We start from the raw sequence: 144,179 nt of genomic DNA, 5'->3' as shown, positions 1-144,179 counted from the left end.
TTAACCATTTCATCATTTCATGGTAAAAGCATTTTGAGACCAAATGGATGCATTCTCTGGAATGTGCCCCTTTAATGTCTTGCCAAAATGAAAATGAAAAATCATCAAGTTGCAGTTCAGGATCCTGGCTCACCTGACAGGCTGACGGGCAAAATTAACCTCCGAGAGAGAAGAGAGGTGTGTGGGCAGAAAATTACTTGGAAAAAGCACCGGGAGTTGTGGGGGAATAACAAGTACCTGATAAGGTCAACTGGGTGGTTGGAGTTCATATTCTTAAAATGATTCATGGGCAGTGGTCATCCAATGTGGCTTGGCGGTCCATTAGGGAGGGCAAGGCATAACTGTGGATTGATTAGCCTTGCTATCAAGGCTGACAGCATACCTATGGTATGAAGGGGGAACTACATGTAGACTTGATTCAAGTCATCAACCTTAACCCTCACTCAATCCTCCGAAAATCAACCAGGCGGTTTTGGAGGACTTCGGAGGACTGAGGTCAAATGGCCCCCCAAAAAAGTGTGGGTTGACTTTGGAGGATGTATTGCAACCCGGGTTGAGATTTTCAACCTGGGGTGAAAGTCTCGCCAGGGTTCAAAACAGTAGTACTACTACTAGCAACCGAACGAAATCAGCTAGGTTTCTCACGAAACAAGTGTGAAACGACGCAGGGTTGAACGCTGGGTTTTATTAATAAACTCAACCCGGGGTGGCACTGGATTCGCCCATAGTTGAATTCAACCTGGGTTGAGAGGCTGTAGTGTGAACACCCCTTAGATGAGAGAAAGCTTTTAATGCAGGCCTAAAATCAACAAAGAAGGTCACCAGAGTTCGGATTCTGGGTCCAGTCCAGAAACACCAACAGCTGTCAGCACTCCAGGTGAAACAGAGTGGCTGAACCAGCCTACAAAATAAAGCCTACATGTCAGCCAGACAATAAAATTATACTTTTACAAACTAGGAGCAAGTTTGAACACTGTGTTAGTCAATGACGGTTGAACCAATCGCTCCATGATATTCCCAAAGTGAAAAAACAGAGATATCCCACTGGGTAATAGGAAATGCTCGGCGGTGCGTAGGGCCGACATGTAACAATCAGATCTTTTAAAATGCATACAGCGAGATTTGTAGTGTCACTTGTATCCCCACCTCATGCCAGACAGAACAACAAGCATCTTGACAAAGGCTGCCTCATCTGTATTCCCATCAATCCCTCGCACCTTGGCGTTTTAATCATCAGACATGTTTCCGCCAAGAATTTCATCATTGAGAGACTTGTTTGCGGTATAAATATTCTCGCCGCTACAGGGGCTACCCACCCCCTCAAAGTAACACATACACACACACCCACCATCATCTTCAAGTACATTACACCGGAGCATTTCATCAACATCTTTTTTTCTTTTCCACAACACTACCCGTACTTCGCACTCCATTCCGCTGGGATTAAGCTGCCAAGAGGGGCCAAGTGGCCCGGTCAACACACTTGGCAATTCTACACCGGCAAACACAGCCTCGTTTCACTACAAAAGCCTCCTTCTCTTTTTTTTCTCTCCACTACAGTTGGCTCTCTCTCCAAACACAGTGACCATCCCCTTCCTCGGAAGCCTTCAAGAGCCCACACCGAATAATTGAATTTCTTTATTGCTATTCTCTTTTTTTTATAATGAATTCAAGGCACAACCACAATCAAACCTTAATGCTGAAGTACATTCTGGAGTGTCTCCGTCGGCGGAATGTGGGTTGACAAGGAACAAAATGAGCTGAGATGGACTAAGCACACCATGTCCATGTGACTTGCAATCATGAGGGAGATAATTGGACATTCCGTTGACAACTTATGGCCGTTTGTAAATTTTACATTTATTGGCATAAAATAAAAAAGTAAAATACTGAGTAAAAGGCTTTTAAAGTTTTGAGTTTTGTAGTCGTGAAAATGAAAGATGAAATATATGTTTTTCCTTAAAAAAAAAAAAAAATTCCAACTATTTCTTTGAAATACCGGTATGGTACATACCCAGTACATGTAGGCCAATCAAATTACCAATATCTATAAATCAGGATAAAAAATCATCCCATTGGGTTCTTTGCATTTTTGTCTACTATGGCCTACCAGTATGCCTAGTTCAGTCTCATTTTGCCAGAACATCTCAGAATTTAATAACCCATGCAACCAATTAGCCGACAAATTGGTTGACTGACTACATGTAAATGACCAAATAATCATCTGGGTCTACCACATGTTAAGTACTAGTACTTTTTTCGTCGACACTTAGCTCTGCAGTTTCAGTCCCGATAACACCCTCCCCTCATAGCCGGGTTTATTTGTCTCCAGCTGCAGGGATGCTTTACTTTGTCATCGGATATGACCAGCGTCCAGATGTCAACCCAGCTTGTCCCTGATTTCATCCTGCTGGACTTGAACCCTCCGAAGGCAGTCCAACAAACAGGACCTGTACAGGTACAGCAGTTGGCGGAGGGTGGAGGGGGAGAGGAGGGGGGGGGGGGCTAATTCACGGAGCAGATGAGCTCAGAAATTTGCTTACAAGTAACATGTAAACTACCGGTTACCAGCCAATATCTGACCTGCCGCACACGGCTGGTGGCTGGTTCTCATCAATCTGCTCTCTGAAGCTAGTTGGCGCAGTGGTTACTTTCCTTGCCTTCCACCGCTATGGCCCGGGTTCGATTCCTGCCCTGGCCGCATGTGGATTGGGTTTTCAGTCCCTACCTGATCCCGTGGGTTTCCCCAGAATATTCCTTTGGGGTTTTCCTCCCGCCTCTAAAAAAGTGTAATTTATTCTCATTGTCTCCTCTCTAGGTTTTTTCGAGTCACAGTGCCTGGGCACTTTTGAGGAATCCTTGGTTTCATATTTTTCTTTATTTCTAGAAAGAAATAAAGTATTCCAAGTTGGCCCAGCAATGAGTCAGGGGCAACTGCACATCCCTCTATTTACAAGGTAAATGCTATAGTGAACGTGAGCGACACAGGTGCACGTCTCTAGAGGGCCTGTGGTTAATGGCTGGGAAAAAATGGGAAACGGCCGGCCGTGTGGGGAGGCAGTCTCTATTTGCAAACTTGAAAGGAAGTTTTTGATGACTTCAAGGGTCATGGGTGGATGCTTGTACTTGTAGTTCCTGTTGAGCGGCACAGGTTGGGTTAACTAGGGCAAGCAATGAAATGCACGTGACGCCCACTTTTCAGCCATTTGGTAAGGAAAATAAAAGAAGTGCACAATTCTTGGTCCTTGAGAGTACTTTATGGTCCCAGAGATTGTGGTCTCAATGGAACTTCGACTGGTTGTAGGCTGGTGAAGAGGGCTGGGCAGTGCTGTTGTATAGGATTACCCTACAGGTACAAATGTTTGTGTATGCCCTACATGTACTGGTACATGTACCGTAGGTAAAGAAATGTAAATCAATACAATGTACCGGTACATGTACGTCAGTGCGTGTGTGCACAAAATGTACAGTATGTATACATTCTACATGTACGTACATGTACATCCAGTACATACTATTACATGCATGCATAGATGTACATGTACAATTTGTACAAACATTGGGAGTAATGTGCAAGTAATCTAACAAATCATTTTGAATTTGAGAAAAACACCAGGCACTAGCTGTATCCATGGTTGCAAAACACACAGCCTTGATGTTTGAGACAGGTCACTACAGTCCTTAAAGAGGGGGGCTGCAAATCTATCTGCAGTCAACAGTTGGGTGGAAGCATGGAGCTATTAACAGTTGAAGAAAGCCTTGAATTCTGAAAGGTATGCAATAATGGTCGGGAGAATCATGATACCAGGTAGGAGACCAAGGCAACATGCTCCTGTTTCAGTATTAAACTTTAAGTCAAGTGAGTCAGTCAGTCAGGTACAAAGAGGACACTTGGCTGGCCGTGAATCTTTTTTTCCCAAACGACATCCGCTTTCCATCTTCTGATTGGTCTATATTACATGCATAATTAATGCCTTGTTCTCCATAACACAGACCCAAGATAGGCTTTACGTCTTGTGAGAAATGTTCCTTCATCACTTCACTTATTTAAAAGGTAAAGTGGGACTGAGAAGAAGTGAAAAACGCTCACTGATATTCGAACTCGGATCACCTGATTAGAAGACAGGACTTCTTCCAACCAGTTCACGAATCAGCTGCCAATCGTCGATGGTTTAAACACTATTATTCCTTGTTACTTATTCTCTAATTTCCCTGGACATAATGAATATGCATAAGGCAGAGAGAGCGCCCTCTTTTGAAATTGTCTGATCTCATTTGTGAAAAGAAATTTCGCTGGCTGGCCTGGCCCCTTCTGTAACCGGCCAAAGTGAGTTTTCATAATCGTGTTTGGATAACACTACAGGGCAAAATCCTACGCACAACACACAACACGGATGACCAAAATGACTGACTATCTTAAAGATATAGTCCATCATTTGTAATTTGTGCATTTTGTTCCTTTGAAGCAACAAAAGTGCTCAAAATCTAAAGAAGGGTGCTGAACAACTAACCTGATTAAGTTTCAGCTCAGCTTCAGCTGTATATTCCGAGAAAAACAGCATTCTAGGATCTCAATTTCAAATCAAAAGTTGCTGAATCATGTTTCGAATTGTTTTGAATTGCAGCTATATGCGATGTCGCGCACTGATCCGACGAATTATAGCAACCGCGCGCGCGCCTGTGCGTCGTGCCAATGCTTGCGCGTGCTGCGCCGAATAACAAAACGAACTACTAATTTAAATTTTCCTACCGTTGGAAAGGCCTTCTTTCGTTGATTACTTCAAAATGACAGCTTGCCAGAAAGAATAATTTCATAGGGGTTTAATCCACTTACTATCTTTTAACCAAGTATGTTTTTCAACAATAATACGCCGGTTACTTTTTCGGATAGCTGCAAATGATGGACTATAGCTTTAAAGGGAAAATACAACATTTGCAAACATCAAAAAATAAAACTACCAAATCATTTTGAAATACCTTGCTGGACTGTTAGTGAATGACAGTGTAAAGCATCCTGTAAAATCATGGCACCTGGTATACTGTCATTTTCAAGAAAAGTGGTATTTTTATATCAATTTCCAACGCTGGTCGGCCGATCAGCGTTGGAAAAAAACTGGCTTTTTTTCAAATACTGGCCCCAATTGAACATCGCACTTGTTTGCAATCGATTACACACCTATGAACGGGTACAAGCCAGCTAGACTGGTTCCCTGACCTTACAATTCCCCAATTTATGTAAACTACTCTGTTTCTTCTTATATGGAGTCAGGGAACCAGACTACAGGAAAATGATTGTTTTTCTTGGTTTTTATAGCATTTTTGAACCCAAAACCTCAAAAAAGTCAGCGTAACTATATTTGCTATATATTTCCAACCCCCCAATTCCATCCATTTCTGAAAATTACAGCAAAAGCAAATGATGTATATTCCCTTTAAAGACAAGCTGTCCAGCCAGACAATGAGTCCAGCCAGGCCAGATCAAGTGTCCAAGATTTCTGGGGACTTCTTGAGTGGGACCTTGGTTTCGGGAAACCATGCCTAGCCATCAACATCTTCTTCTGATCATCCATGGATTATTTGCTCTCTTGTCTTTCCAGGTAGTCAGTCCTCCAGTTTCCCCTGTGCTGGGTCTAGTGCCAGCGAGTATCCAGTATCACGGGGCCTCGGGGAGGAAAGTGACCGTACATGAAAATTAGCCCACATTGCAAAGGGCCCTGGACTCTAGTGTTTGGCCCGACCTACAAATTCTTCCCATACCTGAGCTGCAAACTGGTGCAACGCCATGTGAGTGGGCCGTTGGCTAGCAGGGTTGACAGACATGATCTGCTATAAGACTGTACAAATTTGCTTAGGCTTGGGGGGGGGGGGACATTTTGGCTAGTCCAAAACAACCCTGGCTTCTGGCTGTAGTAAGTGTACATGTACATGTACAAATAACCGTGCTTTCGCATTTCAAAATCCAAATTTCGTACGTATACACAAATTTAGATACAATACGGTACAAATGTATGTTCTGTGTACATGGAGTGAAATACTACATGTACAAGTACACTGTTTTTGTCATGCCAATATGAATACTTTTCAATGCACATGTTATCACCAAATAAAGCTGAGGGTTTAGAGATGGTTTCTGGCGACATCTTGATTCGGACTTGCCATGCTTGAGCAGAGGGGGGGGGGGGGGGTTGCGATGCGATGACATTGTTGAGACAGCAAATAATAGGGAAAGCTGAGAGGCTGTTTTTGCCATAGAGGGAATGCAGGCCTTAAATAAAAACCGATAGAAACTCCTCAATCCTCCAAAATCCTCCTTGTGATTTTGGAGGATTTTGGAGGATTGAGGCTGAATGATATTTTTTTAGATAAGGATTTTGGAGGATTGAGGCTGAATGGTATTTTGAGGCAGGACTGTCTGACGATTTTGAAGGATTGAGGGGCTGGGTACCCTTCATTTGAATATAAGTGCAACATTTTTGGATGAGGAGGATTTTGGAGGATTGAGGATAAATGCATTTTGAGGCAGAACTGTCTGAAAATTTTGAAGAATTTAGGCGCTGTTGTAAAATTTTGGAGGATTTTGGAGGATTGAGGATGGTTCCTAGCAAAAAGGCCTAGGGGGTTAGGGTTAAAAGTGTAACCACTCATAATGACGTAAATGTCTATTTGAAGACTTTCTAATTGAAATGCGCATGCATGTAATGTGAAATCTGCTTTGGTTTTCCATGTAGCCTGGTTTTCATTTTGAAAATTCACCACAAATGGCATTCAAAACCTTTTTTTTTTCATTGTCTGAGAAGTAATTTCAAGTAATTTGTAAAGTTGGTTACGGGTACCCGATCCCACAATCTGGAACCGGTTCCTGACACAGGCGGTCTGGTACTCGGGCACCCGGTTCCAATGCTCACCCCTAGTAACTGCACCCCCATTCGCTAACAAAAATATAACCTACCGGTGCCGGTATTACTGTACTATGTACAAGTTTTGTGAAAAAAAAAAACCACCTTCACATACACACTTATTCCAATTCATACCGGTAAAATAGAAAGGGACAAAACAGTCAACAGCCCCCCAGAGGATCGTTGAATATTCATGAATTCTTCTGAAAACATCCTGTTGCTTTCACAACAATCGACATCCAGCGCTTCCCACCCTACCAGGTACCGTCATCGCTCGTCCTTCATTTCTTAGCATTTTCCAACCCTCTGATAAATATGATTAAATCCATCGCAAAGGTATATGTAGGAGGGAACCGGGGAAGGGAATGCCCACGGGGAGTGTGCATACGGAGGTGGTAAACACTGCCTGTTTCTCGGGAAAAACATCTCCGTTGCGGGGGGTGGGGGGTGGGGGGGGGTCACCAGACCATCCCCCCCCCCCTTCTTTCCATCACAACCTAACCTGATTGGATCGGCCGGTTTGATAAATTGGTTGCAAAGAAGCCGCGGATGGGATTCGTGCCGCGCGGCATCAATCAGTCTGTCGTTCATAGTAAGACTCTCTAATCAGATAGGGCAGGCAGGAGAGGAGCTAATGGGCTCGGTGCAACAACAACAAAACAGCCTGCGGCCGCTTGTTAATCAATAGCCAAAATCAAAAAACAATACTAATGCAACCACCTAACGGGTACATGATGTAGGTGTACACTGCGCAGTGTTGTTGATTCCTCGCAACATCACCTGTCATACTGCTTAAAGCTGCTCCGTCCCGCCATGCTACTTAAGAGTTTCGGCCAGAAAACTAAATTTAGATTTATTTTGCATTTTCCTAGCAATAACACAAACATGTAATTTATAGGGTTCGACCTTAACTTTTTGTTCACTAACCAGCTGGGCTGCTGAAACAGACAGGCATTTTCACTAGTCCACATGTTTTTCTTTTATAGAGTGTCTCGTAAACAACAAGGAGCATGTAAAACGTGTTTCCTGAGCCAATCTTGTCAATGTTTTTAATAAACAGATCAAATAATTTACAGTGAATAAAATTAGACATTAATTGGTAACAGGTTTGCTTTCTGAATTTAATTATTTATTTTTTCCTGTCCTTTCATCTTTGCCGTAGCCCAATAATATTTGACTCGCCAGCCGGGCTACTCAAGGAATAGTTTGACTAGCCCGCCGCTGTTTTGACTATCATTTGGCCAGCGGGCTACCGCTAAAGTCGAACCCTGCATTTATTTTGGAAAGAGAAATCAAAGAAAAAATCTGCTAGCATATAGTGATGGGATAATTGTTTCAAAAAAGGTTTTAATTATTTATTTTTGTTTTATTTATTTTTATTTTATTTATTTCTGGTAATGAAACCAAGGATCCCTCAAAAGTGCCCTAGGCACAGTAACCCGAAAGCCTGAAGAAACCATTGAAAAGACAATGAAATGAAAAGACAGTTTTAGAGGTGGGAGGAAAAGCCCAGATGAACATTCTGAGGAAAACCCACGAAATCAGGTAGGGACTGAAAACCCAATCCAATTTTATGTGACCATAAAAAGTGTATCTAAATAATCTTTCAGTTTTTGGGTGTTTTTAAATGTACCCCAAAGGACTAGCGCCCTTGAACAAAAACACTGGGGAGTCAGGTTGGTGCAGTGTTTACTGTCCTCGCCTTCCACCGCTGCAGCCTGGGTTCAATTCCTGTCCTGGTCCACATTGTGGACTGGGTTTTTCAGTCCCCACCTGATTCCCTGGGTTTCCCCAGAATATTCTTCTAGGGTTTTCCACCCACACTAAAACTCTTCTCATTGTCTTCTCTCTACAGGTTTCTTCAGGCTTGCGAGCTACAGTGCCTAGGGCGCTTTTGAGGCATCCTTGATTTCACTAATGACCAATACTTTAATGAAAATAATCATTGACAAAGAGGGGAACCGCCAACATAAGGCTGGATAGCTCAGTTGGTAGAGCACAATCAACAGAATTGACCAAGAGGTTGCAGGTTCAAACCCCGCTCCAGTCAATTTCTTTCTTCAACTTTCAAATGTTATTAATCTTGAAGTGGATAGAGAGAGGCACAAAAGTGACCCAAGTAAAAGCCGGTCGTGAGGGTTGCAGATGCCAAAAACAGGAAAAAAATAGGTTAAGACTATGGGCATTATGAATGTACCCGGATCTTTTATTCACAAAATCATGATAATTTGTGACAAGCAAAGACACAATCTGAGGACTGTAGTGTGGTGAGCATTTGGGGATTCTTCAACTACACGAAAAAACAGCGATGAAATGTCTAAGTCAATTTTCCAGGCCATCATGTATGAGCACACACACTGATACATGTAAGTGTGAGTCACGTCAAACGCTTTATTAAGTCTTAATTAAAAGTAGCTACCGGTACACGCATAAAGAAGGCATGGATCATTTCTTGCAAGCCGCATTTTAATAGGGTTGCAGACCAGGGCCCAATTTCATAGCACTGCTTAACAGCCGACTTTGTGCCTACCGAGCCTCCATCTATTGGACCGTTAAGCAGTAAGCACAGCAAAAGCACGCTTAACCCCAGAAGAAAACTTTGCCTAAATCAGTGACGTAACAATAGAAATCTCCATGCGCGCGCAACCGTTAGCATGAAATAGTGCTTAAGCAGCAGCATGATTTTCTGTTATAATAAGCACAACTTTTCTGCTTACTGTTAAGCAGTGCTATGAAATTGGGCCCAGTATGCAAATAGACTCCTGAATCCTCCACTTCCAAAAATCAGGAAAAGAACTAACAGGTCTCCCAGGTATTTGAGACACACAACAAAACTATTTAAGTAAATTGTATAATTTCATCATCTTTCATTTTCTGTTAAATATTTTGGGGTTAATCCGATGACTTTCGGGAGCAATTTCCATCCAAAGATGATCACCCCTAAAAGTAGTCCTAAAGCCCATCGCCATTTTGAAAAAAATGATGCCTGCGCTCCATTGCAAAATAGAGCACTTTTAGGGCTCAATTTCATCCAAATTTTATAGAAGTACAAGCTCGCAGTCCTGTGCACGGCTTCTTTTTTTTTACAAACCCTCAAGTTCATGGCCCATCAAATGCTCTAAAAGCAGCAAAATTGAGGGCATGCAAATCGAGATTTGGCCGGCGTAGGCAATTTTGGGCCTACCGTTACATTGTACATGCCTGCAACCTTAGACCCCGTTCCCACTTGATCCACCAATTGGGGGATCTGATCCACCTTTTGCCAAATTGCCGGATCAGATCCCCCAATTGGTGGATCAGATCCGGCAATTGTGTGTAGTGGGAACGCTAACCGTTAGAAGGTGGATCAGGATCAGATCCACCTTTTCTGATCCACCTCTGGACCAGGATACAGATCCCCCAATTGGTGGATCAGATCCGGCAATTGCCGGATCACGATCAGATGGGAACGCAAAAGGTGGATCTGATCCGGCAATTTGACCTGTTAACATCCGCCCGGTGCACGAGTGGCGCGAAAATGTTGCGGTCTCATGAACGAAGAAACACGTTTTCAGGCGTGTAGCTCATGTGAACATTTCCAGCGTATACAACATGCACAATAAACAACCGCTGAACTACGGGCTAGTACCACGCATGCAAAAGCGCACGTGGTAACCTAAAACTACACTATATAGGCCTTATTTTTGTTGCGTGTTCGTCCATTACTAAACCTTTTTCATTCCTGAAATTTTACTTTTTTTCCATCCATAAATGACTCTGAGGTCCGCACTCACCAAAAGACTTCACTTTGGCACAGAATCATGGAAAAGCTTACGAGTATGCGATGAGAATAGTGCCAATAACAGGGTCGTACGGAGGTGACAAATCTGAAGTATTGATTATAGAAAATTGGAAAATGATGTCGTAGTACATCATGTGACCGTTTCTAACCAATGAGAAGCTTCAGATCCAGGGAATCCCTTATCGATGCATTGGTTTCTGCCGTGATGTCACACAATGAGCGGCTCTGTTGGATTTCACCTGTTAATTTATGCACGCACGGATCCTCTACGGATCCGTGATTTATGTTGGTAAATTCGCGTAATTTTTGTCGGTGAATTCTGATAGTGCTGTTTGAAAACTGACCCATCCTGGCCAAGCATACAATCATGCAACAATGGCACTCCCACAGAGCGCGCGTAATTCCGAACTCAGTGACCTTTCGGACCCAACATTTCCGTACGAAAAGGTGGATCAAGCATAAGTGGGAACGCGACTTGCGGTTTCGTTGCGGTAAGATAACGATCACACCAAAATGCTGGATCTTGATCCACCTTTTTCCAATTCAAGTGGGAACGCGGTGTTAGTCAATATCTATGTTTTAACCACGTCATTGTTATTTACAGAATTTACGGTACATGTACCGGTACCGGGTACATGCATATCAAGTTGCTAACCGTACCATTAAAAGATTACCTCTTTGCAATCTTCAATATACTGTACTTGTAAACAAAGTAAACATATTAAAATGCTTCAATAAACATGTTTTTTTCAACTGTTTGTGCCAAGAGAATTGTGCCGTTACAGCAATATCAATCACTCAAACATACAGCATGCATACGTGTGCATACATACATTGTAACTATACTGAGGAAATCCTACATGAACATGATGAATGACAACTTAGTTGTAAGTTTTCATAGCGTACAACGATTTCAGTCCCGATGATACCACACAATTCCCTCGCACCCTTAAATCCATTTGAGTTTTCACTTTCTTTCGTTGGTTCAGTAACAAGCACTCGTACCGTATTTGGATTCTGGCAGGCATTTTAATACGCCTGTTTACAGCAAGCGACACGCGCAAGGAGTCAATGCTGTTTGGCGCTGCCAATCCACTGATTGTCAATGATTAAAGTCAATGATTGGGGCAACACCCCAATTGCCCGTGTTGTGCAACCCTGCCTAATTTGCATCTGTTGCGTCAGTACTGTCATTTTCAGCAGTTGCGTTGCATGTCCAATTAATTTGGTCTAGTCAGAGCAAATCTATTTGCCGTCGCTGCCATGTACCTTGATGTACGTTGTTTACCAGTATACATGACTGATGTTCTGACCTCCACAAATATGTACCGCTGGGAGCGTTTCACGAGTACGCCACTACTGGCAAGTAATTTCTTCACAAGTACTAGAGTTGAAATATTCACCACTCACCAACACTATTTACAAATGTTTTTATTTGAATAATATACAGGGTGAGTCCAAAAAACGAAACCCAAATGTCAGGACTATTGTTTTATTGAAGTTCTACATGTACATGTAGCATTTTTCAAAATCTAGGGTATGAAAGCCAAATTCAAAAGCTTTCTTTTGGTACAAGAATCATTCAAATCACTCACATACTTTTCAAGTTACGGAATTTTAAACACAACCACCGTTTTAAAGTTCTATCCACGGATCACAAAAAAGGTGTGCGTTCTTTCAGCAATACGAAAACAATTCACACACATCCCTATGTGATTGGTTTTTGTTTTGCCAAAAGAACACTGAACTTTTTTGTGATCTGTGGACAGAATCTTTACATGTACAACGGTGGTTGTGTTTAAAATTCCGTACATGTAACTTGAAAAGTACATGAGTGATTTGAATGATTCTTGTACTAAAAGAAAGCTTATGAATAGGGCTTTTATAACCTAGATTTTCAAAGTGCTACATGCAGAACTTCACTAAAACAATGGTCCCAACATTTGGGTTTCGTTTTGTTTGACTCACCCTGCATATCAAATAAACAAGCACACGTTTTCACAAGGACGCGTTTCAAATGAAATTCACAGCGAATCCTGTAGACAAATCCACGCACGCTGTACATGTACGTGAGTGTACAGTGTCGGCTTGCATTGATACCGGTAGGTAATGTAAACAAAGAACGTAAAGGCTAGTTCATACTCCACGCTAATGGGCATGCGAAGCGAATTTGACATGTCCCACTTGCTGCGAAATTCGCCAGAGTTGAAATATGTTTAACTGTTGCAAATTCGTCGTAACATCACAAATTCATTTTTGCATTCGCTTTCACACTGCCTCATTCTGCAAATTTGCTAAATTTATTTCGTTATCTGCTTACAAGAAAGCGTAATTATTAACAGTAATATACTTGTGCACGGAATCCATTGCATAGATTCATGCCACTCCAGGCTACAAAATAAACAGATGCAATATCTCTGCAGCATGCTTCCGGACTGGTTTTTAAAAGCCTGTGAAAGCAACACTAAAATCCCTTGGCTAAAGCCAGCAGTATATTAAACACACACAAGTCTATACGAAGCGGCTTCAACCACTTCCATAGGGGCATGTGTGATTGTACGCCGTAGCCTCGTAAGTTGTCAAATAACGTTGAATGAGCGTCTTACCTTTTTGGCAGTGGTCGCCTGACCAGCAGAGTTCCCGCACGGTGCCCAGCGCCGTCGGTGTCCGGCAGCCCGTCTTGGGGCAGAAATTAAGGCACCCTCCTTGGTCCTTGTTATCAGCGATGAAGTTATTCTCCGTGCCTTCCTTCAGGATGAGGGACCAGTCTATGGTGTCCATGTAGCACAGGTTGGGGTTCTTTTCAAGGCGGATGGAGCCCCGCAGGATGGTTACCAGACCGTTCAGGCCGATCTCTTGCATCTCGAGCATTTCGTAGATGACCAAGGCGTAGTTGTAGAAAAGCGTGTCGCCGCGGATGACGGCGAGATTGGGGAACATGTAACGGAGCGTCAGGAGCTGCGAGACGCGGTAAAGCACGAAGAATCCCGTGATCTCGCGGAGTTTGGGAAAGGAAAGGTGGTCATAGTCCCCCTGAGATACTTGGTCTATAAGAAGAATGTGCAGGTCCCCTTCGATGATGGTACAGTTCTCGAGTTCCTTGAACTTTTCCACTCTGTTTCGGATGTCCAAGCTCCCACAAACTATCGAGGAAAAACAAGACAACTTTTACTTAAAACAGAGTTCCCGGCACTTTACTACGTTGCAGAGAAGTCAAGTGGTGGTTGCAGCAAAGCAACTACGGTACCGGTATGATACTGATAATACACAGGCAACTTCATGGAAAGTGATGGCTCTTTACTACGTTGCAGAGAAGTCAAGTGGTGGTTGCAGCAAATCAACTACCGGTAAGATACTGATAATACACAGGCAACTTCATGGAAAGTGATGGCGCTTTACTACGTTGCAGAGAAGTCAACTGGTGGTTGCAGCAAAGCAACTACCGGTAAGATACTGATAATACACAGGCAACTTGATGGAAAGTGATGGCTTCCCTTCTCCCCCTACAGCCACCTTTTCCTCACAATTATGCAACAGAGAAGTAACCTGCGCATGCATGCAATTATTTAACCCTGCTATGCAAACATACAATGTACAATGTACATGCTGTGCCAAGTTGTCCTTGCAGTCAAAACCAATCAAGTGACTGTTTTCAACAGTTAAAGGGACACTGGGTCCTGGAACAGTCCAATTGGGCTACAAAACGCGCTTTGAACGAAATGATGTTAATCTGAAAGAACATTTAAAAGTAGGATATAAACATCCAAACAACTATCCTTTCAAATTTGTGTTATACCTGTCTTGCATGTATGCGTGCGTGAACGAATTTCGGGGTCCACTTCTGCAACCCCAAAAATTTGAGCTGTTTTGATGCTAGTTGTGATTTCATCCGTAAAGTGATTCACCTTTTGCGGATGTGTAAGAATCCATATTTTGTATGTCTTGTGCGTTGGTCACCGCGCGCTGTTCGCGAGCACGGTGCTGTGTACATGTACATACATACATGTACATGTATGATGTATCGTACACGTGTACATTGACTGAAAGTGAAAACGGCAGGAAAAGCGTATTCATACTCCATCATGTCCAATGCAAACAACCAAGGTTTTTTTGTCTTTTCTCGGGAACGGTAAGACATTAGGTTGGTTTCCTTTGAACCAGATGTTTGAAACACCGGTAGGATAAGTAAACAATCCAAAACATGACATTTTCAGGGATTTCAGGTCCTAGTGACCCTTTTACATACATACATGTAGTTCTGGAATTTTATTTGAATGCCCAAGGATTTTTGTAATTTTGGGAGGAGGGATGAAATGTTCAGTTTGTTTGATGTTTTCTCAATGAGTGATCTACGTCAAAGAGCCAACCTACAATGTACTATGTACATGTACCGGTAGTGTCCTACATATCTCATGGACTGACTTGACGTCTGCGGCCACGTTTATTAGACTTGCCAGGTGTTGTTTGTAGGCTGTTGTTTTTGACCCAATGTTTTGTTGAGATTTCAACACTCATCCAGAATTTTACTTTTTTATTGTAATACATGTACCGGTATAATAGAAACTCTTAACGATGCAGTAAATGCAATACTTCAGGAAATATTTCAGGTTTAGCGCGATTTCATCATCAAGAAGGCTTGAACCGAAATGTCAACATCCTATCTGTTTTGTACGTGTTTCCGTTTCTGGTGGTGTTAGTTTTAATTATTGATTTTGGCACATTGCCCGTACACAGTGTAAACTTCGTTAAAAAGTACATCAGACAAAAAACAGCCATATATAGACTATACCCGCACAATGAGTTCTGTAGACTTTGACATGTTTCCTAATGACTGAAGTTGTCATTTATGCTGTTGTCGTGATGTATCTGATACAAGAAAATTTAGGGCAGTGATTTGCCCAGATAGCAACACTGATAGCGGAGCACTCGTGTTGATAAACACACAACAAACACCCTGGGTGATCCATTGTGCCCCAAATAACAAACAAAACGCAACACATGTGTTGCGTTTTGTTTATTATGTGGGTTTTTTTTGCTGGCCTCAGAGGGCCAGCTACCCGGAAGCTTAACCCTAACCCCCTAGCGTCTTTTACTAGGAACTGGACCAAGTCCATCAAAATCCATCAACCACTGTGCGCCCAATACAAAACTGTACATGATATAATGGAATCCACCACTGACTGACATTCATGGACTTAAAGGGAATGTACATCATTGGCTTTTGCTGTAATTTTCAGAAATGAACTATTTTGGGGGTTAGTATAATAGATCAAATATTGTTGCACTGACATGTTTGACGTTTTGTGTTCGAAAATGCTGGAAAAACCAAGAAAAACAAAAATATTCAAGTAGTCTGGTTCCCTGACTACACTAAAGATGAAATGGATCAAAAATACCGGAAAATTGTAAGGTAAGGGAACCAGTCTAGCTGGCCTGCACCCGTTCATGAACATGGAACCAATAGCTAGCAAAACAAAATTTAGACTAAAAAAATGGTAAATTTGGAGCAGTAATTGAAAAATAGTTAGGTTTTTCCAACGGTGGTCGGCCGACCAGCGCTGGAAATGTATACAAACATACCATTTTCTTGAAAATGGCTTCACACCAGGTGCCATAATTTTACAGGATGCTTTAGCATGTCATTTACCAACATCCTAGTAGGGTATTTCGTAACAACTTGGTAGTTTTATTTTTCGATGTTTGCAAATGTTGTATTTTCCCTTTAATACACATGGCTTTTATAACAATAGCAGTACAGGAAGCTAGGCAAAACCAATCAGATACCCCCAGCACTGCTTCAGGCCAATCAGGCCCAAGTCCATCATACTCCATCAATATCTAGTCACGCCAAGCCTTTTGGACCAAGTCCTCCAAAATCCACCAAAATGGGGGGGGGGGGGGGATTAGTATGTTATAGAAAATATCGTTTCACGTTTAGGGCTTGTAGATGCCGGAAACCCCCCCCCCCAAAAAAAAAATTATCATGTTCTTGTAGTCTGGTTCCCTGACCCCACTTAAGATGACACAGAGCAATTAATACACTTTGGGGAATTGTAAGCTTAGAGAATCAGTCTGGTAGGCTTGTACCCCTTCACAGGTGTGTAATCAATTGCAAAGAAAAGTCAGAATAGCTACATGTAAATATGAAAAATTACGAACAACTTTTGATTAAAGCCAGTTTCTCCAACGCTGGTCGGCCGCGTTGGAAAAATACAGTTTTCTTGAAAATGTCAGCACACCAGGAGCCACGATTTTAAAGGATGATTTAGACTGTCATTCCCGAACAATTCAGTAAGGTATTTTGTGATAATTTGATCATTTCCTTTTCTGATGTTTGCAAATGTTGTATTTTCCCTTCAAGAGGCATCAAAACAACCTTGAAAACAGCACTATTATATGAAGATTGAACGTAAAGATAAATGGGACATAAACGTGCATTAAATAGATTGCATTTAAACAAAATCTATTACATGGGCCAATTACATGTAAAGACTAAAGGTGCTGGTAGAGTAGAGCATTTGTAATTTGTGCATTTTTTTTTATTTGAACCTACAAAAGTGCTCAATATCTAATTTTAGCTCTGTGAATGCTGCATATTTCGAGAAAACAGAACAAACATAAATGTTCACAACATTCTGGATCTCGATTTCCAATTCCAAAGTTGCCGAGTCGTATTTTGAATTGCACCCTCTCATAACACAATCCCCAAATCAGCATTCGGGACATGATTCTCATTCAGCTGGTTGTCACCCATTCACGGATTCGCCCCATTGCAAACCAACTAGAAATTAGCATGGGGGCGGATTCACAGAGATTTCAAAAAAATGTGTCACTTGACACATCTTTGGAAATTACCTTCTTTTGTTGTTGTTGTTTTTTAAACTGACAGCATGCCAGACAGAATAATTCACAGGGAGTTAGTGTCATTACCATCTTAAAACCAAGAGAATTTATTTTCACAATAATTTGGTTGGTTACTTTTTGGATAGCTACTACCTTTAAACAGTGTGCTTCAGAAACAATATGGTGGGTGTCGACAGTAATAGTATCCTCCACTGCATCAGCACAGAAACCCTGAACTTGAGTCAGACTAATATGGCAAAACATCCCGAAGAGGATTTCAGCGGATTTCTTCCCCATAATTGCAGGGATTCTTGGGCACTCACTAGGACGTCAACAAGTTGTTGTCACTTTAACCCACTCGCTTCGGGTAATCTCTCTCCGGTAACGCAAAAGACCAATTTGTGAAGAGGACGCTACCGTCCTGGTTGGGTGGATCACGGAGAAATAGGGTTTGAGGGAAAATTGAAGCTTGTGGGGGTATTATCTGTGTGGGTTTGCGAAAACTAGAAGCGTCTCGGCAAAAGAGAGAAAACGTGTTACGGAAGGTTTACTTGTGGAGATTGACAGGGATGGACATGTAGATCTATTGATCCTTGTTGGCATAAGGGAGATTCAATTTTCCGTCCTGTTTACGCTTTTCGGCTGCATTCAGCTGGCTATCCTTACATGTATGCACATTTTCAGACCTTTTTCGTGTCTGTTACGTATTTTGGCCCTACGCAACAGACGTAACATGAACTGAAAACGTGCCTTACTGTTTATGAACAGGTGCATTTATTGTGATGTACATGTACGTACCTATACATAGTCACATATTTGTGATCTGTCACAAAAAAATGAGCTGAAAGTTGGAAATTGCCATTTTGTTTCCAGGTGAACCTTGATCTATAAGTCCTTTTTTACCCTTCTCCAATATGTTTGTTTCTTCAGACATCTTTAGAACCTATTTTCATCCCGTTTTATTAGTTGACTCTTCATTCACTATAAATACAATCCAGATTTTTACATGTCATTTCCTCAAGACTCAATTTTTCAACTTCAAGTACATGTACAGTAAGTTGGTGGTCTTATGCCAGTACTTCTGTTACTGAACTCGGCATCCTTTAACTACATGTACATGTACATCCATTGGAAAGCTCTTGTTCTGCAGAATTCAAACAAATAAATATCTCAATTCTTAACAAGTCCGACTTCAAGCTCATTTCGTGATGACAGGTCGCATTTATTTCAAAACCCAATCAAAGATAATTTGTCATTAAGTTGATAATTATGTACAACCTATGAACCGAATTTCCAGTCTGTTTCTATGCATTTTTTTCTTCTTTCGATGTAATCAGCAATACAATTGTGAATACAGGGCAAGTAAAAAAACAGCGGAACCAAAATACACAGAAATATGTTTCATATAAAAAAAAACCCTACTTTTAAGTGAGAAACTTATTTCAATTGCTCCACACGTTAAAATTGTAATGTTTAAATGAAGTTTCGTAAAATTTAAAAAAGCAATTTATTACCGGGTATGTGTTCTGACTGTTCGGAACAACAACAAAAATGACACAGAATACTTGTTTCAACTTGTTTCAACAACTGTAGTACACAATATCTTTATTAACAACCCTGCTTTGGCTAACAATAGGATAAATTTATAAAATCCCCCTTTTTTTTTTAAAGATGGGCCTTCAAAAGGACTTTGTTGAATTTTTTTAACTTTTAAAACTGAGGTTTTATTGCTGGTGATGCTTGAAGACAATTGCAACGACAATTCTTAAAATCGCAGGTATGGATGCAACAGATTTTAGGGCCATTTCGTTTAAATGGTGATATAATTTGAACGGATTGAGCAGTTGAAGTAATTTTTGCATCTAAAAAATATAGTAAAAGTAGTTTATTAAATTGGCTTGTAAACAAGTCATAATTATGTTTTGTGTTACATATTTTTTTAAATATGAAATAACTTTCTGGGTTTGGTTTCTGCTTTTTTTTGACTCACCTTGTACATGTACATGCATAAAATTGTTGGAATTTAAATTTGGAGGAAACTGTTTGTTGTACAGTGTACATTCACTTTCCTTGGAGTCAAGAAACCCGATCTCGGTATTTTTTGCAGTTCTTGTGTCTAGTTACAAATCATCTCCTCATACACTGTATACTGTTCAAGGTACATCTATATTCAATTTTTTTCTAGCGAATAGGAAACAATAAACCCAGTATAACTTCCTGAGGGACTGTTTTTCCAACCTTTGTGTAATTTAATAAGGAACTGGCTAATGCTTAATGATAAGGATTTCCTGTGTGACCAGTGACAATCCACGAGTCCGTTTTGTGTAACAACAAAATTTTGTCCGACAAAATGTGATGCAAAATGGATACAAAAGAATGCACTTTTTTACGCCTGTAAAGGCTTGTACACAATCACAATTTCAGATTTTTGTTCACTTTAATATTTTTTTTGTTTTCACTTTAAAGGGAAGATACAACATAGGCAAACATCAAAAAAACGAAATGATCAAACTATCACGAAATATCTTACTGGATGTTAGGGAATGACGGTCTAAAGCATCCTGTAAAATCGTGACTCCTGGAGTGCAGACTTTTTCAAGAAAAAATGGTAATTGATTTTCCAACGCTGGTCGGCCGACTAGAGTTGGAGAAAACGGGGTGTTTTTTTTCAAAAACTGCTCTTAGATTTTCATAATTAGTTTTTTCGCATTTTCTTTGCAATTGATTGGACTGATTCTCTGACCTTACAATTCCCCAAAGTTGACAAACTGCTCCGTTTCATCTCAAGTGGGGTCAGGGAACAAAACTCCAAGAACATGATATTTTTCTTGGTTTTCCAGCATCTTCAAGCCCAAAACGGAAACAAGTCAGTTTAACAATATTTTCTATAACATACTAATCCTTCAAACCCATTTATTTCTGAAAATTGCAGCAAAAGCAAATGTTGTACATTCCTTTAAACAGTTCTGTTCACCTTTTTCAGTACAGTCCTACACCGTTATTTGAAGTCCTGCGTTTTGCAATTTGTGTTTTGCAAAAAAAAACCTACCTCATACAGGTGTAAATATGTAACAAATTATGTTAACGTTATTAACCTCTGCCTTGGATGCAAGCAGGGGGTTTCGGGGCACGGAAGCGACCACCAACTACGACATACCGGGCCGAGCAAGTCTGGTGGTCGACTAAAAAAAGCACAACAGATAAAAAAACAAGATCATGGAAGGGAGACGCACCTGTGTGAAAATGTTAAAAGGTGAAAATAAAAAAAAAATATCGCGACGGGGCCGAGAACCCACAGATTACTTGAAGTCGGCTTGATTGACAGGAAGGGTGCAGCATTGTTTCTGTTTACGAGAAAAAGCCTGAAAATAAAAGTTTAAGACTGGAACTCTGGTGCGGCCACAGCGAAAGAAAAGGAGCCCCTTTAAAACAAACAACATTTTCGGAGGGACATTCCCATTTCCCTCTTGAGTCAGTATGTCCGTGTACAGGGTGAGTTAAAAAAAACACAAAACCCAAATGGCAGGACCAACTTTTGAATGTAGTTTTGCCTGTAGCACTTTGAAAATCTAGGATATAATTAAAAGCCCAATCAATGAGCTTTGTTTTAGTACACAAATCGTTCGTACTTTTAAAGTTACGGAATTTTGAACACATACACCATTTTTAAGTTCTGTCCACAGATCACAAAAAAAGGTACGTGTTCTTTCAGCAAACCGAAAACAATTCACATGCATCCCTGCGAGAATTGTTTTCGTTTTGCTGAAAGAACATTTACTTTTTTGTGATCCGTAGACGGAACTTTAAAACGGTGTTTGTGTTCAAAATTCTGTAACTTGAAAAGAACATGAGTGATTTGAATGATTCTTGTACTGAAAGAAAGCTTAATAAATGGGCTTTCATATCCTAGATTTTGAAAGTGCTACAGGCAAAATTTTATTAAAAAATTGGTCCTGCCATTTGGGTTTTTTTTTTTTTTTTTTTTACTCACCCCAGGTACAGAGGAAAGTTCAGGTACTGAAGTTTTTGGCAAAATAGCACTCTCTGGAAAAAGTCGTAAGGGGGCTCTTCCTGTTGGAAATTTTTCCGAGTATTTTGCAATTTGCTACCGAATGTCAATCTTTATTTTTACAACAATGGAACCCCGTGATTTGCACTCCACAAAAACAGGCTTATATAAAAGTCTCAAGTACAACAGGCATGCATCACGACCAACAAACAATCCTGTTTTGCAAGAAATGTAATCAGAGAATCCGCTGGGTGTTGTTGAGGGTTTATTATTTCTGAGCCCCGATGTGGGTGTGAGAGGCACGTAAACATGACCAAAACAAGAGAGACTTGCAATTGCTTCAGTCATGCTTCAGTCCACCACCGTCCAGCCGCTCATTAAAATTAATGGGCAAATCAGTATGTCCCAGACCAGTAGTCAGTTGTGTAGATGTTGTAAATATTTTTGTCAGTCAGGTTGAGAACACCGCTCACTTGATGACCTTTCCCTCAACTTTTTTCTTTCTTTTTGTGCAGAAAGGAAATAATCATTCCATTTTGTTTTGCCGGAGATTGGAAAACAACATTTGTTAAAATTCTCACCTCCGAATTCCTGTGGGACCCATTAGGCCGTGTTGTGAAATGGGGGGTGGGCAGAGCAAAAGGGGAGAGTAAGGAGGGAGGGGGAAAATTTAAATTCACGATGTTTAAATTAACATGAACATTTTGTACGTCTGTAAGTATATAGTCTAAAAAAAAGTATGTACATTTTGTACATGTACATGTAGAATGCCATGATCCAGTGGTTCTACATGCGACTCATGTGCGATGGTGCATGGGTTTGAACCCTGCCAGGAACATGCTGTTTGTGCCCTTGGGCAAGACACTTTACTACAATTGCGTCTAGAGCTCCACCATGAATGGGTACCTGTGAGGGTAGAGGACCCAATGTGCGCTGATAGCAGCTGCCACGTGGTCTCATGGCCTGATGAACGGGGCAATAATTGAAAAGCGCTTTGCGATTCTTGATCCGATGGAAAACGCGGTACATTACAATTTATTTAGCGTGATTAGTCCGTCACTGCGCAAACGTGATTAAAAGCTTCTCCTCCTCTGAATTCCTTGCTGACCGTACATTGTAGATCATACTCCGACACTGACATCAAATTTTCATTTTGAAATCGGCAAATTTTGCTTCATCATTGTTGATTTGCGGGCACTTTCCTTAGACATTCCAACTTAATCAATTCTTCAAGATTATAATCTAACGTGAATGGTTCATATATATCGTCTGTGATCTGTTGGGTTCCGTGAATGTATGTTGGGGTTTTTTTTAATTTATGGAAAGTCAGGGCAAATCACTTCAGTAGGGAAACAAAAAAAAAAATGCCAGCCAAAAAAAAGAAAAAAAAAGAATGACAATTCTGGTTATGGTAAGGGTGTTTTTTTTTTTTTTAAAGTAGTTTAAATAATTGGCCCTAGCGATCTTTCTGCTTCTGGTGCCACTTTCACAGGGGTACTAAGCACTTTTTGTTTAAATGAAAACAGGTAATAAGCCTAAACGACACTGACGTACATATGTACAATGGACATTGCCTTTAACCCTAACCGCCTTGAATCCTCCAAAATCCTTTTTGCAAATTGGAGGAATTTGAGGTTACATGGCAAAAGTGGGTTGCTGATTTCGGAGTACGCACTGTGTCAAGGTCTTGGGCCGGACCTTGTGTTGTTTATGCTCAGCCGTGCATAAATTTAGTCCTTGATTATACTTGACATCCTCCGCACTGCTCCAGGATGTCACTGTCTCTGCCTCAGCCTATTGACAGTCATAGCCGCAGGATTTTGTAGGATTCAGGCAGTGGTCACCCCTCCATGGACCATATTCAAGAAATAGCGGAGGAATTTGCAGGATTGAGGCTATATGCTATTTTTCCATGAGGCCAATTGGAGGATTTTGCAGGATTGAGGCTACATCCTAGCAAAAAGGCCTAGGGAGTTAGGGTTAAACTGGTTCCCAGCTGCATTTCTGCTTTACCGGTACATACCGGTACATCACGTAAATTTACTACATGTACATGTAAGTAGTACCGGTAAATATTTGTAGCTTGAAATTTACCAACTTGAGACCAAAAAAACTGTAGCTTCATGAAATTTACCCCAGCCCCAAAAAAGATATATAAGAAACATTTAATTCAGATGAATGTGCACAGCATGCTGTCAAAGTTACACAATTCATCAGATTTTTATGCGATCATCAAACATTGGTCCTACAGGTACTGCATACCGAGCTATTCTTGCCAGTGTTTACGTCAAATCCTTCCCCTGGCCTACATTCTGTTCTTTCTCTTTTTTGCCTGGCTATTTTGATATTCAAACCCTTCAATGATTTATGGATTTGTTATTGCAAGTTGTTATGTATACAGGTGAGAGCACTGAGATATTAGCTCATAAATCATCGGTATTTTTCCAGCAGTTAACTGTCTACACCTCCATTCTGTTACCAATAAATATCGCTGACAGTTTTTTATAATGGCCATACCGGTAGGTACGTACATGTATTGGTGAATTTGCCCCATTTAAAAAAAAAAAAAGGTATAACATGTAAAAATATAAACTTCGACAAGTAAACAACGTAATCACTGACGTAATTGTTTACGAGATATATAGACAGCGAACTTTGCCGCTTTTCTTTATGATGAAAAGTAGCAGCCCAGTTTATCATTAAACAATCTTGTTTTACAGTGCGCACGCAAGCTTTGGACTCTAACATGTCATTTCTGGTGCCTTTTATTACTGTGCATAATTGGTCTGCCTATCATCTGTACACGTACTCTCCGCGGTAAGATTAAACCTCGTTACCATCGTCTGTTAATGATTCGCACACCTGAGCCTCAGCTCCACAGTCACTGCGTGCGTGGTCTACAAACAACGTTAAACAAACAAAAACAAAACAATTTCACTAATTGGCTTATGCTTGCATAATACATGTACATGTACTACGGATGTGACTTTGTGTTTAATGTGGTAACAGTTTAGCAAATATTTGAAGAACCGTTTACACGTTTAGCCATTTCACAAAGGCTGACGCGTTCCTATTCAGTTCGGCGTGATTGACATGATAAATCAACAATGATTGACATGTACATTTGTAAAAAATTGTAGGTGGTCATTCAAAAATAAAAACTTGTAATACTGTGTAGCTCGAATGTAATCAAGTAGACCGCTGCGGTGCTTCTAAGGTTTCATAAATCAACTAGGTTTGAAGACGTTGTTAATTATTTATGCTAAAAAGATCTCGTAAATGCACCGGTGGGCCCCTTTTTCATAATTTGGGTTTCGTTTAAACGATTGGAAATTTTGTAAATTATGGATTTTGAAAAAAAAAATTGTAAAAACGTTCAAACGTGTAAACGTCACATCCCCAACATGTACAGTGTGTACAACTTAACATGGTATTATACGTACACATGTACATACACATGTACATACACATGTACATGTACGTTAGCCATGAACACTTACATGTACAACAAATTTTCCAAAGTCAAAGACCAGGGCTCAACTTTGTAGAGCTACGAAACAGAGACTATTGCTTTAATTTACTTGCTATAATATCAGACAACACTTGCTTTTGCTGTGATTTTCTAAAATGGACGGAGTGTATTTTATAGCATTTTATAGTATTTTATTGCAATATTGTTACACTGACCTGTTTAAAGTTTTGTGTTCATAGATGCTGGAAAATAAACCAAAAAAATGCTGTTCTTGCAGTCTGGTTCCCTGACCCTACTTCAGACGAAACAGAGCCATTTATAGACGTCAGGGAATTGTCAGGTCAGGGAACCAGACTAGCTTGGTTGCACCCGTTCACGGATGTGTAACTGATTGCAAACAAAATGTGAACTAACTAAATTTGGTGAATTTGAGGGCAGTATTTGAAAAAAGTCAGGGCTTTTTTTTTTTCAAATGATGGTCGGCTGACCATCGTTGGAAATTGATACAATAACTCCGCTTTAAAAAAAAAAATGACAGCACACCAGGAGCCATGATGTCACAGTATGCTTGAGACTATTATCACTTACAGTCAAGTAATTTGGTAGCTTTTTTGGGGGGGGGGAATGTTGTATAAACATGTACCTTTACTTACAGTACATATAGATTTTGTAATAATAATGAGCAATAAGTGTACACTGTGCGTATATCGCTACAGTACCGTACGTGTACAAAGAATACAGCCATTGGTTTCTGCACACAGTGTTATGCTCGCTGGGGGAAAAAAAATGACCTAAATAAATACGCTCAGTCAGGCCAGAAAAACACTTATGGCGTTCACCGTCAATAAGGCAGGTCAAGTTCAAATGTCAACTCAACCGTTACCCGGTACCCGGGCTCCTGACTGGTTTACCGTGCGCTGAGCTGCATGTAATGATATTACTTGTTGAGTCGTGTACTAAATAAATGGCCGAAGTGAAAGTAATATGCATACTTCAGGAGACGCATGATCTCAGACAAACAAGTCCGACCACAGATGAGTCAAGCAACTCAATACTGGGTTGGAATACGATACTATTAGGAAAGCCACAGGGAACTAATGAATTGTTTTTTAATTTTTCACTTCATTTTTTTTTTTCTTCGGAGCACAGGATAATTTACAATTCTGTGGAGACTTACCCAGCAGATTAAGTGTAATGAGAGAATAAATAATCTCCTTTGACTAGACACTTGTGACACACACAAAAACACATCGTCATTTTTAAGTGGAAAAGAATCACAAATCTTTTAAGGCAATTTCGAAATGTCGAAAGTGACAATTTACATTAATTAATGTAGGACAGGCCAAATGCAGACATGAATTTACTGTGTGCAACTTTTATTTTAATTTTTTTCTGCAAACAGTCTATAGATTCATTCTAAATTTTTTGACCATTTTTTTTTTTTATTAAAAGTACCGGTTCGTTGTACTTGTACATGTTCCATTTTTTCCCAAGACAAATTCCTTCTACATATGTACATACAACTGTACGTACATTTCCTTTGTGAAGTGAATTCTTCAAAATGACCTCACAATGCACTGGTCATTGCACCTCACCATTCTATGAAGTCAGAAAATTAAGAATTTGCATTGCGAAAACGACAATTTCTCATTTTTGTTGGTTTCAAGTCAAATAGGGCCTACCGGTACATACATGTTTTCCCATTTCATTGCAGCGACTCAAAATATCCCCCCCCCCCTTAAAGGTATGGTCCATCATTTGTAATTTGTGCATTTTGTTCGTTTGAAGCAACAAAAGTGTTAAAAATCTAAAGAAGGGTGCTGAACGACTAACCCGATAAAGTTTCAGCTCAGCTTTAGCTGTATATTTTGAGATAAACAGCGTTCTAGGATCTCGATTTCAAATCAAAAGTTGCTGAATCATGTTTTGTATTAATTGGGCCTGAATTCAGCGTCCGAGACACGTTCTCACTGAGCCGATTGTAGCTACGCGATGTCGCGCACCGATCCGACAAATTATAGCAACCGCGCGCGCGTGTACGTGGTGCCAATGCTTGCGCGCGCTTCGCCGAATAACAAAACGAACTACTAATTTAAATTTTCCTACGGTGCGTCTTAAGACGCACCGTTGGAAAGGCCTTCTTTCGTTGATTTCTTCAAAATGACAGCTTGCCAGAGAGAATTATTTCACAGGGAGTTTAGACCCCTTACTATCTTTCAACCAAGTATGTTTGTCAACAATATTTACGTCAGTTACTTTTTGGATAGTTGCAAATGATGGACTATAGCTTTAAAAAAAAAGTTCTAGGATCTCGATTTCAAATCAAAAGTTGCTGAATCATGTTTTGTATTAATTGGGCCTGAATTCAGCGTCCGAGACACGTTCTCACTGAGCCGATTGTAGCTACGCGATGTCGCGCACCGATCCGACAAATTATAGCAACCGCGCGCGCGTGTACGTGGTGCCAATGCTTGCGCGCGCTTCGCCGAATAACAAAACGAACTACTAATTTAAATTTTCCTACGGTGCGTCTTAAGACGCACCGTTGGAAAGGCCTTCTTTCGTTGATTTCTTCAAAATGACAGCTTGCCAGAGAGAATTATTTCACAGGGAGTTTAGACCCCTTACTATCTTTCAACCAAGTATGTTTGTCAACAATATTTACGTCAGTTACTTTTTGGATAGTTGCAAATGATGGACTATAGCTTTAAAAAAAAAAAAAAATTTACATGTACCCGGTAGTCTTGTCAACTGATTATCGCAAATCTAGTCTTTAGCTATTAAAAGAGCGATAGGGGCCTAGCAATGATATAGACTCCACTCTTTTAAACAAATCAAGTAATTACATGTTCTCAAGTTACTTGGTCACTTTTCCCCAAGGGACGAGCAAATCCATTACGGCCTACCTTTAATGCACATGATCCTTTCAAATATATATTATTAACCTGTAAATGTGGGAAACGACACTCTGACAAAGCCAAGGACATTCTAGTAAAAGAAGATCTGCCGGGTTTTTTTTTTTGGGGGGGGGGGGGTTCAAGACGATAACATCTCGCCACTCTTATCTCTCTTTCCATTAGTCGATTTCAGGAAACTCAATAAATTCAGCTGAACGGCACAAGGCTTAAAAGGAATATGCCACAATAATAAATCAGAGGTCCGGTGGAAAACACATGCATTGAAATGTATTAGGCCCAAACACTTTACTGGTTAGTGTCGCAATGGCCATGGGGTTCAGGTGAAGACGTTGTTCCCCCAAGCACCTCCAGGCCCTGAGCCAGACAGTTAGTCAGGGTCGTATTGACGGTAACGACAGTACTCCCAAATACTACTCCCAACATACAAAATGTGCATGTACCGGTTACGTGTAATTTGAATGTTTTCCGTGGTGTGAAATTTAAAGACACACAATGTACCGCACAATATTTGCTCTCTTGAAAGAAATTATTATGGATTTATTCCTTGACTACCCGAATTACATGTACTGGGGTGTGAGTGACCACTGATAAAAATAGCTGAAAAAAGCTGAAAAAGGTGTTAAAAACTTTGGGAAATCTCCTATACTTTTGTACACAGCAAGTGAGGGAAAAAAGCTGAAATCCAAAACAAAAACAGCTGAAATCAGCTTTAAAGCTGAGATTTCACACACCTGCATGTAAGTTATTTTTTTTAAAGAATCACATTTTATTTGATGTTCCAAAAAAATTATATTTTTTTATGCACTACAATCAGTTACATGTACATGAACATGTACCGGTACTTTACACAAAACCTATCACTGTGTACTTTGAAATTTAATTACTCTGTTATTGGGGTTTTTTTTTCTTTTAATTATATTTTTTATGTCTCATTTGAAAGATCTAAAATTAGGTTTAATAATCCTGGTATTTTTTTTTGAGGGGGGGGGGGACAATTCCCAATTGAATGAACAATATTAATTCTAAAAACTGCTACATACATTTATTACAATTGAAATTTACAGATTCATAATTTAATGGAATAAAAGATTAAAAACTCATACATATATGTACTATGTAGCATCTACAGGCCTGTAAGTATAAAATGACTCAATTTCAGCGAAGACCAACATCAACAGAGCAGTTTAGCAAAATGTTAACATTTTGAAACCAAAACTTCTTAAATTGTGATATGTAAATGAAGGTCTGGTGTACCGTATATTCGATCTATCACTATCAGCCATTATAGCCCGATTTAGTCATTTCAGAGGAATTCGCAACGTCCCTACCATCTGCAAAAAAGTCTGCAAAAATACAAATCTGGCAGGGTCGTTTGCACTGGACTGCTCCGTGCGCAGCGCATTCTTTGGATGTTTGCTCAGCACATTATCAACTTTCTGACTACCAAAAATCCTTCCCTAGCACCATCGGTAATGGAGGAATGTGATCAAAACACATCCTGGCTATTACGGAATTATCCTGCGTGGAATTTTCCGAATTCCTCCCACAGCTCCGAGAAACAAATGTTTTTCTCATACTTTTCTGCGTCTCCCAAACAGACGGTATTTTCTATTCCGGTTGAGAGGCGTGCATGCTTGACTGGCAAAATCGACTGATCGTCTTTGAGCATAGCCACTCGTTTCCATGGCAATCAGCAGCAGGGCATCGCGGTATATGACGCCTGGCGTAGCCCGGGTATCTTTTGTTCAACTGGTTTCAAGTCAAGCCCCTCAAATAATACTTCAATTTAATATTTTCTCGTTCAAGCCAATCAATAACGTTTAGATCTTTCCCCTTGTGTTCCTCGTAGAATATTGCAGCGTTTATAAAAAAAAAAAAATCTGAAACGGTAAACACGTAAGATCTGCCATTGCCAATGGAAACAGTAAACACTGATTGTGTCAACAGCGCCGAACGGCACAAAAATGGGTCAGGAGGCCTTCCAGGCCCGAGTTGTTTGTGACGAGAATATCTCGACGATGGTCTGGCTTCGGCGCTGCTGCGTCAGGGCTCGGCGTGCGTATTATGTTCAGCTCGCGAGCAATAATAACACATGTATACTACACAGCTTAGAAGCCGCACATACCACAGTCCGGTTACCGGTGCGTACATATTCCTAAAGCAGAGACATAAAGACACAGGACATGTTGTTTTCAAAGGAATGACATACTTCTATTAAGCATACGCAGACATTAGATGGACGCAGGGATGAGATCGTTCCATTAATAGCTACAGGGCGGATAGATCAAATTTTCTTATTATTATAATGCCAAATGCAACTCGACTTGAAGCTCTATCCTAGAAAGTAGAAGGGTTTTGGGTGTGAACATTGCCCAGTTACTGGTAAACACATCGGGCCAGACGATCCTAAATGGATAACAGCCGGCAGGGTAGTGGTAAACATATTATGAATGCCGTCAACACTTACATGTAGGCCCTAACACACTACAGATAGAGATAGCGGTAGGTATCACCATGCCATCTGAATAGGATGGTTTGTTTCGCCTAACTGCTGAATATATTAAAAAGAAAAAAATCAATGTTCCTTACAAATACTATGGATGATTACCGGTAATCACAGACAGGTTTCTGCCTGCAAAGATTGCTTCAACTCTCACTCCCAAAATTTGTTGTTTCTGATTTTATTGCGAAATAATGGACGACAGTATACATAACACGCGACCCGCTCCACACAAAAAAAATGGGTACATTACGTCGTGCTGTGCATTATCGTGTAATGGCCCGATAATCATTTGAGAGGGTGAAAATTCCACTGAAATTTGATTTTCATTTTTTGTCATGAATGACATCTTTTATTACCGGTACCTTCATTTTTGGGGTTCATTCACAGAAATGTTGATTTTATACATTGTAAAGTGGGGGGGAGAAACTATTTTAAGTGCATCGTGTCCAAATCTACAACAGAGCCTGCTTTGTCAAAGCCTGTTTTCTCAGTTGTGTAATTCCAACTCCAAGGAAGTAATTAGTATGCAATTAGTCATCTCTCCAGAACGGGAGGGGCTATGGATCTCGTACATGTTGTGGGCTTTCCAACCATGTTCAGTATGTAACTCAATTTCACTTTTTTTTGCGACATACATGTATACCCTTTTTGGTGGAGGGTGAAGAGCGGATCCAAAGGGGGGGGGGGGCCAAAGGGGGCAACGGCCCCACCCCCCTCCCCCCAAATCAAAGCCAATGTTTGGGGTTTTTTTAGTGACTTCGCAATAAAGGCATGCAATGAGTGCATGTACCGGTATTCAGTACACCACCATCTTTTCCTAAAAAAAGCATTGGTTAAAGTTAGAAATTGCCTCGGATCGCACCACAGAGCATCTAGAATCCCAAAAAATTTCAGGGCCCTTAAGTGGGCCCCGAACCCCACGCCGTAATTTTTTGGCACACACTTTTTGGGGATCAAAATTATTTTGGCCCCCCCCCCCAAAAAAAAATTGAGGTCTAGAACCGCCCTTGGAATGGGTCACATGCATACATGGTGGGTACTTTCATCAAACCCTAGGCAATTCAACAAGAGTCTGCAGGGCATTCAAATGAAGCCTTGAGGGCTAGGTTTACTGCTTGTAAAATCAATGTCACTAACAATTGTGATAATAAATCTACAAATTCCGAAAAGATGCTTCAATTGTCCCCTTTGTTCTCTGTATTTAAACAGATAATTTACATTCTTGTACCGTAGTTTGATATATTTTGAATCAATAAACACAATTTCTATTTCAGGTAAACACATGTGCTTATTTTTATCCAATCTTACAAATGTTGTAAATACAGACATTTCTATTTTGGAATAGCAATTTCAATAAAAAAATATATATAAATATATTATTGTGATTTGATTTTTTTTTAATCGAAATGCATTAAAATGATGTGGCAGCTATTTAAACCTTGCCTTTCAATTCATTGGGTTGAGAGACTCTAGTGTGAAAAGGCCTTTAATACACTGACTTGTTTGAAGTTTTGGGTTCGTAGATGCTAGAAAAACAATCATGTATTCTTGTAGTCTGGTTCCCTGACCCCACTTAATATGAAACGGAGCAATTATTTATAGACATCGGGGAATTGTCAGATTAGTGAATCACTGTACATATATACTATGTACATGTAGCTGGCTTGTACCTGTTCACAGATGTTGCGTAATCGACTGCAAAGAAAACGCAGACTAACTACATTTGTAAATTTATATATGATAAATTGGGAGCAGCATTTGGAAAAAAAAAAGTTTTTTTCAACACTGGTCGGCTGACCAGCGTTGGAAATCGATACAGAACGATAACTTTTCTTGAAAATGACAGCACCCCAGGTGCCATGATTTTGCAGGATGCTTTTGACTGTCATCCACTAACAGTTGAATATTTATTTCGTGATAATTTGGTAGTTTTATTGATGTTTGCAAGAATGTTGTAATCCCTTTAAGAAATAAGAATACAATAAGGCAAAAATGTAATTTAGACCATAAACAGATGTTCATCTGATACATGTTCTATAAGTTTTCAATATCGAGCAACGTTTTCATGTACATGTTTTTCAAATGGATAATCACGTTTTGCAAAATGAACTCTTCATATGCACTGCACGTGTACTGTACATATATTCCCACATCAGTACAAACAAACAGACCTACTAGGTACATGAATAATGCATACGGTATGTCTAAGTGTTTACATGAAGGCCCTACCACTTTCCCTATTATACTTTCAAAGTCTCAATATTTACTGGCTTTCTTGACTTTTGAGTAAAGGATACATGTATGCGCTCAAATGAGCGTAAGCACCCCAAACCACAAAGCGGAACCCAAATTTTTTTCAGAGATGTGGTCAAATGCTAACTACGGTACTCAGTTTCATAACTACTTAGAAGAAAATACTGTTTCTGTCGATTTCGACTTGTGCTTACTGCTTACTGTTTCTTTGAAATGGACTACGGTTCCTATTGGCCAAACCATTGTATACTGTACCCACTAGTAATTTCGAGACAATTTTATTTTTAAAGCAGACACTTTCTGAACCACTCACTATTATTGTCAGTCTTTCCCTAGCATACAAATATATTTCATAATTTGCTTCAGACTAAAGTCCACGAACGCAACAACGGCAAAACACGGTTTCTAGGGCCCTTTTAAATTCTGCAATCAATAACACGGTATTGATCGCGAAATGGTCAAATCGAGGTCACCGCAAAGCCTACCTATCTTCTTTACAAACAAAAATAATAATAAAAAAAAAAAAATTGAATTCCAAAGTCCTGTTCTCTGAATGCGTGTTGACATAAATAGTCCAGAAAGTAAACACTGCCGAACCGTGTCCTGGGCTCGACTACAGTTTGAAACCAACATTGAACCATTTGCATGATCGATAAAAAACAGACTGCGCAACAGCCTGGGCGTTAGGCACAAAATGTAAAGCATTCAGTACAGACAAATAAGAAGGACACTGCAAGGTAAACTTGCAGTTGCAGTTTCACAGCAAAACACTTTTGTTTTATTAAAACCCTAAACCCCTATGCCCTTTTCGCTAGGATACATCCTCAATCCTGCAAAATCCTCCAATTGTCACCATGTAACAATCAGATTCAACCTTCGTCCTCCAAAATTTTCCACAATTTCTTGAATTTTCTTCAGCGGAGGGGTGACCATTGCCTCAATCCTTCAAAACCCTCCAACCATCACTGTTAATGAGTTGAGGCATGTCGATGACATTCAGAAGCAGTGCGGATGATACCCAGCATCTGCATAACGCAGGGCTCATAAATGCACAACTGAATATAAACAACATGCTGAGTACGGCCTTCTGGACTCGACGCAATTCATTTTCCAAAATCAACTGACAACTTTTTGTCATTCAGCCTCAATCCTCCAACATACTCCAAAGCCGCCTGGAGGATTTCGGAGGATTGAGGAAGGTTAACCCTAACCCACCTCACTCCTCCAAAATCCTCCTGGCGGTTTTGGAGGATTCTAGAGGATTGAGGATGAATGGTGATTGAATCAAATGAGGATTCTGGAGGATTGAGGATGAATGGTGATTGAAGCACATGAGGATTTTGGAGGATTGAGGATGAATGGTGATTGAAGCACAAGAGGATTTTGGAGGATTGAGGATGAATGCATTTTGAGGCAGGACTGTCTGATGATTTTGAAGGATTTGGCGTTGGTTATCCTTCATTTAAGCAAAGTTTTGGGATGAGGAGGATTTTGGAGGATTGAGGATGAATGCATTTGAGGCAGGACTGTCTGACAATTTTGAAAAATTTAGGCGGAGTTGCAAAATTTTGGAAAATTTTGGAGGATTTTGGAGGATTGAGGATGGTTGTAAGCAACAAGGGCCTAGGGGGTTAGGGTTAAGGTTACTATACATGTAGGTCTCGTTTAAATGACATCATTTCCTACAGACCATCCACCTGCATCGGCACTTTGAGCGTCAATTTACACAACGTTTATTTACACATTTCGAGCAACAAGCGCGCATATTTGGAACATTTTCAACACTGTGCAATGCGTGCTTGATTGCGTAAAATACGCAGTTGCAGTTCTCCTACAGAAATGGCCGTCGTTGAGCGAGCCTTATTTCATGGATCCGTGTAGGAAAAGGTAATGAGTAAACAAATGCATTGATTACATTTGAACTGTCATTTTCACTCCTGAAATTATTAGGGGGAAAATGGCATTTTGGGAGCTGTCCCCAATCCTCTCTCCCCCCCCCCCCCCTCCTCCTCCCCCTACCCCCACTTCCCCTACCCCCCTCCCGTTCCCACCAACAGATCTACTTACTCTCATCAGCACCATTTGCGCTGTAAGCAGCAGAAAGCACCAGTAGCACTGTTGTAAGCAGGCACCCGGCGGGCACAACTCTTGAGACGACATCCAACATGGTGGTAAATTGGTGAGCGGCTCCGTAAACAAACACCAACGCATTCACGCACAAGCCTTCCTCATCCTGAAAAAAAAAATCAAATTTTGACAGATCAGATTGTCACAAAATTTAAAAGCTATTCTTGATCTGTTTATTAATTATGGGTTTATTGGAACACTCACAATTTTGAAGTTGGGCGCCCTCTAATCAGTGATTGTAGGAATTTAAAACATCATTATTTTCAATGTTACAAAATTCCATATTAAAAAGGTTACAAAGTTTGTGCGAAAGATGTCTTACAATTAAAGGCCAGGTGTGTGGTTTTTTTCCAAAGCCGAATGATAAGTCCAAAACGCATCAGGCATCAGCACATTCTGTACATGTATCTCTCTCATACAAGTACGACCCCATCTCAGTTTCATTCTTTGTAGGAAAATTACCTGTTCAAAGCCAACAAAGTTTTCTTTTAAGTATTTTCTAACGATATTGGAAATGCTTCTCAGTCCCGGATAGGCCTACATGTCTTATCAATTTATCATCATTTCTATAATGACAGATCTTCATTGAGATGATATATGAAGAAAAAAGCAGCGTCAGGTTGCAACATTATGATTCGGAAAGATTTCCATATAAGACAGAAGTTCACTCAACACCCTGTGTACAAACCTATGACTATAAGAGTGGACTGAAAAATTCTAAGTGTTTTTTAAGAAAATGCTTGTATTTTCTCACTGCTCAAATTGACTTTGATGACATGAAATTGCTATCTGGGGGCTTGTTAGTCAATACAGAAGAAAATTAGTGAACTTCGCATATGGTAATCTTGCCCACAGTCAGACAGTCAACATGGTCCAAAAAAATCTTGACCAGACGTTTGATGTTTAAAATTTATGTTACACGTGTTTGTGCAAAGGATGTCATGTCATAAAGTAGGCCTAAGTTATCTCCCACTTTTTAAGACAACTATAAAGCTGGCATGGCTGGGGAATACATTAATCGTACGTACGTGTAAAATCCCTCGTCGCAATGGCAGTTAATTGTAGGGATGTACAACTAGGCCTACGACAAGCACGTCTAGCGGTGTTGTTATGACGCTCATTGACCCCACGAATGCACGGTCAGCCAGCTAGCACAGACAGCCGGCCGTACGTACACGGCGAAAGACCGTAAAAACTGCTCTCCTCTGCTCTGATGAAGAAAAATCCCCGTGCGTTCACAGTCCCGAGAGCATAGAATCCTGGGTATAGTCACTACAGCCTGTCTGGAGCAGTTTTCAGCCGCAACTAATTTGTAAATCTGGACAGTTCTAAGCGACACTTGCTCGGTTTTGCGTAAAATTCTCACCGTCTTCGACCATGATATAACGCTCTAGTACGGTCGGTTCATCATGTTGTTGACGTGTGTACATTTTTTTTACGTGTTACGCGATACGGGCACTGGTCCCTTCGTCAGTCAATCATAGATTTAGTGCACGCGGATAGGGGACACCAGTGATATTTTTTCCTGGCGCGCGTGACAAACGTGGACGGACCGATCCATTTTTTTATGTGCGAAAAACTGCGATCGTATTATGTTATTGCCTTGGATGAAAAATTTCTCAGGCCTACTTTGCTTTAGGTTTTTCTTCAGGCGATTTCCAGAAAAATAAGCAAAACGAGAAGATGAGTACAATCCATGTACTGACGCTACGTAAAGAGGAATTTTGACCGAAAGTTCCTGAGAAATTTTTGTATTTTTGCGAATCTGTTTTGAAAATTGGAGATGTTTTTTTTTTATAGTCAGTGGTCTCCCTGGCCGGGATGGTCAAGGGTAAATAACTCCTACTTTTTAAATTCGTCTTTTAATTGCAATTCTGTACTCCGCCTGTAAAACTCTCAGGAGTACAGAATTGCAATTTAACTGTTTTTCTTAATTGAGGTTCGTACGAGGTGTCATCATGCGTTGAGGGTCGGAGCTGGAAACTATGCTTTACGAACATGTACATTAATGGGACCGGTGTCCTGTATAGATACCTATTGATTATGGCCTACACTGCACTGCTGACAGTCATAATGAGTGAGTAGGACCATGGTAGGACCATGGAGCTATAGCTCCATGGTAGGACCGAGTCGACCACTTCAGGATACGGGACAAGTGACGAAAAACTTTAAGAAACCAATCTAATCCTATTGGATTTTCTCATAGGCACTTATATAGGCCTACTTCCATCACAAACACCCACGGGAAGATAGTGATGTCCACCTTTATTCTCTCCCAAGCAGTGGCGTCGCCAAGGGGGGGGGGGGGGGGGGGGGCCAGGGGGGGGCACGTGCCCCCCCCCTGGAAAACCTAGTGCCCCCCCGAGTGCCCCCCCATCTGAGATTTGGGTTGGTAAAAAATATATATATATTTTGTTATATTCAACTCCCATCATCTGAGTTGGTTAAATAGCAATTTCTGGAGATATCTTCAGATCGAATTTAGCATCAAATGTGGCACCATTTTGCATCTAGCCCATCCTCCGTATGCGAAAATTTTCCAAAGGGGAGGGGGGCACCCCCTCCCCTTAGACCCCTCCCCCAGGACGGCGATCCGTATCCACCTAAGTGCCCCCATCAAATGCCCCCCCCCCCCCCCCCCCCCCCCCCCCCCCCCCCCCCCCCCCCCCCCCCCCCCCCAGACTGAAAAGTCTGGTGACGCCACTGCTCCCGAGAACTATATTGCGGGATTCGTTTCCGTCAACTTGAGCTGCCCCTAAGCTCTTGAAAAATCTCGCGTTTAGCGCAATGCAGAATTAGAGAGGGCGCTGTTTAGCTTATCAATGCGGGCGAGTGGACGGTTTCGCTACTCGATCAAGTGTGTGAGGCCGTTCATTTGCTTTGCTTGTTCTCTTTCTCACCATCCCAAAAGAATTTTTATAAAATGACAACACAATTTAATCTCCGCTATATATAAAATGTATATTTCATTTTAAAAATGCAAGAATCGATTATATGCCGAGGCATGCATGTACTTGTACCAAGGAGGCTAGGAATGCTTGTACTTGCCTTCTGCAGTCGGTAACTTAGCCCAAACACGGAATAAAGTAGGGTGATTTTTTCCGTTGAAAAAAAATTGAAAATTCCTAAGGAGAAAAATCATTTTTTTCTAAGAACACGGGGTAAGCATTTTATTTAATAATCCTCATTATGTACAGTATAAAAATATAAAGACTTTCAAAAATGAGCAAACACAAATTGCAAATGCTTAACTGCAAAACAAAAACAGCCAAAATATACATGCAAATAGTTTCTACAAAAATAAATGAAAGTTACTGTAGGCAGGTAGTCAAAACGTACAATTATGATGGCATATGAAGAAATGGAAAAAAAAAAAAAACTTTAAATGTTCACTGTTAACAGTTTCAGACTCGACCCTATGGTGTACTATAAAGGTCACTAACAAGGTGTGATGTCTGTCCTTACCCAGCGTGATGTGTGTGATTTTAGCTGACACTCTTTTAGGTCAACATTTGTTGTGTACACATTTTATTTTTTTTAAACTTTTCTGGGTAAAAAAAGCTTACAAATGTTACAAAAATAACAAATCAACAAACCGATCCAAAAGCTATTATTTCACATCAAAATCCAAACTTTCAAATAGCAAACTTCCAAAAGCAAACTGTTTAAAAAAAATATATCATTCACAACATCAATAAAATTCAACCATTCAATTCGAGGTTTGAACACCACATAAAATGTATTATTAAACTTTCTCCCCGGTTACACCTCTATTATGCTCCGACACTCCTATGCCCCTAACCCTAACCTATAACCGGGAGTAACACAATCCTACGTGCGGGTTGTCAGAACATAGGGGTGTCGGCACATAGAGCAGTCATCCTTCTCCCCGGTATAGGTAAAATATTCAAAAATACAAAATTCAAGTTCACACCAAAAATACAAATGTACTATGTCAATGCATTTGATTTCCCGTTAACGGTTGAACACACACTGGTTATATAAAACATTTTGTTTATGTTAAAGGGAATACACATCATTTGCTTTTGCTGTAATTTTCAGAAATGGATGGATTTGGGGGTTGCCTGTATATGGTAAATATTGTTACACCGACTTTTTTGACGTTTTAGGTTCGTAGATGCTATAAAAACGAAGAAAAACAGTCATTTTCCTGTTGTCTGGTTCCCTGACTCCATTTAAAATGAAACGGAGCAATTTATAGACGTTGGGGAATTGTAAGGTCAGGGAACCAGTCTAGCTTGCTTGTACCCGTTCATAGGTGTGTAATCGATTGCAAACAAAACCGGACTAACTAAATATGGTCAATTGGAGCCAGTATTAAAAAAGCACGTTTTTTTCCAACGCTGGTCGGCCGACCAGCGTTGGAAATTGATACGAAAATACCACTTTTCTTGAAAATGACAGTATACCAGGTGCCATGCTTTTACAGGATGATTTAGACGGTCATTCACTAACAGTTTAGCAAGGTATTTCAAAATAATTTAGTAACTTTATTTTTTGATGTTTGCAAATGTTGTATTTTCCCTTTAAGGAATACTAGCATCCAGCTTTCCTGAGTTTTCTTGTGGTCGTAAAAGAGAAGCAGATTGAACGTTTTAGTTTAATCTTCTTTTATGTTGTTCTGCTCATTTATACCTAATAAGCAGATTATACCTTTCTTCCTTTTGCTGGATGCCGAAAAGTGGACATCTGCTTTTCTTTTGTCAGAGCAGCAGAGCGCAGAATGTTTTTGTTTTTTGGGTTTTTTTTGGTTGTTTTTTGCTACCATGCAGAAAAGCAGATTTGGTCCTTAGGGGACCCCCCCCCCCCCTCGGTATGACGAGTTCCCCTCAGAAATAAAATAAAGAAATTTAAAAAAATTGTCCCACCACCCAACAACAAAAAAGAAACATCTTTTGATGACCCCTTCCCCCCCCCCCTCCATCCCCTAAAAATCTCGCCTTCAAGTTGTAAACACGAGCAAAAATGATTCAAAGAGTCAGGGGAAAGTGGCCAGGAAATGCCTTAGATTGGACTACAGAGCATCTGGATTCCAACATTTTCCGGGGCCGTAGAGCGGGTCCCGCACCCCACGATGTAAGGGCTTTGCGCTCCGCGCTCGCATATAAACAATTCCACTTTGGGAATTTAAGAACCCCCCCCCCCCCCCTTCTGGGATCAGGGAACGGGCCTGCATGCCCACTGGTATTTAAAACCTGTGGTTAGCAGCCGATTCCGGGGGTGAGGGGTTGCCAGTGTAAATGATATTGACCAACTGTTCAACAAGCCTTCCGTCGTCCGCCTGTCTCAAGAGCACGTTCTGGCTTCGGTTGTGACGGTAGAAGAACTGGCTTACGTCGGCGTTGGTGTCCAAGATGACCCAAACCGCTGGCTCCTTGTTGCCGACGGGAGTGAGGCGGAAAGTCTCCGCTAAGGTCGCTTGCAGCGCCGCTCCGCCTGGGCAAGTTTCGCGGAGCAGTTCGCACATTCCGACGGTGCAGTACACAGCCACGATGCGGCTTCGCTTCAAGTTGTTGGTCTTCAGCTTGTCATTGGGGCTGTAGTCCTGCCAAACAATGATTTGGGGGAAGATGTACTATAACTTAGCCTCTCAATTCTTTTAATTAATGATCTTTGATTTCATTAAGTTCATTCGTCCTTAAGTGTTTGCCGCAAATTGTTTACTTTTTTCTCACTACTCTGCATGCAAAGCCTGTCCTGTTCGTTTCCTCTTCCTCTTTCAAGAGTAATTGTGCGTGTGTTGTATGCGTTTGTAGAGGAATTTCCCAGTGCGGTTTGCCTCTAGTTTTGTGCCTGTAATTTGTGCCTAAAATTTATAGACTTTTTGCTCTTGCAGTTATCTTCTGACTGCACATCTGATCATCATGACGAAAAGAATGATACGAAAATCTCTCGTCGTTGAATTTAATTGAAAGATTCGGAGCTGTATTTCTGGTGGCAACGCGAATAGGTGCATATTACATTAGATCTGAATTAGAATAAACCAGACAACCAAACACCCCAACAGCCCCACAAACAAATTGACCACCCAAGAAACAAACGAACACAGCTCTGGTTTATGATATCATCGTGGGTTGGGCAAGGGCGGATCCAGAACACAATTTTGGGGGGGGGGGCAAAAAATTTTTTTGGACCCCCCAAAAAGTGGGTCAAAAAAATTACGGCGTGGGGTTCGGGGCCCGCTTAAGGGCCCCGAAAAATTGTTGGATTCTAGATGCTCTGTGGTGCGATCTGAGGCAATTTCTGACCACTTTAACCAATGTTTTTTTGAGGAAAAGATGGTGGTGTACTCATTGCCTGCCTTTATTGCGATGTCACATCAAAAAAAAAAAAATTGGTCTCGTTTTTTTTTTTGGGGGGGGCATGGCCCCCTTTGGCCCCCCCCCCCCTGGATCCGCCCTTGGGGTTGGGCTATTACCTGTGGTGTCAGTTTCTTATTTCGCAGCTTTTCGGACATTGTGTTGATCCAGGATTGAACCGACTTTTCCCCATCGTGCAACCAAACGATGTCATACTTCCAAATGCGGAGCGGACTGTCGCACACTCCTTAATCGACGACGTCAAGTGAAATTGAAAAACAAAACAAAAAACACGTCAGTTACAGTGCTTTTGTAAAAAGTTGCACGACCTATCGCCCTTTCCATTGGTCGCTGGCGACCTCTGATGTTTGCCTTCTCATTGCATAGATTTTCGCTCGGGTATTCGGTTTTAAGCCTTCACTGTGAAAATGGTGCTTAGACTTTAAGGTAAAACTTAAAACTTTAAAATCGATAAGGCAATAGTGCCTCCTTTGGCGTTTGAGTCTGGCGATTTACCTCCCATCCGCGGCAGCATCACCCGGTTCTCTTCCGCGCGGAACAGCCCTCCACGCTCCTCCATCTGATACATGCATCTCTCCAGCAGGTTCTTATCTCTCAGCCGGTTAGCGTACAAGCACAGGTCGCGCAAATTGCGCATGTCGTCAACCTGCAAGGAGGATGAACGGATAGCCGATTTTCTCGGAAACAAAAATACTAGGCAAGCTGATAGTAAAGCTGGTCCCAGCCTTGTATACCAATTGGGTCCATAAGGTAGTCAATTCAAGTCGAATGTTTGGACCAATTATTAAAGGTGCGGCTGAAGCACACTCTAAAAACACCTGGTTAAGAATGGACCCAGAATCCGAGTCTATATCTGCATGCACAGTTCTTTTCTGGGCCCAAAATTACCCTTCTGTGGTCAAAGGAAACCTTTTCCGGGTCAAATATGACATTTTTCTGGATCATTTTGACCCAGCATTTTTTTTTACCCTGAAAAGGACTGTGCAGATTATAGACTCATATCGGGGTCAATCTGACCCAGGAGTTCTTAGAGTGCAAGTCTGATCCACAAGTGACGGTCAGTGAAAGAGTCGGTGTGATTACACAGCGCGGTAGGTTTGGCCCTCTGGGACCAGCAACAGGTGTATGCGCCTAATACTGACGAAACTATAAAACGGTACCATCATTAGGTATCAAAGGAAAGACAATGTATACTCTCTCTCCAAGTGACTCGTGCAACACCAATTCAGGCATCGTTTTATAGAATAGCATATCAACGTACTTTGTCGAATGGGAAGATGTCGATCATGTTCTGAGCGAAGCAGGCAATATCCAGAGCCTTCAGCTCGCCGAATTCATCCGGAATTTTTGTCAGCTGGTTCGAGCGCATCTTCAACACTTTTAAGCCCTAAGGAGGGGAATGGTACATGATTATGTTCAACAGCTGTCAGAAAGAGGACTTTTCATCCAACAGAAGCTTGTGATTGACTTGCAATTAGCACAACTTATAAGAGAGATCTTTCACCGGCGGACAACTCTTAAGAGTGGGTCTAATACTCGTTTACATTTTTAATCAACATAAAAATATGGAGGGAAGTCGTTTTTTTTGCGATTTCCGCAAAAAACAACAACCAGATCTTGTTACATGGGTCCTTTAAGTTGTCTCACCTTCATGCCTTTTATATTGGTGGGAATGGTCTGGATAGCATTATTGGCCATTGTCAACAGCCGTAGGTTGGCCATCCTGCAGAGAGACTCGGGGAACACGCCAATTTTGTTGTTGTTCAGATACAACTCTTCCAGGTTGGTCAAATGTCGAATTCCATCACCTAGTAAAAATGCATTATTCAGTAAAATGTTAACGACCTGATGACGACGTCGCGCTCTCTACGAAAAGCTTAGACGGGCATTCGTAAATAACACACCCTAAAATATGTGCTTGGCTGGTATTAAATAAGGGGCCTGGACGCCATTATCTGCGTCCAGGGCCGGCCCTTAGCTAGTTTTAAACGTACATTAACTTTAATAAGTTCACTCTAAATGTATGAACATTAAAGGTACGGATTTAATATGGGCCAGCAGAAATTGGAAATGTATTTCTTTTTTAGACAGTTATTGCGATTCAAATAGACGTGTTACAAGTGGGTTCTTATTTTCAGGTCCATACAAGAACACCTACCGATTGACGTCAGCTGATTGCTCTTCACGAACAGCACCTGGAGATTGTCCAGTCGGAATATGGCGGACGGGATGGATTCGAACTCGTTGAAGCCAATATTCAGGATCGTCAAGTTCCTCAACCGCTCGAACTCGTCGGGTAGGTCCCTAAGGTTGTTGTAGGTGAGGTAGAGTCTAGTCAGCTGTACCAGAGACGGCAGGGCGCTCGGAAGATTACTGAGCTCGCATCGGGACAGAGACACCGTGTTGGTGGTGGATGCCTGAAAGACGAGACGAGAAATAAACCCTAGCAAAGCTCAGTCTCTCAGCACACAATTCTATTGAATTGGCTCAGAAAGGCTTTTCAGTAAAGATTTTCTTTCCATGCATGGTCGGTCGGTTGGTCGGTTGGTCGGCCGGTCGGTCGGTCGGTCGGTCGGTCAACCAACCAATGAGATATTGCATTGATATTGACCAGCATATTGTGGCGTCGGTGCCGGTCAGCCGGCAGAGGGCGCCAGCTCGGTACTGCGGTGGAGCCGTGCAGTGGAGCCCGTGCTGGTCGGCCGGGGACTCAGTATAAGCACGTTGTTGTGTTGTGAGCTGAAAGAAGAGAGCCTAGTTGAAAAAGTGTGATAAAACAAACAGCCTGCAGCCTCGAGAACCTGAGAATTGCTTCTGTGATTCCTTCTGTCTCGAGAACCTGAGAATTGCTTCTGTGAATCCTTCTGTCTCGTGTGCATGGGACTTGGTCGACGTTACATTGGTGGCAGTGGCGGAGAAAAAACATGTAAAACTTCGAGGATTTTTCGCCATGAATACACCAGGATGAGTTAGTTTGGCGTCCGACTCGCCACACGGCGGGGAGGGTCTCGCAGAGTGTAGGCCAGCCTGGCGAGATGTCAAGCAAAAACGTTCATCGCGGTGGACGAACTAGAGTCCTTTTACAGTGATAGTCAAGGGAGTTTTACAGGGGAAAGGGGGCGCTTGCTGGGTCTCTGGTGTCCGAATCTCTTGTGGGAGGAAATGTGGAGGGTAATACAGCGGGTATAGTAGGCCAAAGCGGGCGCATAAGTCACATGCCATGCAGTTGCAGTGGAGCGGAGCCGATGCAGTTACTCCGCATACAAGTCAATGGAGTGGAGCCAGGGAAGTTGCTCTGCATGGGAGTCTATGGAGCATAGCTGGCGCAGTTGCTCCGCACGGGATCGGGAGTCTATGGAGCGAAGCTGACGCAGCTAATTCGCACACGGATCAATGGAGCAGAGGCGGCAGAGTTGCTCGACACAGGAGTCTAGAGGAGCGGAGCTGGCGCAGTTGCTCCGCAGACAAGTCAACGGAGCGGAGCCAGTGGAGTTGCTCTGCACAGGAGTCAATGGAGCGGAGCCGGTGGAGTTGCTCAGCAAGGGAGTCTATGGAACGGAGGCCAGTTGCTCGGCACACGAGTCAATGCAGGAGTGGAGCCGATGCAACTCAGCACACAACTCAATGGGGCAAAGCAGGAAGCCACAAACCATCATAATTATTATCAATGGGGTCGGACACCGGTGATCCTCCCTGATAAGTTTGACGGAAGCCTCGTGGTCTGACTACTTGTGCCATTTTGAGAGTGTAGTGGCAGCCAATCATTGGAGATAGGCCGAAAAAGGCAATGTTCAATGCATCCCGTCTAATGGGTACGGCCAAGAGGCACTGGCCAATATGGCACCATAGAGGCGCGGAAGGAATGCCCTTCCATCATGGACAATTTTGAACAATGGTTTGGGGTGACATCACAGATTCCACTACATCCGACTCAATGTCGATGTGCACACAAGGACGTGATGAGTCACTCAGTGGCCCCGGACAATCGATTTGACGTTATTTGGTAGCCAAGAGCCCTGAAGCGAAGCTTCCCACACAGTTCCGCGAAGATTTAGCGGTGGAGGCCTTTTGCGCCACATTTTCTCAAGGAGAGCAACGACGTTGACTAAGGTCAACAGGCTCAACTTAGAAAAGGGAAGCCGGGAGCTAAAAACGTTCAGACAGTAGAACAGCCTCCCCGAAACCAAGCTGAAGGAAGCGCACCAGCTGTTGGGGCTTGGAGCACACCAAGTTTCCGCCCCCAAGTTGAGTGTGATGGGTGTCACAAACAGTTGAAGGAACTGCTGGTGGGAGCTGTCGATAGTACTAGACAAGACAAGACCACAGATCCTTGGAAGCCTGGGACCACGAAAAACTGAAACAAGAACAACACAGTGACCCTGAGCTGGGAAGGATCATGTATTGGCTAGAAGATGGAGTCCCCATATCCGCAGGCCTATAGCTGGATGGACGTATACGTCTCGGTGTTGGATGAGGGCACGAAGTATTGGTGGGCCAAGTGGGAAACATTGCGACTGTCCCAACGGTGTGGAAGGTCGTGGTCCCACGGGCGAAGATGGAAGATGTCCTGAGACTGGCCCATGACAATATGACTTTGGGCCACATGGGGATCACCGGGACGTTTGCGCAGTTGCGGCGGGCTCCCGTGTAATGGAGGGGAATGCAACGTCAGGCAGAGACTTGTACATGAAGTGCCATAAATGTGGATCCAAGAAGCTACTGCCACGTCCTCTAAGAGCCCCACTCCAGCAGCACGTGGTGGGGGCTCCTCTTTGCGATCGACCTCAGGCTTCTGAGGACAAGGGCCAAGAATATACGAGCATCATGGTGGTAGCCGACTACTTCACCAGGTAGGTAGAGACGTTCCTGATTCCAGAGCAGACAGCAGAGATGGTTGCAAAGACGCTCGTCAAACAGGTATTCACACGGTTCGGAATCCCCCCCCCCCCAGAGATCCACATGGATCAGGGGAGGGAATTCGAGGCTGGCCTGCTACAAGAGGTCTGTAAGTTGCTCGACATCCAAAAGACCCGCACCACGCCGTTTCACCCTCAGTCAGATGGCATGGTGGAGTGTTTCAACCGCATGGTGAAGACCTTGCATGCGGAGTATACGTGGACGAGAATCAGGATAACTGGGAGGAACATCTCTCGTTCACTATGATGGTGTACCGTACCGTTCCTCTCAGCATGACTACACCAAGCTCACACTGAATATGTTCATGCTCGGCCGGGAGGTGGGACTTCAGCTGGATTTGGTGGTGGACCTACTAGAGGTCTTCTCATGCCGAACCGAAAATAGTCCACTACAACCGACTAAAGCCATACCTGGGCGACGCCAAGGTGGATTGGTGGAGACGCACTGCTCAGAGACCTCGAAGGAGAATGATCAAGCCTCGGAGGCAGGACTACCGACAACGCTACTCTAAGGGAAGGTTTTATGCTGCCAGATCCAACAACTGCTAACACGGACGGCCCACCGGCCGACGTTGGTGACCAGCGAACTGAAGAGGGCCTGCCTCCGGCTCGGAGGAGGCGGGAGACACCACTGCTAGACGTGACGATGGCTGCTTCCCCTGGTGAGCGAAGTGGAAAAGGAACAGGATCCCAGGCAGTAGCCAGCGAGACTAGGGAGGGAAGGAATGAGCAGGAACCTTCCCCACCATCAGAGCCAGTTCCTAGTACAGTCACCCGGGCTGGGTGAAAAATTGTTCGATCGAGCTGTTATTGCCTCCAACTAACTGATTCTCCACTTACTCCTTCTTCTTACAGGTGGTTTGCCCTAACTGCGGAAAGACCTTCATCAGCAGAAAAAGCAATTTGCAAAGGCACCTGCGGCCGGCCTGCGAGGTGTTGCGCCCAGACCATCCCTACCTATGTGCCAAGGGAAGCGGCATCGGGTTCTACAGACGCGATATATCTGCATGGTGGTTGCAGAAGCAGATAAGTTGGACGTCCACGCAAGTACCGGGGAGCCGGAGGATGATCCCAACCCTTTAAAGCGGTCTTCTTCACCTCACCTCTCTCGGCAGGGGACCCTCCTTTTTCTGACCAAGGAACTGCAGGACAGTCCCCGTCATCACCCCACTGAAAATACAGCGGAGTCCGAAGTTGAGTAGGTTGGAGGGCTGCAGCCACTCGGAGTGGTCCTCCAGATCGTCCCTCCCACAGACGTCAGTCGTCTAGACTGGAGGGTCGTGTCCCAACGGAGCGGCCCCCGATGCCACCATCGCAAGCGGCCGTGACCCCGTGAGGACCGTGGAACCGGAACCAGTATAGGAGGCACCAATTTGGCCAGGCCGCAGGTGGAAGCCTAGGAACCCAGTCCCAACCGATGCTACCAAAGGAGGGAACACAGACCGAGTCCCCCGCATCCCTCGAGACCCCCATACCACTGTTGAATGGGCGGACCCGAGTTTCGCCTGCCGGGTCTCACGTGAGTTTCCCGGACGGGACCAGGCTTCAGTTGGATACGGCCAGCACAATCAGGCAACCAAGCGCCACCAGAGTGGCCAACACACACATGGAGGTCCCCCTCTGTGAGCACCATAGAGTGGCGGCTGGAAAGGACAGCTCACGGTGTGGACACCGACAGCCATCGGTCGTGACAGATGCAGGTGAACCACATGTACGAGGTCCCTGGGCGTCTTCTTCAGACATACCAGGGACAGCAGTACGCCGAGTATTACAGTGGACCCATTCGTGTCCGCCCACAATTGGAAGATACTCCCACCAGGAGCACCACCGCCTCCACGCTACCCTGCTTAATGTCCCTCAGGCCTTCTGGGAGCAACTTTGGGAGCAGACGGAAGTGCAGTGAGGACCACCGCCTACCACAAGGCCCTAACCATCTACGAACATTCTTGGTTTGTGGTTTGATTGTTTTTGTTGTTGTTTTCATTTCTTTTCTCACTTTCTGTATGTATAGACCTGTGGGCGCTTCCCGGACTGGAGTGCGTCGGTGCCGGTCGGGGGCAGAGGGCGCCAGCACGGCACCCTGTTGGAGCCCCTGTTGGTCGGCCTGGGAGACCCGTTGCCGGGCGGCGCCGACTCAGTAGAATTTCTTAGAAAAAATGAGTTTGTGTTGTGAGCTAAAAAAAAAAGGGAGAGAGCCGAGTTTTGTAAAAAGTGTGCTTAAATAAACGGCCTAGAGCCTCGAGAACCTGAGAATTGCTTCTGTGATTTCTACTGTGTCGTGTGTAAGGACCCAGGACTCGGTCGACGTTTCAATATGCATCATTACATGTATACGGGAACGGATCGTCTGAGTGTTGTAGTGGTATTTTGACACTAGAATTAGATATTTTTTTTATATTAACCGACATTGCGTAAAGCACTTAAAAGAACCTTTTTATGAGGTTTGGACTCTAATAAAACACTTCTTTTGCGAAATGATGACAGTTTGTAAGATAGTTAACAAATAAAATTTAAACTTGCGCACAGAAAATGAGTTTTATGATTTTCGCGCGAATTGTTCGAACTTGTGATCCTTGAAAATGGCCTATAGAGGACAAAGATCAGTAATTCCCTGTTCGCTTTAGGTGTGATTGAACTACGATTCCCCATTTTGCCACAAGACTTCAAAGCAGATGCTGTCTGAGTGAAGTATACATTTTCGCGCGCTTTCTGCTGCACGTGGTGATGTATCAACGCACATGAAGTGACGTTTTCATCAAGGCATTTTTTCTGCGTGCAAAATTGGATGTTGTGGTCACGTGGTACCAACTTCTAGCGAACAGTTCTCTAATTCTGCACGGCATACATCTCTTGAAATATGAATGGTTTAACCCTAAAAGGGCCGGGTTATTTTTACCATCTCGGGGGGGGGGCGGATTCCGCCCCCCCCCAAAGATCTCGGCCATCGAGTGACGAAAATTTTTGAAACTCGGTACATGCATAGAGCAACTCATCATGAACATGCCCAAGAAATTTCATGACTAAAGGTCAAAGGGTTTTGGAATTATGGCTAATTAATTATTCATATAATACGAATGGTAATTCTGCTCTGTGTACACGACGTATATGGGAAAATTCAGTTTTCACGGCGCGCAGCGGCGGAAAAAATTTCACTGTGCGGCAACCCGTGGTCTGATTTTTTTATTTTTGGTATCAAAAGATGCGCAAGGCTCGAGGCTGAAAAGTCATAACAGCTCGGGTCGCGAAAAAAAATTCAAAGCTATAGCGGAAAAAAAGTCGGGGGGGGGGGCGGATTCCGCCCCCGGCCCTTTTAGGGTTAAAAGTGTTTACACGGTACTGGTTAATGTGGGCCAAATAGCATACAACAGATGCTTCGACTGTCTGTAGGTTGCCCCCGGCGCGCTCTATGTCGGCATGCGCAAGCGTGGCAGCGCAAAGCGGAAACGAAAAGCGGCGTATATATCTCGCGTGAATAAACAGTGACGGACGAACGGAGTATAAGGCTATGTAAGTCATGGTCAGTTCCATGACATCGTAAATACCAATGCGCTGATTTGTCAAAAATGTGTGTCGCGTTGCGTAATAGATGTAGACAATCAGTTTTCAGCATTGTCTCCGTAATTGTAAGAAATATTTCATTAACTAGAACTTGTTTTTTTTTTTTTTTTTAAAGAACACTGCGCCATCGTTACGTTTGTTAAAAACGTAGGCCTACTTTATATTACCATGTGCATTTGAGCCAATGAAACATTCCGAAGACAATCTCACCTCCCTGGGGAATATACAGCTCAATGCTGCCATTTCGGCGCAAATCAGCTAAAATCAATCACCACAACCATCTCTAGTCATTTACTCCTGTGTTGGGTGAAGCAATGAGTGACATATAGCTCCTTGCCCAAGGGCACACACACACACACCCAGACTTGTTTCACATACCTAGTGTGGACTTTCCTTTCTTTTCGTGTAGTTAAGGAACACCAGTGGAAAAACTCATTTTTCTCAAACTGTGAAAACTCTTACAACCCAATTTTTTTTCAATGATTCCCTTTAGTGTTTCTCTTCATTCTGCTACAAATAAACCTAACCCAAAAATGCCTCTAAACCTGTTTTCCAGAAATGGGGAAACACTGTGTGGACGTGGGCAAGTCCACACTTCGTCGGTGCTACCTACATTATGTGGACGTCTTTTGTTCGGAAGTCCACACTGCGTATGTAAGACAAGCTCACCCCCACACACACCCATACCCGCAGGCGGAACCGGCCTGCAGAAATACCCGCAGACCATGAATTCAATGCTGCAGCAGCCGATTTCACGAAGCTCTAGTTTATGGCGTAAATCTACTTGCGCCACATCTAATCGCGTATTAAAGTTGCGCAACGACTGTAGGATGGATTTCACAAAATTGACGCAGTATCGGGATTTAGAGACCACGACACTACGCTTTACTTGCTGTTCTAAAGAAAACAAATCGGCTTGTTTTCTAACTCTTTCGTTTTATTTAGGTGATTTTATTTAACCCAAAACTACATTGGTTTGTTGGCTTTTCGGGCGTTGGTGAGGAATTTATTTAGGGTTACTTTTGCGCACGAAAAAAAGATCCGCCGCTCTCGATCCCTCACTGAATCGATCCTGATATGCAGGCCCGGAACCAGTCTACGCTGCGAGAACTGAATTACAATGTAATGCGAAATATATAGAGTACCCATCATCCACAACATAATTAATGCGGGTCTACATGTTTCTCTTCGATCTACTAATCGAAAGTGAATACTTATGTTGGCCTGTTGCTAGAAATAACCATTCAGAAAATAATCGAAACGTTTGGGCAGAACATCTTCAATATTACTACCGAAAAACCCACTGGAATTGTATACATAATGGTGTTCTAACAAAACAAAACTTACATGTGGGACCAACAGGTCGTTGATATGATGAGCTTTCGAATATTATCTTAACACAATCTTATTTTTTTTAGTGAGAATGTAATGTATTCATTCGGCCCGGTCCGTTAACACTAATAATAATAATAATAATAGTGGATATTTTTAAAGCACACGTATCCACAAGAACTGGTGCTCAAGGCGCTACGTTATTACCCCGATCATTGGGCTAATGAAACATTCCAAATACCATCTCAGCTCCCTGGGGAGTATACAGCTCCATGCTGCCTGTTAGGCGCAACAGTAAGTCAGTACTAAGACACTGTCATGCATGTGTGAAATGTGAATGTCTTGACCCATAGAACCCACGCAACGATTGTACTGCACATACCTGTTCCTTTAATATGTCGTCCCACTCTCCCGTCCGTATCATGTCCTTCAGCGGCCTTTCGGCGATGTCCGAAGTTGCGAAGAATCCCTCGTCCGTCGGCTCCTGATGAGGATTACCATTCAACTCCAGCTCCGCCATGGCCTGGGTGGGAAAATGTAGTTGTGCCATCTTCACATGTGTACACGCTGCCAACAAAATGACGACTGAATATACTTCGGACTTCGTGCATTCCTTTAAATTACTGTGAGATCACAGGCTATATATATAAAATAACTCATCCCGACTATATATCCCCCGCCATTACAGGCATATTAAATATATATATCAAACGATGTCAGCGTATGCGCTTGTACAATGTACGCATGCTGACCGGCCTCCGTTCCACGCGAGTGGTTTGGACACAAAAGTCGCCTGGAAACCAGTATTCATACTAAAGACGCTTTTTTATTCAAATTGTAGCAAGGCCTTGAACAGTACACGCCCCTTTCTCACTGGCCCGGCCCCACCACAGTAAAACAGTTTGGGGATTTCCCGGGGAATTTTGTTTTCGCAATCACGTACCCTGCAATTCCTCGTAAAATGATGATTCACTCATACGAGAAGTCTTTGTGTCACGGAATGACGACGCGTTTTGTTGTCACACACGTACATGTCCGTCTGTGTGATTTATTATGGGAGCCAGTTGGGAAATAAAAAAAAAATAAAAACCTAGTAAGCTGGCCCCGGAATGCACAGAATTAAATTCAGTTGATTCATGCAAAATATGAACACCCCCTCTCCCCCCAAAAACATCGTAGTAGAATATAAGCTGTATAGTGATAACGTGGTGGAAATGAAAAATCCACTTTTGCCGCTTGCATGCACGGAGACTTGACTTATCACCTAAAGTAACATGTGAATCATGAAAGTACATGAAACAAGTGGCGCCAAACTATAATTCAGATGTTTAAATATACATGTATGCTACTTGACATGCGTGAATAGGCACTTAAGCCTCGTAAAAAAAAGTCGTATTAAGCCACTCCTTTATTAGACAAATGTTTGTCATGCACAAGTGGCAGTCAGTCAGTGAGATAGGTGATAATATTATACTGTACATGTGTAAAACCTATGTTTATAGTGTTTTTATAGCGCTTTATACCAAAGGGCTCAAAGCGCTTCACAATTACGACCCCTATTCATCAGGCCACGAGACCATTTTCTTGCAGCAGCTCGAGATCAGCGCAATCTGGTCTCTACCAATTGTAATACATGTAAAGCGCCTCGCCCAAGAACACAAGAACCATGATGTTCCCCGCCAGCAGGGTGTGAACTCACGTACCACGGCACATGAGTGGAGTCACTTTATATGTGGCAGTCGATCGGCAGGGTGACCGTAAGGTCATGTCTAAATTCTGCTAAATGCGCTTCAAAAAATCTGCCAAATTAACCAGAATTACTCGCAATTTTATGAAATCGCGTAAGTTTCAAGCAAAACGCGGTTCCGCCACGACGAAACCTTGTTCGCAGTGAACCTCAGCACATAGACCAGCCAACCTGTCACATTATGCAAGGGTTTGTTTGAAATTATTGAAGTTTTTTTTAAAACAAATTACCATTTTCCCCCCAATTTGCTATGTTTTTCTGTCAAATAACCATTTTGCAGAATTCTGCCAGAAATCTGCCCAAAAAATCCATTCTGTCAAATTTTCTGTCAAACTCGTTTTTTAACAAAAAATCTGTCAAAGTTAGCCGAAAATCGGCTAAAACGGTCACCATGTCGATCGGTGAGTCAGTGAGTCAGGCACAAGGTGGAAGTACTATACGCTGGTCCTCTCTGGGACCCGCAAAAAAATAATATTCAAGTCACGAGGAAGCCAAATTCGATCGTGTTCCCTGAATCTATTTTATAAATTGTAATCTGTTGCATGGGATGGTGCCAGACTATTTTATAATTGGAATGCGTTCCAAGCCTCACTTTCATGTAGATTAAAACATTAGGATATGTTTGATCGCAATGTTTTTAATCATTCAGCATAGCAGGGTGGTATTATTTTGTAATGAACTTTTATTTCATAAAAGTTCCAAAAATGAAGAGAATACCTCGCATTGGCCGACTCGTGAATGAAGCCTATTGCTGGGACGTACATCTCACTCTTGATGGGTTTGTCTGCAGAATCCTTAAGGCATAGGATCTTTTGCTTTTAATGCATATCGTTTGTTTCCAAATATTTTCACACAGTACAACCTGATAATTGGTATATGAGCAATGATGTAGGCACTGGCCATGGTGAGCATAACACTCCCATAGCGTACATGGGACAATCCTGAGGTGCTCAATACAAATCACATGACATAACAACGTAAGTGTGAAAATCTTATAGGAAAATTGCTTGGGAAAAGTACCATGAATTTGGAATCCTTTGGGAAATGATAGGGGATTCTGAAAGCGTTCATGGGGGAAAAAAGTCCCATGGGAAAAATACCATGCTGCATGGTTGCCAATTCACCTAGTAGTCTGGTTCCCTGACCTGACAATTTCCCCCGACTAAGATTCATCAGGTGTAGTCAGAATCTTTTGGTCTGGGAACCAGACTACCAGTTCACCTTATAATTACATATGGAAGGTTTTCGTAAGGGTAAAATTTGGAGTAGACTTTTATCACGGAGTCCCCTTTAAGCCATTGCATTCTGGACCGTGTGTGAATTGTTTTACTTCGTATAAACCTCGAATCTCGAATATAGAAAAGTCAGAAAAATAATTGGAAAATGCAACTGTGACATATATTGCTTTATACTTGAATAAATCCCCTTCATTTATTTCAGTGTTATATAAAACAAATAATGAATGTTTGCCTGTTCGTCCAACTCGGCTTCGCCTCGTGGAATGGAGCATTTCATCTGTCACCTCATGAAATTATTCTTACCATTGCACTCATAAACATTCATTGTTTGTATAATAAAAGTCGCAAAGTGCAGGAATTTCTATTTCACGAGGACGTAAAGGCTTCGAAATTTTGTTAGAATCAAGAGGGGTTTGCGTGGAACGTTTACCAAATTTTTTCTTTTTTTTTAATGAGTGGTAAAACTATGAGCAGCCTTAGGTGTTGAAAGTGATATTTCAACTTTTTTGCCTAACAATGAATCGAGCAATAACCTATAAAACAAATGTCGTATACCCGGTAATTTTGCGTTCGTAACTCTAACAATCGCAAATCTCTAGTTTTTCCTTTTAATCGATTGACCAAATGTGAAAAGAAAAAACAAAACTATCCGATCAGTCATCGCCACTGTAGGCTGTACAACAGTGGTGGTCCTATATTGATCGATAGTCTTTTCTACACACAACTTCGCAGGTCACGTTTGTTCCAGCCGAAAAGGTCGGTGCAAAAGTTACGCTCATCATTATGGTGTACACTAGTCTTTCTAAAGCTACTTTTTAACAATGGCGTCTTTTGACCAAAGAAATCTGGGAAATTCCCGGGAAATTTCGTAGCCTAAATTGGCGCTCTCTGTATACTTAATCCCCAACTAAGTTATTGTTATAGTTTTCCACGTTTAGAATTGTCATTGGTTAACCTCTCCGAGTAAACCACATGGGGTTTATTTACGCGGTGTACCGTGATCATGTTGATGGATACATAAACTTTATGTTTACACCATCGGGTTATGCTCACAACAGGCTCACAAAGAGAGTTTGTTGTCATTGTTCAAATTTGAGTTCTCTGCAAAAAAAATTGACTCAATAAAAACTTGTTTAGATTTGTGTAGACGGAAACGTGTATTTAAATTTAACTCTCACTCCCTAGGATGATTTAGCTGGAACCTTCCTCATCCTTTCAAATTCCAACACCCTGTGGTATTAAACTGTGCACTAAACAGCTGCACTCCACCAAACCCTTGTGTTGGAGTTTGGATGGTTAGGGATCGAAATAACTGAAGGCATATATCCTAGAAAATGACTTTGGCGTTTTGATAAAGCTGTGACATTTATTACATCATCCGACTATTTTGCTTTCAAAAAAAAAAGTTACCAAAAGCAGCTTTTGCGCTCTGGGTCCAGATTTACTAGCTTTGCCTTGTTTTGTTTTAGTACAGTGTGGATGAAGCTCAGCTAAATATACAAAAGCATAAACAGAAACCACAATCAAACACCAGAGATACACGACTCACTATTTTGTGAGTCGGGTCGAGTCGAGTCATTTTAAGAAAGGGACTCGAGTCGCGCGAGTCGAGTCATTATAGGTATTGAAGGTCGAGTCGAGTTGAGTTACAGTGTGTGGTCGAGTCGAGTCGAGTTAAATTTATGCTCAAGTCAATTCGAGTCACTGATTTAATTTTCAACACCATCTAATAACTTACAGAATGGAAGAAGGAACACAATTAGCCACCAGTATATTATGACGATCCAAAGACATAAAATAGCTAGGCCTATACATGGCAGTCTGCTGGACTTTCTATCAAAGATCTACGCAGCATGAACAAGCAGCGAAACTTTGATTCCGATCTCTGGTTTGGCTTCAGGCATTAAACAAAATATACGTCGAACCTATAGTTGCAACATACGAAAGCCCGTTAGTGCCATCGAATGTATATATTGATCTTTTGCAAATATTTGTTTGGTGAATCTTGTTTTTCGGATGTATATGTTTGTGGAATCTTGTTTTTCGGATGTATATGTTTAGCAAATCTTGTTTTTTGGATGTATATGTTTAGCAAGTCTTGTTTTTTTGATGTATATGTTTGGCGAATCTTGTTTTTTGCAAGTATATGTTTCCCGAGTCTTGTTTTTTGCAAGTATAAATTTGGCAAATCTTGTTTTTTGCAAGTATGTTTCGCGAGTCTTGTTTTTTGCAAGTATATGTTTCCCGAGTCTTGTTTTTTGCAAGTATAAATTTGGCAAATCTTGTTTTTTTGCAAGTATGTTTCGCGAGTCTTGTTTTTGTGAAGTCTATTTTTAGTAACAGTCTTGTTTTTTGCAAGTATATGTTTCCCGAGTCTTGTTTTTGCAAGTATATGTTTCCCGAGTCTTGTTTTTTTGCAAGTATATGTTTCCCGAGTCTTGTTTTTTGGCGAGTCTTGTTTTTAGGAAGTATATATGTAGGGACCCGATCTGCTCCTCCCCACACAAAATTGTTGCACCCCTATTTTTATTTTTGGAATAGTCCTTCTAGCTAGTACTCATGGCGACCGTTTTAACCGATTTTCGACTTACTTTTTGTTAAAAACCGAGTTTGACAATATTAATAGTTTCTCTATCAATATTGATACCACTCTGAACGCATCGCAAGTGCATTCATCTATAGGGGTCCACTGTACTAATTCAAGCACCATTGAAAACAGTGTAAAATCAACAAAGTTCAGGGCCAAGTAACATGCAAGCCAACATCACTGGGGTTTCTGAAACAAAAAATAAATTATTGTCTTGTCTTTCATCTTTTCATTTCCTTTCAATTTTACATACATTAGCCAATTACATTTTTAAATATTCACACCCAAATAAAATCACCTCCCGAAAAGTGATAGTTCCCGAGCCTGCATGTAGCCATTTTACAAGTGGCACCCTTCCACTTTCACAGGCAGATAGGACCCATTTTTTCATCCGTGATTTTATCAAGCCTGCCCTTGACAATATTAATAGTTGTCAGCCGGTTCCAGGCTGGTCAGAAATCCTCCGTCAATCTCCATCTCATGATACCTTGGGTATTTTTAAACAATTCCACTGTTTTTAAAGCCGAACGGTCTCCGTTTTCAAAAGAAATTGTGGGGGGGGGGGCACTTTTTATGCTAATCAGCTGGCGTAGAAATTCTCGCTTGAATTAGTTCAGTGCACCCTATAGGCCCTAGCCATGCAGTTGCCCGGATGTTTGCAACTCTCCTTCAATAAAGGTGGCGACGTCTACAATATCGGTGTGACTTTTTCGCCGAAAAAGACCTAAAACTCGCAGTTTCCGGTTAAGATGCCGTTTGCTGATGATAATATTAGTGTGTTTGCGAGAAGTGATGCAATTATTTCGTCGTAATTAAGGCCTAAATTGAAGTAATAACGAATTAATTGGTGGCATGGCTATACTTTCATCACAAACAACAGCGCCCTCATGATGAACACCGCAGCTATAACAGACTTAAAACAAGTCAGGTGTGTTTACAAACACAAATGCCCCACCGTGACTATTTCCATGACATAACAGCACTCTTTTAACATCAACTTACATGTACCTTGGTCACATGGAACGTTCATTGACAGCATTAGTGTCTTCTGTAGGTTTTCTATGAATTAATCCCTAATCCCTATGATCTCAGAATAAATACAAGATTTTTGAAGTTCATATGTTAAGGATTTCTCAAGTTATCGCGATGACAAGATTTGTCCGGACACACCCCCCCCCCCCACACCACACACCCACACACCCACATACGGAAGGACAAGGCGGAAACAGTATGCCCCTTCGGCTTCGCCGCGGGGCATACAAAACCAAGATTTGCCAAACATATACTTCCAAAAAACAAGACTAGCCAAACATATACTTGCAAAACACAAGACTTGGGAAACATATACATGCAAAAAAAACAAGACTCGGGAAACATATACTTGCAAAAAACAAGACTCGGGAAACATATACTTGCAAAAAAAAAGACTGTTACTAAAAATAGACTTCACAAAAACAAGACTCGCGAAACATACTTGCAAAAAACAAGATTTGCCAAATTTATACTTGCAAAAAAAAGACTCGGGAAACATATACTTGCAAAAAACAAGACTCGGGAAATATATACTTACAAAAAACAAGACTCGGGAAACATATACTTGCAAAAAACAAGACTGTTACTAAAAATAGACTTCACAAAAACAAGACTTGGGAAACATACTTGCAAAAAACAAGACTCAGGAAACATATACTTGCAAAAAACAAGACTGTTACTAAAAATAGACATCACGAAAACAAGACTCGCGAAACATACTTGCAAAAAACAAGATTTGCCAAATTTATACTTGCAAAAAACAAGACTCGGGAAACATATACTTGCAAAAAACAAGACCCCCCGCCCGGATCATGCGCACACGTACTGATCGAGCACATCACACAGCGCAGTTTTGCGAAGAGCAAAATAGATGAATAAGATGCAATAGGAATAGGATTCAATTATTATAGGGTAACATTTTTGACGATTTACTTTTGAAGTTAAACTTATCCCACTAAAAAAATGAAATCCATTCAAAGGAATCAACACATAAATTAACGTACCACTCGTAATGGAATCATTTTTGATTGTCCGTCGGCAAATTTTAGATGGCACCCCTTGCCCCTTTCAAAAAATGGTCTAGCGACGGCGCTAGAAATTGACATACATGTTTGAATGTGTTGCCGTGTCAGAAACGGGCTTCCAGAGCTACGGCTACGTCTATTGTCAGCGCGTCCCCGGCCCGGCCCCGTGTATTTTCAATGGGCGTGGACCAAGACCACAGTTGAATCGGATGCTGCCAACTCAACAAATGGTGGCGCTGTTCAAAAGCTCAGGAGGCGCAGTCCGCGCTACCGAACCGTCCCCACAGCTCAAGCAGTACGATTTCAGATATACCATCTGATGTGGTTAAAACGAAAGTCGAAATAGTCTCTGGGGACGACATCGTCGGCAGGTGTACTGGGAAACCCCCATGATCATTGACATTGCACATCGACACGAACATAATTGCTGTCAAGTAACTGAACTTCTGAAGTAGACTTAGTGCTGGATCAGTGGTTTAAACAGTTGCCTGAAAAAGGAGACAAAATATTGAAGGTAAGCGTGAATCATCATCATAATCATGGACGAATAGGCGAAAATCTAAGTTGTAACCTAGCTTGAGTAACTCCAGCTGACATGCTCCATATTCATTCATAGCTGGAGTTACCCAGCCCTGAGTTTTATCATTGGGTTGTCTATTAGGGCTGGAGCGCATTTTTCTCAAAACTTGTAGTATTTGCAAAAAAAATTTGGAAAATGTTCAATTTTGTCCCCGTTACACACTAATTGCAACTGCAACTCACCCCACCCCAAACTTGCCTGGAATAACCATTACACAGGTCCTTGAAGTAAAAAACGATCCACGATGAAGATTCAGCCTACAATTGCAGTGAAAACAGGAGGAATAACCGCCAACTTGACAACCTTGCTGGATTGGCCAGGACCGCTATTGGTTTGTGCACAAAAAAAATTGTGTACAATGAATGGCGGTCGATTAACAGGCACAGAGAGCGATCGCTGTCAACTACTCGTTTTTGCCGGCTGCGCTGGCTGTTGGCGCGTGACGTCACGCGGAAGCGTAACACCCGATGACTGTTTTATGCACTAGTATAAGGTTTACCACTCGCATCACAGCTTTGGTACTGGAACCGCAACCAATAGTGCATGAAACAGTCATCGGGTGTTACGCTTCCGCGTGACGTCACGCGCCAACAACGAGTAGTGTCAACGAGTAGTTGACAGCGAACGCTCTCTGTGCCTGTTAATCGACCGCCATTCATTGTACACAATTTTTTGTGTGCACAAACCAATAGCGGTCCTGGCCAATCCAGCAAGGTTGTCAAGTTAGCGGTTATTCCTCCTGTTTTCACTGCAATTGTAGGCTGAATCTTCATCGTGGATCGTTTTTTACTTCAAGGACCTGTGTAATGGTTATTCCAGGCAAGTTTGGGGTGAGTTGCAGTTGCAATTAGTGTGTAACGGGGACAAAATTGAACATTTTCCAATTTTTTTTTGCAAATACTACAAGTTTTGAGAAAAATGCGCTCCAGCCCTAATAGACAACCCAATGATAAAACTCAGGGCTGGGTAACTCCAGCTAATTCATTCACATGCAACGCTGGAGGCAAAACCTGTTCGTTAGAATGTGGTACTGTTAGTGTTAGTGTTAGCAAGAGACCCTAAAAAGATGGCCTCTCAAAAATTGTTCATTTTCACCTCTAATATCCCACCCCAGAGTTCATTTACATACCTCATACATTCAGCAGTCATTTACGAAGCCTAATAATCGACTTGAAACAGACCACACAAAAAAAGTGAAAAATCTTGATGATTTCGTTGGCTTGTCCGTAAAAATACGCCAGTTCCAACGGCTGTCTTCCATTTTGATTTGCTAATTATGTAAATGTATGCATCACGTGATTACATCAAAAAAAATCTGCGCGCGCGATGTATGTGGGTACCACACCGCTTTCAGGCGCCTCAAGTGAGTTCAATTTTCGTCTGGTGCGTTACCGTGGAGAGCATTCTCGTTGTCTTTCTTTCCGCGACAATGCACCAGACGAAAATTGAACTCACTTGCGGCGCCTGAAAGCGGTGTGGTACCCACATACATCGCGCCCGCAGATTTTTGCAAGAAAGCGCCCAACAGGGCCATGGCTTTACTACACACGACCAAATATTACAGATAAAATAAAAACCCGCTGCAGCAGTGCAGGCCTGCCAACTCTCACACATTGAGTGTGCATGAGCCTCACGCATTAATTCAGACCACTTGTTTGCCACGTTTGTAGCCCAGGTTGGACTGTTCCTTGCTCTATGGTTGGACGAAGTCCCTAAGGATCTTGTTAACTGTTATTAAGCATACGGGTGTTGGACTATATCAATCAATCAATCAATCTTACTTTATTTACCACATAACGATACAGAACAATATGCCAAGAAAATCATAAAATCACAATAATGTGGATGGGGGTCTCTAAAAAGCAAAGCGAGCTATATGCGGTCAGGTGACGGGGTAAATTAAGCGCCCCTTTTGTTTGTGCATGGAGCCATATTTAACAGATGCAATTCAGTCTTAAGCTTTTCGTGAACTTTGTACTCGCCACTTTTTTTTTCTTTTTGACTCTTTTTTTCCCTTTTATCTCATCAGCTTCTAAGCAATTATCAGCACTGGACCTGAAGACTAGCTTCTGTGTGTTTGTGGCTGGGACAATACTGATCTTTCAGGTTGGTACCGGTTCTTGTATGTCAGTGAGGCTTGAAGTTTATTCTTAAAAGTGCAGCGAGGGGGGGGGGGGGGGGGGGGCGGGTGGTACGTACTTTAAATCCTTGAAACTGAGAACAGAAATGTAGAAATGAACAGAGAGATGATGTTTCGCACCAGCTATGGTATTACCCGCAGGCTCCCCCCCCCCCCAAAACCATAGTTGGGATGGTCCCAACTATATTTGTGGTGGTTGCAACATGCATACTTGGGACGGACCTATAGTTAAAGGTGTAGGCCCTAGTCCATCATTTGTAATTTGTGCTTTTTGTTCATTTGAAGTGCAACAAACGTGCTCAAAATCTAAAGAAGTCTGCTGAACAACTAACCTGATGAAGTTTCAGCTCAGGGTCAGCTGTATATTCCGAAAAAAACAGCATTCTAGGATCTCAATTTCAAATCAAAAGTTGCTGAATCATGTTTTGAATTGGGCCCGAATTCAGCGTCCCAGATGCGTTCTCACTGAGCCGAATGCAGCTACACGATGTCGCGCACTGATCCGACGAATTATAGCAACCGCCCGCGCGTGTGCCTCGTGCCAACGCTTGCGTGCGCTTCGCCGAATAAAAAAAACCCCACTACTATTTTAAATTTCCAACTGTGCGTCTTAAGACACACCGTTGGAAATGCCTTCTTTTGTAGATGTCTTCAAAATGACAGCTTGGCAGAAAGAATAATTTCACAGGAAGTTTAGTCCCCATTACTATATTTCAACCAAGTATGTTTTTCAACAATAATTACGTCAGTTACTTTTTGGATAGCTGCAAATGATGAACTGTAGCTTTAAGGCTGCCACAACCAAAGCATCGTCTGAACTTTAGTTAGGGGGTAAGGGTGTCCCGACTGTAGGGGCCATTGTTATATAGTAGGGGCTGTAACACTGACTCCTGGAAGAAATTTGCACTGATTGGAAAAAAAAATTGTAACTGCCAAATAATCATGTTTATGCTTATTTTTTTGTCAACAGCTAATTTTGGTGGTTCGACAGCTGAAGATGGAGGAATCTTCTCAACAGAGTATGATGGACGTGGAGTCCCAACAGACAGGGACAGAGTCTCAACAGACAGGGACAGAGTCTCAGATGTCCATAGAACAAGAAGTCCCAGGTATAAAACAACGAAGATGTTTGACTTTATTCTGGTTCTGAATCCTTGGATTCCAATCTGGCACTATAGCTCATAAGCCGGGAGAAAAATTCATCACAAGTCCTCACAAGTCCATCACAAGTCCTCACAAGTCCTCACAAGTCCTCACACGTCCATCGCATTTTCCGAGTCCACTACAAGTCCAGTACAAGTTCTCATAAGTCCATCACATTTCCCCACATATCCAGCACAAGTCCTCACACATCCATCACAAGTCCCCACAAGTCCAGCACATGTCCCCAAAAGTCCACTACAATTCCCAACAAGTCCAACACACGTCCTCACAAGTCCACTACAAGTCCTGACATGTCCTCACAAGTCCATCACAAGTCCTCACAAATCCATTACATTTCCCCACACGTCCATCACATCACAAAAGTGTAACATGTTTTGTGCCAAAAAAAAAATAATATTGGACCCAGATATTTGAAATCAGGGTTTCCACAGGAGTGAAAAATCCCTGGAATTTCAAACTGTCACAGAAAGTCATGGAAAAGTCATGGAATTTCATTTTTAAGATTTCTGTGGGAACCCTGTGAAATATGTGATGCGATCAAGCTAAATGAGTCGTTTGTCAGGAACTTTTATTTGGAGATTCAGGCCAAAATAGGGCCACTTCATCACATCACTTTATCACATCTCTTGGTGTTCCGACCATAATTGTTCAACTGAAGATGGTACCAGCATGCGGTTTTCACATCGGTAATGCTGAGATTGTGCACTCTTAAAATCTGTAAAAAAAAAAAAAATTGACCAGGGTCGACAAACGACTCATTTAGCTTGATCGCATCACATTTTTCACAGGGTTCCCACAGAAAGTTTAAGGCAATCTTTGGACAATCTTTAAAACGCGTCTCTTGAATACAGAGTCCCAGTCGCAGATGGAGGTGTCCCAGCAATTACCGGATGAGGAGATGAAACTGGAATGTGACGCCACCGATTTGAAACAGGAACGCGACGCCACCGATTTCAAACCGGAGGGTGACGCCACCAATTTCAAACCGGAATGCGACGCCACCGATTTGAAACCAGGTGGTGACACCACCGATTACAAACCAGAATGCGACGCCACCGATTACAAACCGGAGGGTGACGGCACAGATTTCAAACCAGAATGCGACGCCACCGATTACAAACCGGAGGGTGACGGCACCGATTCTAAACCGGAGTGCGACGCCACCGATTCTAAACCGGAGTGCGACGCCACCGTCCCAAAACAGCCCAAACTTGACCACGGCGATGACCCTGACGACCTGGTATCACCAGCATCCACAGCAGAACAGACAACGGAACCCGACGAAGCGGTGGGCGAGAATGGTGATGGGCAGGACCAAGAAGAGACAAAGAAGGAGACGGAGAAGTCAACGGCCAAGGAGGAAGTCGTGGAGAAGTCAACGGCCAAGGAGGCAGTCGTGGAGAAGTCAACGGCCAAGGAGGCAGTCGTGGAGGATGTTGACAAGGATGAAGAGGACTCGTTTGTGTTTCCGGACACGGTTGCGTTTCCGGACACGCTGGAAGGATTCAAGTATGCATTCAATGAAGGTAAGTAGCAACAGAAACTTGATCTTTTGAAACAGATCTTTGATCTTGATCTTGATGGACAAAAATGAAAAAAGAAAAAAAAGAAAAGTTGTACACAAATGGGTCTCATGCAAGGTTTTTTTTTAAGGGCTGTTTCCTACATGTACTTTGTATCTGAAAGAAGAAAGAAACAAATTTCATGTGCCCGCAGACACACCTTTAAAACCAACTTCAACGACTCTTTCCTTTGGAACAATACAAATTCATTAACCCTCACAGAACTCAACCTTTTAAACCCTAACAGCATGTTTTGTTGGAATCTGTCAGGATGGGTACAGTACCCCTAAACTGACAGTCTTTTACATTGGGTTGGCACACCTCCAGAAACAAAGTCAGAAATATGTTTGCAGTTTCCCATATGGTGCTGGAATTTGCCAGGATGGGTATGGTTCCTAGTAAATCATGCTAGGGAGTTGGGGTTAAAGAAGTAGGTTCGTTTCCATGTAGTTACCAAGGTTCCTACATGTACTTGTCTTTAACCAGTTCACGCCGGGAAGATTTTGACAAGAACGGAACGAGGCGCGGGATTACTTTTCACTCGACCTCATTGCCAGGCGGGTTGAAGCCATCACCCGATCGGGCAGCACACTCATATTTTTTGCCTCGCTCGCTGCGAGCAGGTCGCTGACAGATATTTCCGGCCTCGCTCGCTGCGTGTTTATCCATCATCGGTTCCGAATACCGCAAAACCTTTGCGTGTATACAAATCATTCGGCGCAAACTTGTTAACTTAAATGGCGTACGTTATTGTATCTTACTTGAATACACTAGCGTAATCTACTTTTTGTTCTTCAGGCGGTCAGTTGAGGCATACAGAAACTGGCGAACCGTTCTTGTTTGAAGTCAAGAAAGGCGACATGCGTTACAATCAGCTGCACTATGAGGCACTCGGGGAGGTCATCACGCAACACGTCTACAAACTTCTGGAGTCGGAGACTAATCTCAAGAGAGTTTACGTGAGTGACAGACAAAGACGTCAAAGGGGAAAGAATTTGTTTAAAAACAAAGTAGTGCTAATTAATGTGCAGTTTTCAGTCGCATTTGAGGGTGTATTCTTCTGCTAATGTTATTTTGTGTAAGATGTATGTATGGGCAACCCCTATAGAATAGGTTTGGAAAAGTTTGGGTCATTAAAGTGGGGAGGGGGTCTTTTTTATGGAATTTGTGCAGCACATTTCATAATGAATGAATTTTCTCATTCTTGATTCCCTTATCAATTTCTGTATTTGCAAGCATCTTTCCAACCCAACATGGACTAAATAATCATTGTCTTATCGATTTTCGAAAGACATAATTACACACTGCCACAAGATTAATTTCATAATAATAATAATACCGGAGTCTTATATTGCGCACGTATCTACCAACAATTAGGTACTCAAGGCACTGGTAATTATGTCCGTTTTGAAAGACAGGTAAATGAAGTTTATGAGAAATATGAGACCCATTATGTAGCACCTTTATAAGGGTTTACAAGGTGCTGCGGCGCATATTGCAGCCACTGCCAGAAACACCGGGGCAAACCCCTTCTCTTTAATAGCGATAAGTGTTACAGGGTTCTTTAACGTGCATTACACAACACACGGGACCTTCGGCTTTACGTCCCATTATGAAGGAACATATAAATGCAACTTTTTACAATTACAGTTAGCCTTTGATGCCCCCCCCCTTCTGAAAATTCAGTTATGTTATGCCAGAAACTTTGTCCTTCGAAGGGCCGTAAAAATGACAAGCTTTAAAATTGCCTTCATGTCAAAAGTGATACTAGGACCCCACCTAACTCCCATGTGCCCCTTCCATGTGCCCCAAATTTCTAACAATTTGAAAGTACAGTCGAGTCTCGTTAATACAAACTCCTTCAGACCTAGCCAAATTGTTTGTTATAATATATAACTTATATCAGAATTTTGTATTAAGAGGAACATCAGTCCCATTCATTGTGCACATAAATGCACAGTCGGGACTAAGGCTTTATGTTTGTTATAACCAGAATTTTGTATTAACAGAGTTTGTACTAACGAGATTCGACTGTACCACCATTTGTTAACCCCACTTCAATATACATGTAATTTTATTTATTTATTGTTTTTTTTCTGTTTTAGCCTTAGACCCACATGTTTAGATATGTTATTACGACTTTTTCTCCACAGAGTTGAGGGAACTTTTCCAGAATGTAATATACGGAATTAAGATTCAAGATTCGTTTTTTTTTGTCCCATAAAAAATTACATGAGATATGATCTCGAAGGTGCAATCAGTAAAACATAAGAGACCTCAAAAATTGAATTAAATAAAACACACAATATATAAGAAGCAACAAACAAAAACGAACACGCCTAAGTTAAATACATGACAGTCACCACTTGATTATGGACATCATATATTGAAAGTGTTGTTTCAAAATGCTGTTATTTTAACCAGAATTAATTTCCTTGGCTGAAATTCGGACTTAATGTTCCTTTTCTAAAACTCTTCCACTTGCGACAAATCAACCCACTTTGGGTATGCTCTCCTTTACATGCAATTAATAACAATAATAAATAATAAATTAATTAAATTGCCTGTCTACAGCTTGGAGACTCTGAAAATGAACTCAGAGGCTTCGTCTTCATGAGCGAGAACGCCCTGGAGACTACAGATAAGCTCTTGATATTAATTCACGGTAGCGGAGTGGTGAGGGCTGGGCAGTGGGCGCGGCGCCTCATCATCAATGACTGCCTCGACAGCGGGACGCAGCTACCCTACATCAAGAGAGCAATGGAGGTAGAATATATATCTAATTGGTGATACGTTTGAGAGATTGAGGATAATTTAAACAACACTATTTTGGGGGTGTAAACAGACGGGAATCCGTCTGTTTACATTTGGGAGTCCGGCTGGCTTAGCGGTACTTTCCCCGCCTTCTACCGCTGTGACCCGGGTTCGAATCCCGCCTGGGCCAACATGTGGATTGGGTTTGCAGTCCCTGCTTGAGTCCGTGGGTTTCCCAGAATATTCTTCTTGGGTTTTCCCCCACCTCTAAAACTGTAATTGCTTCTCATTGTCTCCTGTCTACAGGTTTCTTCAGGCTTGCGAGCTACAGTGCCTTGGGCGCTTTTGAGGAATCCACTTTTGAGAAATAACATGTACCCGGTAGCATTGGTTTTAATAATACCACAATTTTACAGTCTTGACTTTTTGATAAAGTTAAATTAAAACTGCTTTTAAAAAAACAAGAGATATTTCTACTTAATGTACCTGGAAAGGGGGTCGTTTCAGTGCCAACATTTGCTAAAAATAAATTTGGCCCAAAGACCCTATGCCTTTTGTCTTTTTTTCAAGTTGAAGTTCATGTCCACTGAAATCTACATGTAAAATGTGTTAGTTGGAATCTTATAAAGCATAAGAATCAATGCTACGTTGTAACTGTTGGGGAATAAAGCCAGATAGAGGTTTGCCAGAAATACCGACAGACCATTTGGTACGGGGAACATGGTGCTTGTGTTTTTGGGCAAGACACTTTACTGCAATTGCTTCTCTCCACCCAGGAGTATAAATGGGTACCTGTGAAGGTAGAGATCAGAATGCGCTAATCTCGAGCTGCTGCAAAAAAATTGGTCATAATCCGTACAACGTAGCATTGCTATAGTGGAGACCACGTGTACGTACATGTAATGCATATATGTACGTTTACAGAACTTTACGAATTAAATGCGCGCTTGGTAAGTAAAATTTACTGCATCATTCAACAAGACGACCTCCAAATTAGACAGAGCGCATGCATGCAGGCTAGAGGGGTTACTGGTATTGCTCACGCACGATGCAGTATTGGGTGTACTGGGGAAACCCCTTTTTGATTGCGTGCACTGTGGTGGCACGTGTATGTTCATGTATTTTGTTACCACAACCGCAGCGCAGGAAGTCGATGCCAATGTGTGATCTTCTAAATGCCGATCTACACAAAGGATTTCGTTGTGCTTTTTGCAGGGGAGTGAGATTAACATGCCGACTTGAGCGAAATGGTGACTTATTATAAAAGCCAACTTATGGCGTGATCCGGCAAAAGTACATGTATGTATGTATATATATGCTTTTTGCTGTACATTGTATATGTACTTCTGAACCTGAACCGAACCGATGTTCGGGGAAAAAATCTGAACCACAACTGAACCAAACCGAAACAAACCTGGAGGATCAGTTTCAGCACTGTTATTTATTATATGAATATTTTAGTCCCATGTTTGTTGTTATTTTGTCTCGGCTGTAGGAAGGCTATGAAGTCCTTGTGATGAACACCAATGAGAATTTTTCTACACTGGCAGATGGGCGCAGAGTTTCCATCAAGGTAGGATATCAAACTCAAAAAGAAGAACTGGTATGAGCCAGCTCAAATTAGAGGCACTTCAGATCCCACCCCAAAAGACAAACTTGGTACACTTTTGGACTTCGGTGTGAGTGTGTGTACATGTATCCGCATTCAATATAATAGTGGACCTTGCATAGTACAGGACAATAGACCTTTCTCAAGGTACAATGTACGCCATCTTGAAAATCAAAGCGAGGCAAACAATGCTAACAAACATGGCGGCGTAAATAGTGACATGACGTACTTAGAATACAGATGGATGTTGCCGGGGAATTTGAGCTATCCATCCATTTATAAGATTGTCAATCTGCTGGGGAGTGGGGGGGGGGGGGGGGGGGGGGTGGGGGTGTCTGTTTGCACCCACCATCATTGGATGAAAAGCACATGTAAATGTATACGTCTTCGACTATACCTTTCACATAGTGCGGAGAGACTTCGTGCATTTTGTTAGTGTAATTTGGCTTGATATTTGAATCATGTACAAGTTTTTGGTTGAAAAAAGGGCTTCACTGGCATTATTTGTACATGTACTAGCTCAGCAACCTAAGTATTTTACCATTAGCACCTATGGACTCCGTGCGCAGACAAAAGAGGGGGCCCTTTTACCTAGCAACGACGTCCCATGGGCGGGACATTTCGCTGGTTGACGCGCACTGTACCTTGTGTGTGACGCACGTACACCAGGGGATTTGTACTATGTACATGCAGTGGCCGCGCTTCGCGGCAAATGAATTGCAGTCAGGCAAGATGGCGTCGGTTGGTCACCCCCAACTGTACTTCCTTTGCTGGGTGTGGGGGTACTTGTGAACGGAGCGGATACTTCATGTACATTGTATTCAATCATTGATGAATCCATTCTGGAATCTTTGTTTTTCGCAATTCACTGCCATGAGTGAATGGCACCGAACTACATTCTCACAATCTCTGGGCAATTTTGTCTGCATGCAGGGCAGTTCAAGTCCGAGTGAGCATGGTCTCAACGTTTGGGACAAATTTGTCGCCGAAACTCCAGCGAAACATGTGGCCATAGTGGCGCACAGCTACGGAGGGGTGGTAACAATCGATTTGGTAAGTTCCTTCTACATTGGTTTTATCAGAATAAGAAACCCATCATCAATGTGTTTCCGGCCCGTCTTTATTAAGGGAATAAATGTGCGCTCGAGAGGTTTAATCACTCTGTTTACATGTAAGACCGCTTAGAGTCTGGGTGCTGATAATTACCCGAGCCGGAGGCGAGGGTAATTATCAGCACCCAGACTCTAAGCGGTCTTAAACAGAGTGATTAATACCGACCGAGCACACATTTATTCCCATTCATAAATACCTTTTCGGTCGAAAAAATATAATATTTCGGTCAAAAAATCCGATTTTGTTCAACGAGTTCACTTCATGCTTTTTGAAACATCCCTCTAGCTAAATAATGGAGTGTTCAGCTGGCGATTAAGATGTAAACAACCTTTTGTGGAGAATGACGCGTGCGTGGTACGTTCTGTGCGATGTCGCGCAGAACGCACCTGGGGCGTTGCGTTTTGAATTTAGAACTATAAAATTCTGACTCACTGGTAGTGTTGCGCATGCCTACGTGAGGACTGTGAACGTTCAACCAATAAAACGGCAAGAGGCACTGGATTTTTAGGAGGCCACATTTTATGTGACACTGGAAAAGTGTTTAAGACCAGCTAGCCATGTCTTTATCATCCGTTTAAGACCGGCCACGTGACGGGCTCTCGACCAATAGGAATGGCTAAACTGTCTGAGGTATTTATGACTTACAAATCAATGAACACTGCTCATTTTTCTTAAATCACAATATCTCACTTTATACTTCCCCACTTCTATGATCCTTTCTACAGGCTGTGAAGAGAACGGAGAGTTTTATGAAGAAGGTTTTTGCTGTGGCGTTCACGGATTCAGTCCATTCCCTTCACTATGACATGGACGATGCTCTTCACGCCTTGTTTACTCAAGTAAGTTTCTCTTAAATTGTAGCCCTCGCCATCCAAAATAGTCCAAAATCTAACACCCAATTTGTGTCGCACTATTTCCCCGAGTATATTGCACTGTTGCCCAAATGACTATATTGCATAATTGCCCTAAAGAGTATATTTCACTGTGCCCTAATGAGTTTATTACACTATTGCCCTAATGAATATATTGAACTGTTGCCCTAATAAGTATATTGCTCTGTTGCCTTAATGAATATATTGCACTTACAGCAGATCGCCATAACGAACATGATTGGGTCCATAACAAAGTTCATTTACTATATTTACTATTTTGGGAGCCAAAGAGGATGTTTGTTATAGCCAAAAGGTTGTTATAGAAGTGTTTTTTTATAGCGGTGTTTTACTGTATTTCTCTTAGGAGTATTTTTTACTATTAACCTAATGAGTATATTGCGCTATTGCCCCGACTACATGGCACTGTTGTCCTAATGAGTATATTACAACGTTGACCTGATGACTATATTGCATTATTGCCCTTATGAGTATACACTAGTATACACTGTTTACACTAGTATACACTGCGCTATACTGCATTCATTATATTTTGCACTGAGTTTTGCCCCGAGTATATTGCACAATTGCCCTAATGACTATATTGCACTCAGTTATTGCCTGGAGTATATTACATAGTTGCCCTAATTATGACTATACATGCATTGCACTATTATCCTAATATCTGTATTGTACTATTGCCCTAATGAGTGTATTGCACTTTTGTCCTCATGAATATATCACACTGTTGCCCTCATGAGTGCATTGCAATATTGCCCTGAGTATATTGCACTGTTGCACTGAGCATATTGCAGTATTGCCGTAGTGATTATATTGCACTGTAAATGAGTACATAACTATTGCACTGTTGTCTGGATAATGAGTATATATATATGTAATTTGAATATCCCTTTAGAATGCAGTCAACTGGGTGTCATCTCACAAGCCGCTAGGGACTGTTGTGGATGATAGAGGTTATGACTGTACAAGGGTATCAGCAGGTATGATCAAGTGTTATAGCGAGGTCCATCGCAAGTCTATCATTAAAGTAAATCACCGCGCATGCACGATGCATGCATATCGCATGCATGCAGCGCACGTGGTATATCCTAAAACTACACTAGGCCTTTTACCATTTTCGTTGCGTATTCGTCCATTTTCTAAACCTTTTTTATTCGTGAAATTTTACTTATTTTTCCATCCATAAATGACTCTGAGTCCGCACTCACCAAAACACTTCACTTTGGCACAGAATCACTGTAAAGCTTACGAGTATGAGATGAGAATAGTGCCGATAACGCAGTATGTACGGAGGTGACAAATCTGTAGTATTGATTATAAAAAATTGGAAAATGATGTGGTAGTATATCATGTGACCATTTCTAACCAATGAGAAGCTCCAGAACCAGGGAATCCCTTATCGATGCATTGGTTTCTGCCGTGATGTCACACAATGAGCGGTGCTGTTCGATTTTACCAGTTAATTTATGCACGCACGGATCCTCTACGGATCTGTGATTTATGTCGGTGAATGTGCGTAATTTTTGTCGGTGAATTCTGATACTGATAGTGCTGTTTGAAAACTGACCCGTCCTGGCCTAGCATGCAACACCGGCACTCCCACAGAGCTCGCGTAATTCCGAACTCGGTGACCTTTTGGACTCGACACTTCCGTATGAAAAGGTGGATCAAGCATAAGTGGGAACGCGACTTGCGGTTTCGTTGCGGGTAAGATAACAATCACACCAAAATGCCGGATCTTGATCCACCTTTTTCCAATTCAAGTGGGAACGAGGTGTAACAGAGGATGAACAATAACAGAGGGCCACAACACTTATGACAAGATGATCTTATCATATTATGGTAATCACTTCACAGTACCTTGATCTTCTGTACTGATAATGAAAATGACATGTTGCTCATTGCAACAGGTTAGTTTGCTATTACTAGCTGCTATCTTCCAAATCAACATTGAAATACAGACACAATATACAGTGCTAAAAAAAACCCAGATTCTGGCAACTATTGGTGCTGATGTATTAGGGGCCATTCAGAATTTTCAATGTTTTAAAATTTCGACTTTTTTTCCAAATTATTTTGACCCACCCACCCCCCCCCCCCCCTAATTTCGATTAATAAAAAACTGAACATGACTGTACATGTACATGCACTTGCATTACGTACATGGGCATTACCGGCAAGTTAACACAAACTTGGTGTCAAATAGATCATGAGAGTTACGTTTACATAAACTTTAACTGTATGACCTGCAGTGGCGTAGCGGGGGGGGGGGGGGGGGGGGGGCGACAGTCCCCCCCCATGAAACCTTGTCGCCCACCCCCAGTCGCCTCCCCCACTGAGATTTTGAGTTTCGAAAAAAATTATCATTGACGCCCCCCCCCCCCCCCCCCCCCCCCCCCCCCCCCCCCCCCCCCCCCCCCCCCCCCCCCCACACACACTGAAAAATTCCTGGCTATGCCACTGACAGTACATACAGGGGACGAAGTTGGAAAAGAAACACGCATCGCGATATCGGAACGTTTGCGCGTAGTTCAGGCAAGTCAAAAGATCTATCTTTCTTTGTTTTTTATCTTTTTTTCCCATGGAAAGTGAATTTCGATTTTCAATTATTTAGCTTGACCCACCCACCCACAATTTGGAAAAAAGATCGAAATTTTAAAACACTGAAAATTCTGAATGGCCCCTTAGTAAAAGAAACGTATACTTGAAATGCCATTACTGCTTTAGTTTGAATTTGGAAATTGACTTTAGCAAAAGGAAGTGAAAATTGTCTCAATTGTGAATTTGAAACAAAAAGCTGAAAAGGTAAGGGAAATGAGCCACAAAGTTGCTTTTGGAAGATTTCTTTAAAAATTGTCTATTTCACATGGCTGGTTTGTTCCGACAGGTACAACGAGACATGAAGAAACCTCGTGGTACAGCTTCCACTCTATCTTTCACTTTCTGAGTACCAAAGAGGAAGAAGTGAAGCGCCCAGAAGTTGAGGACCCTGTTGCATCCGAGGCATCGGAACCAGCAGGAGATTCCATGAGTACAGAGGACGGTCCGGGACAAGAGGACGTTGAAAGTGAGGAGGCATCAGGGGCTCGGAATGCTGAGACACAGCCGTTGCAGCCACCGGAGACTGGCGGGCAAGAGACGGAAATAGGAGGACGCGAGACAGAAGTATGACCCTAATGAGGACATCGCAGTGTAAAGAGGACATTAGATTTCTAACACAATTGAAGAGAATGTATTGGACATGAGATGGAGTAATGATACTAATGAGGACGTTAGAGTAACACTGTTAATGTAACGAGGACGTTAGGAGTTACTGAGAATGTAAAATGTATCGAGGGCACGACAGAGTAATGATACTGGATTACTGAGGACCTCACCATGTAATGATGTTACAGTTACAACACTAAGGAGGACCTCACAGTGTAATGAAGACGGAGTTACACTAATGAGGACCTCAGTGTAATGAGGACGTTAGACAAATATTGATGACAACCTCACAGTATAACGACATTAGAGTTACACTAATAAGGACCTTGCAGTGTAATGAGGACGTTAAGAGTTACAACACTAATGAGGATCTCACTGTGAAATGTGGACATTAGAGTTACAACACAAATGGTCGAGGACCCGCCTTACAGTGTAAGAAGACGTTTAGAGTTATAACACTAATGAGGACCTCACAGTGTAATGAGGACATTAGAAATATGACACTAATTACATTTGAATGTATGAAGGATACGAGACAGGGTTTTCACAGGACTTGATACTGAAACGAGGACGTAAAAATTGAGTTGACAATCATGAGGATGTGAGCGTGTTAAGGAGATGCGAGACAGAGTTATTTCAGTGTAATAACAATGCGAGACAGGGCTGTGATGCTGTATTTATTTAGACAGTGTTGCAACACCCAAATAAGGACATAAGGTAGAGTAACTACATTTACTTTTCTTTAATCGGAATGTTTTAACAGTTGTTAACAAAATAGTGAAGATCTGAGATATTCGTGTCTTTGCAGTGGGTCAAGGACCCCAAGTTTTGATAAAAAAATTAAGAAGCAAGAGTTTGTGATACTTGCAGTGTAGTCTTTTTCTTTGCAACTTTCTTCTACTGAAATATAAATCAAATCACTATGTGATCAAAATTACTGTATATTTTTTAGTAAAAGCTGCTGAAACAGTTTACTATCATCTAATACTTGGAGCACGTACATCTTTTCCCATGAATTTGTAAAAGATACAGTGTAGTGGTATTTTCAGTGATTTAATAAGATATGCAACTGTAATTTATTTAATTGATGTACAGGGTGAGTCAGAAAAAAACAAAACGAAACCCAAATGTTGGGACCATTGTTTTAGGGAAGTTCTGCATGTAGCATTTTCAAAAGGTGTGCGTTCTTTCAGCAAAACGAAAACAATTCACACACATCCCTGTGTGATTTGTTTTCGTTTTGCTGAAAGAACACTGAACTTTTTTGTGATCCGTGGACAGAACCGTAAAACGGTGGTTGTGTTTAAAATTCCGTAACTTGAAAGGTACATGAGTTATTTGAATGATTATTGTACTAAGGCCAAAAAAAAAAGTCTCTGGTTTCTGGTATGCGCGCGCGTCGCCGTAGCCATGCGCGTCGGCAAAATGAAAATTGTTTTTTTCAATGAAAGATGATGTCTCAAAACCGCCAAACTCACTGGTTTGACTGGAATCCTGCTGCTGCACAATTTTAATGTGTTTTTGGAAGGGGTTATGATCGAGAATAAGATTTAGGTGGCCTCTATGGACTCCCATATATTTACACTAAGTTTAGTCGGGCACCATTTGCAGTCATCAGCCGATATTTGAGGCAAAAAAATCAGGTTAAAAAAAAAAAAAAACGCGTCACTGCACCACTTTTTGGGCAAGCTCCATACCAGAAACCGGAGACTTTTTTTTTTTTGGCCTAAAAGAAAGCTAAATGAATTGGGCTTTCATATCCTAGATTTTGACGATGCTACATGCTGAACTTCCCTAAAACAATGGTCCCAACATTTGGGTTTCTTCTTTTTTTTGACTCGCTTGTATTTTGATCAAACTTACTTTGATCCAAAATTTGACGTGTGCTCACTTTTAGACATTTTACTTTTGAAAGGTGGTACATGTAGAAGCCCCTTTGTCCTAGACAATTCCTAATCATACAATGGATTAACACAAAAGGTGAAGAAGTCTTTAAGAGAAATCAAATATGAAGTGCAATCTTCATTAATTACAAACCCTATATCTTTCTGTGCAACCAATTTTATAAATTGCATTTTGAAAGCGCCACAACTTGAAATTTAGTTTAGAAAGTAGCTTTGCAGTTAAGAAAAGCAATACTTCTTGATTTAAACCTTGTAAAGGAACGCATTCGACAAGTTAAAATCAAGTGTAAACAGTACAAACTTTGCTTGTACAGTGGAACGCAGCTATAACGAACATCGCGGGATCCACAGAAATTGTTAGTAATAGCGATCGTTCGGTATAGCGATTTTAAGCTGCCGGTGCTCCGGTACTCACTTTTCAATAAACAGCGCCCTTCAGAACTTCACCCTGCACGCCCTGGTACTTCTAGCTACTGAAAGATGACTTTGAACACATGCCGACTATTGAATAATGTAATTACACAGTTTATGAGCTTACTACCGGTACCTACAGCAATGGGTGGCTTTCGCCTTCTATTCCGTGGGGAAATAATAGCCACTTTTCACTCTTCTGTTGACATTTTTCAACAGCAATATTCGGTACATTTTGTACACAAAAATCAAGAGCCACGGACGGTGTTCGGTGTAGCCAAATGTTCGGTATAGCGGTGTTCGGTATAGCGACGTTCCACTGTATTGTTGCATTAAAGCAAAATAAAGATGTGCAAAAAATATGAATGAATCATTGGAAAAATGATGACAATTTGTAAGGAAAGTTGAAATTAAAAAATTCCAAAGGAAATTGTAAGAGAAAACTTGTATTGCATGTTTCATGACACATTTGTACCAGGTAGCAAGTCTAGATTTATTTATATATTTTTGTCCCCCTTTTTTAAGCCCTGGCAGGAGCTGCTACATGCCACTTGGCAGTGTTGTAGGACTCGAGTCCAGGACTTGGACTCGAGTCAGACTCGAGTCACATTTTTCGTGACTCGGGACTCGACTCGAGTCGAGTCACATTGGAAAATGACTCGGACTCGAACTCGACCATGATGACTCGGACTCGAGCTTGGGTGACTCGTGACTCGAGTCATGTATATTCATCAAAAGAAAAAACATAACGTTACGTATTTGTGCGACGAACGTAGCATTCCTTTTTTACTCCATAGACAAAACATTTAGGGGCAGTGCGTGCACGCCTAGCGCCTGCACAATGAGCACCATGCAGGGCCCGGTGTCATGTCAAAAAGGAGGGTTTTTAGGGTTGGGAATAAAAAAAACCACACAAATAGATTAATTTGGTGAACAACTAAGAACAAGTGGCTCGTGACTCGGACTCAGACTCGAGGCTTGTGACTCGAGACTTGGACTCGGACTCGAGACTCGAGACTCGCGACTCGGACTCGACATTGGTGACTCGACTACAACACTGCCACTTGGTGGTCTGTCTGTCGGCAAAACTTGACCAGAAGAAAGTGTTGCATATGTGCCATCGGCGTGGCATTTTTAAGCTCTGGCAGGGATCATTTTGATTGATTTCATGCACGACTACTTGCAACACGGCCAGAGCTTACTGTGCACTCGCACTTGCGCTGTACAATATCTTCCTCGAACAAGGTGGACGCCATTTTGTGAAGTGGTTGGACGGTATCCAGGAGGAAATGTCCTCAAAATGTGGGCCCGGTGCAATTTTTTTAGCTCTGGGAAGAGCTTTTACATGTCACTTGGTGGTTGGTCAGTCTGTCCCAAAAATTGACTAAAAGTATTGTGTTCCGTATGTTCCATCGGCGTTGCATGTTTCGCCAGAGCTTATTGTACACTCGCACTTGTTTTCCTTGGAGGGGGGGGGGGGGGGGGAAGGTTAGCGGTGTCACTTTTCATGACGGATGATAACAGTGCCTTTTATAATTAATAATACATTGTATTTACAAAACCCAGAACTCTCCTAGTTTTCCAGTTAAAAAAACCCACACACAGGAATGAAAACTAAACAGAATTTAAAGAACGAAGAGGTCATTGTTTGTCTAAATGAGAAGCATATTTTTATTTCAAAATTGGACGGTGTGATTGCTAGTCTCATATATAAATAAGGGAATAAATATGTGCTTGGCGGGTTTTATACAAGTACGTTTTAAAACCAGCTAGGGACCTGGACGTAGATTCGACTCGGACCATTTTCTGTGTCCAGGCCCCTAGCCCGTTTTAAAAATATTCTTGTTTAATACCTGCCAAGCACATATTTATTCCCATTCATAAATACCTTTTGCTCAAAGATGGAGAACAAGTCAAGAATTATGCATTTCCAACAATTTTGTTTAACAATTTTACTTCAAGTTTTGTGAAACACTCCTCTGGCCATGTCTATGGTACATGTACATGTATGTGCCTCGCACGCGTTGTGCTACAAATCTCCTTATATATGGATATTGGCGCGCGTGTACTGCGTGATGTGGCACAGAGCCCAGTCATATATTACTAAGGGAATAAATGTGTGTTCGGGAGGTATTATAACTCTCTGTTTAAGACCGGTGGGAGTCTGGATGGGTGATATTCGCATCGGGTAATTATCACCCATCCAGACTCCCACCGGTCTTAAACAGAGTGTTTAATACCGACCGAACACATATTTATTCCCATTCATAAATACCTTTTCGGTCAAAAAACAAAATCGTTTCGGTCCAAAAATCAAAACAAGCCAAAAACTAGACGTTGCCAACCATTTTGTTCAACAATTTTACTTCAGGTTTTACAAAACACCCCTCTGACTATAATATGAAATGCCCCTCCACAACTCGTTACCTTATAAGGACATTGGCGTGCGCGTCGCGCGTACTGCGCCATGATTCACTGGAAGTATTGCGCATGCATACGAGAGGAATGTGAACGTTCAACCAATGACACGTTAAAAGGCACCAGATTTCATGAGAGTCAAAATTTCATGTGACACTGGAAAGGTGTTTAAGACCAGCCAGTTATGTCTTTATCATTCGTTTAAGACCGGCCACGTGACTGGCTCTCGACCAATAAGAATGCGTGAACTGTCTTAGGTATTTATAAATGTCGGTTTAAAACTAGCCATGTGACAGGCTCTTGACCAATAGGAATGGGCAAACTGTCTTGGGTATTTATGAATATACATAATAGTGAATACGTTCTTTAACTGGAATATCAGTGAAATAAATATCTTTTTGATCTACAATGTATTTAAAGTTTTCATGTCTTATGCATAGAAGTTTGAACGGTGTACAAACTTCAAGATGATGTAAGAAAAGTCTTAAACATTTTACTGTGGTCCACACACCATGAATATTACAAAAGTGGAGTCTTAAGGATAACCTCTGTAAAAAAGTATAAAAGTTTAAGTATAAAAATATGAAAGAACTAAAAATACTGAATACGAGTTTTACTACTTTTCTTTTTCGTACAATGCATAGTATGTCTTGAATAGAAAATGAGTCTGAAATTGAACGAAAATGACTGAACACTTTATATTTTATCTGTACATCTCTGACATGTCTGAAGCTAATTTTCTAAAGTGATGTTCTTGTTATTTTGCATGATTAATGCTTTGTTTACTCACCTAAAACTTGTTATATTTTTGCTACTCAACAATACAAGTATCATCATAATTTTGTATGGAAATCACTCGGCTGAAAATATTTCAAAACAACACACGAATTGATTCTAATGTCTAATGCAAATTGAAAATAAAATTTACAATTGTATATATAGTTTAAGAGATTTACACGGCAATTTGTTATTCAATAACGTCATACAAAGATAAAATTGGCAGAAATTTCTCAAAGATGCAAAGGTAAATAAACTACAGGCTCGGGAAACGTGGATTTATATAAGAATAAACTGTTCACCACTGGAATGATGAAAAATTAGTTTTGAAACATTTGTTTAAAATCACACTTCCCTGATCACAGTTAAAAATGGACGGCAAATCTGATCATGAAAATAACATGATTCAAATTTTCTGACACTAAAATTTACCCAAATCCAACACTATGCAAAAGGTCTTAACGTCAATTTCTTGGAACTTCAATCATGTAAATCATTATTAATAAAAAATTTAGAAAAATTGGACGGAGAAATTTCCAAAAATAATGCTTGTTTATTTCAAATAATATATTTACAAAACTCCTCTACACGTATTCAAATTCAAACAATTTTTTTTTCATACAATATTGAAAATGGTAGCAAAATTTGAATCACAAGAGCACCTTTACTTTAGAAAGCTGATTACTGAAGCTAAACGCACCATTAATTATTGAAAGTTGGAGGGATTCTTTTGCTTAAAATACCAATATGGGCAATTCCAGAAATATGTATGTCCGTGACTGAGCTTTTAAGAGCTCAGTGAATAAGGCCAAAAAATTAAAAAAATTCGGTCTCTGGTCAGACCAAAGTTCCGGAATTGACGCGGCCACGCGTCTTTTTTTTTTTTTTTTTTTTTTTTTCTTCTTCAAGCTTGGATTGTACAGACAAGGTGGGGTACTATTTTGCTTTTTTGGTGTCCTCATGTACATTGGTGTCCTCCATAATTTGCCTTGGTGCTTTCGATCGTTTGCCTTGGTGCAATTTCCCATTCCTTGGTGCTCTTTGGTAAAAAAAAATTGAGGAGGTAGGGAAATAGAGGGCGCTGTTGGATCTACCGCGGAACATTTTGGAAAAAAAAAGATCGACGCGCATGATTAAAATCGACGTGCGCGCTGACCAGAGACCGACTTATTTTTTTTTTTGCCTAAACCTGCAAATGTACTTTTCAAATCTTATACATCCATCATCTAGTAATGGTCAAGGAGATTACAGACTAGGATTTTTTGCATCTTTTCTCTGAATCGTCAATTTGATTGTTTAATGAAAATAGCCCCTCATTATTACCTTCCTCCCCGCCTTCTACTTTTTGGTTTAGACCTGGCCCTCTCAACCATCCCACTGCTGCCACCAATTGTAGAATGGTCAGTGGCCGCAGCGAGACACTAACGCTACTCAGAGAGAATATTTTTACAGGCTCCAATTGCAAGTACATTACTTGGAGAGATCCCATATCTGGCCATCACTTGTCACCCTGTGCACAAACCCTATGGGACTGGTCTGAAAATTTCTGTGTTTTCTCAGTAAAAATTCAAAATTTGTTCCTGCTAACTTTGACTTTTTATGACATATTATCACTTTCTGATGGTTGATAGGTTAAAAAAGGGAAACATTACTGATGGCCAGATATGGGAATTTTTCCAATTAATTTATTAAAAAAGTGGGTCCATCTACATGTACTTTAATATTCTAATTACTTCCAAGTTTAGGGGCACCTTAGGGCTAAAATTTCAGTTAAGTAATTAAGGTAATTAATCAAGGAATTTGTTGTAGAAACAAATGCAAGGAAAGCAGTTAATTGTGAGGAAGTAAAAAAGGCTGCACACGATATACCGCAGGCAAATGGGATCACGCGCGTACGTCGTACGGCTAGCTGGCCGATGGTACACGCATGAGGGCGCACTATACAGGAAGGATTCACTGAAGGCAGGCAACAGCCACCGGGCCTGCGACGCGCCGCGTGATTGACAGGTGAACGATCCACGTATCCCATCATGTATTGCGCGAGGGCATTGTTCAGTTGGAACACGGTTGCAATTGAGTTACAAACAAACAGATGCCAAGAAACATCCACATTTGGCTGGAAATTACGCAAAAGCTGGACAACTGACAAATGCGGCAAATTCTGAATTTGTTATTAACAGGGTGAGTGTGTTTTGAAAGCATAAATCAACGATGCACGCAGTCTGAATGTTAACTTAAATTTGGTAACAAGTCCTCACGTTCTGAGTTAATTCCTAAAGTGTGGCCTTTATTTACTGAAGTAGTCCAGTAAATTGGCCATATTTATGGGGCTAAACCCACGGTAGCCACATAAATGTGGCTCAAATGCTGAACTTCCTCCGTATGTAGAGCCACAAAGCAATATACACTATTTCGGAGAAAAGGTCTGTTTGCTTGGGCAGCAGAAAATAAAATCGAGATCGGGACTGTTTTGTCACTTAATAATCTGTTATTAGCACACACAAAAAATTGAATTCCGTACCTTCAGACATGTAGTTATCCTGTAATTTCGGGCAAAATGGGGACGGCTTTTGCGCAGAAACAAACACGATGGGGTCCATATTCCATGTGATCTGCTTAAGGTCATAGGTCATGATACTCTGGCTTTCAGTCAAACATGCGTCAAGTTTGCTAAAGTGCATCCATGGCTGTTGCCTGTCATTCAATAATCATCAGACTTCCACAGACACCCTATTTCTAGCACAGCACCCAGCAGACTGAAGCACACTTGACTATTTTTAAATTCCATGCACATTGGGCTAACAAAAGCTTTTATGCAAATGCATGCCTGGCTGGACTGATACACACTCAGCTCAGGGGTGTGATGGATGAGAGGGGCAGGCTAAACCAAAAAGTAGAAGGCTGGGAGGAAGGTAATGACGAGGGGCTATTTTCATTACAATCTCATGGTTAATTGACTCTGTCATGGACATAACACTTCTTTCATAACGCTGGAATTGCCTCTATGGCATATTAAAGGGAATATACAACATTTGCAAACATCGAAAAATAAAACTACCAAGTTTTTACGAAATACCTTACTAGGATGTTGGTAAATGACAGTCTCAAGCATCTTGTAAAAATATGGCACCTGGTGTGAAGTCATTTTCAAGACAATGGTATATTTGTAAATATTTCCAACGGTGGTCGGCCGACCAGCGTTGGAAAAACGTAACTATTTTTCAACTACTGCTCCGAGTTTACCATTTTTTCAGTCCAAATTTTGTTTGCTATTGGTTACATGTTCATAAACGGGTGCAGGCCAGCTAGACTGGTTCCCTTGCCTTACAATTTTCCATCATCTATAAATTGATCCATTTTATCGTTTGTGGAGTCAGGGAACCAGACTACTTGAACATTTTTGTTTTTCTTGGTTTTTCCAACCTTTTCGAACACAAAACTTCAAAAATGTCAGTGTAACAATATTTGATCTATTATACTAACCTCTCAAATAGTTCAATTCTGAAAATTACAGCAAAAACCAATGATGTACATTCCCTTTAAGCTGTGCATAGTCTTTAAGAGCACACCATAAATACAGCAACTTACATACAGCGTACTATATCACCTGCTGATCTGGTAAATGATGATCCATCGGCTGTTCTTGCATCATGAGATCTGCATTTACACAGCATGCGCCTGATCAGATGGACTGCAAAAGAAAACAAATGAGAAATAAAGAACCATTTTTAAAAGATAGTTATAAAAATATGGAATGAGAGGAACATTACCGCAAGGTAAAATCTGGACTTTTTGTTATAAATGTCATGAGGCAAAGCCCTTTGGTTCTAAACAATAGTTGGGATTATATAACCGACATACAGATCCTTGTCATTTGATTGGTGGAACTCACATCACGTGTCATTCGTTATTACTGCCATTCACGCCGGGGCTCTAAAAGTACTATCCGCCCATGGGGAATGGTAAATACTATTCAACAGTAAGGATCATTCTTGTTCCATGACACGGTATTTGTGTGCAAAGGCATGCTGGTGTGTGCGTTCAGCGTTGTGCGTAGCGCCTATTGTTCCAAAGAGCCAGCGCTACAGCGTTGGGTTCAAACATTTTCGTGAAGGGGTTGTTTGGAAGAGAGAAATACATTTTTCACCAATTTTGTATTGAAATAAAAGTTCAAACATATCAAATGACAAGGATCTATATGTCGGTTATATAAAACAAATATTGAGTGGCTTTAAATTGTGAAATGGGAGGAATATTATCGCGAGGTAAAATCTGGACTTTTCCAGTTCACTCGGCTTCGCCTCGTGAAATGGAAAAGTCCAGATTTTACCTTGCGATAATATTCCTCCCATTTAACGCTGATCCACTCAATATTTGTATAACAATACGTGGTGTGCGCAACACGCACACCAGCATGCATTTGAACACAAATACCGCGTCATGAAACAAGAATGATCCTAACTGTTCAATAGCATTTCCCATATTTCCCGTGGGTGAATGGGACTTTTTGAGCCCTGGCGTGAATGGCAGCAATAATAAATGTCACATGATGCGAGTTCCACCAATCAAATGATAAGGATCTGCATTTCAGTCATATAAAAGGAAATATTTCATGAACACAATTTTGATTCAAAACCTGTTCATACTAATAATCACTGTACGCTAGTTTTATCCAAAATATGAGCGAGTTTAGCCAGATTATAAACCTAAAAACAAAAGGACTGAAGATCAACTTTTTGAATTTCTAAGTCATGATGTATCTTTTATCAAAGTGTGACAACAGATTGTACTCTTTAGGTATTGGATGGAGAAAAATTGAATTTAGGAAGTCCGTTAATAGAACAAAAATTCAAACTTCAGATAATAAGAAATTGCACCCTTCAATTCCAAGGCATTTGGAAGGAAAAGGCGAGAAAGGTAGGACATTTTTTTCTCCTTCATGAGAAACAATGTTATTTTCGAAGGATTCGCACACAACTTTTATTAAAGGCAAAGGAAAGATACATTTGTCATCAGTTTTACCAGGTGTTTTGGGACCGATACGAAACCATGTCGACTATTATTTTTTTTTACACACTTACGGTAGATTTGTATTCAAATTCCCTTACATGTCATCTCTCGTCCCGACCACCTGTGGTTTATCAAACTTCCGGCTGGACGGCAGGACAAAGCGTGCCTGCTTCTTGGGCTGCTCCCCGGACGCACCAAGATCCTTCTTCTCCAGGATTCCCTTGACCGGCTTGACCTGGCTAGAGCTCCTCAAAGCCTGCAGACGTGCCTCCATGGAGTTCAGCGAGGCGCGCTTGTTCTGGTCGTAACGCCCTGCCTCTGGGATCCCGCGAATGGACGCCCCGCTGGCCTCGAAGGAGGCTCCCAGATCCTGCGAGCCTCTCTTGGAGTCCGGGGAATCGCCCGAACCCCGACGTTTGGCCGCGTCGGCAGCCGTCTTGTTGGACAGTCTCTTCAACGCGGCGGCCAGCTCCAAGGGATTGGCGACCTTCTTGGGCACTGGGGACGCACCGCGGGGGGACGGGGAGCCAGACCCTGATCCGGGTCTCTTAGATTCGGTTGGGGTTTGTTGGGTGATGCTGATCTCCTCTTTCACCGGGGATTTCTTGACTGGCTCCTTGGGTTTCATTTGACTAGGGGTTGCAGAAAAGGAAATGCTAAATTCTTTTTAAACATAGTTGAGAAAAGCTCTCAAAAGTCAGTCTCCAAATAAAGTCAAGCATGGGTGTTTAATTTCAGGGACCACAATGTGCTGCCACAAAATCAAATTTCTTATCTTTTCAGCAGACTCCCAATAAAACAAGATGTGATAAAATAACAAATTTGTGATAGAATAACAACATACAGAAGAATGCCTTTTGTCATGATTCATTTGAATAATGTGTATTTTGGTAATATACAACATTTACAACATCAAAAAACAAAACTACCAAATTATTACGGAATATCTTACTAGACCGTAAGTGAATAATAGTCGAAGCATCCTGTGAAATCATGGCACCTGGTGTGCTGTCATTTCAATAAAAGTGGAATTTATGTATCGATTTCCAACGATGATCAGCTGACAATCGTTGGAAAAAATGGACTTTTTCCAAATACTGCCCCTAATTTACCAAATTTAGTCCATATTCTGTTTGCAATCAGTTACACATCCGTGAACGGGCGCAAGCCAGCTAGTCTGGTTTCCTGACCCGACAATTCCCTGACGTCTATATATTGCTCCGTTTCGTCTGAAGTAGGATCAGGAAACCAGACTACAAGAACAGGTTTTTTCCAGCATCTATGAGCACAAAACTTTAAACAGATCAGTGTAACAATATTTGCTTTAAAATAGTAACCCCCAAATCCATCCATTTCTGAAAAAAACCCAGCAAAAGCAAAGTTGTGTATGACCTTTAAGTTGGGACTGAATGATTGACTTGTGACCGACTTTAAAGGGACAAGACAAGATAAGTTTGTCGTAGCACCACGTGAATAAATCTCTTTTGTGAGTATGTGTGGTTCTGAAAAGAACCGGAGGGACTCAACGTTTCGAACAGTATGCTCTGCCCATTTCTCCTGACTACGGGCAGAGCGTACTGTTTGAAACATTGAGTCCCTCCGGTTCTTTTCAGAACCACACATACTCACAAAAGAGATTTATTCACATGGTGCTACCGCAAACTTATCTTGTCTTAGTATCTTTCCACCATGCAAACCTTCAAATCTCATTTTAAAGGGACAGTGATCAACTCAACTTCAAAACTGTCCAGAAATGAGAGACAATTCAAGTACACTGAACGAACCCAACCCAACACCGCCCCAGCATATTCTCACCTTTTCTTGGCATCTTGTGTCTGGATATTCAGCAGCCCTTCCAAGTTTTCTACTTCTTGATGCAGTTCCTCGTTCTCTTCTTCGAGGCTTTCTTTCTCTCCCAACACCTCCTCGTACTGAGCCTCTAGACGCCTGCACTTTGTGCACTTGGCTCCGGCTACGGCAAACAGTTGAAATAATACACAGAAGCATGCAACCAGAACGAAGAAGCGCTGTATTAGTATACAAATATTGAGTGGCTCAGAGTGAGATGGGAGGAATATTATAGCAAAGGAAAATTGGGACTTTTCCATTTCACGAGGCGAAGCCGAGTGAACTTGAAAAGTCCAGATTTTACCGAGCGGTAATATTCCTCCCATTCCACAATTTAAAGCCACTCAGTATTTGTTTTATATAACTGACATACAGATCATTGTCATTTGATATATTTGAACTTTGATTTCAATACAAAATTGGGGGAAAATGTATTTCTCTCTTCCAAACCACCCCTTCAAGAAAAATGTTTGAACCCAACTCTGTAGCGCTGGCTCTTTGGAGCAATACACGCAACGCTGAACACGCACACCAGCATGCATTTGCACAAAAAATACCGCGTCATGGAACAAGAATGATTTTAACTGTTGAATGGTATTTCCCATTCCCCATGGACGAATTGGACTTTTTGAGCCCCGGCGTGAATGGGAGCAATAACGAATGTCACTAGATGTGAGTTCCACCAATCAAATGACAAGGATCTGCATGTCAGTTATATAAAAGACGAATAATTAATGGACTTGTGATTGATTTGTGAATGATTTGTGAAGGAGTCTGGTTGAACTCGTACTTAAGCTGTCATTCATAAATACCTAAGACAGTTTACCCATTCATACTGGTCAAAAGCCCGTCACGTGGCCGGTCTTAAACAGTTGATAAAGACCGGCTGGCTGATCTTAAACACTTTTCCAGTGCCACATGAAATTTGGACTCCTATGAAATCCGGTGCCTTTACCGTTTTATTGGTTGAACGTTCACAAATCTCACCCACAGCATGCGCAATACTACCAGTCAGAATTTGATAGTCCTAAATTCACAATACACCGGCACAGATGCGTTGTGCGCCACATCACGAAGTACATGTGCCGCGCACGCCAATCTCAATATAAGGAGTTGCTTATGACACTGCACTCGCGAGATTGGACAGTCCATAATATAGCTAGAGGGGTGTTCTGAAAAACATGAGGTAAATTTGTTGAACAAAAAACGTTGGAAATTTATAATTTTGGACTTGTTTGGACTTTTAGACCGAAAAGTTTTGATTATTTAACCAAAAAGGTACCTGGCCAGTATTAAACAATCTGTTTAAGACAGGTTAGAGTCTGGATGCTGATAATCACCCTCGCCTTCAGCTCAGGTAATTATCAGCTTTCAGACTCCAACTGGTCTTAAACAGAGTGTTTAAAACCCGCCAAGCGCACATTTATTCCCTTATTTTAATTGTTCAAAGCTGGCAGGTTGTAATCCCATTCCAGTCAATTCTCTCCTATATTTCTTACCCGTTTCCTTCAGCGTCTCCATCTCTTTCTTCTGCGCTTTCTCCACATCTTCAAGTTTCTTATTCCGCCCCCGATACGTCTCCACGTTCTCCTGCAGTGTGTCTCGAGTCTGCTCAAGCTTCTTGTTGCGGTTTTGAAGATCGGTGACCAGTCGGTTCAGGGCGTGTAGCTCCTCCTCCTGGGTCTGGATCTTGACCTCTAACCTTTGAACCAGAGGGAAAACACAAGCAAAGGGTTCACCTTATACATATTCATTGCCTTATACATATATTCATGATCATGGACCAATCAGTTGTGGGCATGTAAGTCTTGGCTCTGGAACTTGACCTCTAACCTTTGACCCAGAGGAAAAACACAAGCAATAGGATCTTTTATATTCATGACCACTGACCAATCGGATCAGGGCATATGTAACTCCTCCTCCTGGGTCTGGATCTTGACCTCTAACCTTTTACCACGAGGGAAAACACAAGCAAGAGGTTTATCTCATAAATATTCATGATCTTGCTTCACACGTCATAGTCAAATCCAGGTGGACACAGAAAAGGCATATCGAGCCCGTTTGGATGTTGAGTTACCATGTGGTGTTGGATTTTGCAAGTGTGAGGAAGGTTCCTAGGAAATCACTCAAGGGGGTTAGGGTTAAAGAAATAGTATAAAAATACAAGTGTTTTAAAGGAAAAAACCATTGCAAAACTTGAAACTTTAAATAGGCCTGTTTCTCGGTATTTTGCTTGTTCAACATGTCGATAAATGCAAACTTTAAAGGGAATATACATCATTTGCTTTTGCTGTAATTTTCAGAAATGGATGGAATTGGGGGGTTGGAAATATATAGCAAATATAGTTACACTGACTTTTTTGAGGTTTTGGGTTCGAAAATGCTATAAAAACCAAGAAAAACAATCATTTTCCTGTAGTCTGGTTCCCTGACTCCATATAAGAAGAAACAGAGCAGTTTACATACATTGGGGAATTGTAAGGTCAGGGAACCAGTCTACCTGGCTTGTACCCGTTCATAGGTGTGTAATCGATTGCAAACAAGTGCGATGGTCAATTGGGGCCAGTATTTGAAAAAAAGCCAGTTTTTTCCAACGCTGGTCGGCCGACCAGCGTTGGAAATTGATACAAAAATACCACTTTTCTTGAAAATGACAGTATACCAGGTGCCATGATTTCACAGGATGCTTTACACTGTCATTCACTAACAGTCCAGCAAGGTATTTCAAAATGATTTGGTAGTTTTATTTTTTGATGTTTGCAAATGTTGTATTTTCCCTTTAAAACAGCCATAACTTCTCAACTGAATGTCTGATTGAAGTGCAACAACCCTCATTTGGACCTATGCCCAGTTCTGTCTCATTTTGCCAGAACGCCTCACATGAAAAGACAATTTCCCAGCTAGATTCTAGGTTTTTGTTCCAACTTGACATAAGCCTTCCCCCCAAAAGTACATTTCACATCAAAACCAATGGATGTCTGTTAGTAGATTTCTCAACTGGAAATAAAAAAAAAGGTAGTTTACAATCTAGCTCACCTTTTGGAAAATTCATCACGATCCCCATGCTGTAAAACATAAAGAAAGAAAAAACATAGAAGATGACTTTTTAGGTAAGAACCAGTGTTTAAACACAGAACAAACATACTGCCCCTTACAAAAATTTGGCAATTTGTTGTTGAGAATGATTTTTGCTAACTACTTAAACGTTGAAACAAAAAGAATTTACCAAAAACTTCCAAAAGAAATCAATAAAGTACATTCAGATGAATTTCATATTTATCTCAACCATTAACCCTAACTGAACTCAACCCATCAAAGTTCAACAGCAGGTTTTGTTTAAATCTGTTGGGATAGGTACAGTACCCCTAAACTGATGGTCTTTTACACTGGGGTTGGCATACCTCCAGAAACTAAGTCCAACATTGTGTGTGCACGATTTCCCATGTGGATGTTGGAATTTGCCAGAATGGGTGTGGTTCCTAGTAAATTAGGCTGGGGAGTTAAGGTTAAAGGACAACGAGAACTCTTTGTCTTCCAGTCATTGCCAACATAGATTTCGGCGCTAATTTATTTTTTTTCATTATTATTATTATTATTCTGGTTTATTCATATAAACACACGAGGTAGGCAGCCACAAAAGAGTCGCTGATATAACCACGTTTACACTTTACAGGAATTAAAAATGGTTAAATAGCAGTTAAAAGGAGTAGAAGCATAAAATTACAACAAAGTATAGGATCAAGTATACAGCACAAAACAGCACAATATTAAAAAAAAAATTTATAAACTTTTAAAAAAATGTATGCAATTTATCTTTTTTTAAAATACCTACCGCACTGTTGTCAGTAGACTACGGAGTACAGAGATGTATTAAGGATGGGTATGATGCAAATGATGATGTTGATGGTTACATGATGAAACATGCAAAAAACACACAACAATCGGAAATAATTACACACGCACAATCATTTCAAAATGTAAAAAATTAAGAGCAATAAAATCCCAAGAAATGAGTCGTAAAGACAATTTTTTTTCCACAACAATTTTGTTGCATTGGGTCACATTATGTGACCATGCCCGATAAAATAGAGGCAAAAACCCATTTTGAGTTATAGGCATTTGCAAAATCGTTCACACTTTTGTCCATATGCATCCAAATGACAAACTGAGTGATAAATCAAAATGGAGAGCTAGGGTATGCTCTTTCCTATGCACATGGCACATAATGACAAACGTCCTTAAGACTCATTTTGTGGGATCACATTACCTGGTTGTTAAACATGCAAATGGAAGTGCAACACACGTACAGCAAAAAATAACAAATATTTTAGAGGTAGTTTCTTTCAGAAATGCTTATACATGTATGTTATCTGTTTTTTACAGATGGTTTACCATAGCAACCACTGCAGGCAGCCATCTTGGTAAAAGTAAACATGGCATGCTGGTTTTTATTCTAATACAGGTTTTTGTTTGTTTATTGTTTAAGTTTTTGGCATCAAGTTGAGAAACTTGCTTATAAATGGGGGGGGGGGGGGAGAGGGGCAGGGGAGTTTGGTTTTGCTGTTATAAAATATTCTTTAACCCTAACCTTACCAACTCCATCAAAATCCATCCCCCCACTTTGGGGGATTTTAGCAGATAAGCCATGTGTACCGTACCAAGTCCATCAAAATCCACCAGCACCAGTGGTGGATTTCGATGGATTTGGTCCTGAAGCTTTATGTGAAGCAGATTGATGGATTTTGACGGATATGGTCTTCTACTAATAGTCAAACTAAGAAGGGAGTTTGAGTAAACGAAACTTTTGGACTGTTAACATCAAAACAGCGTGACCATATTCGACAAAAAGGCAATTAAGGAGTCACGTGTGGAAGCACAAATTGAAGTGTTTACAAATCAGGAGAATAAATTTTCTATGGTTGAAATATTAATAAGTGTATGAGTTAAGATCTGCAGTGTTTTCCTTTTCAACAATTTTGAAGCAGACACAGCTATTATATCAGTGTCATTCCATAAATTTTGCATGACATTTTTTCTGTCCATGATGTTACCTTGGTACTTTGTAATTTGCCATTCAAGCATGACTTCAAATTATTGTTTTTGTTGGGTAGGTAGTTCATAATCACTTTTGGAAGATGACTGCATTAAGGAGTGCATCAGAATTATACAATCATAGATGTCAGATGTAATAGGGGAAAGAAAAAAAGTGGACCCTAAATTTATAGAACAACCTATGTACATGTCTTAACGCTTGACCATTCAAATGGTTTTGAGGATGAAACCAAAAAGTGCATTTACAATGTGAAAAGTGGAGCTAATCGCTTCTAAAGCACTCTACTACCTACATGTACATGAAAATGTGCTATTCTGACTAACTTTGATAAACACACACAAAATCAAACCATGGGTGCAAACGATATCTGAACGACATGCAAATGATGCTAAACTATAATGTGCGACCTGCTCCACAAGATGAGACAAAATTTGCCAAATTCTGTTTGCCAATAACTCTTTTAACCAGTTTGCGCCGGGATTATTTTGCAAGAACGGAACAAGGTGCAGGATTACTTTTCACTCGACCTCAAGCCAGGTGGGTTGAAGCCATCACCCTCGGGTAGCAAAGTCATATTTCCGGCCTCGCTCGCAGCGAGCGGGTCGCTGACAGATATTTCCGGCCTCGCTCCCTGAGCGTTTATCCGTCATCCGTTCCGAATACAGCAAAAAAACGTTGCGTATATACGGTACATGTCATCTGGCGCAAACTAGTTAATAAGATGGGACTCTCTCTAAAGATATTTCATGCTTTCAATATTTTCAATTGTTTTATTCTGATAAATTTCCAAATTTTATGTTTCATTTTAACAAGCCCCCCCCCCCCAACAAAATAAACTTCCCCCAATTTTGGACATCTGCAACCTTCTACAAAAGGCTTTTATGTTTTAAATAATTCAAACTGTGTGACGTAATTATTCCATAACTTAGCATGGAGCAATGCAGAGTATCCATTGGGTGAAATGCTTTGGAATTTTTTTTTTACAAAACCTGAATTTGTCTCTGAAGTTGTCTGAAATCTAGAGCATGTTCTAAGAACATGCTTAGAAACATCAGCGTTTGCTAGAGGCGATCTCATTTGCGAGCAGCAGGTCGCGCAGTGATCTTGAAACACAGACGATCATCGGTGATAAAATGAACGGGACAATGCTGGCCAACCTACCTGGCCTTCCAGGGCTTTACACTTCTCTTTCATGAGTTCCACTTCCGTTTTATGTTGATCGATTCTCCGGTTCAAGTCTCTGATGGTGTCCATGCTAGAAGAGGAATAAAAGCAAAGTACAGGAAAAGGAAATTTTTTTACAAATGGTCAGAAAGCACCATTCTATTTGTGCACGGCGTCCATAGGTCTCTACATTTACTGCGGAAGGTAAAAGAAGATCATTCTAAACATTTAGTATAACACTCACTCAATGACTGCATTTTTTAAGAATTGATCTTACTTATTTCTCTATATCTAAAGAGAAGAATGAGACATTAACCCTAACTCCCTAAGCATTTTTGCTATGATAAAATCTCTGTCCTGCAAAATCCTCCAACTGCCTCCATGTAAAAATTGCATATAGCCTCAATCCTGCAAAATGCTCTGTTATTTCTTGAAAGTGGTCCTTGGACGGGTGACCACTGGCTCCATCCTGCAAACTCCTCCAGCAATCACTGTCAATATGTCGAGACAGAGCCAGTGACATCCTGGAGCAGTGCGTAGGATTTCAAGTATAATCTAGGCCTAAATGTATGTACGGCTGAGCATAAACAACACAAAGTCCGGCCCAAGACCTCGACACAGTGCATCCTCCAAAACTCAGCCACACATTTTTGCCATATATAGCCTCAATCCTGCAAAATCCTCCATTTTGCAAAGAGGATTTTGGAGGACTTGGGAAGGTTAGGGTTAAACAAGCGGTACCTCAAGGTGGAACCTTGAGGTACTCCGTCAAATCCCGTAGAACTTTATAAAACAACAAGGTAAACCTTGAGTAAAGTAAACTCTGTCACGAGCCAACATGGCCCATCAGGCCGGCATTTATCTCCAGTTTCCCTAGCATGAAATGACTCAGAATATCTCTATTCCCCCTGGATGGGATACCAGTCCATCGCAGGCTACTCCCCAGCTAATGCCGGTACCCATTTATACTCCTGGGTGGAGAGAGGCAAGTGAGGATGAAGTGGCTTGCCCAAGGACACAACGCATGGCCAGTAGCTGGACTCCAACCCCTGACCCTCTGATCATGAGTCCTTTTACCACTTGGCCACACTCACCCTTAACTTTGAATTACCTAGTTAAAGGTAAAGTCTATCATTTGCAGCTATCCAAAAAGTAACTGACGTAATTATTGTTGAAAAGATTACTTGGTTTAAACGTATCATTGGAAATGTCCATTAGTAGTTCGTTTTTTTTATTTGGCGAAGCGCGCAAGCGTTGACATAACGCATACATGCACGCGGTTGCTATAATTCGGCGGTTCAGTACGCAACATCACGTAGCTGCAATCGGCTGAGTGAGAACATGTCTCAGACATTGAACTCTGGCCCAATTCAAAACATGACTCGGCAACTTTTGATTTGAAATAGAGATCCTAGAATGTTGTTTTCTCGGAATATACAGCATTCACTGAGCTGAAGCTTCATCAGGTTAGTAGTTCAGTACCCTTCTTAGATTTTGAGCACTTTTGATGCTTCAAACGATCATAATGCACAAATTACAAATGATGGACGCTACCTTTAATTTCATATTCTCCCGTAAGGAAAGGGATTGAAATGACTATACATATGTGTAAAAGACTCACTTTTCATCAAGTTCAGCCTCAAGTTTTCGTCTCATATCTGTCTTGTCTCTTTGAAGTTCCTCTTTCTACGAAACAGAAAGACAAAGCAGGATTGATCAATGAGAATAAAGCCTCAAAATCAAGCCTTGAGATTTTAATACCAATGAATAAAGCAGACTTTGAGCCCCATAGACCATTATCATGTTGCGGCCATCTTGATTTTTTCCATTCAAATCAACATAACCAAAGCAAAGCTGGAAGGAAAAATAGTCTGGTTCCTTTTTGCAAAAAAAAAAAAAAACGTTGTTCAGTACTGTTTTTGGACACAGGGAACATGACTGAAATGGTGGCAGCATGATAAAGATATATTCTCTCACACTCCCTAGAATATGTGGAAAAAAAATCATTTTAAAATTTGAGGATTCAGCACTGTTTGGGTTAAGTGATGTTCGGTTGTCAAACCTTAGAGAACACTGGCTTCTTGTGGAGTGTTTTAGTGAAGAAAAATGTGTCTTTTAAAAAGTGCAAGTTGCAGATGATGTGCATGGGTTTAAAGTAAATCAAGAGATAAACAGATTAAAAAAAAAATTAAAAATAAAGAAATCTTTACAGCGTATGTTAAGTGCGCATGTTACGGCATATAGGTGATGGGATTGGGCCTTTGATGAAACAAGTATGGAATTTGGCACACAGTATGTCATGAGAAAGATATTTGGCTATGGGGCCATTGCAGATTTGTCCTTTGAAGAAATACAGGTGGAATAACAAGCAATGGAAGCTATTTTGAACAATTTGAAAATTGCTTGTAATTCTACCTATATTTTAAGTAAGATTTGATTCTTTGCATGGTGGAGATACTAATGAATGAAAGGTTTGCAGAAACACAATGTGGAAATAACTCCCAGAGTTTATACCTCTGGTTCTTTCAAGAACCATTCTCTTAGTTTGAGAAATTATTCCCACATGGTGTTTCCGCAAACCTTTCATTCATTACCTATATTTTTTCAAAGGACAAATCTGCGATGGCCCTTTCTCATGACATACTCTGTGTGCCAAATGTCATGCTTGTATCATCAAAGGCACAATTCCCACAAATATTTCCCCTATATGCCCCACTATTAGCATTAAAGGGAAAATACAACATTTGCAAACATCAAAAAATAAAACTACCAAATCATTTTGAAATACCTTGCTGGACTGTTAGTGAATGACAGTGTAAAGCATCCTGTGAAATCATGGCACCTGGTATACTGTCATTTTCAAGAAAAGTTGTATTTTTGTATCAATTTCCAACGCTGATCGGCCGATCAGCGTTGGAAAAAACTGGCTTTTTTTCAAATACTGGCCCCAATTGACCATCGCACTTGTTTTCAATCGATTACAAACCTATGAACGCGTACGAGCCAGCTAGACTGGTTCCCTGACCTTACAATTCCCCAATGTATGTAAACTGCTCTGTTTCTTCTTATATGGAGTCAGGGAACCAGACTACAGGAAAATGATTGTTTTTTTTGGTTTTTATAGCATTTTCGAACCCAAAACCTCAAAAAAGTCAGTGTAACTATATTTGCTACATATTTCCAACCCCCCAATTCCATCCATTTCTGAAAATTACAGCAAAAGCAAATGATGTATATTCCCTTTAAACAAGGCATTAAATGTTGTGAACACGGGAAAGACAGAATGGGTACAATGTAAGTATTAAACAGAAAATAACTGAACAAAATTTTCATTTTTTTTCCTCCAAATCCTTTGGTCGATTATTATAGTCATCAAAATTGACAGAACTTGTGCACACATGCAATAAGGTGATCAAATGTTTCAACACTCAAGCAACAATGGTACATTTTTTTGTCTTGGCTGACCTTTGCTTCCAGATCCCTGACTCGGCTGTTCTGCTCGTCAATCTGCGTCTGTTTGATGTCGATCATTCCATTGACCCGTTGCAGCTCACCCTTGACTGAGGCTAGCTCTTCCTCCACTGCGTTCATAGATTGCTGAAAAATTTCCAAAACATCATTTCATTATAGTTTTTCTGTAAGTTTCTGTATTAAAATCACCTACATTTCTTGATTTCTTCTAAATGACAGCAAGCCAGACAGAATAATTCCACACGGTGTTTTGTACCAGTATTTCATCTATAATCCAAGTAACTTTTTGATAATAATTTGGTAGGTCACTTTTGGGATAAATGTACATGGTCCTGTATGTGCCTTTAATGGAATATAAACAAGACTTCACATGTGTTTTGCCATCAGGCCTTCCTCAAGCCTCACATCTAGCCTGACCACCTAGAGGTTAATCTTTCTAAGATCAGAAAACATGATGGAACTGGGAGTCTTGCATTTGGGAGTTTAAAGCCTCATTAGAGCAGTTGCTCTTTGGCAAGACATTGTCTGAATAATCTGGGCCTGAATTTCTGGGAATATAGATCAAGATGCCCTACCTTCATGAGTCTTGGCTTCCTGTGTTTTTCATCATCCAGTTCCTCCTCTAATGCCATGATGATGCCTTCCTTCTTCTCAATCTGTTTGACAAGCTCCGCCTCCCTCCTGGTCAGCTCATTCCTCAAGTCCATCACCTCTTTCTCCTTGTTGTCTCGGTAGCGAGACAGCTCCTTGGACATGTCTCCAAGTTGCTCCTCCAAGCCCTCCACTTCTGACCCCTTCTGCGACAGGAGCTTCTGAATCTCAGACTCCTTCCTCGTCAGCTCTGCCTGGAGGTCCGTCACCTCACGTTCCCGGCTCTCCTTCAGCCGAGCCGTCTCCCTGGCCGTCTCGCTGAGTTTCTCCTTCAGGTTCTCGGCGTCCGAGTCCTGGCTCTCCCGCAACCTCCGGAGCTGATCCCTGAGGTTGTTGAGCTCCTCCCGCAGAGCTACGATCTCCTCCTCCTGGCGCTTGTTCGCGTTGGTCAGCTGCTCCACTCGGTGGGCGTGCTCATCCCGGATGTGCTCCAGCTCTAAGTCCTGTCGGGTCTTGGCTTGGAGGAGCTCCCGGAAGTCTTTACTCTTGGCCTGGAGCTCTTGCCGGAGGTCGGCCAGCTCGCTCTCCTTCTTCAGGATGAGACTCTGAAGGTCCTTCACCTGTTTGAGGGTGCCCTCTTGGGCACTCTCAAGCTCGGTGGTTTGTTGGAGACGGAGACAAACCAGCTCGCTATCTTTCTCAAACAATTTTTCCTAAAGAATAAAAGTTATATCGGACTCAACATTTATATGTGGAACTACCAACTTCTCTTCTATGCCTTAAATGTAACATCTTTACAAAGATGAGACCACATTGAAAACATATTGGACTTTCAATAACTGCCTGGGAGTAAACTTAAATATATTGACCTTGATCTTAAAATATTACCTGCATGTTCATAAGGTCATTTTCCAGTTTCTTTGCATTTCGATCGGCTTGGATGAACTCAGCGTGAAGCTCCGCAATCTTGGTATCCTTGTCTTCCATTATACGAGGCTTCTCCTCTCGCAACAGGTTTATCACTGACTTCTGCTCATCAACCTGGTAGGGTCAAAGACAAAACTGGTTTAATGTAGTTAAGAGTTTCTTCTCTCGAAGCTGATCTATCACTGACTCATGCTCATCAACCTGGTAAGAACAGTGAGGGCTAGTTACAAAACTAGTTTAACTAGTTAAGAGTTTCTTCTCTCGAAGCTGATCTATCACTGACTCCTGCTTATAAACCTGGTAAGGACAAGAGGGCTGGTTACAAAACTGGTTTAAACTAGTTAAGAGTTTCTTCTCTCAAGGTGTATGTATCACTGACCATTGCTCATCAACCTGGTAAGTAAAAGAGGGCAGGTTACAAAACTGGTTTAAACTAGTTAAGAGTTTCTTCTCTCAAGGCTTATCTTTCACTGACCTCTGCTTATCAACCTAATAAGTAAAAGAGGGCTGGATACAAAAATGGTTTAAACTAGTAAAGAGTTTCTTTTCTCAAGGGTTATCACTGACCTCTGCTTATCAACCAGGGCCCAATTTCACGGCACTGCTAAGCAAAATAAAATTGCTTAGCACAAAAAAGTCTGGCTTATAAAAGCAGTTAACCATCCAAAACTCCATGTGATTTTCATGCTATAGCAAACAACAGCTCAATACTACTCAAGAGCAATATACATCACATGGAGTTTTGGCTGGTAACCTGCTTTTATAAGCCAGACTTTTTTTGTGCTAAGCAAATTTTTGTGCTTAGCAGCGCCGTGAAATTGGCCCCAACTGGTATAAACAGCGAGGGCTGGTTACAAAACTGGTTTTAACTAGTTAAGAGTTTCTTCTCTCAAGGGCTAGTTTCTCCTGTTCCAGTCTCATCCTAGTTTGACCCAATGCTTCCCGATATCTAAGACGAATAGTCTGTTAAGACCCAACTCACCTTGATCTCCAGGACTAGTTTCTCCTGCTCCAGTCTCCTCCTTGTCTCATTCAGCTCCTCCTTCTCTCTCATCAGCTCACTGATCTCCTGGTTCTTGCTGTCCACCCGAGCATCCAGTCCCTGCCTCATGGACTCCAGGGCGATGTTCTTGGTGGCTATCTCGGCCTGGAGCTGGTTGATAGTGTGGCTGCGCTCCAAGAGCTGGGACCTCAGGGTGGACTCTCCATCTGGAGTCGGGGACTGCCTGCGCCTGAAAGATGCGCCAGAGATTCTTTGTTTAAGAGAGCCTCAAAGAAGATCTGGGTGGTTCCTTTAGTAAAGTGCTGCCCAGGATGACATGTGGACTGGGTTTTCGGTCCCTACCTGATTCCATGGGTTTTTCTAGAATGTCATTCTGGGGGTTTTCCTCCCATCTGGAATAAACTGTAATTTCCTTCTTCCATCTTCTGCCAAGGAATCCCAGGAAAAAATTTGGAAGACTTCCATGGGCATACCCAACCAAACAAGTTATGTCACTCCAAAATGAGCACAAAGTCAGAAATTGCCATTTGCGGTACAGTGGGGCAAAGCCAAAATTGAAGGGACGGTCAACTTTCGTTTTCTGGTGAACCTCCATTTTTAAGTCCTGTTCAACTTTTCCCCGTTGTATTTGATCAATCAAACGTCTTTAAAACCTCTTTTCATCCCATTTTACTAGCTGACTGTTCATTTATACTGGAATACAACAGCATGATATTTGAAATGGTATTATTTTTTAAATAACTTGTGCAATGTCAATTTAGTTGGCAATTTATATTTCTGTTACTCAACTCAGCACCCTTATATGTATATACCATTAGAAAGCTCTTGTTCTGCAGAATCCAGACGAGTCACAAATGCCAAGTGATGAATAATAATTCATAAATACGTAAGACCGTTTACGCATTCCTATTGGTCGAGAGCCCGTCACGTGGCTGGTCTTAAGCCAATGATAAAGACATGGCTAGCTGGTCTTAAACACTTTTCCAGTGTCACATGAAATTTGGACTCCTAAAAATCCAGTGCCTCTATCCGTTTTATTGGTTAAACGTTCACAATCCTCACGTAGGAATGCGCAATACTACGAGTGAGTCAGTATTTTATGGTCCTAAATTCACAATGCAATGCCCAAGGTGCATTCTGCGCGACATTGCGCAGTACGCGCGACTTGCGCGTTAATCTCCTTATAAGGTAAGGAGTTGTAGAGGGACATTCCATACTAGAGTCAGAGGGGTGTTTCATAAAACATGCAGTAAAATTGTTAAACAAAATGGTTGGCAACGTCTAGGTTTTGACTTGTTTTGGTTTTTGGACCGAAAAGATTATTTTTTGTCCCAAAAAGGTATTTCTGAATGCGAATAAATATGTGCTTGGTCGGTATTAAACACTCTGTTTAAGACCGGTTGGAGTCTGGAGTGCTGATAATTACCCTCGGCTTCGCCTCGGGTAATTATCACCCATCCAGACTCCAACCGGTCTTAATATCTCCCAAACACACATTTATTCCCTTAATAATAAAAATTACTCAAGTCTTAATTGCATTCCATTCCAATGAATAAACTCACTTCTGCTTGGTCAGCTCTGCCTGCATCTCATGTGCTTCCTTCTCCAAAATTCCTGCAATTCCAGATGAAATAATACCAAAAAAAACATGTTGTTAACCTCATGATAAAGACGGAAAGTCCAGTACACCGCTTCCAGCATGGTTTCAGGGACAGTAGTGCAATATTCAACTTCTGGTACCCGGGTGCTGACTATTTCAAACCTGATCCCCTCTTTTGCAAAGAGGCGGCAGGTAGTTGAAATAGCCAACAACCGCTGATCCCGTTATGCCCAGGTGAAAATTCCCGTTGAAACCAGTTCAAGTGGAAATTGGTGACAAGTTTTGAACTGGTTTAACAGAGTTTGAACTGGTTTAACTGGCTCAAAACCAGTTATACCATTTCAAAACCAGTTCAAAAACAGTTAAACCACTTCAAAACCAGTCATCCAGTTTCAGTTTATATAAACGTGTACCAGTTGAAACCAATGGAAACCAGTTGAACTCGCTCCAACTGAAATTTTCAGCTGGTTGTGTTCGATTGGAAAAAAAAACCAGTAAGAAAGAGGAAATGATAAACATGTCAAGTTTTGACAAATTTTATTGAAAACGTGCTACTCACACCACCTTGTACATAACACATGACCAAAAAACAAGATCATACCATTCATTATTTCAACTTCTAACTTTTGACAGTTAAAAGATAAAAACAAAAGCAAAAGAGCCACACAAAGCACACGAAATAGCAGAGAGGTGATTAAACAACAGACAACATTACGATGGATTCAATTTGAGATGAAATAATAAGGCCCACAATGAGTTTTTGAATAATATGCATAAAAAAATAGCCCCCAAATTTGCTTTTCCACATTTTATTTTTGTACATTTGGTTTGTCATTCTTGAAGTTATTAACAAACCTACTTTTAAACCCACTGTAGGCCTATGCATTACTCTGATGCATTTACTAGAAATTAAAAACAATCCATGGTATGAACAATTCTCACAACACACATCAAGAAACATTCAAGAAAGGAAAATGGAAATTGAGCTAACAGAAACTTACCTAATACTACACAGTTTGGCAAAGTTAAAGAGAGAAATTAAAAGGAACATGAGTGATTGAAATAAACGACGAGAATATGGCACAAACACATCAACATGAGACTCATAACAGTTTGTTTTATTACGGCTACAAAATTTAGTATAAAAAAAATCACTCTTTCAGTCAAATTCACTCTTTCAGTCAAATCAACCTTTAAAATTTATCTGAGGGAGGTTAAATATTCAGACTTAACTTTTTTTTCAAACAAACTTGATGTACAGCAAAGATGGAACTATTGCTGTGCACCGAAACTGGGTACCATAGTACCCGACCGCTGATGTCAGTAACGGGTTCCAGAATATGGCATCGGGTATACAGTATATATTTAGTGGAGTGTCATGGCCTAGCGGTTAAAGCCATAGTCCAGGGCTTGAATTGAACGACGGCCACGACGGCCAGTGCCGTCGTTGCCTTCTTACTGGCCGAGGTGCCCCACAAAAAATCCCCTTCTTCACGGCCAGTTTTGCCTTGCCCCATATTTACCTTGGCCGTCGTGCCCTTTCTGCAAAAACATCTATCAGCCTATTAAAACCACTACAATCCTTGATTTCAGTTGTTTTCCACACATTGACAATGTATTTCGATGCCATGCCAGCCCGATCAGTTGTCTCAAAATCTCGCTGAATCAATCACAGTACGGCCGTGGCCAAACACCTGCGATTCCGATCCCCACTGCATTCATGTACATTTGTACGATGTACACACACGTACACAACTGCATGAATCTCCAGTTCCTGTATGCGCCGATACTTCAAGTAGCGACACTCCCGCTGCAAAAATATATGTCTGTATTCGTACACACACATACCAGCAGGAGTACGTACGGCAGATCTTACGTGCAGTCAACCGACTTTCTTTTTCTCAGTGCTTGCATGCGCAGTACAGAACGCATTGATGTTCGTGTACGAGGCAAACGAGCTCGGGGCATAGTCAAAACACGCGTGCACATGGTTTCGATTGTCAAACGGGGAAATGGCAATCGTGTATTAATTATGGGCCCGATTCCCTAAGAGAACAAAATCAACTTTTAATCCACATTAAGAACATGCAGGTAGGTCATGACAACGACAAAACGCAACATGAAAATACTTCAGAGATGGCGATCGCATGTCACCAACCACAAAACCGCTTCCAAAAAACGTAATTTCTATCCCCCCAAAATTGTTCAAAATTACAAAATAGGTGTCATTTAAGCTGAGAGAAGTCTGCTTTAGGTTGAAAAGTAATTTTTTGAATGATAACAACACCTTTGACTCAAATTTGATCGAAACTAAAGAGGGGCCCTAAACTACATAATCGCCGATATAAATTCGCATTTTTTTTTGTCGGCCTCTGTGCCCCTTCTGCAGATATTTAGTTTGGCATTGGTGCCCTCCCTACTGGCCTTGGTGCCCTCTATAATTTTGTTTCATTCAAGGCCAAAGTGGCCTTGCCCTAAAAATTCCCAAATTCAAGGCCTGATAGTCCATCATTTGCAACTATCCAAAAAGTAACTGGCACAATTATTGTTTAAAAACGTACTTGGTTGAAAGATAGTAAGGGGATTAAACTCCCTGTAAAATTATTCTTTCTGGCAAGCTGTCATTTTGCAGAAATCAACGAAAGAAGGCCTTTCCAACGGTGCGTCTTAAGAAGCACCGTTGGAAATTTCCGTTAGTAGTTCGTTTTTTTATTCGGCGAAGGGCGCGCAAGCGTTGACACGATGCACACGTGCGCGCGGTTGCTATTATTCGTCAGATCGGTACGCGACATCGCGTAGCTGCAATCAGCTCAGTGAGAACGTGTCTAGGACGCTGAATTCAGGCCCAATTCAAAACATGATTCAGCAACTTTTGATTTGAAATCGAGGTCCTAGAATGTTGGTTTTCTTGAAATATACAATTGAAGCTAAGCTGAAACTTCATCAGGTTAGTTGTTCAGCACCCTTCTTTAGATTTTAAGCACATTTGTTGCTTCAAACGAACAAAATGCACAAATTACAAATGATGGACTATACCTTTAAGAGCACCGGACTCATGCTCTGGTGTTTCAGAGGCAACAGTGGCGTGGGTTCGAGCCCAGGCCCGGACACTTGTGCCCTTAAGCAAGGCACTTAACCATTATTGCTTCGTCCTTCGGATGGGACTTTAAGCCGGAGGTCCCCTGTGCTGTATAAGGCCTAACGCAAGTAAAAGAACCCAGTACCACTTATCGCTAAGAGAAGCGGTTTGCCCCGGTGTTTCTGGCCTCCTAGTTATACTCCCTTGTGGAAGTCCTTAGGAGAAGAACCAACCAAGTACCAAGTACCAAGAATACCAATTTAACAAATGACTATAAGTAACTTCTCAGACAATGAAAAAGAAAGGTTTTGAATGCCATTTGTGGGGAAAAATCATAATGCGCACGCGCTCAGACGATCCAATCAATGGCTTTAAATGGGAACTCACTACCGGTCCCCATATTATGGGAGCGGGAACCAGTCTACTCCGTGAACTTGGCCTCTGGTGATATGTGACTCACGTTCACAGAAAAGATCAGTTTTCAATATGAAGTAGACAAACTAGTGACTATAAGGTGTAAGTGATGGGTGCGAGCTGAAAGCGAATGGTCTTACGTATTTTATCTTCTGATCGTTTCTTGGCGTTGTCAGCCAGTAGCGCTTGGCTGTTCAGATGGTCTATCTGTCGCTTCAGAGATTCATTCTCCAGCTGGAGCTTGCGGATTTCCGATTCCAGTTGATCTGTTGGAAATTTTATGCCGAAGTATTAAACAGGGTGTCCAAAAAAAAAACCCCAAAAAACAAAAAACAAAACCGGAACCCTATGAAGCACCTCTTTCTTTTTTTACAGCTTTATACAGCACGTGTCAAATTATATTTTGATTTGTCCAAAAACCTTAATTTTATAGCTTTAATATACCGCAAACATAATTTTAATTGGTTCAAGACTTGTTGAGTTGAAAGTAATGGAGTACCAAAGTGCACACGCACAAAATGTGTGTAAAACACATTAGCGCGTGATTCAGCCCGAGAACCAAGACGCCCGAGTACTCCATTCGTTTGCCCTACACTTTCTGGTTCTAAATGACGTCACACTTCAGTACTCCATAAAACAAAGACACTGTTTTTTAAATTTTTGTCCACAGTGACTGTAGCAATGAGAACAAGGGGTGAGAACAGAGCAGCACAGTAAATATCTAAGAAGCAATATCAAGCCACTCCCTCTTCCAAAAGAGAAATGACCATTGTTGCAAAACGTAGAAGGAACCAAATAAAGAAAAGCTAAAACATCAAAGAAAGCAAAACTACCCTCACCCCAAATTCACTACACTCCTAATAAATGACAAATTAAGACTGTAGACATAATGAAAAAGCAGCACTTGTTTCAATTGGTCGTTGTGTAATAAATATCTTTCCTGATTGGATGAATCATTCCCCCCAAAATATTGCAGCTTATTTGTTACTCGGGAGGTAACACACTGAGTATACAGTGTTTATACGTCGGTGAAGGGCAAAACCTAATTTGACTCACATCACCCCGACGCAAAAATTCCATCTTGTGAATAGTTAATGCGGTACCCGCTGCTATGTACATCAGATTCGAACCAGCCAACCGATCTTGTTAGCTTGGTGGTCGAGTCCCACCCGAGTGATTTTTTCCAACTTTCACTCGGGAGGTAACACACTGAGTATACAGTGCTTATACTTCGGTGAAGGGCAAAAACTTAATTTAATTTGACGAGCTTGCTTGATATTGTTTTGAGGGTGCACAATCAGGCAATCCTATCTATTGTACATGTACCTCTGTGATCCTGTGCAGACAGCGACGCACCAAGGCCCGTGCTGTCCAGCGTCCTCGATAAGTGATCTGTGACGAATCGTTGGTGGCGCCCTTCCAGCTCGTTGTAGTCCGACTTCAACCGTTCGTAATCCAGCTTGAGCCGTGTTCGTTCCCTCTCCATCCTGCGCGCAGCGTAGAAAAATTGTCACAGTTTTCGTGGAATTTCTTATTTCTCACATTATTTTCTTTAGGTTAAGCTAAAAAGGTGCTAAGGTTACTCGTTTTTTTTTCCCAAATAAAGACTTGTTAACAAAAACAGGTTACTAGCCAAAATATCATATTATGCTTAACATATTTTTTTTCCCACATTTTTTCGGCTTAAGCCACCCTCAAATCGACCTGCGTTTTTCTTACACCGTGACAAAACCATTGGTATCAACCAAAAAAGTCATGCTCAGGTAACAAAACTGAGCAATTGTGTGATTATTGTGGAACAAGTGGTTTCTTGACGCAGAAAACTCACAACCATTCTCACGTCACCCATGACGCGATGACGATTTACAATAAAATTAGCCTGATTCCGGATGCTCGCACTACGTCGAAACTTCACACAGGTCTACTGTGATTGATTCCCGCCTGTCGGGAACACGTTTTGTCACAATGCAGAAGTTGACATTTTTCTACTCTTGCAACTGTTAATTTTCGTGAGCACCAACTGATGCCAAACAAGAGTTGTAGTCGAGTACTTTCCGAGTACTTTCCGAGTACTTTCTGAGTACTTTCCGAGTACTTCTGTTATATTACCAAGTATTGAGCTGTTTCTTGCAAACAACGCAAGAGAAACATTGACAGTAGACAGCAAAATTAAGTCAGTTTTAGAGAACAAATTAATTTGAGACTTTGGTTACATAAAACCCTTTTTGAATTAACCTTTTGGGTCAGAAGTAACCTAAAAGTACTTGAAAAGTACTTGGCTAGTACTTTCCGAATACTTTTGTCTTAAAAAGGTTAGTTCATACAAGATTCTGATTGTCTAAAGTGTTTAATTTCTGTTGGTGGGGATTTACTGTTCAGTGTCTGCATTATGCAGCTTTCTCCATACCAAATCATCATAATCTCTGGTAGCCATCAAGCTGGTACTCGGAAAGTACTCGACTACAACTCTGATGCCAATCATATTAATATCATCGCAGTTACACTCAGGTTGCAAACAATGTTCCTGAGGGACGTAGCTCAGGTGCATTTTGATTCCTGAAAAGTCAGTAACTGGCTGTTCTGTGTCTTCGCAAGGTCGACCCCAGAGCGGCTTTCGGCGGCTGAATGAAAATCAGCCTAAAGAAACATTGCGTTCATACTTACTGGTCGTATTCGACTTTTGACATAGAGTCCATGGCCTGGTTTTGCAGGTTGCGTCTCTCGGTCTCCAGGTGCGTGACTTTGGCCGACAGTTGCCGGTTGCCTTCCTCCAGGGATTGCGACTTCTCGCCAAGGTGTCGGCATTTGTCTTGAAGATCGGAGACGGCTTTGGACCGCAGGGAAGTCTGATGGCTTTCATTCTCCATCTGAGTGTGGATAAACAAAATTAAAAGAATATCATAAAACAAAAACATATTGTTGCTTCAGTGTGAAAACGTTGTTCACCCTAACAGAACTCAACCCATCAAACCCCAACGGCAGGTTTTGTTGGAATCTGTCAGGATGGGTACAGTACCCCTAAACTAACAGTCTTTTACACTGGGTTGGCACACCTCAAGAATCAAGGTCAAAAATATGTGTGTGCAGTTTCCAATATGGTGTTGGAATCTGCCGAATGGGTATGATTCCTAGTAAATCATGCTAGGAAGTTAGGGTCAAAGCAGTCAAGGGATTTCTGACAACACACATAATTTATATCAGATTGAGATTTAAAGGGAATATACAACATTTGCAAACATCAAAAAACAAAACTACCAAATTATTATGAAATACTTTACTGGACTGTTAGTGAATGACAGTCTAAAGCATCCTGTAAAATCATGGCATGGTGTGCTGTCATTTTCAAGAAAAGTGGTATTTTTGTATCAATTTCCAAGCTGGTTGGCCGACCGACGTTGGAAAAAACTGTGGGTTTTTTTTAACCCTAACCCCTAATTTACCATATTAGTTAGTCCGCATTTTGTTTGCAATCGATTAAACACCTACATGTATGAACAGGTACAAGCCAGCTATAGACTGCTTCCCTGACCTTACAGTTCCCCGACAACTATAAATTGCTCTGTTTCATCTTACGTGGGGTCAATTGAACCAGACTACAGGAACATGACTGTTTTTCTTGGTTTTGCCAGCATCTACGAACATCAAACTTCAAACAAGTCAGTGTAACAAATCTTTGGTATAAAATACTAACCCTCCAAATCCATCGATTTCTGAAAATTACAGCAAAAGCAAATGTTGCATATCCCTTTCCAAAAGAACAATCTTAAATTAACACAAATTTATGTCTATTTCTTTTTGATAAACTAATTTTTTTCCTGGCACTTTACTAAGATTTTGTTCTTTTTGGCTGTGTAACGATCACTACCTTTCCTACTTTCAATTTTCACCCTGAAAAATTGATTCAAAATAGAGAGCGCCTCCAAGAGATTAAAATTTGCAGTGCATTATTGGTAAATGTTGACACTCGTTTCAAATGTCTACAACAGTCGATCTTTCCGGTGCAGTTGCTACTAACTGTTTTAAACTTCAAAATAATTGAAATATTTGGAAAAGTTCGGACTGAAACGGACGTAACTCACTCTTTGGATCCTTTCTGACAGCAAGGAATTGAGTTCCTGTAGTTTCAGGATTTGATCAGCCAGTTCTTGGCAATTGTGGCAGGGTACGGGCGTACTCCTAGCAGACCGTCTGGTGACTCCGTCCGTCATGTCTAGACCCAGGGAGGCCTGGGCTCTCTCTCTGGCTAGCTCCTCTCTCAACTCGTTTACTTTATCCCTAACGCAAAATAAATAAAAGTTTAATGAATTAATACATTTTTTTGACATCTCACAAAGAAATTGATGCTCTAACTTTGCAGACTCTTCGTGGGCCTGTGAACAAAAGAGGTCCACAGGGTGCAGGAAGCGTGAACGTTTTGTGGACTTGCCCACGTCCACACAACGTTTCCCCCTCTCTGAAAAACAGTTTTAGAGTCATTTTGGGGTCAGGGTTATCCGTCGCAAAATGAAGAGGAACAGTCAAAGAAATCATGATCGAAAAATTCGAGTTGAAAGAGTGTTTACAGTGCTAGTAAAAAGACTTTTTTTTACACAAATACAAAGGAATGTCCCACAGTAGGTAAAGATGGTAAGTAAGCGTGTGGGCGGGCCGTCACCGGGAAAGTTTTTTATTGTCAGGCAAAATTAGGACCGAGTTATGGGGACTTTCTGCTGTCCCAATAGCGCTTCGGTCCCCATAGTACCATGGGACAACTCGTGTGTAGTCTCCACAACTATGGAACAAGTATGGGTGAGTATGTAAACAACGGCAATCATGGACTAGGGACAAAAAGGTTAGGGCAAAAAGGGTCCACGATTGACCGATAGTCCACGATTGAAATTCTTGTACAAAACCAATGAGAGCTGTTGCTAAAAAGTTAGAGTACAAACAAAGGAATGAGGATAAGGGACAATATATAGGGGGTCCACGATTGCCGGTGTTTACAAAGATGGGTGTTCAGGCATGTGTTTCAGCCAGAAACTCACTGAGACTTGGGACAAGAAAAACAAAAATTAAATGCAAAGGAACATGGGGGAGAACCCCTGATCAGATTAGGAAAGGATTAAGGTTAAGCCCCTCTATTATATGAGTTGTACTTACTCTGCTAATCCCAGCTCAGCTCTGAGATGGTCTACCTGAGCTTGGAGCTGCTCTGCTGTCATCCGCTGACCTCCGGGACTCTAAAGCAAAATTTCAATTGTTAACATCAAACAAATTATGTCACTAGGCTATTTACTGCAATAGTTACATTTCCAAAAGTAAGCCGACTGCCTTAGTGCCAGACAATTCAATATGGCAAAAAGAGACATCAACTTTATTTCAATAAAAACTGTTTGAAGGCCCTCTTTTGATTAAAAAAAAAAGGCAAGGTGCTGACAAAATAACCTGAAGCCAAAGTACAATGGTAATTCACAACGGGCTTTCGCCCCTGGTCAAACATGTGATGGTGCACTCAAATTTTCATGCAAAGCTGGGAACAAATAGATCTTGAGATTCCATGGAGACATGTGTATAACAGGGAACAAAAGATTGTAAAGGTCTCCACAGGGCAATTTCTATAGGTGAATACGTCTCCACAAGGTTTTCACGAAATAGATATATGGATGTTACTCAAATACTAGGAATTTCCAAGGTGTGTTGATCGTTTCAAATTGAAGTATTCTATGTAAGGGATATTATGTCCGAATTTCAGCCAAGGAATTAATTCTGGTAAAATAGGAGCAGTTTGAAACTAGATTTTCACATTCCAAAATTTTAGTACACGAAAACAAAGAAATGACTCAACGAGGATACAATTTCCAGCATGTGTGTGTACCAATGTTTACATGTTTCTGAAGAAAACAAAGAAATTAATCTACTTAATGAGACTACCAAAGTGAACACTAACATTTTTGGATACATGTTTATGATGAAGCAAATATGATGGTCTCCCCAAACTCTCCCTTGTGTAACCGTTGAGGGGGTACTTTTGCAGAGTCTATCATCAAGTGTTCCAAATGAGAGTTTAAGCATTGGCGTCCTTACTTTTTGTTTTGGTAAATAGTGTTTCTTCCTTTTTTTTCGCCTACCTGTCCCTTTGAAAGGATATTCTTCTGCATCTCCAGGAGATGTATGACTTGCTGATCCTCTGCGTGATCCTGAGCTAGCTGTTTGTTCTCCTCTCTCAGCCGATCCGCCTCCTCGCGGTACTCTGCATACTGCTCCTGCTTGATCCTGGCTGTCTGTAGCTCCGACTTCAGTTGTACATACTGTAAACAAAACCACAAGATCGCGTAAGCCTAGTGAAGCTGGTCCCAACGCGCATAAACTACAGGGCGAGTTTTAAAAAAGTGGAACCCAAACCCCCAAAATTATATTTCATATTTCAAAAAAGTATGTAGCACCAAAAACAATGACTGGAAAGCCAATTTCATATTACTTTTAGATGAAAAATTACTGAAATTCCTCAATCCCTTCAAAGAATATCACCCTTTAAACAAAATGATCCTAAAACCTCTTTTGTTCAAAATGCAATTTCAAGGATCATCATCGCAATTGTCTTCAAACATTACCAGTGATAAAACCTTAGTTTAAAAGTTAAACATATTCAACATAGTCCTTTTGAAGGTTTGTCTTTTCAAAAAAGTTGATTTTATAAATCATAGTGTTTGCCTAACCAGGGTTGTTAATAGAGATATTGTGTACTACAGTTGTTGACAGTTGTGGAAACAAGTATTCTGTGTCATTTTCTTTGTTGTTCCAAACAGTTAGAATACACAATAAATTGCTTTTTTTTTGACGAAACAGGTTTAGGGACATTGCGTTTAAATGGTGATATTCAGATTGAGCAATTTCAGTAATTTTTTTTCATCGAAAAATAGCTTAAGAAATTGGCATTATTATTTTTGGTGCTACATATTTTTTTTAAATATGAAATATCATTTTTGGGGTTTGGGTTCTCCTTTTTTTGACTCGCCCTGTAGCCTGGTATCAGTCACAAGTGACAAGTTGTGCATGAAACAAGCGCTGCGTGAACTCTTCAAGCTATCTAGAAAAATTGCTGCACTAAAAACTTCTTTTTAAGAAAAAGGAATTCTAGATTTACTTTTTCCTGTGCTTCTTCAAGTTTCTCCGACAGTGCTGTGATCTCGCTGTCCTTGCGGTTCAAGGAGGCGGTCAGTCGCTCCGATGATGCTTTCCATTCCTCCATCTCGTCCTGATGCTGGAGACTGCTGTCTCGCAGGTCATCGTTGGCACGTTGAAGCATCTAACAATGACCGATAGTTTACCAATTAATAACTGTATTACATTGTATTTACATTGTATTTAATCTGTGATGAATCTATTAAACCATAGAGTTTGGGGCGGTACGGGGCGGAACAGGGAGTAACAGGCAGAAAAGTTTAGGGCGCTACAGGGCATGATGAAAACAGCCCTCTTAAGAAATTTCTTGTTTTACGCACCATTTTGGACCTCTGTGGGGGGTCCTTAAGTAAACAAACTCTGATCCCCAGTCCACTGTTGCACATAAATCACTTGAAGGTTAAATGAACTACCACCTGTTATTAGCCACACTGCTTTCTGGAACTGCAAGTTTGCGGTCGAGAGTCAGCACAAACGGCCACAGTGAAAAGATTGTTCTCGGCTGTTTATTCACCGATTTTCACCGTTCAAAATATAAAATAAGTCAACATTTCAGGTACATCATTATGATAATACTTTTGTCAGCGGACAGATTGAATTTAGAAACGAAGTATTATGCTTGAAATCTCTCAGGCAGAGTGACCTTTGCTCCTTTATGGGAACCAGTTATAGGATAAGTGCTTATGAATATCCTAATCCCCCAGGGCAGGCTCCCCAAAATGGTGTGTCCCAACCCGAGTAGCCTATATGGTCGGTCAGGTTGGTCTTAAGAGGACTGTTCACGTCATGGTAACAGGTAAGGTACTCGGAAAAAAACAGGTACTCGGAAAAAAGTACTCGACTACAACACTGCTTCACATAGACATGTGTGTTACTGCTGGCTGGAAATAATCGACTAATTGAGTATTTCAGACAGGGCCTGCCATTTTGTTTGTCTGTCTATCAGTCTGTTTGTTGGGATGTTTGTTTGTTTGTGACTTACAGTCTCCAGTTCTTGGCACTTGGAGGCCATCTTGTTCTTCTCCATTCGGATCTCCTTCACGTTCTCTTTCATTGTCTGGTGCTGTTCCTCCAACTGCTCTCGCTCCCTCATGAATTCCTGCTTGTGCTGTTCCAGAGCCTGTGTCATTCAACCAGAGAACCAGAGAATCACAAATCTTCAATTAACCCTTGCCTTACTGGGCCGACTTTTGTCGACAAGGAACTACCCCCTGCTGCTTACCATTGGCGACTTTCGTCGAACAGGAAACCACACACACAACACCCTCAACACAGATTTATTCACTGCTTTTCAGCAAGCTGGCATGTTGGTATGTTTGGCTGCCCATACATCAACCATATACCAGCTGAAAGAGTGTTTTCAGATCGTTCTAATGGTGCACTTTATTCATAGTGTTACCATTACAAAAATTTGAGAAAAGTGCTTCAGAAGTATCCAGGCACAATTTGAGGTACGGAGTGCCATTTGGTCATGTGGCGAAATTTCCAACCATTTCCCCTGCTATTCTTTTAACACAGGCTAGTCACCAGCAGTCAGAACACATGTCAAGCAAGCACTGTGACTAGTCAAACTCAGTCAACAGACCAAGAACGGACAAAGCTGGCTAGTTGTGGGCGCAGCTGCATGGCTTATCAGTTACCCACAGCCATAAGCTGTATCGAGTTACATAAACAGTCACAGCCAGTCAATCCTGCTTTATGTAGGCTGGGAATTCTTAACTGTTGAAAACAGTCACTTGAATGATTTTGACTGAAAGGACTGCTTGACACAGAATGTATGTTAACATAGGAGGGTTAAACGTTCTATTTTCTTAATATGCAGTGTTGTAGTCGAGGTACTTGTGATGGATCGCAAGTCATCATCACAAGTCATCACAAGTCATTCCGTCCCAAGTCAACTCACAAGCTATTCAAGTGAAACTGACAAAGGTATTCCGTTGTTACTGTTCATTCCCCAGTACTTGTGACTGGACTTGGGATTTTTTGACATTTACTTGTGACTGGACTTGTGATGCACTTGTGATCCATCACAAACCTCCACTGCAACACAGAATGTTTCTTAGTGGACGGAACAATGATATTGAGGTTTCTGATTATTAGGTCTGCTTCCTACCTCCCCCCTGACCTACCTTGTCCAGTGCGTCTTTCTCCGTCGACAGTCTCTTAGCCTCGTTCTCCCAGTACGTCTGCTGTTGTTGCACTGCCCGCTTGTCAGCGCTCAACTGTTTGATGTCTTCGTGGGACTTCTCGAGGTTGGTCCTAGCAGCTGCCAGCTCCAAGGAAAGCACCTCGCTAACCTAACAGCAGACATGACGAGAACACAAGCAGGTTGTGAACCAGGAGGCGATTTGCAAAATTAACAGAAAGTGTTGTTCAGCAAATTTATGTGCTGAGAAGAAATCAGCTGAGCGCCAGCTAAGAGTAATAGCCATTGCATTGTAATTTGGCTGGTAAACTGATTTTACTAAAGGGTCCATGCAATGACTTTTTCTTGGGAACACATTTTGTGCAACTTTCTACTCCTTTTAAATGTATGAAAACTATTTGACATCCCTTTTTGGTTAATTTTATTGAAAGGTGCACTTCTTTATTTAACATTTTCCATACTTTTCCGGACAACTGAGGGAGCTGTTGAGTTAATGTCATTTCAGAAAGACACTGTTCAGTTCAGGGGTTTTCTGTTCAAATTGTGAACCCAAAACTTGCTCATTGAAAACATTTGTGAGAAAGGGATAAAGTGGTGAAACTAAAAGGGATAAAGAAGAGATGTAATACTTTTCATAATCCAGAAGTTTTATTCCGTTTTAAGTCTCAACTACAACTTTACATCAAGCCGATCAAACCTTCTTGACAGCGTTGAGTTCTTCCATCATTTTATCCATCTCTTCTTCTTTCTTCTCCACCATCAGTTTGCTCTGCGTCACTTCCAGTTGGAGCTCCGTCAATCTCCCCTCAAGGGTTTGTCTCGTCTGAAGAGAACACGATAAAAAACAAAAACACCAGAAAGAGGAAATTCAAGACTATGATTATGCCGAAGCTAAATCCATTTCAGTTTTAAGTTTCATTTTTGTTTGTCTTTGAGATCAGCTAGGATCATGCCTTCTTAATAACTTTATGATTCGAATTTCAGGTCAATTCAGTCAGTTTAAGTTTGCAGCAATTTTATTTCCATGGAAGCTGCTACAGACCATTTTGATTCAGCAGCAATCTTTGAAGTGTTTCTGCTATTTTAAAAGGCCCATACAATGTAATTTATTTAATACAAATGCACGTTTGTGTCCCATTTAACCATATTTTCAATGTGTGTTTTGCCATTTTGAAGGGTATTTTGGTGCCTTTTTGATTTTAATGCTAATGCAAATTTACATATTCATGAGCAAAACTGTGATGTCATTCCAGGCAGAAACCTCAATGTTACAGCTATTACAGCACCAAAAGTTGCTAGCATTTTGGATATTTTCCTGTCATAGATTTTTTTCTTTGGTGATTTTTTTGCTGTGTGTAAGTATATGGCAGTAAGCCAGTAAGCAAACTTTTTCCACAAATGTTTTCAATGAGCAAACTTGTGGGTTCACAATATACACAGAAAATTCCTGATCTGAACAGTGTCTTCCTGGAATGACATCACAGCAACAGTGCCCTCAGCTGTCCAGAAAAGCAGGGACATTTTAAAGTTATCTAAAGAATTGCACTTTTCAGTAAACATTAACCAGAAAGAGACGTCCAATACTTTTCATACATTTATTAAGAGGAGTAGAAAGTTGCACAAAATGTGTTCCAAAGAAAAATTCATCGCATGGACACTTTAAACTGACTGGCGATTGACTTGTGTCAACTGCAATGTGTCTTACATAAAATAGGTGATAATAGTGCACATGGATTTCCCTAGTCCAAAATGTTGAACTCTCAATACTGTATACATGTATGAGAGTCCAAAAAAACTTAAGGTATTGAAAACATGCAATGCAAGAAAATAGACTGGCACATGAAACAACCAGTCCAACACCGCTTCAGTACTGCATCAATCAACTGTACCAAAAGAAACATGTGGCATGAACCAGGAACTAGTCTCTATTTCTACACATTTCTCCATAGTCAGCCACCAGACTAATGACACTGAATGAGGTCAGTCTGTTCAAATATTTGGACCATGGTTATACATGTACCAATCTAGTGTTTAGCCTCATTTTGAAATCCTGAAGACGGACAGAGCACACTGTCCGAAATGTCGAGTTCTACACTCAACCAACCGGTTCTTTTCAGAACCATACTTCCAAGAAGAGATTACTTTCCACATGGCGTTACCCGCAATCTTTCTACTTTATTTTAAAAATTACCTGACTTCTCTCTCATGTGCAAAATATTGAAGAAATGTCTCCTTTAACAATTGAATTAAGTCTGCAAACTTGGTTGGTGAAATACTGAGGACCTTTTCGTTGCCCAATGGCATTTTTGGAGAAATTTGCTGACTAAAGAGTGAGTAAAGTTGGCCTGATTTAGTTTTGCAAGTTTCAGAGCACTCCAGGTCCCAGTCTGGGATTTTCCAAGCATACCACCAATGTCCCAGGTTTGAATTCCATCCAGGCCGACATGTGGATTGGGTTTTCAGCCCCTGCCTGATTCAAGATACTTGCCTTTGGCTTTCGTACCACCTCTAAAACTGAATATCTTTTGATTGTCTTTTCTCCACAGATATCTTCAGGCTTGCAAATCTACAGTGCCATGGGCATTTTTTGGAATAAATATAAAAATAGCCCAAACTACTTATACTACCTTGTTCATTTGTTCCTTTTCATGGGTGGCAAGATTGAGGAGTTGCTGCAGGTCCAGTTTCTCCTGCAAGAGTCTCTCTTTGGAGGCGGAGGAACTGACACACTTGGCGTTCAGGTCGGCACACTTCTCTTCCAGTTGGGTGGCGCGACTCTGGAAAACCTCACGCTCCTAAAACGGTGTTGAGAGAATTCAGGAAAAGACCAAATCTGAATAATTCTCTCAAGAAAGAGTTTTATTTGAAAGGAAGGTAGAAGTTTGACTTATTGTCATACATCAGACTTTTCCAAACCATTTCCATATTTATAGCAAAATGTTCTAGTGTAACTTCATTGTACATTGAAAGTCTTCCTTTTGTGCCTTAAAGATGTACTAATCGTACTCTTCAACAATCATACTTTCTCCAAATGACTTTTCAGGTTGTTTGTCTTTCTTTTAAAGAGAAAACAAGCTTGAAATGATCTCAGAAGCTGCGGGCCAATCAGTTTGGGTTCATACATGTGAACACTTCTGCCCCGTCTGTATAATATAGATGAGCTCTTGCATGTCTCTGGCATTGAAATTAAGGATTTCCCATTTGTTGAACGTCACACTTGACCTCGATAATGCAAGTCTGTCTGCCCTCCCTTGACGGCATAAAACTGACACAGGGCCTCAAGCAGGAGCTGGCTAAGGTGAGTTATAGTGCACACGTGCGCATTCCAATGTTTGTTACTAACTAACTAACCTACGGACTCACAGAGAGACATGAGTACTTGTAGAGCTGCTCATCCACAGCAAAAAACCTACTTTTTTCTATTTTATTTCCATCTGAAAAAAAGCCTTCCTTTTCTGGGTTGCTTTTATTCCCACAAACGAGTAAGACTGGTTTCCGGTCCCCACATCATTGATTCTGAGAGGAGGGCAGGAACCAGTACCCTGTGAGAACCAAGTTGTTGTCAGGCTGCAAATAATGCGGCACTCGTTAATTATTGAAAATTCGAGAAATTCTGAGCAGACCTCGAGTTCGAGCATACAAGTAGGTCTGAATGTAGCTTGTTAGGCATGCTCAGAATTTCGCGGGTCTCAGTGCCAAAGTTCCCAAGACTAGATTTGATTAATCGGATTTGATAGCCCGATTTACAACTGCGGTGGCAGCAAGCGACTGGCTGCACTAAGTAAAACAAATTCCTATCTGGTCAACTAGGACTCAGACTACATGTATGTTCCTCGTAGCTCAAATCAAAACTGATTTTTTTTTTTTTTAAAGAAGAAAACGTTCTCACCTCTCTGGCTTTCATGAAGTCCGCCCTCAAGAGGTCCACCTGGTGATCCAGGTCAGTGTTCGCTCTTCTCTCCTCCAGTAATTGGCTGTTCAGCTCGGCATTCTGGGCAGCCAGTAACTCGTGCTTCTGCAAATTGATTTGCGACACCAAAGTAACTTAGAATAATTGATTAAATGGAAGTTTCGGTGACTGCTCTATGTTCCGACACCCCTATGTTCCGACTACCTAGATTGTGTTACTCCCGGTTAGGGTTAGGGTTAGGAATACGAATATGTGCAGTTGGAACATAGGGGTGTCGGAACATAGAGGTGTAACCGGAAGTTTCAAGGGGGCATATGGGACACAAATGTTCATTTTCAAGGAAAGCATTAAAAACTACATTGCATGGGCCCTTTTAAGTGCCAAAACGTAGGCATTCACAGGTTTTGAGGGGTGCACAACTGTGAAATGTTTCAGCACGAGGTAGCAGAAATACAAGGAACTGCTAACCTCAAACTGCCAAATTCGGAAACATTTGCAAAAAAATCTTGGAGAGGTATATTTGCAATGTGGTTATGTTGACGTTAGGATTACTATTAAATTGGGTAATCCTTATCTTTAGGACACCTCTACCAGTATTTTTGTTACGAGTTCTGTTCAGACTCGTTTAAAAAAAATATCTTTTATTTTCTTTTTAAAATGTATATATGGCAGAATAAAAATGTAGGTTCCCAATTTAAATTTTAGGTTTTTATTGGTTTTGTATGTTTTGAAGGTTTCATGGTGAGGCCTGACACAGGCCTAATTAAAACAGTGACATCAGTTACCTCCGCAATCTTGTCCAGCTCTTTGTTGTCCAGTTCTAGTTTCTCCGCCTTGGCTCTGGCCATCTGTAGGCTCTCTCGTAAGGCCTTGGTCTCCTTGATCATGCTCTCTTTCATCTGAAAATGCCACGAAAAAGATTGATTGCTCATGGCTGCTACATCAGATTTGAAACGACCAACATACCCCAGCAGGCTCGGTGGTCCAGTGGGTACGACGTCTGCACTAGTAAGCAGGAGGTCGTGGGTTCAAATCCGACCCGAGTCAAGGTTAGCTCATACTCGGCTCAAAAGTCGTAGCCGTAGTTCTGGAAGCCTGACAAAGGCATTCCCATGTCATAGTTTGTCCCATGTTACATATGTGACCCTAGTCTAGGGGCTAGATGTTGATATGTTTGGTACGCGATAACCCACCGCCGCGAGAGGGCATTATCCAGACTAACCAATATCACCCACGAATCTGTTAGGAACAACGTCTAGGGAAAGTCGTAAAATCTCTCCCCGAACAATGGGGGAAACTAGAGCGCATGCGCTTTTTCTGCAGGCAATTACAGTCCATTTTCAGTCCCACACATGCTAAACACAACAAAAGAGCTGATCAGTGAAGTTGCACAAAAGTCTTGGTGCATCTTTTATACTACTGGAAGAAATTTAAGAGTTTGGTTGGGAACTACAGTCGGCTCCCGTTATAGCGAAAACCACGGGACCGGCCAAAATCTTCGTTGTATCCGAATTTCGTAATATCCGATCAATGTTTCCCGTCCATTGTTCACCTTGAATTGGCCCTATTGTGCACGCTTGTGAACGTATGTAATGTAACCAATGACTTTTTCTGTTTGAAAGCCATGAAGAACATGCTCTCTGTGATGTGATTTGTCAAATAAAAAATAATGTTTAAAATGTTTCATTGTGTCAAGTGAAAAAAAAATGTTTAATGTACGAAACGAAAATAAAATAAACATTACGAAGCGAAGATCTGACGTTTCATTGCTTGATCATCGATGAGGAAGAAGTCAACGGCGGATGACCTGGATCACTTCGATGTTCAAAGTAAGTAATCTCTCCAGCACAAATTGTGTAATGGAGAGACATTTAAATTGTATTGTCCTTTCGTCTTGCAGATTTCAATGTGACAATGTGATAAGCGTTTTCAAGCACATGGCCGAGAAACCTTTGTCATTTACGTTCCAGATTTTCCGGTCCGTCCGTGATCTGAGTAGATTTTACAAATTGGTAGAGCGCCCTCATGAGTCAGTGTCCTAATGAGTGATGATCTCATAATCTTACATTGGATTGGATATTAACGTCAGACGATTTCAACGTCACGCAAGCGGACGAGCTCATTGGCGTGCACCAGTTCATTTATTCATAGCTTTGCATATGTATGCATAATGTCCAGCGTTGATGGTGATCAGTTTCTTATCGTCCCAGCTTTTTTAAAAGTTACAAAATAGCTTAACGTATTTTGTGCTGGTGCTCAAATGAATACGTTTTGTAATAAGACAATTTTGGCAAAGTTTTGATTATAATTTAAATAAATAATTTAAGAAAATTTATTTTTTTGGGAGGGGGGAGTAATTTACGGGAGGTCGTGAATAATTTTGAATGAAATTACGTTTTGGAGAATTTTGGGATAGTCTAGGATTGTTTGTCTAGGATTGTAGTAGTCAGCTCAAAAGTATCAGTAGTCAGCTCAGAAGTACGATAATCGTAATGATCACTTGTCATATTCTACACCCCTTATATCCAATATCTGCCCGACTCGATGACAAAAGACATCGTAATTACGCTGGACCAATCTGAGCTTTTGTTTCCCTTTCATTAATGCAAGCCGACAGAATTAGGTACATATTGGAAAAGCCCATTCACAAAGGTCACGTCTTGGATGAATGTCACAATGGCGATGTGCAAGTGGTGCGGGTGACTGGCACTCGTCATCGGAACACTTTGATGATGGGCCTTTGTTGTTAACCGGCAGAATTAGGTACAAATAGGGAAAGCCCATTCACAAAGGTTGAAGTACGTTTTTGATTAATGGCACAATGGCGATGTGCAAGTGGCTTGGGTGACTGGCACGCGTCTTTGCAACACTGCGATGACAGGCCTAACCGCAGCGCGAGATTAACTTGACTGTGCGCCGGCAAACCGATTAGCACCTCCATCTGAATACATCTACGTCGGCAACATGAAACTACTCACGCAAGACGGACACCTGCTGATTACTAATACATTGTACTGCTTTCAAATACCTTCGGTCGAACGAAAAAAAGCCGTGTGCCAGGATTCACCTTTCGTTATAAATGGGTCGCTGACAATGCATTTTTACGCAACCGGGTCGCCAAAACCTTTCGCTTTAACAGGAATTTTGTACTGTCCGTTTTCGTCTTAAGCGAAATTTTCCCCATAGACATGTGCACAATTTTGCCGGGACCGAAGGTATTTGTTTGTAATAACCGGAATTTCGTTCTAGCCGTTTTCGCTATAACGGGAGCCGACTGTACAATGAAATGTTCTGAATGCGCGCTGCACATATTAGGCAAAACAGGTGCACGCGCATTACACAACCGATACAAGTTTCCCTAGACGTTGTTCCAAAGGGTTCATGAGTGATATTTGGTCGTGATAATGCCCCTTCGCGGTGACGGGTTATCGCTTATCAAACCATAACAACGTCTAGCCCCTAGTCCAACAGACTAGCTCCAATCTGTACACTATCAATACTGATTATGGGGCAGCAAAGAGCGTATCCCGCAAGAACAGAATTATTGTCAGAAGTATTGCTTCAAAATTGTAAAGTAATAATTCAATAAATACACAAGGGCCGATTTGATTTGGTCGATGTCTCATTCAAAAATGAATAACTTTTGTATTGCTTCATAAAAAGAGCAATTTAGAAAAGGAATCTATTTTTCGGAACGATACTAAAAAAAATAGCACGGGGAACGCAACTTTAACAATGCTGTATTTGCAGAATAAGCCAGTTCGGTATTAGTCTAGGTCAAATGTCATTCAGAGTAAAATCGCTGATGTGATGTTACGCGATGTTACGCGAATACCCGTTCTGCTCGTAATTAACACGCAAGCGTCGTGCACCCGCCTCCCTGCGCGTTCACGCGCCTTCGATGGGCGTTCGATTATCCCGAATGACCTGTGACCCATATCATTATGTGCATGCGCAGTTGGAAGTACCCCCTCACAGGCAAAGAAAGTACAGTTGGGGGTGACCAACCGACGCCATCTTGCCTGACTGCAATTTTGCCGTGACGCGTAGGTCGGCCCTACCACTGCGTGTACATAGTACAAATCCCCTGGTGTACGTGCGTCACACACAAGGAACGGTGCGCGTCAACCAGCTAAATGTCCCGCCCATGGGACGTCGTTGTAAAAGGTAAAAGGGCGCCCCCTTTCGTTGGCGCACGGAGCCCATACATGTGTATTTTTAATGTTTTTTTGGTTACCTGTTGGAAATTCTTGTTCTCTTCTTCCATCATATCCAAGGCCTTGGAGGTCTGCTCGACGATCTGATCTCGCTTGCGCTGCTCGGCCTGCAGGCTTTCCTGAGACAACTTGGTCCGTTTCAATTCTTGGTACAGGTCATCAACCCTGAAAGGACCCCCAAAAATATACCACTCACGATGAAATATGGTTGGTTTTGAAGTTTAAAATGTGCACAGAAAATATTTATTTGATTAGGGCCACTGATTTTCCACTTAACAAAAAAAACCAGTACAGCGTGAACAAAAAACTTCCTTTGTAACTTCTTTAGTACGGCCCCTGTTCTTCCACATCACACAAAACACAAAACGTGTAAACAAAAAATCTTCTTAAAATCGTTTTTTAAACCCTCAACATGTGTCCCCAGAATTGAAAAAAAAAGGTCAAAAAATAAAAAGTTTCTGGGCTTTTTTCCTACTCAAAAAATTATAACTTGGGGGATTGTGTTTATTTACATTCTTCAGAAAAACTGTTTGACGGAAAACTTTGATGGTTTGTTTTCAATCAGCGTCTGTGACACTGTAGGCGTGATGCAGTGGGAAAAACATTTTTCCCTACACACTTTTATGGTTCAAACAGACTTATTACAACTGCCTTTAATTGTAAATCATGTTAAAACAAATGACTCTTTGTGAGACATGTCTTAGGGCGGCCTCAGGTCGACCTGCGATTTGCTTGCGCCGTGACGGAACCGCGACAGAACAGCAAGCAGAAAAGTAATGCTCAAGTCGCAAAACTGAGAGATCATGTGATTCCCGTGGAACAAGCTACATCTCGATACAAAATAATCTCAACCATGCTCACGTCACCCACGACGCGGCGACGATAGCTCAGCATAGACGAGATCATGTAACGTCTTCAAAATGGCAGTGCGCATGCTGATAACAATCAAACGATCTTCCACGGCCAAGTCTGTTCATTCAATGATTTTTGCCGCACGCTGATTGGCTACACCATGAAATAAGATGATTCCGATGTGCCAATGACGTCTTAACTTCAGAAAGGTCCACTGCATTTGATTCCCACCTGTCGGAAACACATTCCGTCGTGGCGCAGAAGTTGAAATATTTCTACTTTTGCAACTGTAGATATTTTTAGTGTTGATACTGTGGGAAGCTGCTAAGCAGCTGCTACTGTGCAGTGCCATTACTGCTACTGCCACTGCTGTGCAGAGGCTCCTGTGCAGTGATGCGTATAAACCTGTGCAGTGAGGAGTAAAAACCTGGCAGTAATGGGTTAATATCTTCGCAATTACACTCAGGTCGCAAAAAAATTGGCAACTGACATGTTCCCGATGGTCGAAGCTCAGACGCAGCTTGATCCTGAAAAGTCAGTCTCCGATAGTTCTATGTCGTCAAAAGATCAACCCGAGTGCGGCCTTGGTTTTTCATGCAGTCAGCCAATAGCAACAAAATAATACAAACCTTTGTTGTAATTTGTCGTTCTGATGAATGATCTCTTGTCGGCCTTCCACTGTCCTGTCTTTCTCCCGCTGAAGCCCGGCAACTTTCTTGTGCAAGTCCTGGAATAGAGTCAAAAATTGTACTATCATCCGTCAATAGACCCCTCATAGAAGCAGTCTGTTTCCATTAAATTCAGAAATGGATGACAAATTTTCCTTTAAACGACACGCTCGGACTACAGTTGTTTATGCCCAAAGTTATCATGACTAAGGGAATAAATATGTGCTCGGCCGTTTTAACTGGCTAGGGGGATGGATGCGGATAATGGTACATTTTAAACCTACCATATAAGCCTGTTCGATATGACGATATTTCACGATACAGAATTTTATTTGACTACTAGTCTCATTTACTTTGCCAATAATAAGTAGAAAACAAATTCCACATTCAAATATTGAAAAAATTTACCTTGAAATGTTTAATAAAAATGTGCAAATTATCTCACAAGAAAAGAACAAAGCACTAGCACGCAATGCACGCCGCATTGATGCCACGTGTACATGTATAGCCCACACCATTTGCTGTCAAGGGTGTGTTTCCTTGAAAACAATTTACCTGTATTTCCATCTTTTCAAAATTACAAATAATTTTTTTGTACGGAGTCTGAAATATTTCCTTGTTTAGAAAAAGTTTGTCATTACAAACTCACAAAATAATTTTTTTTCTAAAGAATTTATTCGAAAATCGACTCCAAAAAGAGGGTGAAGCACCCCTTTAAAAAATTAATGGATCCGTCCATAGAATGAAAATTTCAAGTGACAAATTTTTTGAATGGTAGTCATGATTGAACAGTTGGTTTTCAACATTTTTGTTGCTAAAAATGTGAATTGATTTCATAAGTTTGGCAGAGTTTTGGCACTAAGCAAGTGTTAAGTGCCCGGGGTACACAAACTAAACAAATTTTACCACTGCCACATCATTTAAATAAAATCAATCAATAGAAGGAGTTCAAAAATTCAAAACCCTTGTATTTTTTTTTATATAACACCAGCCGAATTCTGTTTCCCAATGGAGATTGGAGAATTCTATTAAATTCAAGTAAAAAGTACCTCATTCGTTGTGGAGAGACTTTCAATGGTGTAGTGGCTGTCGTTCAGCTTGGCTTCGCTATCACACAATCTTTCAGTCTGTCGCTGAACAACAAAAAAATATCCACCAATTAGAAAAAAAACCGTTGGTGTGATGTTCTTTTTGTTGTTGTACGGCACTTCACTAAAATTAACTCACTAGAAATATACTACGTGTCAAAACAAAACATGTCCTACTTTTGATGTAAATACATGTAAATAACTCTGTTGTTTACCAATGGAATTAAACCAAAATTGAAGATCATGTAAACAAGGCATGGCAAATTGTATGGAGCGACTTTCATCAGCTTTGTACAAGATGGTGAGATTTAAACACCATACAAAAAAATACTCACTTTCAGAATGTTGATGTAGCGCTGGAGACGGTGGCGGAAGGCACCTGCTGTGGCTGAAAGCTTCTGAAGGAATGCAGGATCACCCCTGATGTCATTGCACACCTCCTTGATCGTGTGTTGCGCCAAACGATCGAGGAGGTGTGCAATGACATCAGGGGTGATCCTGCATTCCTTCAGAAGCTTTCGGCTGCAGCTCGCGCCTTCCGCCACCGTCTCCAGCGCTGTATCGACATTGGATGACGCCAAGTCGAAAGTGGCAGATTCTGAAAGTGAATATTTTTTTGTATGGCGTTTAAATCTCACCCTCTTGCACAAAGCTGAAGAAACTCGCTCCATGGTATTTGTCATGCCTTGTTTACATGTAAACAACAGAGATATTTAGGATCAAAAGTGTGTTTTTTTTTTAGACAATGTTCAGACTAGCCACAAACAATGACCGATTTTGTACAGTAAATACCTTGCATTGTTAAATTTTGTATAGCAAAAACAAGTGTTTGTATAAAAAAAATAATCTGTGCTTTGTTGCAAGCATTTTTAAATTTTGGCGGGATCCCTGGCTACATGGCATATACGCCCTTGAACAAAGATATTGACAAATTAAATTGGGAAAACTGCAAACTTGTGTCTGGATAGTTCAGTTGGTAGAGCTCTGGAACGGCAATCCGGAGGTCGCAGGTTCAAACCCTGCTCCAGTCAATTTCTTTGTTCAACTTTGGAAAGTATCATTATGCACCATATCAGTTTCCCTTTTTGTGGTTCATTTGAAAATCAGCAAAATACAGCATAGACCTTTATCTTGCTGCTACCATTTCAGTCATGTTCCCTGTATCTAATAAACAGTACTGAATGATAATGTTTTGTGCAAAATGGAACCAGACTATTTTTCCTTCCAGCCTTGCTTTGGTGACATTGATATGGGAAAGAATATAGATCGCCTCAACATGATAATGGTCTATTGCACTCAATTGCTTTGCATTTTGCGACGTCAAACAAGGAACACACCTGAAGCGTCTCATGAGCCTCTCGCAGTTTCTCCACCAACGCCAGCCGTCTCTGCTCGCTCTCATACATCCCGTCTTGAAGATTCTTGAGAGCCCCCGAGGTGGAGGACATACTCCAGGGTTCCTCGGCAGAGTGAGGGGCGGGGGTCCTGGCACCGCGGCGGGAGGGGCTGGCATCCACGTCGATGTGGAGGAGGGGTGAGGAGTGGAGTGGGCGGGGGGAGGTCTTGGCTTGGCCTTGTGAGTTGGACAGGGTGTGGCTGTGAACAATTTAATAATACATTATTTCAATGCTGCCATAAAGTATGATACATAATGTTACATAATTAAAGAGGTTGTGGAATGCTCAAAGACATTTCCGTAATTTTTTGGGTATATGTAGCCTAAGGTGTGATGAAATAAAAACGACTATTGTGTCTGTCATGAAATGAGTACAAAAGGTACTTTTGAGAGCTGTTAGGTTCTGTTTCGACCCGAACGTGCAATTTGTAGCGTAGCGTCCAATGCAGCGTAGTACAAACGAGTCCTGTTTATTATGTCACGATTTACTATGTTTTGTTTGCTGCCCCCAACGACGACTTTTACACAAATTGCATGTTCGGGTCGAAACAGGACCTGAAAAACAGCTCTCAAAAGTACCTTTTGTACTCATTTCATGACAGACACAATAGTCGTTTTTATTTCATCACACCTTAGGCTACATATACCCGAAAAATGACGGAAATGTCATCGAGCATTCCACAACTTCTTTAAATTGACAATACATACATGTATATAATTACAATTGATATAATGGTGAACTTTGACTAAATGGCAACATCTAGGTCTGGGGTGAAGCATCAGCTTTTGTTCCCCAGCCTATGGACAGACAGACAAGTGACAGACATACATGGAAAGACAGAGCACAGACACCAGTGTGACAGTAATCAAGGCCGTTATTATCCCTATTACATTTTTAAGTATGCAATTAAAAAAGTGAGTTTTTAGTTTTCTAGCAAAAATAGAGAGTGGGTGATGATTTTAATAAAAGAGTCACCCAGACTATCCCAATATAAAGTTCCATGTTGGAAAACACTATTTTTGGACAATGAGGTTGTTCTATAATTAACACAATGATTTTTCCTAGTAGTACTGCGGGTATTATAGAAATGAATGTTTGAAGTTAGTGTAAAACAGAGGTTAAAACAAGAAGGTTGGGCACGATACATATATTTATACATACATTTTATACAGTGAATTTTGTCAATTTTAAAGTTGCAAATAGAGGCAAAAATGAGGGGTGCTTTCCGCTCATGGGAACAATCCCAACTTTTGCTACGTTGGAGATGCTGGCAAAGGGGGGGGGGGGGGGGTGTGTTATGGACACTGTTTCAACAACAAAAAACAGGGTCCGTAACTCAACTAACTAAAGTTACCAATGATAAACAAACAAGGAGCGTCCTAGATAGAGGGCAGGGTGTTGATGTTTTTTAGGGCAATTTTTGGTAAAACGATGATGAAGACAACAAAACACAACACAAAAAATACAGGATGGGAATGCACCGTGAATGCGCAAAGCCGCGTTGATTCGCATGGCATCAACTGAAAACTACGTAAGAAATTCACATTTCTGTAAGCGAAAGTTATTTCAAAATTACAAAAGATAGAGTCATTAGAATTAAAAGAAGAGCACTTTAGGGTGGAGAAGTTACATTTTAATCAAAAAAAAAACACCTTAAGAACTGAAAAACGAGAGTTGTACCAATATGGGTCAAGTTTAGGGTTCAATTTTTGCGGTAGTCCGCTAGCCAAATGCTAGTCAAAACAGCAGTGGGCTCTAGAGTCAAACTATTCCTTAACCTGGCACAGAGTGACCTGCTGCCCTTTGGGCCCCAGGTAACCGAATTTGTTGAATAAAAAAAAATGTTTAGGGCCAATAACGTTCACCTCCTATCTAATCCCCATTCAACCCTTGCCAAATCAGCTGGTTCAATAAACTTTGCAGCCAGGGCTACACCCAGGCCGTGTCAACAAACTTTCGACCAGGCCTCCTGCCAAGTCCCATTGAAACATCAACAAAGACCTGTAACTTGACACAGCCATCTCCCTTCATAACTGCATACCACAGCCGCCAGTCAATTACCTTTCCAGCGCACTGTCTGGCAACTGTCTGGACACTGTCTGGCACGTGGCTTTTTGTTGTATTGCTATGAATAGGGTCTTGCGTAGTGCGGGAAAGTACCTGCTGCCCAAAGGGCAGCAGTTGACGAGTTGTTGCAAAGTTTTTTTGTAAACACTGCGCAGGGTTAAGTAGCCCCGCTGGTGAGTCAACAATTATTTGGCTACGTCAAAGATGAGAATACAGGAAGAAATATATCATTAAATTCATAAAGCAAACCTGTATCAATTTGTGTCTAACTTTATAAAGTGTTTTAGGGTTAAATTATTAGATCTGTTTATTAAAAACACTGACAAGATTGCCTCAGAATACACGTCTTACAATGTTTGCACATTGTTGTTTATGAGACACTCTCATAAAAGAAAATAACATACATGCTTGTGAAAATGCCCGCGGGCTAGTTATTAAAGAATCCATTTCAGTTGCATGGCTGGCCATTGAGAAAAAAAGTTCAGATAGAACCGTGCGAATTGATCAAATAGACTAGGACAATCCTATCTAATAATATCTACCTGATGCCGCTGTCTGAGTCATGGCCATTAATGGGATTATCTTGTGTCTTCGTGCCGGCGCTGTGTGGGGTCTGTTTGCCCATCAGGCTGTTAGTGGATCGCTTCAGACTGTCCACCTCTTTCTCTTTGTCTCGTCTTCTCTGTTGTTCCCTCTAAAGCAAAATTAAAAAAAAAAACAGCTTGAAGGGACTGCAACATTTGCTTTTGCTGTAATTGTGACTGGTTCCACAAAAAAAGGTATAATGTCGCAAAAAAGTGAAATTGAGTTATTATACATGTATACATGGTTGGAAAGCCCACTATGCAAGCTTTCATTAATACATGTATAACAGAGCTTCATAATCCCTCCCATTTTGGAGATATGATGTATTTGCATAATAATTACTTCCTTGGAGTTCAAATTACACAACATCAACATCAAAATCAACATTTCTGTGAATGAAATCTGAAACTGTAGGTATTAACCCTAAAAGGGCCGGGGGGGGGGGGGGGGGAGAGGGGCACAGAATCCCCCACCCCCCCCCAACCCTTCGTCTTTAAATAGTGCCACTTTTGAGCCCATTTGCATCCAAAATGCTCAGAATTGGAAGCCCCAAGTCCGGGCCAGAGGTTCATTGCCATATCTCTTCCATTCCCCAATTTTATGGCTCTCAGAACTCTCTCATATAATTTGAGGGTATAACTTTTATTCATGAGTTTGGCGGATGGGTTTCAGCCTATAATTGGGTCATTCCACCGGGTTGGGGAACAATGTGTGACATATGACCATATTAAGAAAAGCATGAATGCCTTGCTAGAAGTTGCCCTACATTATATTTGTTGTTGGGTGTTTCACCACTGCAGAAAGTTTGAAATCACTTCAATGTATTTTGCAAAAAATATGACAAAAAATTTCATTTGGGATGTAACATTTACACCGTGTCAGTGTTACGACCAAACATGACATTTATACCTTTTTATAAAATTGTGTGAAACATTACCCAAATTCACTTTGCGTACTTCTTACTATACATGCAACACAATAAGAAAAGCTTTAGTTATGGTACTCAGGTATCAAATGGAGCAGAAATGATAGCTTGGTTGTGTGGACATAACATTTACATGGTGTAAGACCCAAATGTCACACTTCCATTGAGTGATTTTTGCACTGTTACATCCACACTTGAGGTACATGTAGGCCTATTGTTTCTGCTATATTTGAACCCTGACTATACCATAACAAAAGCTTTTCTTGGTGCTTAGGTATCCAGTTGTAAATATGCAAAGTCAGTTTGGGTAATATTTTACATACGTCATATGTACGTGTAAAAAATGGCCAAAAAAAAGAAAATATTTGGATGTAACATTGACACACAGTGTCAATGTTACGTCCGAATTAATACATTTTTGCTCATATTTTTGTCAAAGTACTTTCAAATGATTTCAAACTTTCTCAAGTATTGAAACATCCTAAGACAAATATTATGTTGAGCAATTGTTTAGAATGCATTGATAATTTTAATAATATAACCAAATATTTGGATGTAACATGCACCGTGTCCCAACCTGGTGGAATGACCCATTTACCGGTGTTTAATGAAAAGGACAGACACTGTGTTACCTTGCCTGAAAATAAAGTATGTCAATGACTGGCATGACTGGTACTACAAGCACTATCAAACTGTTGAAGTTGGTTAATAGGCCACTATTAAACTTGTCAGTAAACAAAGACATGGATGAGACCCACCAGAAAGATGTTTAACTTTGTACCCGCAAAGTACAAATGAGAATGTGGTCATGTGTACATTGCAAAAGCCTTAAAGATGTTTATCAGCACTTGACTGAAGTCTGGGCGAGTTAATCTTGATCGAAAGATAAGACGGCGACCTTTGTACTACCATATCTGTTCCTTAACATGTGGTACTTATAGGTTGCACGCCGGTAAATAGGCCAAAAATCCGTCCGCCGAGCTCATGAATAAAAGTTATACCCTCAAAATATTCTATATTATTAGAGAGTTTTGAGAGCCATAAAATTGGGGAATTAAAGAGATATGGTAATGAACCTCTGGCCCGGACTTGGGGCTTCCAATTCTGAGCATTTTGGATGTTATTGGGCTCGAAAGTGGCGCTATTTTGCCATGTTGTGGAGGGATCGTTTTTTGAGACGAAAACGGACAGTACGAAATTCCTGTTAAAGCGAAAGGTTTTTGCGACCCGGTTGCGTAAAAATCCATTGTTAGCGACCCATTTATAATGAAAGGTAATCCTGGCTCACGGCTTTTTTCGTTCAATTTGAAAGCAGTATTAGTCATCAGTACCGGGTAGGTGTCTCTTGTGTGAGTACAAATGTAGTTTCATGTTGCCGACGTAGATGTATTCAGATGGAGGTACTGATCGGTTTGCCGGCGCACAGTCATTAATCTTGCGCTGCGGTTAGGCCTGTTATCACAGTGTTGCAAAGACGAGTGCCATTCATCCGCACCACTTGCACATCCCCATTGTGACATTCATCCAAGACGTGACCTTTGTGAATGGGCTTTTCCAATTTGTACCTAATTCTGCCGGCAGATATTGGATATAAGGGGTGTAGAATATGACAAGTGATCATATGACAAGTGATTCTGAGCTGACTACTGATACTTCTGAGCTGACTACTGATACATCATGACTTCGATCAAGGTTAAGCGTAAGGGGCTGTCCCTCACAACAAAAATGGAAATCATCAAAGCTACTGAAGCAGGACGCAAGAAGGGAGACATCGCACGGGAGTTTGGAATCGTTCCAAGCACCTTGTCGACAGTCCTGAAGAACAAGCAAGACATCAAGGCAAAGTTCGAACTTTCGAAATTCGAACCTTCACGGCAGCGATTCCGGAATGCGACGTTTGAGGATGTCGAGGAAGCCCTTCTTCGTTGGTTCAAAGGCAACCGGTCCAAGAATTTGCCTATCAGCGGTCCCCTTCTCCGTGAAAAGGCCGACCAGTTGGCGAAGTTGTTGGGCCACAACACATTTTCCGCAAGTGCTGGCTGGCTGTCCCGGTTCAAGGAGCGCCATGGCATCATGTTCAAGCGGGTATGCGGGGAGAGCAAGAGCGTGGACCGTGGCGTAGTTGACGACTGGGTGAAGGTCACCCTCCCTGGTCTTCTTCGTGGTTTCGAGCCCAAGGACATCTTCAATGCAGATGAAACTGGCCTGTTCTTCCGCCTGACTCCTGACAAGACCATGGCTTTCAAGGGCGAACAGTGTCACGGCGGCAAGCAGAGCAAGGACCGGGTCACCGTCCTGCTTTGCGCTAACATGGACGGGTCCGAGAAGCTGAAGCCGGTCGTCATCGGGAAATTTCATAGCCCACGTTGCTTCAAGAACGTCAACTACCTCCCGGTGACGTACCGTACGAACCGCAAGGCCTGGATGGTTTCGGAGCTGTTCACCGAGTGGATCTGTCGTCTTGACCGTCGGTTTGCTAGACGGCAACGCAAAGTTTTGATGTTCGTCGACAACTGCGCGGCCCATCCGCATGTCCAGAATCTTGAAGCCGTCACCCTCGTGTTCCTCCCTCCCAACACCACGTCACACCTACAGCCCATGGACCAGGGTGTCATCATGAACTTTAAGGTGAACTACCGCCGTCAGCTTCTGCAACATCTACTTCAGAGCTATGATTCCGGTATCACTCCTAAACCAGTCAACGTGAAGGAGGCCATCGACATGACCGACTTGGCATGGAGAAATGTCAAGGCGGATGGTATTGCCCGCTGTTTTGCCAAGGCGGGGTTCGTCACTGCAAGTCAAGGTCCCGAAGGTCAAGATCAAGATCCCGAAGGTCAAGTGCCAGAGCAAGATCAAGCCCAAGCCAGTCAAGATCGGCCAGACAACATCTGGAGCAGATTGGCCCAGCACATCAAGCTTCCTGCGTCCTTCAACCAGTACGTACAGTCCGATTCCGTCATAGACTGTACGGAAGAACCCACCGAAGAGCAGATAGCGGAGAGCGTGACGGCCGAGAGAGCTGGTGCAGTTGAAGAAGAACTAGAAGACGAGGAGGAGCCGCCAACGGAGGAACAACGGCCAAGAAATGTCACCGACTGCCTGAGCCTAATGCACCAGGTTCGAGACTATCTCTGCAGCCGGCCCGACATGGACGACGATGTCTATGATCACGCCGCTGCAATCCTGCAGTACCTCTCCAGTAGGCAGCAAGACAAGATGTCGCAGCGGAAGATAACGGACTTCTTCAAGGTGTAATATCACCTTCCAGATAAATCAAACCAAACGGCTCTTTTCAGAGCCACCTCATTTTCAAAAAAGAGATTTGAATCCCGACTCAAATAAAAATAATGAACCCCCACCCTATTACCCGGAGCAAATAAAATTAATCCCCCTCCCCCAAATAGAACCCCTTATAAAAAATTGGAAATTAAAAAAAACATAATTTACCCTCTCTCATTTAAAAAAATGTAAGGTTAAACAAAAATTACAAAGCACCCCATTACAAATCCAAAATATAATAAACAATCTTAGACTATCCCAAAATTCTCCAAAACGTAATTTCATTCAAAATTATTCACAACCTCCCGTAAATTACTCCCCCCTCCCAAAAAAATATTTATAATCAAAACTTTGCCAAAATTGTCTTATTAAAAAACTTATTCATTTGAGCACCAGCACGAAATACGTTAAGCTATCTCGTAACTAAATAATCAATGATGTTTGTATTGTGCATTGAGATGGACCAATAATTGCTTTACATTTTTTGTCGTGTACGTAAACTCGCTTGACCTTTACTTCTGGGTCTACCGGAAGGTCAAAGTTAGGTGAATTCAAAATGAAGACGTGAGCCTGAAATAAAAACAAAGCAAAATTTCTTCCGAACGGTTTACGGTACAATCACAAAAACTTGTGTGAACTTGTACCATGTTACGAAAATGTTATACATTTTGTTACGTCATCATGACGTCATCAGGTATCAAATTACAAGCGCTTTAACATGTTTAAGGGCAAAATTTGACAAAACAGTTTGTGCTATATCTTTTGAACTAAATAGAGTATCGTGTTTGTTTTTTCGTGAGGTTGTAAACTATGCTGTGAGAAACATTTCTTGTTCCCAGACACAAAACCGCTTGACCTTTACTACCGGTGTTACCGGAAGTGCAATGAAAACTGAATATAACGCCAAAGCGGAAGCATTTTACTACAGACATATATTATGCAAGTGTTTAGTGAGAAATGCAAGTCACAAAAAACAGTGTGATGACGTCATAATCCGAGAAGGCGCCCCCTAGCAGCACATAAAATTGTGTTTGTTTTCTTTTACCTGAAGAACATCGGTTCCAATTTTACCAAATCACCCCTTGATATTCTTTGATTAGCCACAGATAACTTAGCAAGGTTTCAAATTCATGACGTCATCAGACCGGAAGTTACGTCAATGAGAATTTGAAAATGATCATATTTTAAATTGAATTCTATCATTTGATCCATGTCGTATATCTTCGTAGCCCAAATAACAATTTCATAACAATTTATGTTAACCTTTTGCTTCCAAATACTAGTGACGTCATGAAACCGGATGTTAGGTGTTATAAATACATACAGTTATATTTTCCATATTTTCATACGTTACTTAACTTCACAATAAACATTTATCAACTCCGAACTAAATCAGTATTCACTTCCCGTTTTTTTAAATAATGACGTCATCAAGCTAGATATAACTTGTATGTGTACATAAAATGTTTATGGAAATTTAGCACACCGTTAAAGATGCATTTTTCAACAAAATAATTTATTGGGATGGACAGTGTTTTTTTTAAATGCTCTGCCTGACCACTCTCTAACAACAAACGCGAACCTCTAGTGTTGATTTTATTTTCGTTTCGTACATTAAACATTTTTTTTCACTTTACACAATGATACATTTTAAACATTATTTTTTATTTGACCAATCACATCATAGCTAGAGCATGTTCTTAATTGTTTTCAAACAGAAAAAGTCATTGGGTACATTATGTACGTTCACAAGCGTGCACAATATAATTCAAGGTGAACAATGGACGGGAAACATTGTATCGGATATTACGAAATTCGGATACAACGAACATTTTGGTCGGTCCCGTGGTTTTCGCTATAGGCCTAACGGGAGCCGACTGTATGCGCATTGAGCACTAGTGTCTATGGGATTTTTTTTGCAGGGTTGCACCCACAAAGGCACATAGGACTGCCCAGAAATTGTACCATTTTATTTACTGAGAAACACCCTGCTCAAGGTCAAGGCAGGGCTGGTTCCAAATGCCCTTTGAAATGATTCTGTGAAAAATGGTGTCAATCGAAAGAAAACAATCATTGACGGTGGTTACAAAAAAAAGGGGGTGTGCATTGGAGCCAGGTACTCCATCTACCTGACAGGTGCGGTTCTAGAGCCAATATTTTTGGGGGGCCAGCAGGGCGGATCCAGATATTTTTTTCAGGGAGGCATGCTGAAATGTAGACTGTTTATATTCTCCAGACACTTAGGCCTCCGAAAATTAAAAGGTGGGGGGGGGGGGGGGGGGGTTGCTCGTGCCATATTTTCAATTGGGAGCGCCAATAAAATCCTTCAATCAGGCACACTATATTGATGAAGTGAACCAGCTCCCACGTCAATTAAGGGGGAAGGAAGGAGGAACGGTCCTCTAACTAAAGCGGACGAGTGTTCAAACAAAATATACAATTATGATGATGTGACGACTATGATTTCCTAACTACAATACATTTATTCTTACATTACAACACTTCAAGCATTCAAGCCTGTGTGCACAATAAAATGTCAAAATAAATACAACGTGTGTGTCAAAGTTCAACACATAGGTAAATACGCTACACATCAAAGTACAAACCTAAAATGCAATGAATCATGTCTCAACTCTCATCCTGAAAATACGCAATTTCCCTCACAAAATGCTGATAAAACAGGGAATACTCACAGGGAATCTTCTATGAAATTAACCTACCACAGTGATATATCTCAGGAGCATGGCAGTTGCCATGCTCCCTACAAAAACGAGAGAATTTTCTAGACAAAATATACGTTGGTCTTCTCTGTTCATAGCCTTTAGTCCCACGCGCCTATACCCGGACCATCCGGACACATAACGCACCCTGGATGCTGGCACGTAAAAAAGACTTGCACGAGCGGCAAATAAAAGCCGAGAGGGCCTTTACTATCTCGTGGAACTAATCACTAATTCATTTATTCACGTAATATAAATCAAGCAATATAAACCAATCATCTGTGGTTTGCAGTTACCAGCAACAGTAAGCGCGCCATGGCTGTCTGGCGCCAGACGACGGCTGCATGATTTACGTTAGTATTTCTGCATTTTCATTGGTCAATTCACAACGGGTAATGTATGCATGTCTACCAAATTGGTAGACAAATGTAAAGAAAAACATAAGCGTTCTCCCTGAGATGGTAAAGGCCCTCGCGGCTACGCCGCTCGTCCTAGTCTTTTTACGTGTCAGCATCCGGGGTGCGTCACGTGTCCGGGTAAGCGCGTGGGACTTGACTAAAGGCTACTCTCTTCGAAGCCCACAGGAGAAAACTTGTTACAAGTTGCCTTTGCGCGGGAAGCACAAAGGTCACACTATGCAAATTACCTTGCCAAACTTTGGACGAACAACAACTGAGGGCGCACTTGGACTCCCTACATTAACTACAAATGCACCCTTGTCGCGACAATTTCTTTAGGGGGAGACCATTCACATGTACGTCACATTCCTTCTTTTTGCTAATTAATGGAATTTTTTTTATGGAATTTTTGGGGGGGGGGGCTAGACAAAATTGGGGGGGGGGGCTAAAGCCCCCCTAGCCCCCCCCTCCCCCCCCCCCCCCCCAGTATTTCCTCCAACGACACCATGTGTGATCGTGACGTTGAGCCACAAACTCTAGAACACCTTTTTAGATGCCCTCTACTACCACATCCCTGCACAGCTGCTGACCTTGCAATGTATACTGAAGATGCGGAGATATGTGTCCAGCTTTGGCTGAACCGAATTTAGCTTTTTGTGAAGTGGACTCGATTTAAGAAGACTTGTCCAGCCATAAAATGTGGGGGACTGTGGTCCAATGGTTGCGGTGTTCGACTCGGGTGCCATGGTACACGGGTTGGAATCCTGACGGGGAACATGGTCCTTGTGCTCTTAAGCAAGGCACTTTACCATTATTGCTCCGTCCTTTCGGATGGGATGTAAAGCTGTTGGTCCTGTGTCTTATGTAATGCATGTTAAAGAACCCAGTAACACTCATCGCCAAGAGAAAGGGTTTGCCCCGGGGTTTTTTGGCAGTGGCTGCAATATGCGCCGCAGCACCTTGTATAGCCTTCATAAAGGTGCTACATAATGGGTCTCATAATTCTCATAAACTTCAACCCGTCTTTAAAAAAAATAGACATGATTACAAGCACCTTGAGTACCTACATGTAATTGTTGGTAGATATGTGCGCCAATATTTAGACTCTGGTATTATTATTATTATTAATTAAAACCTGGTATGAACATAGAACAACAACAAAGGAATGCATTTGTCGCTGTTCGTTGAAATAGCTTTGCGACTTGAATTAGGACTGCAGATGACTTGTGAGGACTAGTTTTGAGCCCTGCCTTTCTTACCACTTCTCATACTACATGTATAACTTACCCTGAGTTGTTCCCTCAGTTGAGTCGCCGACATCAACTCAAAGCTCGTATCGAGCCCAGAGCCCGTGACCAACGAATCTTCGTCATCGTAGGCCAGTGGGGAGGTAGCATTGGCGTAACGCGAAGAGTGCCTCAAGTCCGGCTGGTAGCTTGCCTCGTGGAAACTTCGCCCCAAGGAGTTACCGTGGTTACGGTAGCGTATCGCTGGTGAGCTAGTGCGCTGCATGTCGTCTTAAAAGGGAAAACGTCCCAGATCTAGGAAAACAATTTGAACAGACACAACACAACATCATTGCTAAGGGAATAAATGTGTGCTCGGCAGGTGTTAAACACTACGTTTCAGACTGGTTGGAGTCTAGAATGCTGATGATTACCCAAGGTGAAGCTTTTCTTGAAAATGACAGCACACCAGGTGCCATGATTTCACAGGATGCTTGAGACTATTATTCACTTACAAAAGTTACAGTCAAGTAAGGTATTTCATAATGATTTGCTAGTTTTGTTTTACAAGCCAGGGGTGGGGCAGTGGGATGGGAGGGGAGGGAAAGTGGTGGGGATTTTAAAATCGGGATATTTTAAAGTTCGGTTTGAATTCCACTAAAATATTCGGTTTGGATTTTGGAAACCGGATATTTGAAACCAACCTTAAACTAGAACGGCGAAGCCGCCATGGCTCGCTGTCCAAGGCAGGAAGGGAGGCTGAAGGTAGGGTTGGGGATGGGCATGATGGAAGGGGATCAGGATTCTTGTTGATGTGCCTAGGTGTAGGGGTCAGTTTTTAAATGTCAACATAAAAAGTCAACAGATTACCTAATAAATACATGTGTATATAGGTTAGCCATCACTGTATTATGGGGGAGTTTTCCATTGTTAGGGTAATTAGGACCCAGTTGTGGATTTTTGCAGCCCCAACAGTGTCTTCTGCTCACCATACTTGTATTACCATGGGAAAACTGTTGTGTAGTCGCCACAAATGCAGAACAAGAATGGGTATACATGTACATGTAGACACAGCACCATCACCACCTCCCCCAAACCTTACCCCATGCCAAAACCTTACCCCATCCCCAACCCTCCCCCACCCAACCCCCTACCCACACCCATTCCATCCTCCCCTAACCATCCCCACCCAATCACCTACACATCCCAACCCCACCCAAACTCCAATCTCTATCTCCTTCCCCCTCCCCTGACCCGTACCCTCCCATACCCCAACCCCCTACACCCACCTACCCTATCTTCCCCTATCTGTCCTTACCCACCCTACACATCCCCATCCTAACCCTTACTCGAATTCCAATATCCCGCCCACCGCATTCCCCCACCCATACATCCCCACCTGACCCCATGCAACCCCTACTCTGATCCCTATATACTGCCCCTCCCCTTATCCAACCCCTACAACCCATCCCCAACCCATCCCCAACCCAACCCCTACTCCGATCCTATATCCCGCCCCCTGCCCAACCCCCTCCTAACCCAACCCCTACATCCATGCCCATCCTCTCCCTACCTGTCTCTCCCTACCTGTTCCCACCCCACCCCTACAAATCCCCACCCCACCCAAACCCAGTATTCCAACCCCTCTCCCCACCCCACCCCGCCCCACCCATCCTAGCTCCCCTACTCATCCTACTCACACAAACCTTAACTCCAACCCTATCCCCCAACCCACCCCACCCCACCCTCCCCTACCCCATCCCTACTCCAACCCCATAAACCAAAAGCTCAAACCAGAAGCTCATGCACATCCCCAAAATGCATAGTGTACATGTACATGTTATACCGGTATACACACACGTACGGTACATGTTATACCAGTATACATGTACATGTATGTAACAATTAAAAACTTGAACATTTTCTTGAATTAAAGTTCCTCAATAAAATCCCTATATACTGCCCCCTCCCCTTATCCAACCCCTAAAACCCATCCCTACCCATCCCCAACCCAACCCCTACTCCGATCCTATATCCCGCCCCCTGCCCAACCCCCTCCTAACCCAACCCCTACATCCATGCCCATCCTCTCCCTACCTGTCTCTCCCTACCTGTTCCCACCCCACCCCTACAAATCCCCACCCCACCCAAACCCAGTATTCCAACCCCTCTCCCCACCCCACCCCGCCCCACCCATCCTAGCTCCCCTAATCATCCTACTCACACAAACCTTAACTCCAACCCTATCCCCCAACCCACCCCACCCCACCCTCCCCTACCATGCCTACCCCATCCCTACTCCAACCCCATAAACCAAAAGCTCAAACCAGAAGCTCATGCACATCCCCAAAATGCATAGTGTACATGTTATACCGGTATACACACACGTACGGTACATGTTATACCAGTATACATGTACATGTATGTAACAATAAAAAACTTGAACATTTTCTTGAATTAAAGTTCCTCAATAAAATCATAAAATTAACTGCAATGATATGAACCTAACTGAAGTTATAGAGATGATACTTGACAACTGCATTTAATTTTTTCCCCAAGTTAACTAGAACCAAAAACTTCAACATTTTTATCTGAACGCGGACGGACGGACGGACGGACGGACGGACGCCCAGACAGACGGACGGAAATTGGTATTACATAGGCTCGCATCTGATTCGCAGCTCGCAAGAAAAGCAGGCCTTCCATTTTGTTTGTGACACAAGCTAAGGACAACAACTGGAACATCCCCCAATTTGCTCCATGGTCTCTAATTATAACTGCGTTCACTTGCTAGCAGTGTTGTAGGTCTCGAGACTGGTCTTGGTCTCGGTCTCGAGACCACTATTTGCTGGTCTTGGTCTCGGGAGCTGTGGTCTCGGTCTCGGTCCCCTTTGGTCCCAATATTTTGGCTGGTCTCGAGTCGAGACCAGCCAAAATGTTGACACTTGAGTCGCGCACATAAAGCAAAGTAAGTACCAATTTGTGCAATAAGGGCCAACCATTTTCGGGGATTGTTTAGTTAAGCCCACCCCTGTGGGCATAAACTTAAGTATTTTTTTTATTGTTTAAATAAATCAGGTGCTTCAAATTAGTGACATTTTCAACCCCTATCTCCTCTTTAATTTGGGATAGTATTTTGGAGAGAGAGTAACTTTCCCTGCCTGATTTTCCAGCAATGAATTCACACACTCTTACCAGTTACCACTCTTACCAGTGAATGATGAGGCTCCATTTTCTGGCTGCTCATTTGAAGTACCCCATTATTCCTCAAAAAGCACAATCCCAGTCAGAAAAAATCAAAATCATATCTGGCTACTACCTCGCAACTTTTGGGTCTACATGTACAAGTCCATATTCCATGAAGGAAATTTTAAAAAATAAAACAATATTTTCTAGCTACATGTAGCTCCAAATTTTTGGAAATCAGGTTTACAAGGAGGCCCAATGTAAAATTAAAGTTGCATTTAAATATCCATTAGCAGTCATAACTGAAACCAAGGGGTGACTGGAGTTTAGGGTCCAAGTTCCTATAACACATGAAACATCCACCTTTAACTTTTTGCTTTTCTCAAGTTTCAATACTGCAAAAAAATAAGTAAAACTTGTCGTACTCCTAGTTACAATTTCTTAATCAGATTTATACTTTATAGTAGTTGAAAAATATTTTTAAAAAAATATTTTTTAATAAGTGGCAACTGGCAACGGTATATGGAGTGGTTTTCATTTTTTTTTTAAATTGATTGTGACAATAAAAATTCTGTTGTCATGTTTTAATTCAAGGTATGAAGCATATACTTGAAGATCACTCGCATGACACAAGCAGGTACAAGTGATTCCTAGCTTTCAATCACTTCCTTCACATCCCCATCAATATCATCATCTCAAGGACAGACTGTTCAGCTGTAATTATGTGTCTTGTTTTTTATTGAGATTATTGTTATTTATTATCCGTGGTCTCGGTCGCGGACCATATCGGTCTCGGTCTTGGTCCGCCTTGAAGGGGCTGGTCTCGGTCTCGAAACTTCAGGTCTTGGTCTCGGACTATCCGGTCTCGACTACAACACTGCTTGCTTGTGGTCTTCTTGGTATATGAATAGCCTGCCCATTTGTCTGATCAGAGAGTTCCCACCCATTTTTTTCAACATTACAGTTCTGGAGTGATTTTGTAAAGGCCCAGTGGTCATTGAACATGTTGAATCCTGCAAACTATACACAATCATCGTGGAATGGGCATATGGCATGCGACACCTCACTTGTCACTTTTTGTCAGCATGACTGTGTGAGCTGGATGGGAACTTTCGGAGAAATCAGACAAACCTTATTCGGTTTGCAAACATTAGGATAACCGGATTTTGAAATCACTGATTTCTCCCACCACTACTAGGAGGGACCAATCCAACTCATACCATCTGTTTCAGGTTGACCACACCGTAGCATTCATTGTACAAAATACATCATTTCATAGTTCATCAGACAGACATGTCTTAATTTTCGTCAGTTGCATAAATTTGCATTGCTCACATAATCAGATGTTGGTTATGGAGAGGGCTCCATAAGACGGAAATATTCCCATATCTGGCCATCACTATTTTTTCCCTTCAGTGACCAATCAGCCATCAGAAAGTGAAAATATGTCCTGAAAAGTCAACATTAGCAGGGAAATATTGAAGTATTTACTGAGAAAACACTTAGAAATTTTCAGACCAGTCAGTCTCATATTCTTGACAGGAACTTTGCCTTCCGACTGGTTGACTGCAAATATCATGCCTATCCACAAAAAAATGACCGGTCTGATCCTGCAAATTATCGCCCAGTTTCTTTAACATCGATTATCTGCAAGATCCTTGAACACATTATTCATGGCCATATCATGGGTCACTTTGAACAGCATGGGATTCTAGCCGACCAACAACATGGTTTTAGAAAAGGCAGGTCCTGTGAAACACAACTGTCAGCTTTGGTCAACGATCTACAAATAACCTTAGATAAACGCAGTCAAATGGATCTCATCATCATGGATTTCAGCAAAGCCTTTGATACTGTTCCTCATCACAGACTTCTGGCCAAACATAATCATTTAGGAATCCGGAACAACATTCATACTTGGATTGACTGCTTTCTCACCAAACGACACCAGAAGGTGGTCGTTGATGGCGAATCTTCACAACCATCGCCAGTTGTGTCGGGGGTCCCACAGGGAACAGTGCTAGGGCCCTTGTTATTTTTGGTCTACATCAACGACCTGCCGAACGAACTATCATCTGTCATCATGCGTCAGACTTTTTGCTGATGACTGCATTCTGTATCGGGAAATAAAGTCTCCTGAGGACTCTAAAATCCTGCAAATGGACATCGACCACCTATGTACTTGGGAATCTATCTGGCAAATGGGTTTTAATCGGTCCAAATGCTTCTCCATGCGAGTGACACATAAACGGAAACCAAACTCCAACCAGTACACGATGGGTGATGATATAGGCCTACTTAGCGAAGTCGATCATCACACATACTTGGGAGTTGAACTTACTTCTGATATGACTTGGAATAGACACATAAACCAAATTGCAGTCAAAGCAAACAGAACCCTTGGTCTACTCAAAAGAACATTATCCAGCTGTGATAAACACACCAAAGAAATAGCATATAGGGCACTTGTTCGACCACCTCTGGAATATTGTCAAGTCATATGGGACCCCCACCAATCGAACACCATCAGCTTGAAAAAGTTCAGAGACGAGCAGCCAGGTTCGTCCTGAGGGACTACAGTTACTCATCGAGCGTCACTGCAATGCTCAAAGAGCTAGGCTGGGACCCTTTGGAAGAAAGACGCAACAGAGCTCGACTATGCACCATCTACAAAGAAATTCACGGTATAATTCCGAGTAATATCTCCCACCTGCAAATTCATATACCCAGTGACCAGCCAACCACCAGACGTACTACCAGACAAACCAATAGCACTTTAAATCTGCAACGCATCCAGTCAAACAAAAACAACTATCTCCACTCGCTATACCCATGGACAATCCCCGGAAAGATTTCCATATACGAAGTTCACTATTTTCCTCTGTATTGACTAACAAGCCCCCAGATAGCAATTTCATGTCATCAAAGTCAATTTGAGCAGTGAGAAAATACAAGCATTTTCTTAGAAAACACAATCTCATAGGGTTTGTACACAGGGTGTTGAGTGAACTTCGTATATATGGAAATCTTTCCCAATCCCCGAATGGAACCTCCTACCTGACGCTACGAAAAACCAACCCACACTGAAAGCCTTAAAACACAACTAGACAAGATAAATATCGGCCAACTTTCCACCCATGCGCACTTCAAAATTTAGTAATCAACCAGCACCATGACAGCGTTACCTGCACGTGATAGCCCCACCATAGGCGATTGTGCAGCTATACAGATTGTGCACAGTGACAAGTGAATGGCCTAGCTAGTATTTGGGAATCTTTCCCATATTTCCCAAATGAATCAACGTCGAGCTCATGTTTGAAAGTAAGTGTACTTACACTTACGATTTAATGGGAATAAGTATTAGGCTTTATAAGCCTTTATGACCCCATATCTCTTCCAGTACTCGTCGAGCTTAGCTCTACTGAGTGGAGCGTTGAATTACGGGTACCCCTCCATACCAACGCTCCACCGATTTGCCATACTTTGGTGACACCGTCACAGTAGCATAGTCACAAACCCACGCGAGGACAAAAAGACCCCAAAAAAACGGTAAAGAGAATACAAATGAGAGAGACAGTTATCCTGGATTGATCTATACATTCTTGACATTCCATGAGACCCCTTATATTGTTCCCAAACAGCGAAAAATTTGGAAAAAAACAGCAAAATAGTCTGAAAACTTACAGCTCAATGTGTTTGCAGGGAGGCTCAGTTCTTGAATCGACTTGTCGAATGAGGGCGTCTGACGTGACGTCACCGTCGTTGCTCGATTGAAGAAAAACAAGTCGCGCTTTATCAACGACTGTTTTGTGTAATGATACGTGCTCCTTGGGTGTGTTCAAAGCCCATACTGTCGTACGGCGCGGCGCGGATCGGAGCACGTATTATTACACGAAACAGTCGTTGATAAAGCGCGACTTGTTTTTCTTCGCGATCGAGCAACGACGGTGACGTCACGTCAGACGCCCTCATTCGACAAGTCGATTCAAGAACTGAGCCTCCCTGCAAACACATTGAGCTGTAAGTTTTCAGACTATTTTGCTGTTTTTTTTCAAATTTTTCGCTGTTTGGGAACAATATAAGGGGTCTCATGGAATGTCAAGAATGTATAGATCAATCCAGGATAACTGTCTCTCTCATTTGTATTCTCTTTACCGTTTTTTGGGGTCTTTTTGTCCTCGCGTGGGTTTGTGACTATGCTACTGTGACGGTGTCACCAAAGTATGGCAAATCGGTGGAGCGTTGGTATGGAGGGGTACCCGTAATTCAACGCTCCACTCAGTAGAGCTACGTCGAGCTCATGTTTGAAAGAATTTGTGGTCTTGGCATTCACAACATAACTTGGTAGATCGTTCCAAGTTGTAGTTAGTTTAATTGCATTTGAGTACATGGCTGTGATTAATTTGAAATGGTAGGCGCGGCCTTAAAAAATGGGGCAACACTACATTATACATACAGAAGTAAACTTGAACTGTTTATTACACAGTTTTGGGGTAGTGAATGGAGTTTCCATTTTACTATCAGTATCACATTTTCGTTTCGCTTCAGCAATTCAACATTTCCACCTGTTGTACTTACGGAATTCAACCCTTGCTTCACAGCATCATCGCGTCTACATCAGTGCAGATTGACATCTCAGATTAGAGAACAATGTCGTGATTAATTTGGTTCATGATTCCTAAAGTTGTAGTTTAATTCAGCTTGCAAAGTTTCACGATCATTTTTGGCATTTACGTGTAAACAAATGTACCGCACGTAACGCGTATTTCATGCATGTGTGTGTACGTACGTACACAATGTACTACTAACGGATCGGAGCTAAGGACGCTATCTGGGTCATGTGGGTTAAATTGCAAGGACTGAACGATTATTCACGTAGGTGTTTGTAGTATAAATGACGGAATTGATTTTACGAATATCAAAACCCATGCATATTTTATCTAATATGATTGATTACATTTATTCTATTTTAATACCTGAAATATATATTTTTTCTGTGCGATCATTGTGAGATACAAAATTGTAAACCAAATCAATTGTTAGACTCCCCCCCTTTGGTGGGATGGATGCTTCCGTCCTTTAAT

General features: G+C 41.5%; 4 protein-coding genes across 12 annotated transcripts; 1 reads left to right on the top strand and 3 right to left on the bottom strand.

The window, feature by feature from the left end:
* Window positions 1-12,639: 12,639 nt before the first annotated feature.
* On the bottom strand, window positions 12,640-36,322 carry LOC119746175 (insulin-like peptide receptor). The gene is made up of 3 exons (XM_038222984.1): window positions 35,831-36,322; window positions 34,743-34,908; window positions 12,640-13,820 (listed from the first exon to the last, which is right to left on the bottom strand). Exons 2-3 carry the CDS (start codon window positions 34,840-34,842, stop codon window positions 13,204-13,206), a joined length of 717 nt encoding a protein of 238 aa, XP_038078912.1. The 5' UTR covers window positions 34,843-34,908; window positions 35,831-36,322; the 3' UTR covers window positions 12,640-13,203.
* Window positions 36,323-39,731: 3,409 nt separating this feature from the next.
* On the bottom strand, window positions 39,732-82,195 carry LOC119744567 (leucine-rich repeat protein soc-2-like). 3 transcript variants are annotated; one of them, XM_038220548.1, is made up of 8 exons: window positions 81,629-82,195; window positions 51,332-51,516; window positions 43,302-43,560; window positions 42,791-42,951; window positions 42,405-42,530; window positions 41,639-41,789; window positions 41,242-41,369; window positions 39,732-40,368 (listed from the first exon to the last, which is right to left on the bottom strand). In XM_038220548.1, the coding sequence occupies exons 1-8, from the start codon at window positions 81,786-81,788 to the stop codon at window positions 40,012-40,014; spliced, it is 1,527 nt and encodes a 508-aa protein (XP_038076476.1). In that variant the 5' UTR covers window positions 81,789-82,195; the 3' UTR covers window positions 39,732-40,011. The 3 variants fall into 3 exon arrangements, with proteins under 3 accessions (XP_038076476.1, XP_038076477.1, XP_038076478.1); XM_038220549.1 differs by having other exon boundaries at window positions 39,733-40,368; window positions 51,332-51,472; window positions 81,629-82,193; XM_038220550.1 differs by lacking the exon at window positions 81,629-82,195 and having other exon boundaries at window positions 39,733-40,368; window positions 51,332-51,700.
* Window positions 58,800-74,754, top strand: LOC119744566 (cotranscriptional regulator FAM172A homolog). 2 transcript variants are annotated; one of them, XM_038220545.1, is made up of 11 exons: window positions 58,801-59,092; window positions 61,188-61,264; window positions 62,269-62,407; window positions 63,314-63,988; window positions 64,823-64,983; window positions 66,599-66,790; window positions 68,274-68,351; window positions 69,321-69,440; window positions 70,226-70,339; window positions 71,286-71,370; window positions 73,278-74,754. In XM_038220545.1, exons 3-11 carry the CDS (start codon window positions 62,296-62,298, stop codon window positions 73,559-73,561), a joined length of 1,821 nt encoding a protein of 606 aa, XP_038076473.1. In that variant the 5' UTR covers window positions 58,801-59,092; window positions 61,188-61,264; window positions 62,269-62,295; the 3' UTR covers window positions 73,562-74,754. The 2 variants fall into 2 exon arrangements, with proteins under 2 accessions (XP_038076474.1, XP_038076473.1); XM_038220546.1 differs by lacking the exon at window positions 61,188-61,264 and having other exon boundaries at window positions 58,800-59,092.
* Window positions 82,196-82,560: 365 nt separating the features above from the next.
* On the bottom strand, window positions 82,561-143,909 carry LOC119744583 (myosin-9-like). 6 transcript variants are annotated; one of them, XM_038220582.1, is made up of 34 exons: window positions 143,674-143,909; window positions 135,971-136,224; window positions 127,316-127,467; window positions 124,647-124,905; window positions 123,271-123,354; window positions 122,183-122,280; window positions 120,722-120,866; window positions 117,270-117,383; window positions 116,464-116,589; window positions 115,202-115,369; window positions 113,272-113,397; window positions 112,558-112,725; window positions 111,411-111,548; window positions 110,391-110,552; window positions 109,375-109,554; window positions 108,407-108,486; window positions 107,347-107,542; window positions 105,932-106,134; window positions 104,594-104,754; window positions 103,408-103,533; window positions 100,776-100,781; window positions 99,737-99,788; window positions 98,154-98,403; window positions 97,133-97,285; window positions 96,229-96,957; window positions 95,648-95,779; window positions 93,804-93,868; window positions 92,180-92,273; window positions 89,798-89,815; window positions 89,002-89,030; window positions 87,465-87,667; window positions 85,933-86,089; window positions 84,189-84,749; window positions 82,561-82,798 (listed from the first exon to the last, which is right to left on the bottom strand). In XM_038220582.1, the coding sequence occupies exons 2-33, from the start codon at window positions 136,193-136,195 to the stop codon at window positions 84,212-84,214; spliced, it is 5,337 nt and encodes a 1,778-aa protein (XP_038076510.1). In that variant the 5' UTR covers window positions 136,196-136,224; window positions 143,674-143,909; the 3' UTR covers window positions 82,561-82,798; window positions 84,189-84,211. The 6 variants fall into 6 exon arrangements, with proteins under 6 accessions (XP_038076510.1, XP_038076507.1, XP_038076509.1 ...); XM_038220579.1 differs by having other exon boundaries at window positions 84,216-84,749; XM_038220581.1 differs by lacking the exon at window positions 89,798-89,815 and having other exon boundaries at window positions 84,216-84,749.
* Window positions 143,910-144,179: the final 270 nt, after the last annotated feature.

Source organism: Patiria miniata, unplaced genomic scaffold, assembly GCF_015706575.1.
Source record: "Patiria miniata isolate m_02_andy unplaced genomic scaffold, ASM1570657v1 HiC_scaffold_7, whole genome shotgun sequence".
NCBI classification, from domain to species: Eukaryota; Metazoa; Echinodermata; class Asteroidea; order Valvatida; family Asterinidae; genus Patiria; species Patiria miniata.
Note: the sequence above shows the minus strand (reverse complement) of the source record. Positions and strands in the feature narration are given on the sequence as shown.

What these genes read in the sequence shown, in the direction of transcription:
- LOC119746175 (XM_038222984.1), bottom strand. Translation starts at nt 34,842, where the DNA reads ATGTTGGATGTCGTCTCAAGAGTTGTGCCCGCCGGGTGCCTGCTTACA. An exon ending in CGCAAATGGTGCTGATGAGA is followed by an intron (nt 13,821 to 34,742) that starts GTAAGTAGATCT and finishes TTTCCTCGATAG; the next exon opens with TTTGTGGGAGCTTGGACATC.
- LOC119744566 (XM_038220546.1), top strand. Translation starts at nt 62,296, where the DNA reads ATGGAGGAATCTTCTCAACAGAGTATGATGGACGTGGAGTCCCAACAG. An exon ending in CAAGTATGCATTCAATGAAG is followed by an intron (nt 63,989 to 64,822) that starts GTAAGTAGCAAC and finishes TTTGTTCTTCAG; the next exon opens with GCGGTCAGTTGAGGCATACA. An exon ending in CTAATCTCAAGAGAGTTTAC is followed by an intron (nt 64,984 to 66,598) that starts GTGAGTGACAGA and finishes GCCTGTCTACAG; the next exon opens with CTTGGAGACTCTGAAAATGA.
- LOC119744567 (XM_038220548.1), bottom strand. Translation starts at nt 81,788, where the DNA reads ATGCACTTTAGCAAACTTGACGCATGTTTGACTGAAAGCCAGAGTATC. An exon ending in ACATCTTCCCATTCGACAAA is followed by an intron (nt 41,790 to 42,404) that starts GTACGTTGATAT and finishes TCCTCCTTGCAG; the next exon opens with GTTGACGACATGCGCAATTT. An exon ending in ATAAGAAACTGACACCACAG is followed by an intron (nt 40,369 to 41,241) that starts GTAATAGCCCAA and finishes ATTGTTTGGCAG; the next exon opens with GACTACAGCCCCAATGACAA.
- LOC119744583 (XM_038220579.1), bottom strand. Translation starts at nt 136,195, where the DNA reads ATGCAGCGCACTAGCTCACCAGCGATACGCTACCGTAACCACGGTAAC. An exon ending in TGTCAGAAAGGATCCAAAGA is followed by an intron (nt 106,135 to 107,346) that starts GTGAGTTACGTC and finishes ATCCACACTCAG; the next exon opens with ATGGAGAATGAAAGCCATCA. An exon ending in ATGACCTTATGAACATGCAG is followed by an intron (nt 96,958 to 97,132) that starts GTAATATTTTAA and finishes TTTATTCTTTAG; the next exon opens with GAAAAATTGTTTGAGAAAGA.